The following is a 144,179-nucleotide window of genomic DNA, read 5'->3' as shown; positions in this document are numbered from 1 at the left end:
TACAAGAAACTCTTTATCTTGCACTGCTTTTGAATTGTATTCCCCTGTATTGTAGTTGGCAAAGTTTCCTTACATACACAAGGGATATGATAAAAAGAAAAACAGCCATTCCTCAGACTTGGAATAGCTAGATATTTTTGATGCATGTCTTTGTTTGCAAACCAATTTCCCCAAAGCCAAAGTGCTACCGGAGAAAACAGAAACCATTTCCCTCCAAGTGGTGTTCCATGGATTTACGAGAGGCGCCGAGCAATTTATAGCTCGGCATGACAAAAGGAGAAATGGGTCTGTGTAAGCACACAGCTTTACACGTTTGATGGAGTTGAGAATGTAAAGAGTTTGGATTGTGAATATTCATTCTGGGGACACACACCATTTATCTGTCTGGCAGACCACTGGGTGGATATCAACTCCCTTGTTTTATCATCTGTGGTGCATCTTGTCTTGAGGCGGTCTCTCCCTCCCTCTCCCTTTCTCTTTAAAGTTCTGTCGTCATTCCGAGCCGGAATTGTCTGTGTCCGATGGAAGTGCCTCTATCTGACCCAGATCATCGGAATGAGTTTTCTCACTGCAAGCATTCTGGAGACAATTCCCTGGCCGAGGAATGGAAATAAACCATTGGCTGAAACATCAGATAAGCGAGGAACAATCAGTCATTGTATGTGTGTAAACATGCATTTGTGAGTTTGTGTTTGTGTGTGTGCGTGCGTGCACCTTCGCTTGAGAGCGCTTGTTGCTTGCATGCAGGCCCACATGTGTGCATGTGTCGGTGTGTGATGAAGTACCACAGATCCTATCGGGCTAATTCCTCTGTTGGGCCTTTGACTAGGCTGAGTGCATCTCCATGGTAATTTTGCCCTCAGTATGTTTGTCCCCCTCACAACTGAGACACAGAAAAAAAAAACAAAGGCAGTGAAGGGAAAAGGGGATAAGAGAAAGGCAGGATACACACACACACACACACACACACACACACACACACACACTTGGGGGGGAAATGAATACTGAGAGCATGTTAATGTTATCGGATGTTGTGGAGTGCAGGTGATCAAGCCCAGAGGAGTCAGTGGGAGTCCAAGCAGATTGTGTTGTCTGTGTGTGTGTGTGTGCTTCTGTTTTATCAGTGCTAGGAAACCTGGTAATGGTGAGTGTGTGGATTACACAATCATTATGCTCAACTTCCTCTCCTTAGCACATGCTGAGTGGAAATTGTTTCACACTAGGCATGGCAGAACACACGCAAATACTCACACAAAGCCTGCAAATTTACACAAATCTCACAGTTGTAGAAGGTAAATTTCTTAAAATGTTGAAATATTAATTGTACAATTGATCTTTTGATAAGCTATGCCCCTTTCTGATGGTCACACTGTAACTAACTGCACTCCCTGAAGAAATATTATCATATTTTTGGAGAAATGAAACAGTGATTCCAGAGAGAAGCAGACAGAGGGGTCTACAGTCTGTGTTTGAAGGATATATCCAGGATGTCAAACTGACTCAGCAGCAACAACAGGTTAAAAAGACAAAGATAGTTAGAAGCTAAAGCCGAACTATAGGCTACAGATCACAGTGTAAAAGTGAACCACCACATCACTGCTGATCGACACAGAAGACAATGAATATAAAGGGAAACTTTGCTGATATTGAACCAGCTGTGTGGCATCGCAGTGCGTGCAGATGAGCAGCGTTGGCTTTGCCCCTGTGCTGCTGCCAACACCTGGACCTCCACCACCGCACACACTGCGATGACACATAGCTGGTTGAATATCAGCAAAGTTTCGCTGCTTCCCTTCACTGGTTCCTGTACAGCAGGGTCGGTCTTTTTTTCACTGTTATAATCATTGAAAAGCAAAAGCAGCATGTGTATACATTCAGTAGGCTATATCTTCAGTAGCTAGCTAGCTAACCCTACACTTTTCAGGGTCTGATTTTGGTTTTGGAACAGGGAAGAAACGTTTATCTTTTTCCAACCTCTCCAAGTAACGGGTATCATTAATACATGACATTAATTTAGCTCCAAATCCACAAAACCAGCCTGAAAAAGAAGAAAATATGACTTGTCTGCATTAGAGTCAGTGGAGTGATGCTACGTTATGATTGGCCAGATTGTGTCCTGGGAGTGGGACTTAGCAAAGGGTCAAATGTGTGTCCACGTTACTTTCCCGACCTGCCACTCAGAAGGAGAGTTTCAGCTCCACAATGACTACAGATGATGAATGTCACATGCACATGAATTCTGGATAAACTTATATCAAACTTTCAAACTATTTCCCCTCACAGTGCAGAGTCCAAGTAAAGTTTCCAAGAATGGCTCTAAAATGCTAAAATCCATCTATATATAAATTACGGCACACCTGTGCCTGTAAAGAGCATGTCAACCCAAGTCACAAAAAAAAGTATTTTCCCCACTTGTCTCTTGTGGTACCTGGCCACACAGGCAGTTTTAATTTTATGAGCCAAGGTTTTGATATATCTGTCTCTGCAACTCATGCCAAACTCCCAACACAACAGAAGAGAAGTGAATTTTGTTTGAGCAGCTGAAAACCCCCAAAAATTACATCTGAAACCTCCAGAGTAGCGTGTCTTTCCAGAAACAATGTCCTCTGTACTATAGATAATATAGATATATATAGATATAGATGAGATAGATAATATAAATATTTCAATATACGCTCACTAGCCACTTTATTAGGTACACTGTGCTAGTACCAGGTTGGACCCCTTTTTGCCTTCAGAACTGCCTTAATTTTTGGTGTCATAGATTCAACAAGGTGCTGGAATCATTCCTCAGAGATTTTGGTCCATATTGACATGATAGCATCACACAGTTGCTGCAGATTTGTCGGCTGCACATCCATGATGCGAATCTTCCGTTCCACCACATCCCAAAGGTGCTCTATTGGATTGAGATCTGGTGACTGTGGAGGCCATTGGAGTACAGTGAACTCATTGTCATGTTCAAGAAACCAGTTTGAGATGGTTTAAGCTTTGTGACATGGTGCGTTATGCTGCTGGAAGTAGCCATCAGAAGATGGGTACACTGTGGTCATAAAGGGATGGACACAGTCAGCAACAATACTCAGGTAGGCTGCACCAACAACCATGCCACATTTAAAGTCACTTAAATCACCTTTCTTCCCCATTCTGATGCTCGGTTTCAAAGTGGTGCATAAAATCATAATTTTGTCCATAAAATATGTTTTTCATGTGTAATTTGGGTGAAACAAGATGTTAATAGTGTGAGTAATGATCAGGTCATGTTGTAAATGTCACTAATCTGTGTGTCACAGAGGCACCCACTCCAGGACTAAAGATTGTCAGCACAGTGACGTCATTGTTCCTTTATCAAAAGCTAAAGCGGTGGGCGCCCTTGTTGGCGAGAAACATGTAACTGCACCATCCACTGTTTGATTCCAGCTGGAGGCTTTTATTGCATATCATCGCCTTCTTTTTTCCATTTACCCTTTTACTAGACCATCCATCCCCTCGACTGCTTTTCCTGTTCAGGGTTATTTTTGCTAATGTACCTGAATTTTGTATCTGTAGAATTACCACAAGAGGCTTTTGGATGTGCTGCCTCCTCTCCTATCCAGATCATTCTGAGCTGAATGGATAATGTGTGAATGACATTACAAATTATGAATTTTGAATTGAAACAGTCATTGGAGCCAAGCCCTTATCATGCAGACACAAGAGCAGAGCTACTCCTGAAAAGAGACTCTTACACAGAAGAGCTCTCAATCTATCCAAAAGCACATGCAGATATAATATAGGTGCAATTTAGAGAAGCATTTCACTGATGTCATTTACAAATCTTGTATCTCCCATTTAGCCATTTTATAAGTGAAAGGAGTTTGTGCCCACACAAATGACCTGGGAAATATCAGCTTTAGTACTGGTTACAAATGTTAACTTCCAAATTTAAAAACCACAAATGTCTCCTCATGGTGGTGGAGGAAGTCAAACATCATCAAAGGAACAAGGATTCATCCTGTGGGCACCACGGATACCTCTATCAAATTTCACAGCAATCCATCCAACACTTGCCATCCCAAGAGCCGCAGCTAGTGTGGCTAAAACCCAAACATCTGCTAGCTATATTGTCACATGTTGTTTTTCCATGTGTTTTGGAAAGAAATAAACCCAGAGACTCCAAGTGGGCCGTGTCAATTTTGCAAACCTTATGTCTTTCTATGCCGTTGACTGTGGCCAGCTACACGTACAGATGTTGAGATCAACTGCGGGTTGACTCATGCAGATGTGTGTGCGGTGTAATTCAGACATCAAACTGACAGCTTGGCAGCTCGAGGTGTTCAACCAACTGTGCCGCTGTCACAGGTTCAGGCCTGGCTGCGCCGATGCAGCACACACGACTGACGTAAGGAAAAACAAAAAAATAACACAGAAGTGCTGCTGCAAGTGTGCAGATCTGATCTGTCTCCCGATACGTTGTCTGAAGGTGCGGGTTCAATTACTGGAATGTAAGCATGTGTGAAAGACACCTCAAAATGTTCCATGTCAAGGGTTTAATTACTTATATGTTACACCCACTGATCTGTGTGTGTGTGGGTGCGTGTTCGTCTATTTATGTCAACTGTTGCTATTGTACATTCACCACCATGACAGTTAAATATGCAGAGGACGTGTCAGGATTTAATTGTTCACACTGTGACGCTCTCATCTTCAAGCTGATTTGACTCCACTTCAGCAGTGAAAAGTTCGTCAGTGGGAAATACACTGTATGACAGGCTCATCTATTTGCTATAATGATGAGCTAGAAGCTGTCATTAAATCCCAGTGTTCCTCCTTTTCAATTGTTTAAGACTCTAAATACTTTACTTTCAAACTCACATTGAATCATCTTTCTTTGACGGTTAGGAATGACTGGTTTCAGGCAATATATCCACACAAATCGATCCAAATGTCAGCGTAGGAGATGGACGGGCGTGAAATAAAGTACATTTCCTTTGTAGGTTTGTTGACAGTATGTTTTACATGGCCTAGTTGATGATACTGTCGTCTGTTTTTGAATGTCCTTGAATTCCTAGAAGAGGCAAATAGACTTGGATGGATGGCCTTTTGGCAGCCGTCCCGTCAAGCGACACAAATGTTATTTCTGTCACGACGGTGGGCCTGAAGTGACACAAACTGACAGATTTACATAACAGCCGCATTCAGATTTTTGTTGGATGGATACACTCTCATCCTCTCCTTGCTTTAGCACGACACAAATACAGGAATCGAAAGGAGCTGTGATCATATTTGATCAGTCTTCAGCTGATTATAGACTATTTTAATGTAGTGAAGACCTGTGTTGACATGATGATGTGGTGTTGAGATCGAGAATAATCAGCATTTTCTAATTTACAGATTTTGATTTACAGTCTTGTGCATAGCCACTTTATGTCTAGAGAACAGGGCCACAAAGACTTTTAAAGGGCTGGTGCTCAAAGTTCGAGGCATCCGTACATTGGTGGCCAAGGTGACCATACAAGGTGCCACCTGCTACTCAGTTTTTATTTTCAACACACTCACACACCAATAGAACAGCCATTGGGAGCAATTTGGGGTTCAGCATCTTGCTCAAGGATACTTTGACATGCAGACCAGAGGAGCCAGGGATTGAACCGCTGATCTTCCGATTAGTGGATGACTCACTCTGCTTTCTGAGCCACAGCCGCCCCAGACAAAGTGTAGTAATAGATCTATTTGTTGCATTCATTATATGACTCTTAAATCAACACAGTCATCAGATTCAGACTGTTAAGACTCTCCGAAAATTGCTTTTGCAGATGCTGTACTTCCTCAAAGCGTCTGTTTGCCATCATTACATTTTACATCTTGCAGATCTTCTGTTTTTGAGTAGTTGACATAGTGTTATGCATGTTTAGAAAATAAACATGCCTGGCTATGCAGGTGCCTTCACTTGACTTATATTGTAATAAACTATATTACAACACCGTCTCATAAGGTCTGGCCTTTATGGAAACTGTAGTAACTTTTAATGCCAGAAATCCATCACAAAAATGCTCAAACTCTACATTAACAGCATTAAAAGATTGATAATTGAGGGGGTTGTGGGTCTTTCACCCTTTCCCCAGCCAACACACTCAAGAACACATACACACACATGCACACAGCCCTACCTTGAGGGTGTGTGATGCATGCAGTCAGGCCTGATAAATGGAAGTGTCTAGGAAGAGGAATGAGTTGGTGCCTTGACCTCCCTCCTGGCATGGGCATCCTTCTCTAGACTGCCTTATCACCAGACAAATGGTCACAATGGTACACCCATCACTCCCCAAAATATGTGCACTTCTAAAGTAGCCCACCAAGTATTCAAGCCATCACCCTTTAAAAAGAATGCCCAAGATCATACACAAAGGACATGCTACTTCTCACTTCTTAAAGGATTTCGCTGAAAACAGCTTCAGATAAATGGTCTCAACCACACTCTGGTGCCAGCGGTCCTTTTCTTTCTGAGTAGACTCAAACTGTAGGAACTTTCATTTTCAATAATTCTATTCAAGTGTATGAGGCTTTAAGGGAAAAAAGTTTTTCCATCAATGTTTTTTTAATAAAACTAACTCTAGTGGATTTTTAACATTTATTTAAAAGCACGTAGTGTATTAACCCTCGTCCTGCCGAGCACTTCATAAAATGTTCAAAATCAGTGCAGCGGAATATTTAATACTTAAATCAGAACTTGCCATGAAAGCTAGGTTGCTAACATTAAATGTTTGTGCCGTTCAAAAAGGAGTCACTCATAGAAATCTGATAATGTCATGAGATTATAATCTCATGACATTTAACATGACATTTAAATTAATATGTAACTATAGTTACATATTAATTTAAATTTTCAATAGATAAATAATCTGTTAAAATTCATTATTGCTATTCTGGATTTTTACTCAAAACAGCTTTTATTTTCTTTCTTAACAGTGGCTTGTGGTTCAATTGATGAATTAATTCCAGAACACATTCTTATGCAACATATCCTCATACAATAGTCTGTATATTTAAGAAAATGCACATCCAACGGTTTGTATGAAATCTTAACAAATTTGTGCAAAACAAATTACTGCCCGTATCGGTTAGGTTCAGGAAAAGAATCACATTTGTCGACGTACTAAACATGAAGTTATGTACTTGAGGTAACATGAAGACATGACTCAAAGTTCACTTGATTTCACATGGGACATGAACAGCAGTCTCCTGGGTGAAAGTCCTGTGTCTGTCTGACCTATCCACCACCCCTCCAACCCATCCATTTTCCATACATTTTTGTAGCGGGGGTCGCGAGAGAGCTGGAGTCTGTCCCAGCTGACATTGGGCGAGAGGCGGAGTACACCCTAGACAGGTCACCAGACTATCACAGGACTGACACATAAAGACAGACAACCATTCACACTCACATTCACACCTACTGCCAATTTAGTCGCCAATTAACCTGCATGTCTTTGGACTGTGGGAGGAAGCTGGAGTACCTGGAGAAAACCCTCACTGTCACGGGGAGAACATGCAAACTCCACACAGAAGGGCTCCCTGGGAACCCTCTTGAACCCTCTGATGCTGAGGGCCACTTACCAAGCGTCAGTATTTGACAAGTGGGGGTGAAAACGTTTTTCGTTCTTTTCATTCAAAATATTGCAAACATATTGGGAATTCCATCTCTTTGCAACATTTCCTACATAATGGTTCCCTCCAGTTTTATTATTGTTCTGTCTGATTAACCCACAGCTATCAACAAAGATCGAATTACTCCCCAAAAGTACTACAATATAATGTCCTAGAAAAGATTAACAACAGCTGAAATATACCATGCAAGCCATGAGGATGCTTTTGAGCCACTGTACCATTACAGTCCTGAAACACTTTCTCATAACATTTCTTCTGACATTAAATCGTCCGTAAGGTAACAACTGACAGGGACTCTGAAAAGATCAAGTGAAATGAATTTGAAATAATATAACAATTTTATCCTCAAGTGTCCTTTACGTGTGATGAAGAGATTGTCTACAGCGTGAGTGAGTAAGTAAGTGAGTGACAGAGGGAGTGTGTGTGTGTGTGTGTGTGTGTGTGTGTGTGTGTGAGGGAGTGAGAGAGAGATGGCTGGCAGTTGGTTCACCTTTTAGATTTAATAATTCATCTCTCAAATGGATCAATAAAAAGATAGTTCACTGAAATGCTGCTCTCCCTTTCAGCACTTAAACTATTAGAAGAGTGTGTGTTTGTGTGTGAGTGTGTGCTTTTGCAATGTGTGTCTATGTGCATCAAGTTATACAATGTATTTGTATTTGTGAAATCATGTTCACACAGTAAACATAAAAGTATTCGTATATGCGGGCATGCCAGCACAAGCACAGATGTCTGTGTGCGTGTGTGTGTGTGTGTGTGTGTGTGTGTGTGTGTGTGTGTGTGTGTGTGTTGAATGTGCAGAGACTGTGACCTCATATTTGAGGACTCCTCCATCTCAGTCAGACGACTGAGTGTGCCACATTAAAAATATTCCTCCTGGCCAAAACTGAAATCTGGAAAGGTTCCATTGCTCTTCCCTGGCCTCATCAGTAAATTGAAAGAGGCCGTATGAGACATTATTACATAAACATTTGTGTGTGTGCATGCATGTGTATCTATCATGTGTCCTTTCATCCTTTTTGCCACTCTATATCAAGGCCGATGCAGCACATAAATAGACAGGTTTTATGTTTAGAATAAAATGCACAATTTTTATTCTTTGCAATAACATGGTGACTTTCATTTCACAAATACTCTGATACTGACAGTGGTGTCCCCAGAATTTCTTTCTTAGGGGTTGCCAGAAAGGGCTACTGAAAATCTTGTGGCAGCACACCAAAACCTAAAGCCATAATTACATTTCAGGAATTTTATTATGCTGTCAAGTATATAGAGTAGTTGAAATCTATGTCAAATGAAAGTTAAGTTATTACATACAGATATACACTCACCAGCCACATTATTAGGTACACCTTATAAGCACCAGGTTTCCTGTTATTAGCTGACAGGAGTGGCACCTGGTGTGGTCTTGTGCTGCTGTAGTCCATCAAGATTCAACATGTTGTTGGTTCAGAGATGGTCTTTTGCAGACCTTGGTTGTAACCAGTGGTTATTTGAGTTACTGTTGCCTTTCTATCATCTTGAACCAGTCTGGCCATTCTCCTCTGACCTCTGGCATCAACAAGGCATTTTCACCCAGAGAACTGCTGCTCACTGGATATTTTCTCTTTTTGGGACCATCCTCTGTAAACCCTAGAGATGGTTGTGCGTGAAAATCCCAGTAGAATACTCAGACCAACAACCATACTACATTCAAAGTCACTTAAATCACCTTTCTTCCCCATTCTGATGCTCGGTTTGAACTTCAGCAGGTCGTCTTGACCATGTCCACATGCCTAAATGCATTGAGTTGCTGCCACGTGATTCGATGATTAGCTGTTTGCAGTAACAAGCAGTTGAACTGGTGTACCTCATAAAGTGGCCCCCTTTGAAAATAGCCATGCCAGTTGCTCCCTGAACACAATTTAGCCTAAGTTTGGACTGCTGTTTAGCCCCCTTCCTGAAAAGCTTGTGTGGGACCAATGGATGCCTTAGGTTGTCTGGCTCCACACAATAACACTACCTTAGCTTAACGAATGTCATAACCTCTTATGTACGGCATCTGTTTCAGGTCCCCCTGGCCCCCCAGCTGGATACTGAACTGACCCATTGCTGTCCTTTGCTCTCTGCTCTACTCTCCCTCTCCCATGCAAAGCACAATCAAAACTAATGACTCCACAACAGCTGACTCACCTGAAGAGAGGCATCTTCAAAGAGACACTCAGAGGCACAAAATAACCAGGGAATATAGGTCAGACAATGTTATTTTCAATATTTTTGTGACATTTGATGAACTAGATAGATAGATAGATAGATAGATAGATAGATAGATAGATAGATAGATAGATAGATAGATAGATAATTTAGCATCTGAATCAGCATCTAAATCAAAAAGTCATCAAATGTTGGGGAAAGATTAAGAGATGATGCATCGCTGCCCGACCTGAGCACGCCTGGACACAACAGTCAGTCAGCGGAGCAGCAGACAATGTGTGAAGCATTCATGAGTTTTACTGTTACTAGTAAAATATGCTCTATAAAATTCTGTTGTTAGTCATGCTCCCATAAAGCTCAGTTTTACTCCTGAGACACAAATACAGTATGCATACTGCCACTTCAACACCAATACACAATCTCACACACACACAGACAACCAATCAATTTACTGTTATGTCACTTTGTTGGCTATCTATGTCATTCTTTTTGTGTGGTCATATACAGATCCTTGTAAACAATAAATTTTCTTCCGGAAAACACTGGGCCACAGGAGAGCACGAGCCCAAACACACACCAGAGTTCAGGTCACAGTGTGGGCTAACGGGCCAATAAGTCATTTTAAGTGTAGACAGTAAATTTCTCTGGAGTTATGAGAGACAATGAAAAATATCTGCTTTTACATGAGGTCAAAGGTCACAGTAGTTCTTCTGTGAGGCAGCCATTTAGCTCTGCTTACAGGCAGGGTTTAGTTTAATGCAGGGCCAAAACAAACAGTGATTTCAATTGTCAGTTAATCTATTGATTTGATTTCTGATGGTTCTTTGTGTTGTTAAAATGTCTTAAAAGAGTTAAAAAATGGTCCTAACAATTTCACACTAACCAAAGTGACATCTTCAAATGTTTTTTATTTTATTCTTATTTGTTTTTCTTTTTCTTTTTTTTAACTAAAGCAGGATTTATACTTGTGCAGCAGCTCTACGCATAGTCTACGCCATAGCCTACGCCGTTGTGAGCATTTATACTTATGCGTTGGTTGTCTGTGTCACTCTGCAGTTACACCTCCAAAACACTAGTCGGTGGCTGAGGTTTCTGTGAAGTGCTGTAAAGTTTAGTTGATTCAAAACACACATTAAACATGGCTTAACAGTGATAATTTCAAACACAAGTACACAAATTGGTTTCACTATTACTGGACTGCAGGACACATTTTCCACACAAATACAACATGTTAATGTTTTTTGCACAAGCATACAGCATTTTAAATTGTATAAATTAGCCTAGCGGCTAGCAGACTTTCTACTCATATGAAGCCAGGGACAACATCAACATTCAACAAAGGTAACGTTACAAAATCCAGCTCCATTACACCTCACAAGGTTCACTGACAAACAACTGTCTTATACTAAACACGTTTTCCAAACAAATACAATATGCTGACATTATTAGCACAAGCCTATGGCATTTTACACTGTATAAATTAGCCTAGTGACAGAAGTATAAATCCTGCATAACAGTTCAAAACCCAAAGATATTCAGTTTATAAAAGAGGCAAATGAGAAACTGGTATCAGAAAACATTTATGCTTAATAGTAAACTTAAGAAGTGCATTTTAAGTAAAATTGTTGCTGAATGATTTTCTGACAATCAAATGATCTGCTCTGGCTAAATGCAATTTATTGTAAATATCCACATGTTAACACTAACTGCTGTAACTGTTATGTGCTCTCACAAATCAAAGGGGAATATCCGTATTTGTCTGGCATCTTGCAGGACGTGCAGGATAAATAAAATACAATACAGTTCATTCATGAACCATTTTCCCTAGATAAGAGCTTATGAAAATCCAGGGTCCATTATCTCTATGGTCATATTCACAAAGAGCCGAAGCTTCCTGTTCCATTGATAATATATCCATGACGTCTTTTAACCATCTATTTTTGAATTTCCAATTCATCATACTGATACGTTTAACTGACATAAAAGCTAGAGCAATAATGTGGTGTGTTAGCTTCAACTGTATATTTTCTATCCTCGGCTCGTGTGTAAGAGGCAGACTGATGGACACCGAGGTATTTTCACATCCAGAGTAGAAGACAATTTTAATATAACCTTGTCCCAAAAACATCTCACTGGCGGGCAATGCCACAACAGATGCATGAGTGATCCGGCCTCACAGCCACGGCAACATAAATGTGAAAGGGAGTGATGAACTATCTTTACAGGAAACTTTTTGTTTAGGCGGTTTAATAAATTGACTTTTATGGCAAAACCCAGCATTACCAGTAACTTCCAGAATATCTTGTTGTTAGTTTTGGTCTCGGGATCTTGAATTTAAAATCCTACTTACTTACAAAGCTCTGATACCCTACCCTATCTCACTTTCCCCTTCCCTCTGTTTATTAGGAGACCTATCCACATTAAAACTTGACAAAACACACACCCGTTCTCTTCTAGTGGCGCTGACTGTCGCCAGGAAAACTATCCTCATGAACTGGAAGTCTCGGAACTCCATACACATCATACATTGGAAAAACCTGCTCACAGACTACATCTCCTTAGAAAATACAAATTCCCTTGACAATAATCATAACCCTACCTGGCAATCTTTCATCACTTTTTTACAAACATAATCTGCCACAAACCAGTCACATCAACCACCTCAGTTCTCTGACATCTCCATTCCCATCCTTAATAATTACTACCTATTCATATATTTATTTATTTTTATCTTTCTTCTTTTGCCTGACGACCAATAGCCACTAGACACATATATACAAATTGTTATTACAGACTATATCTCCCCAGAAAATACAAACTCTGACAATAATCATGACAATATCTACTATCTACTACTATCACATCAATCATTACAGCTCCTTGTGATCATCACTATTTTTTTTTTCTCTCATGGTACTCTCTTTGACACTGCAAAATGTTTACTTCTATTATCAACATATATTATTCTGTTTTAAGATGATATTAATATTATTTACGGCTGTTATTATTATTATTATTTATTTTTTTATTTTATTTTATCTTGTCCCTGCTGTGTCACGCCTGTTGGGCCATGGCCTGTGATCTCCTTGACCCTCCCCCCTCCCCCTCCCCCAGTTCTCCGCCCTGGACTGTTTTCAGGTGGCACATCACCTTTTTTTTTTTTTTTAATGCACATCACACTAGTTTAGGAAGAGGAAAGGGGACAGAATCAAATCAGATTACAGTTCATGACAACCCCTCTCCTCGTTTTTAATGCACCACATTAGAAAGCACACACACTTCTTAAAATACTATCTCATACATAAAAAAATAAATCAATAAATAAATTAAAGAAAAAAGAAGGAAAAAGAAAGAAAAAAAAAGGGAAGGAAAAAAATAAATAAAATAAAATAATAATAAAAACTATATATACACCTAGACATAGGGTAAGGTGTTGTGCCACATACAGTCCAGGGCATGCGGGAGTGGGGAGGGGGGTCCGGGGGTGTTGGGGGCTGCAGGCTGGTCCCGTGCGGGTGGGCAGGGACCTGAGGCACCCCATAAATTTAAAGACCTCCCCTCCTTCTCCACCCTCCCTCCATATTATTATTATTATTGTTACTCATCATCTTTATTAATATTGAATATTATTATTGATATTATTCTTACTATTATTATTGCAAAAATTATAAGTTTGCATTGTGGTATTTCTGTTTTGCTTTTTTGCTTCTATTTTCATTTTCTTATTTATTTATTTATTTATTTATATATATATATATATATATTTGTTTGTTTGTTTGCTCCCTTCTGTTTACTCATTTCTATTATTATTATTCCGTTTGCCTGTCTGACAATTCTAATATTTATCATTATTATTATTAATATTACTATATATATATATATATATATATATATATATATATATAATACTGTTTTTCTCACACACACACACACACACACACAAAACCACAAATGTTGGTGTTGTTGTTTGTTGTTCACACCTGGTTTGTCTGTCCTGTAATGTCACTGTAATGTCATATTGCACAATAAAAAAAAAAAAAAAAAAAAACTTATAAAGCTCTAAATGGTCAGGCTCCGTCATATCTCAGAGAGGTCATAGTGCCTTATAATCCCACCAGAACACTGCGCTCTGAGAATGCAGAGTTACTCGTGGTCCCTAAAGTCTCCAAAAGTAGATCAGGAGCCAGAGCCTTCAGCTATCAGGCTCCTCTCCTGTGGAATCATCTTCCTGTTACGGTCCGGGAGGCAGACACCGTCTCCACATTAAAGACCTAGACTAAAGACTTTCCTTTTTGATAAAGCTTATAGTTAGGGCTGGCTCAAGCTTGCCTTGTACCAGCCCCTAGTTAGGCTGACTTGGGCCTAGTCTGCCGGGGAACCTCCTATAATACACAGAGCACCTTCTCTTTGCTCTTTGAGTTAATTTGGCTCTGATCTAAAAAGAGTTCGAGCCTTTATGCATGAACCAGTCTATGCATACAGAGTTTCTGAAAAGATCGGTATCTAGATTTAATGACCTCTGTTTCAGATCTATTTGTATCACTCTGCACACATACTGATGATCTGCTGAGAAAGGTTTTTTAATTTGTATTTTGAATTTTTGTATTTCTGAGAACTACATTGGTACTTCAAAAATAACATAACATATTTTAATCCATAATACACAAAATTAAAGATCTATTATTGCCTATGATGGATGCAAGCCTTTGCCCACTTTAAGTTTCCCTGACATGAAATGCATGAAAAGCCAAAGGAGGAGAGCAGGAAGGAAGGGGGAGAGGAGCGGAAATGTTATGCCCTGTCGCGAATTATATAATTCAACCCCAGACAAGCAACGCTGTTATCTGTGAGAAATCTGTCACATGGCACAACAAATACACACATGCATGCACAAATGCACTCACAAAGCCTTAAGGATGATTTGTAAAAAAAAAAATCACAGAGATATGCACACACACACACACACACACACACACATTCTAGGAAAGAGCCTAAATAAATCCAATAAAAAAATTCCAAATCTATTACTCAGACTGGAAGCTGAGAGCCCACATGGGCATTAGTGCGCATACACACAAGCGAAGTCATACAGATGCAACACCACACGCGCATATACACACACATACACACACAGGGGATGACAGAGTGGCCCGGAGCTGTCATGGGAGAGTGGGCTGTCATTTGGAGAGGTGAGCTGGGGGACCAGGAGAAAGGGATGGAGCAGAGAGAAAAGAAAAGGCGAGCAGCAGTCGGGGTAGAGAGCAAGAACTCAGGAAAAAAAAGCAAGGGACTGGGGATAAAAAAAAAAAGACTGTGAGAAAACATGATTTACTTGAACAATGGTACAGATAGTTAGAGGAATTAGTTCGGAGGAAGAGCCGTGACTGCAGTTGAGGGAGATCAAAAGGAGCCAAGAGACGAGGGGAGTGGGAAGAGATCAAGTCGGGAAAGAAACCACAATTGATAGGTAGAAAAGGGATGCCTCAGCAAGACACTTCCCCACTGATATATACACTTGAGGGTATTGGATATTCAGCCTGATGTATTAGCCTACTGCTGCGCCACAAAAAGTTATGTATTGACATCCTGAAGAGTGTGGAATTGAAAACTAATTGCAGACTATCCCCAACAGGGAAACCATTTAGGCCCATTTCAAAGAAGATTTACTCTGAAAATCAATATGTTGGTTTTTACCTTTTAAAAAGACCCTGCACCTTGATACCTTAACAACTGTGAATAAAGTCATATGTGTTAAACTCTGCAACCTACTATAAAAAATGTGTAGTTTTTAAAAGCAGGGACATCAAAGGTAATGATAAATTGGTGTACAGTAATTGCATTTTTTTTTTCCTTAAAAGTTCCAGGACATCCATATTTATGCACAAATGACATCCCAACAATCTCTGATTATAGCTCTACATTAATGTTATACATAATATGAACTGATTCTTGAACACTATGAGAATATGACCACTGGACTACTGTTACTGCTGGTGTTTGGTGTCAGTCAGTATACACAACTGCTACCTAGCTAGCATTGAACTTATGATGGTGTGCATAACCAGCTCTGTTATTACACTAAGAAAGTTCCAGCACTCTGTTTGTCTTTTTGAGAATCAGTGGCACCTGCAGGATTATATTTCATTGTATGCACAGGAACCGTCTGCCCCTATGTAGGGTACCTTTGACATGTAGGTTACCACGCATGGACATACGCAGTCTACTCAGTGACTTAGCAAGAGATTAACATTAATGTTACCTACCATAAAATTCTGATTAGCCTACCACATGCATTTCAAAGACAAGCCAACAGACCTGCCAACAACAGCCAGCAAGATAAAAGAATACATTATAATACACTGAACAAAGCCCAATATGTAACACAAAGCTAGGGCTGTGCGATATGACGATATATATCATGTGACAAGAGAAAAATGTCTATTGTTTCATATTTTGCTCTATCGTTAGTATCGTTGTGACGTAAATTACACTTTTTACAGCAACTTTTTATTCACTGGATTAAAATGTGCTATATCGGGATAGGTATCGTTATCGGGATATGAAATGACCTATATCGGGATATGAGATTTTGGTCATATCGCCCAGCCCTACACAAAGCCCAAACCAAGCTGCTACAATAAATGAAAAAGCCAGATGAGAAAATTAAGTGGTATTCCTACCTATTTGAAGTTCATTCTGCATCTCCTTGTTGCATCAAACTCCTGCATAATGGCTTCCTTCCTGGGGCTCATCACTTTGAAAAGAATAGAATAGAACAGACTTTACTGTCATTGCACAAGAAGTACAACTGTGCCATGCCTGAAATATAAAAAATAGAAAATAGACAGTAATAAATACATAACACATACATGTACACAATCGTAGCTGGCTGCTAGCTTCTGTCCTTGTAACTCTAATACTAGCAGCAGTAACGTTAGCAGACTCAGTGCTCGTACTGCCGCTCTCTGCATATTCTTCGCTCCTGAGTCTTGTTTGCTTTCTTATGTCAAAAGCCTGAAAAATGCTCAGTTATTTTCATTTGCTCATGTCTAACTACTTGCTTGCTGACACACAAGATAAGGAACACAATATTGCTAGCATGACAATTAACTGCCAGAAATCATATCATATCATACACAGACATCTGGCCCGTGACTTGTGCACCAATCATCTGCATCCAAATGTATTTGCGTCATAGTGAGTGGACACAGCCAAAAAAAGCATCTAAGGCACATTCATCAGTAAAAAAGAACCCCAAAGACATGATCTGCTGTTTTTGTCACAACTTTATTTTCAAGATGGGATGAGGAGGCATTCTCGGAACCCATCGGCTGTATTCGGCGTCTGACTATACAGCCTCTGGGGGCAGACCACCGATTTTTTGGCATTCCGGTTTGATTTGGGCGGAGGAGGCAGATTTCCATTTCTGACTTCTGTTTATATAAAAGTAAATATGCTGAACCATTGCGATGGATTCAGAGTTTGCAGTGATGCCAATTAGTTTCTGCCTTGTTAGTTCACCGCACGGACCATTTAACCTGGCAACAACTGCAGCCAGCTCAAACATGATTGGTCAATATCACGCGGACTACAAACAGCCTACAACTGGAAACCAGGGCTCTTCCGCTCTTCTTCCGGAGGCAATATGTCTGGGGTTTGCCTACAGACTCTACATTCACTGAATGTACAATAGAGTCTGTATATAGAGACTAATGAGGAGGAGACAGGATTACGGCTGCTGGCATAGTATACCAACATTCAAGAGTTTCATGTGGTATTTTTTAACAACTCAGTGACCTAATATTAACTGGCTACACCTATAAAACTGCTGTCTTAAGATGTGCATACACTGTAATATCTGAGCCCATATCTGACCTGATTTTGAGCTGCATGACTCATTTGACAGACAGGCCAAATTTTAGCCTTATTGGCTTTGTCATATGTCATGCAGTGCACAGGGGGACCATGGGCTGATTTTGTCAGCTGTTGTCAGGTTTTTACACAGTTGAAGCAGAGCCATGAGTTGATTCCTCAAGGTCACGGCTAAATTTTTTCAGTCAGTCAATCGAACAGTGTATCGTCTACCCAACTAGTATATTTGTGCTGCAAACATGCTGACTTGTGTGTGTGTGTGTTTGTGAGAACGACAGAGAGCGAGGGAGAAGCAATCAAAACTTTTGAACCATCATAAACCGTTTTTGCAGATTTTGACTTTTACGCTCTTTTTTGGATGTCTGTCTCTACATTTTTGCAAACCGCAACTCCGCTAGCAAACAAACTTCTACCTGCCACAGAGCCGCAGAGTGCCACAGACCAATGGGCCATTTTATTGTCTACTTTACTTATACAGTATGAGCAGCAAGGTCGCGGCTTTACAATCAGACCATACACTGTGAGCACGTAAATCATGAGCTTTGACTTGACATCGCAGATGATTTACTCGTACAGTGGGAGTTGGAATTAAACAACATTTCTGAAGAGGCTCAAATAATACAGTGTATGCCCAGTATAAATTAATCATTAAGTGATTTTGTGGAACCCACTGGGTGAAGAAATCAAACAAAGTAAAGATATCAGACAGTTTAAACAGAGGTACAAAGACAGTATCTTCACAAGGAACAGAAATGATTAGAGGGAATGTAAAGCTCACTCAGGGTACTTGGGGGTAGCGCTGGACAAGCACGTTGCTTCTTCCTACTCCTTTTCCGACATATACCAGCTTCAGCTAAATGAAATCACATGAAAACTAGCCTTGTGTTTGAGACTGAATGCTCACTGACCGAAAACAAGATTGAGAGTTATCACGATATTTGCTTTGGAATTAATTTTGTAACTTTTATTAAGATTTAAAAGTTCAGCTGCGGCTTTGACTTTGCCTCTATTTTAGGCTCTGTACACTCACACACACATGTCACCAAACTCATCGGCCAATCGCAACTACTAAGTGGATCAATCCCGGTGTGTCCATGCTCACTCCGTCTTTTAAACAAGGTCTACTCACAAGGGAACTGTGTGTGTGTGGAGCCTGTAAATGACAGTGCTAATTAAAATTCAATATCCACAAAGTAAACAAATCTGTGTCACCTATGTGTCAGCAATAACATTCAATAATCTGATAACTGGTAATCCTAAAAACTAAGCAGCTATCTGCAGGTCATTATCCTGTAGGTAAACACAGGTCACAGTCACACCGAGTCTTGCTACAATCAGACTGAGACTCACGAGCTGACACGTTGGTGCGCAGCTCTGCTCTGTTTCTGTGGTTCCAGCCTTTTACATCACCTCTCACAAGCTTGAAGTGTGCAACAGTGTGGAACGTGCATCGCTTGAACTTGAAAGTGGTTCAACTGCCTCACTTTTCACTGTCTTCTGTAGTAGTGAGAGCAACAGTTACCGCAGATCTGTTGGTTGTCTTACCTCTGAGAGAATGCAAAGCCGCGTTGTTGTCAGCGTGACAGAGCCGACGTTCAGCCATGAAAGTGGACGCAGATTTCAAAGATTAAAAAGGGAAACTGCAAACTGGCAAGTGTCGGATCTGAGAAACGTGTGTGATGTGGATTTATTTGTACTGTATGTGTCTGTATATTTTATATGTGCAGGGGAAGTGTGTGTGTGCCGGTGTACGTATATAAGCTCTCTCATCTTTTTTTCTCTGCTTAGATCTGCAATCTAGAGTGACCTTTTGTTTATGAAAGCCGGGGCTGTTGTGGATTTTTGACTTCAAATGATGGGTTAGACACAAAGCCTTAAGCAACTTACTGACACGGAATCTACAGTTCACTCTGTTTACCCACTGTAACTGTGAGTAAATACTGTGAGATTTTATGCAGTTTCTCTCTTTGTGTGTGTGTATGGATGTGTGCATAAAGGGCCTTTGGAGACTGAACCGACAAATCTTGCTTTTCTATGCAAATACTGTGCAAAGACCTACAACAAAGACACATACAAACAAATCTACCCTGAAAAGGATAAAATAAAAGTAAATGTTAGATTAAAGTGGGAGAGAATAAGGGACATCAAAGAGAAGATAAAAGAGATGGACCTGTCTGTTTGAGCTTATGATTCCTCTGTTTCAGATGCGCAGAGTGACTGCGTACAGGTCGGACACAATGTCTTCTTTTCTAACTCGCTGGCTCACCTGTATGGTGAGGCACAAAATGATGTATCTCTATCTTTGTGTGTAGATGGAGCTATACCCCTCACATACGTTACTTAACAGTCATGTATATGCATTAGAAGTGTGTAGAGATGCAACTGTTTATATTTGGACGTATATATTCAGCCAACCAAGTCTATCTGTACATACAATTTAAAGTTTAATGACAAAATGTTCAGGAATAAAAGTAAATTGTTATTTTGAGCTCCTACAGTTGAACACACTGAGCAAACAATTACCAAACGCACAACCAATTACTCAACTCAGGCTGTTTTAATGCACTGTTTGTATATCTTACTATATAATGACGAAAACTCTGTGTGTGTGTCTGTTCCATGTTTTTCTCCTCACTGACTTGGTCAATCCATGTGAAATTTGGCACAGTGGTAGAGGGTTATGGGAGGATGCAAATGAAGCAATATTACATCAATTGGCCAAAGGGGGGCGCTATAACAACCAATTAAAATGGCAAACTTTGAATGGGCATATCTCATGCCCGTACGTCGTAGAGACATGAAACTTTGCACAGAGATACCTCTCCTCATGAGGAACAAATTTGCCTCAAGAACCCATAACTTCCGGTTATAGAGATTTTCCGCCATTTTGAATTTTTTGAAAAACACTTAAAATCGATCTCTTCCTAGGAAGTTTGACCGATCTGCATGAAACTGGGTGAACATAATCTAGGGACCAATATCTAAAGTTCCCTCTTGGCAAAAGTTGGAAAACTTAATAAAACTGAGCTTCTATAAGGCAATGAATATTGCAGAGGGCGAGGCTCATCACATAAAGGTGTATAACATCTCAAGGGTTTCACCCATCACCACGCAACTTTGTAGGCATATGGCCACACATAATCTGAGGGGACCCCTCCATTATTGACCCCATCAAACAAAATGGGGGTGCTAGAGAGCTAATTTCTTATCTAGGCCTAACCGCCATATGGATTTTTACTAAACTTGGTAGATATGTAGAACAGGACGCCTCAAGGTGAGTGGAGAAATTTAACTCTAATTGGAAACTGGGTGGCGCTATAACAACAGAAAAATGCTTAAAAATGGCTAAAATGCGACCGATCGCTGTGGCTCCCCCTGTGGCCCAATGTTGTTGTTTTTGTTTTCTAATTTTTGGTGTGACTAAGTCATGGTATGGTATGCTGTACATAATCATGGAAACCGTCAGTGTGTCATTCTGTCAGTCAGTCATTCTGTCTGTTCCACGTTTTTCTATTCACTGACGTGGTCAATCTATGTGAAACTGCACATAGGCATTGAGGATTGGCATAGGTAGAAGGTGACAAAGCTACCAACGGGTATGGACTAGTACAGTATAACTATTAAAAGTAATGCACCGATATTTGCATATAAGCTAATCATGAGCCAGTAATGGTGTATAACCCACAAAATTGGGAAGGCCGAGTGTGTGTTTATGACCTGTGTTCATGTCCCATGTGAAACCAAGTAACCTTTGAGTTATTATAAGCTACGTTATTACCATAATCCTTTTCCTAACCTACGTAACTTTACGGCTCTGGCCATATTTCCATGTGTTTCAGTTCCAGTCCTTCACATGTTTGAGTGTGAGAGTGAGAGTGAGAGTGGGAGTGAGTGTGAGAGTGAGAGTGAGTGCTCCTTGCCTGTGGGGATCTTTGTCTCCAAACTACAGGTGTGGTGCGCTGATTGGCTGGAGGTGTGGGTTTGGTCTGGGAGTGTCAATCACCAATTGGCCCTCCATCTATCGCCTGCTGTTTAAAATCCATGGCCTCCCAATGGGCCGGTTTACAGGCAACTGACAGTAGCAGCATTCCTGTCCTCGGCCTCCAAACCTCTTGTATTGTGTTGTGTTAGTGGCTGTTTGTGCCTCCTGTGGGCCATCTGAGTGAGATTTTCATATTTGTGTTTGTAGAAACACTGTGGTAACACAAAATGACTCATCCTAGGCAGCCAGATTTAGTAAATGTCTTTTTGTTAGTTTGTTTTTTTTTCCCATGGGTGTAGCTAGTTTCACATGGGTGTAGCTAGTATGTTCAGGGTTTGTTTGTTTTTTTGGCCTTGGTCTACCCTGAGTTATTTTTGCTTCACGTTATTGTTAAATCAGTTTTTCACAATAATAACTAACTTCACTTCGAACTGCAGTTCTTGCTGTGAGCTGTCTGGTTTCGGGACTCGGGAGGGAACAGCCTTTCACTCTTTTAATGTATGTAACTTTACTTTAAGTACACAACGTGATGACAACATTTGTGGGGTGCTAATTTGTTAGACATCATGTAACAGGGTGAATTATACAGCAGTTATATGCGTATCAAAGTCAAATGTACATTTGTAATATTAAGTATTATAATAATAATACACAAACTTTGTTTCAGATGTTACTACCTGACACGCTTAGGCCTCCACAGTCAATATATGGAACGTTTGATACTCACTTAATCTGTGTACTTCAGGTGCTCCAGTTATATGGTCGTAACTGACAGAGGATTTTGTTTTTACCTCTCGCTGTCAGGTGTGCTTTCTGCGTTTTATTGTACTGAACTGAATGTAACATGGCCGCCCTTTTGCTGTCGTGCTCCATGGGAGAGGGGCTCGAGTTTATATGGTCCTAATAGACGGGGATTTTGTTTTTACCTCTTGCTGTCAGAGCTGTCAGGAAAAAACGGAGATCGCCTCTAAAGATATCCACGGTCTGGGCCTCTTGATATCTATACAATGCAGACAACACTAGAGTCATAGAGTATCACTAGAGTATGCCATTCTGACAGGCCCAAACTGGTTTTATCATAACATTTGTAATGAAAGTTGTTGGGGCGTCGGTGGCTTAGTGGTAGAGCAGGCGCCCCATGTATAAGGCTGTTGCCGCAGCAGCCCGGGTTCGACCCCAACCTGTGGCCCTTTGCTGCATGTCACCCCTTCACGCTCATCTGTCCTATTGATTAAAGGCTTTAAAATGCCTGAAAAAATATCTTAAAAAAAGAAAGTTGTTATTACTTATCAAGGAAACACTGTCATTTCCAGCTGGTTGTTTTCAATATCTACAGTAAACCCACTTGTCTCATGCAGGGTCACAAGGGACTGGAGCATCACACACTGAACAGAAGGCAGAGCTTGTGACCCTGGATAGGTCAGAAGACTATCACAGAGCTAACACATACAGACAGACCATTCACAAACCATTCACACGTATGAGAAGGTCCTTGGCTTGTAGGAGGAACCAAGACACACAGAGAAAACCTTTGCAATGATATCTGCTGAGCTCCCGTGCTGCCTGATAAGTCACGTAATAATTTGACATACTGTGTGTGTACTGAAATATTAGTCCCTCTGATGGAAATGTATTCATTTTTTTAGGCTACCAGCAAAGGAACCATTAATCTGACTTATTTTGTAAAACAGCATTGAAAAATAATAATAATAATAATAATAATAATAATACTAAAAATTAAAATGAATAAATAAATAAATACAATTAAATTAAAAATTAAATTAAAAATAAAAACTATTATAATAATACAATATATTTCAGAAATAATAATACATTTTAAACACACAAATAAAATATTTAACAAATACTACAAAGTTTGCCTTCAGGAAATGGCTACTTTTAAGAGCTAATGTAAAAACAAAAAGAAAATATGGTTGAGCCAAAGAGAGAAAGAGACAGTCTGCAGTAGTATTACAACACAACTGTGGTGAAACCCAGGGGTCAACCAAAGGATTATTTGGTCAAATGAAGACCTGTTTGTTCTGTTGACATGACTGAAGCTGCTCAGCCAGCTGAAACCTTGATACAGCAGACAGCTGTATCGACGCCGTATCACAGCACAGAGATGATGCTGAGAAGACAGATGAGGAGGGGGAGGGACGAGAAAAGAAAACGGGATGAAGCCAAGGAAGAGCAAAGGGTTCATGAACTGCAAGGATAACAAATGTGACATGGCTGCCGAGGAGAAGGAAGGTCTGGAGTAATGGAGGAAGGGAGGAGATGGGCACAAGAGGTCGAAACAGGATTCAAAACATAAATGCAAAAGGGGAAAAGGGAAAGTTGTCCGACAAGCAGACAGGAGTGGATCTAAATGAGCGTTCCTTCCAGCCATAGTTTGTAGGAATCATTGTTACCCTCTTACCCCTGGCTGTCCTTTTGTCTCATTTCATCTCCTTCCAGTCTCTTCTCCTCCCTTCCTATCCTCTCTTGTCAGCCTCTCTCATTTCCCTCTGCCTCATTTCTCCTCATCTTGCCGGCCTCTCATATACTCTCCTCTTGAAGGTTTCAAGATGACATTGGTGCTGCTTATTCATCGGTGCCATCCTTCAGTGAGCTGCATATATGACCTGACAGCCACTCACACACTCACACACACACACACACACACACATGATTCAGATGCACATTAACATACAAGGGCAGACAGACTCAGACATACACAGACACACACACACACACACTGCCAGAAGGAACAAAGAAGATGAATGACAAGTTACATAAGTGGCTAGAAGATGGACTCTTGTGAATATCAAAAGACCTTGTGGAGAGGACAGAGTGACCCTTCCTTGTACACCCTTTCCGTCATCAATCCTGGCCCGACCATTGGTATTCAGTTTCCCAACCTGACTCATGATTACAAATAAGCAGTTATGTGTGTGTGTGTGTGTGTGTGAATGTGTGTCCTTGTCTCCTTGTGTTATTATAAGGACGTATAATTGTGTTTATATGCGTATATATGCGTCACGCTGTGATGACAATCAGGCTTGTTAACGGAGACGCAGATTAAGATGTACACTGAGACATTTTAGAGGAAGGTGGAAATCATTTAAAAACACACACACAGTGATTTCAGTCTTTATCAGTCATCAGCGGTTAATCATGTGGCTGGTTTCTTTTGTTTAAATCAATTTGTGTGTGCACTACAGCACCAAAATATTAAATGCCATACCCAGTAAATTACTGTATTCTCTATGCAATCCACAGATTTGTTTTATATCCAAAATAAACCATATTATATTATTTTACCAGTTCATTTGTGTGGCATATTGGTCCCATAACGTAGTTTTCCTCTGGGAATCAGTTTCTGAGTGAAGAGACAGGCAACACATATAAATGGACTGTAGCAAGACAGGTGTATAATCTGTGGCACATTAGCCAATCACACCTCACAACCATCATTTGTGGACTTTTAGTGCAACAACTGGGAAGTGTTCTGCTAACAGGGGGCCAAATGTGGGAGACATTGGTGGTATCTGGTACCCTGGAAATCCAGAGTTCTCGTGAGAGCACAATTTGAATTTGCTCAGCAAGTCACTCTGGCAATCAGGTATGATGCTCATTACCTATGCCCATGAAACTGAGCTGCACCAATCACATCAGTGTATCTGATATAGGCGGGCCAGAGGCGAGCTAAACAGATGATGACAGCGCTGCGACGACGAAGTCCGGAATCAGTCAGTAAACATTGCAAGATGGCTATGTATTGAACACCAATTGTTTGAAACGGCTTTGGCCGCTACAATGAACGAGTTAGACTTGGCTCTTTCTCTAAAAGAGGAACAGAAGGACGTATTTGCTGTTTTGCCAACCAGATACGGCAAGAGTCTAATCTACCAGTTAGCTCCGCTGGTAGCTAAGCGTATACGTCACCCCGTGTATTGTTCTGATTGGTCGTAGTGTTATCCAATTGCCTGCAGTGATATTTACAAATGCATGCTTGGTGCCGCCCCTCGAGTTGGGCCATTTTGATTACTCATGGCCAGACCCTAAATCTTTCTAGATTTGGGTCTGGATTTCCAGGCTAAGTATCTGGAGGCCTCATGTTCAAATAGACAGCAGGAAACATGCAGTATGAGCAGTTTTTGAGACTTGGCCTCAATTAAGTCTGGTTTCTGTTACTAGTCTCTTTGTACTTTTACCTTTTGCATTCTTTACAAACATTCACCAATAGCGAACCCATAATCACTGTACAGTAGGCCTTTGCAGGATTAGAATTACTTAGAACCTAACTGCAGCTTGGAGAAAAAAAGTGGTCTTCCTCTCATGACATACAATACTTCCATCATATCATATCATATACATACATTATGCTTGCCACCCATTTAATTATTGTGTCTGCTGAAAATGTACCGTATACTACAAACCCTTTCTTCAAGTTCTTCAAGGATTTTCGAAAACATGGGTGCTAAAAAAAATAGGGGGTGGCACAGCGGTGCAATGGTTAGCATTGTCACAGGGTGGGGGAGCCCCTCTGTGTGGAGTTTGCATGTTCTCCCTGTGTCAGCATGGGTTTTCTCCAGGTGCTCCAGCTTCCTCCCACAGTCCAAAGACACGCAGGTTAATTGGTGACTCTAAATTGACCGTAGGTGTGAATGTGAGTGTGAACGGTTGTCTGTCTCTATGTGTCAGCCCTGTGATAGTCTGGCGACCTGTCCAGGGTGTACCCTGCCTCTTGCCTAATGTCAGCTGGGATAGACTCCAGCCCCCCTGCGACGCCTAACAGGATAAGCAATTACGGAAAATGAATGAATGAATGAATGAATGAATGCTAAAAGATCCTCAGCCTTTTAATATATCTATGTTTCAAAAAGTATTTTTTTATATAGATGTATCTTATTGATTTATTTTAGTTGATATCTTTACTATCATATTATGTCCTACAATACCACATGATCTGCCAAAACAAGTATTATTATAATAATAGTTCTCCATGGGTATCAGGTTCTTGGCATTATGTATTCAGTTCTAATCTGGAACTGTGTTGTAGGTCCCAACCCTACTGCACCATTGAAATAATAAATGGCGTGGCAGTAGTGATTTCATAAAAACTCCACCCCCTAAAAACGAGACTGGGAACCATGATTGTTGTGGGTTGTCCTGGACAACCTCAGTCAAGCCTTTAGGCGCCACATGAAGCCCAAGGCTCATGGGCACGGTCCCCTTGGCCATAGGCTAAACTATTAAACGAAAACCATGATAAGTGGGAGAGAGATCCACGGTTAATGGAGTGAATTGCTATCTTTAGAGCAAACCCTTGAAATATAAATGGGCATCCTTAGAAGGTGGAAAGTTTCTGGATAGAACCCCCAGAGAGGGTTCTGGGTGTAACCATTACACCATAGAACCTCACACAGGGTATTCTGGACACAGATGGTCAGCGGTATAATCCTTTATATTGGGTTCTAGGAAGAGCCCCTTGAAGGATGGAACCTTTATAAAAGGTAATGGCAAGATCCAAAAAGGGTTCTCCAATGGGTACGAGCTGAATAACCCAATATGGTTCTAGTTAGCACCTTTAGTTCTAAGGGTGTAGATGACCCAAAAGGATAAACTGATCATATAGTATTCAGCTCCATAAATCAATTACTGGTATAAAAAATGTTGGCTACATCTGACAGTGACTCATAAACATGGATGCATTCTGGCATTGTGACTCTATTCCCCAGTGCAATGTATTAATAACGCACACACACACAGACGCACACACAAACACAAGCTGGCATTCTGACTCCATCCCTGGGCACAGCACATAAATCTTCCCTAATAACAGCGGTGGCATTTCAGCAACAATAGGGATTACACACAACCTCTGTCGAATGGTCTACCAGCCAGAACACACACGGACACACACATACACACACACTCAAGTTACACAATATGTTACAAGTTCCTCAAGTTCCACTGGAGAAAGAGGGAGTCAGAGAGAGAAAACTTTCCCTTGATTTCTCCTGTTTCCTCCTGTCAGAACGGTGCAGCCTCATATTAGATAAAGAGGGATAACCTGTCAGGGTTTTAATGCATGGTATTGCAGTCAAATGCATGGATTAATTTCAAATTTCTGACACATGGTATATTTACATGGTGGTGTATGTAATTAACATCTAATCAATTAGGATGAAAGTGGATGAGGCTTTATACTGTACAGTGATCAGACTTAATGCAGAGCACTTGGAATGTGGAGAAGTTGCTATAAACGTGAGCAGTCAGATAACCATACAGGTCGAAACACAACACAACTTTGTTCAGATTCAGGTTTTAAGCCACCCATAAGCACATCTATATTGTTGTGCACAATATTAAACATTAAAGCAGGAAGTCTGTGATGGATGTTAGCACATAGACCATTTGAATGATACTTTTGGTTTTTGCTTATTCTCTCTTCTAAATAAGTATCTAAATATCTTTTGGCTTGTTTGAAACCTGTTCGACTGTCTGACTGCTTGTATATGGACCTATTTTTAATAATATTGCTACACTGAGAGATGTCAATAATTACTGAGTATAACGTTGACATAGCCAATAATGACCCAAGCTTCATAAAGAAAATCCAAGTGGTAATAGACTGTATTTTGTTTTCTTTTACTGACTGCAGCCAACATTTAGCTTATTATAATATAAAGCAGCTATGAGTACTTTGTACCAGTGTTTCATAATAAAAGCCATCTTGGGAAATAATTGGATTTTGACCCCTAAACTGCAAAAACACAATTTCTCCTCACTATGAAAGATCATTAGGACCTGATAAGTATAAAAACCTTGTCAATGATAATTAAGTCCCAGTGTCCTCAAACAAGTTGATGATAAAGTCCCAGTCTCTTCAAATAAGTACTCTCTAACTAACAGTGTCTTAGCTCGTTACTGTCACTACAATTAATAAAATTTGTTGCCATGTCAAACTACAAACATCATTAATCATGAATAAACAAGTTTCAACCATTAAATGTGATCAGGTTTGGTACCTTGTCCCCTTTTGTGTCCCAATCACCTGCAGACTGACTTGGCAGAGATGGCTGCCATCTTGTTTTGAAATGGATTAGTGTAATGTGCTCTTACTACCACTAGATGGCACAAAAAGTGTCCATGAACGAGGACAACAGGTCTACGTTAAGAAGAATAAAGCATTAGGTCAAATAAACCCAAAATGTGATGTCCCCGTATGAGGACAGAGGGTCTCAGGAGGATATATTTATATTTTATCCTTCATTTTTTCAAGCCTGTTTTCATACAGCTTATTTGCTTTTTAGGTTATAATATATTACCAAAAAAAAAAAGATCAGTCAGATTTAAAGGGAACTTATAGCAGAAGGTAATAACTCATGCATTCTAATAGCTCATACACTTTACACTTTTTTATACAATAAATACAATAACTTATTTCTTCAAATTATTTATAAGAATATATAATATGTTCTATCTGCATCTGGATTTGTTTACTGTGATTATCTATAATGTGTCCTGCAACGAGCCAAATTTCATTAGTTTTCTAGGAAAGAGGGACTTAAATCTACCACATAGAAAACCCAAACACATACAAACACACACATGTGTGCATGTGTGCATTTGAGTGTTCCTTAAGGTCCTCAGACAGCTGGGTGCTCTTGACTTAAAAGCCCATGGGAACCTTGTACTTTCAAACAGTTCTGCATGTTGATAACAGCACTCCAGTGAACACAGAGTAGCAGACGGATGTTCATCTTCAATATCAGCTGCCGGTTATTCAGCTGAAGTAGTACTTTAACATCAGTTGATATCAATAGATTGAGTGAGATGCCAGTTTCATGTCAACTTAGAAAAGGCCGGCTTCACTCACTGAAATGCTTCACTTTCCTGGAACTTACAGGACATGGACAACAGACCTGAGCACACACAATGGCATTGATGTGACAACTTAAAATAAATGTTCTACTTTAGTCTTAAAAAACAACCCTGGAGCTGATGTAGATGTCTCCCTTAGATCACCCAGCCCACCTGGTATGCTTCAACCAACTGTTGAGGGACATAAAAATAAAGTAGAATATCTTTATAAATGTGCTCTGCCCTGATATGAACCTGCTGGATCTGCTACGACAACAATGTGTCCCACACTAATGAGCAATGGTGAATGAGAGTTTCTGAAGCGTCACCACAAATAATGGGAATTTGTCAGGTAGTTTGTGAGACTAGTCACACTATTCATCACTGTCATCCTATTTCAATCTCCATCTGGCAGAGTTAAGAAATTAATTCTAACTGTTCTGCTGCAGCAACTCTACACTAAGTTCACTTTTAGCCACTGTATTCATTGCTAAAGCACATATAAGCATGTTTCAGCTCAAACCACTATAAAGATGGACAAAGCCTCCACTTCCTCCCACTGTAGTACAAAAATAAAGCCAAAATATCATGGATACAAGCACTGCCATCTTGAGCTGGTGATATAATTTGGAGTCTGTGCAGTAGCGATCTCCACTGTATCGAGATTTGCCGTCCGAACACTTGCAAACAATGGCGAACATGATGACTGGCCAATTCTGCCATCAGTCATAATGTCAAACCCCTTTTTTATAGCATCAACTATCTAGTTTTAACCAAGTCCTATCTACTAACATGGATCTAGTTGGTCAAAATCGGGTATATATTCGGATATGCTTGTTGTGGCAAGTCACATCACTCACTCAGATAGTGAAAGTCTGGCTCTGAAATCTCACGTCTCGCGAGAGTTGAGTTGTTGCAGGAAGTTCCCGCTGGAGTGACCTTACAAATGCAAGGAGTTGCTCTGTTTGGAGTAGTCATGGCTGAATTTTTACCCGATTTTGACCAACTGGATCTGGATGAGCCATTTGAATTTGATGACCGCCCGTACACGGACGCAGAGCTCATTGAAATTGAAGAGCGGACGATGAGAGAGAGGGAGCAGCAACAGGCAGAGGAACATGTCCGAATCCAGCTAAAGGTGAACACAGACGCTCATTTCTCCTTTCCGTTATGTTGTCGGATAATTATACTAACAATCCGAGCCTATCTGTGTGAAAAAAATGCACTTTTAGTGGACGTATTTTGACGTTGTTTGACGCTGTCTGAGTGCCCTATTATTTAATATAGCGCACAGTCACGGGCTACAGGCAGGTCAGCCCTAGCTTGGCACTGGAGAAATGTCAAATACTGAACATCCTATCACTCATTTAGACAAAAGTATATCGGAAAATAGGGCCCAAGTTGAAAAAAACATTAGTTCCCCTTTAACTGTTCTGTTGTGTTTCCCATATGACATCAGGTGACTAATTGGTGCAGTAATACTGACACTGTAATGCCTACAGCCGATCATTATCAAATACTGGAACCATCAGTTTTAAAGTAAAGTTTTGTACCAGATTCAGTGCATTATTATAAAGATTTTAAGAATCCACTCCGTCTTTTTTATGCTAAAGCATTCTGCCTAACATCCTGTGAAGCCACAAAGCCCAAACCCACAGAGAGATGCCTGTACTGTCAGTGAATCCAATTTATTGGGAGGACAGTCGGATTGTTCTTGGCTAAGGTCAAGACTGACGCCAAACAACAATTAAAGTGAGACATGTTTATTATCTTATTATATACTATTCCTATTTGCAGTTTTGTTAATGATTGTTCTGAGGGACTGCTTACAAGATTACTGCCTACTATTGACGCTTTGGTGGATTGTAGGCAATTACGGCATACTAATGATTATAGTTTGTAATAATTTGCATGTCATTACGTTGATTTTATAGGAAAATAATCAGGTGTTAAACTCATAAACCTCATAACCTACTGCCAAGTCTGAAAGTCTTTTAACTGCTCTTTCTAATTGATCTGTCACTGCAGCACTTATGATTAGATGCCTCGACTTACAAAACCTGCGACAGTTAGAGTTGCCGTACAGTCGTGTGTGAGGCTTGGTAACAGGAGATGGAGATGCACAAGAGTGTCACTGCAGTCCAGAAGAGTGATTTCCACACACCGCGACTCAAGTCTCTCCCCTATAATTACAGCTATTGATAAGAAGTAGCAAGCACTTACTCATAATTACTGGTTTCTCTGCTAGGTAACAGCTGCTGGCCAGACAATGGCAGAATTTCAGAAAGGGATTTGTGTAATTCTCAGAAACTGAGTAGAGGGAAAGACAATGCAAATGGAAGACAGTAGAGAGGGGGCCTTGTACAAAGAAGGTCTGCTCATTGTACGTAGATTGACTGATAGACAGACAGACCCTGTATGACGAACACTCATCAGCATCACTGAACTGATACGGCCTCTACCAGCTGCAATTATTGTGCATATTTAATTTAAATGTATGGTTAGAATATAATACTTACAGTATATTCATCAGGGCAGGTGGGACCAAACCATAGACTGGACGTAGTCACTGTGACATCACACATTGGTTTGTGGACTTCTGGTTTGGGGCCTCAAATTCAGTGTTTTCATTGTTACGATCTTGGATCAGGGAGCTCAAAGTGACCATATTTGGATAAAAGGGTGGATAAAACCCTGATGTTAGCTGCTAGATTGTTTAGGATGATAAAGCTAATGCAATTTCTCTATTGACAAACAGGCTTAAAACCATTAACACAAAATATACGTACTGGAAAAACTGAACATCTGATTCCTTTGAGGGTCTTCTAGTGTAAGCAAATGCTCTACGAGTCGTTTTTTAGCAAACCAAAACATTACAATTAACTTTAACAAATAGCTTAAAATTGGGCATTATAACATGAGGGTTTATAAGATTGACTGGCTTCTGGAGCCAGCCTCAAGTGGCCATTTGAGGAACTGCGTTGGCTTCTTTTTTCAGTCCTGGAGGTTGGCACTTGGTCCAACCCCAAGGCTAGCTTCTTGTTGTTCTGTATTTCTACACATTGAATTTAATATGTGATGGCTTTTGGAGTTGTCAGAAGGCACCTTTGACAGAGCTGTGCTGAGTAATTGAACACTGTCTCCGCCATTGTTGATATTTTCTGTCATTTATGACAGAACGCTTCCTCGCCATTGAAGAAATATTCCGGCAATCCATGTTTTCACTGTTATAAGATAGGGCTGCTGTTACACACCTTGTGAAATAGAACAGTATTGCCTTGTCCAAAAACAAACAAAGAAGAAGATCTGCTGGAAACCAGAAGAAGAGATGTTTACAGAGATGTAGCGGCTTGTAAACTGCACAAAAATGCTGGTGCCGACAGAAAAGTTTACGGTTGCGCAAGCCGTGGAGATGGCAATGGACTCAGACTCTGACAATTCCTGTTTTGATCAGCGATCTGAATTCGATTTGGACGAAGAAGCAAACAAGTTTGGTGGACGAAACAGGATCTCCATGACGGGGACGGTGACTCATAGACAAGACGACCACAGAGGAGAGGGGGACAACAGAACACTGAACGATCACTGAATGTGACATGTTCCGCTATACCTCAAAGAGAATATTACTTTCATTTTTACAATTAAACTGATGCAAGGAAATGAGAAAAAAAAATGTAAATGTGAAATTGATTTTATACTTGAAAATGACTGTCCTTGACAAAAATGTAAATGCGATATGTTTTTTTTTATGAAAATGCACAAATTCAAGTGTTGATGAAAAAGAAATGGAATAAAATAGAATAAAATGTTTTTTGTATATAAAAACGGAATGTCTCTTCTTTAGTTTGATGAATACACTGTTTATATATTCATAGAACAAATTATTCTGTGGGTCTTGAAAGATCAGTGGATATGATCAAAAATGCTGGCTGTGGCTGGCAACTTAAAAATAAAACTCTGCCGGGGAGAGTGTTAAAGTAAATGTACCAAATGATGTAGCATGTTACTTGTGCTGTGAAGGTCTCAGTGAGGTACTTTTTTAATAGTACTGTGTCATTAAATTAATCAAAATTTTGATGCACTCTGACTTCTATTTTGTTGGATGGATAGCTTTTTATTTATGCTGCTGTCTATGAAGGGTAGTGTGAGAAAGAAAAGACAGAGAGATGCAGAGAAGTGAGCCCAGACAGGAAAGGATTGCGTTTGGGGGTGGGGTGCAATAGACAAAAACGCAGAGGAATCCAGCTCATCTCAGAGGAGCAAAGGAATGCACAAAAAGCAAAATAGATTTGTTTGTTTCCAAATGGCCACAGTCAAAGCAGGCACGAGGGAGGTGCAGGGCTCTGCTCTGCTGGGACACAGAAACAGATGATTGTTTACAGCAAGGAAGCTCTTTTTTGTTTTCCTTTAATTCACTTGTTCTTGCTTAGAAAATAACATTTGCTCTGAAGCATCCGGGAAAATTACCTTGGGGAAACGTGCTTTATTTTTTCCCTGCCTTTCCCTCTGAAGAAGCCATGGTGAAGATGAGGCATACCTTTTTGTGATATAATTTGTTACAGTCCTTCTTTCTCTCTTTTACTCTGCCTACCTGTCTGCCTGTCTCGCTTTGTCTGTCTGGCTGTTTCTTTCCCTCCTTTCCTCTCTGCTATCTTTTAACCACCTTCTCCTGACAATACCCTCATGTCAGAACAGATATGCAGGTCCCGGAGTGTGTAATCAAAGGGTGAAAGGAGTTTGTGTCTCTGTGTAGGGGTGTGACAGAAGGTGTGTGAGTGAAGAAGAGAGAGAAAGAAGAACACATCCAAAAAACCCAAGCAATGTTTTATTTATCTGCTTTATTTTCCCTCCTCACATCTATTTTTTTGTTGCTTGCCTCTTTTTTTTTTGCCTTTGAATGTCTGCTCTGCTTCCTGCTCTGATCACTGTTACAGCTGTGTGCAAAAAAAAATCAGGGGTTTCATTAAGAAATCAGCAATTAACCAAGTTCATTCTTCAAAAGTCTCACCGGCAAAAGCACTTTAGTTAATATCAGACCTATGCTGATGCATTCCCCCGAGGTTGGCATGTTTGTGTATAGCCTGCCTCTGAGTGTGTGAGTCATATAGCGCATAAAGGACAGAGTGCACCTGTCTGGGAGGAAGATAGTGATTCTAAAGAAAACATATTTTATCTCCCTTTTGAAAAGAGTGCATTTTAGGACTGATGGGGGAGATGGGAGGGCATGACGTCATAGTCAAAAAGCACAGTGGTAAACACAAATACACATTTGTGCCTACAAAAACAGACACATGCACACAAAATACAGACTCTTACACAATTACAGCTACATTAACAGACAGAATTAAACATGAAGTCACTGTAGGAAAACATTTGGAAGTGAATGGCTCTTGCACACCCCAAGACACTGCTTATATCTGCAGACTCTTGGGCCTGCAATGACAGAACTCTCCATCCTCTCTGTGTAAACAAAGATAATAATACTGCATGCCAACACGGGAGCTTTGGAAGAAAACAAAAAATAAATAAAGATTACAGATTCGTGATTTGTTGACTCTTAATAAAATTGTTGGAAAACTTGTTGCAGCAGCCTGATTTCAAAATGTGCAAATTAAGTATTTATGCTCAGAAAGAGTAAAAATCATCATCAAATAAATCAAAATAAAAGTAGTGAAAAAGGCAAAACAAGGTTTGAAGTGTTTACTCCTTAATCAGCCCCACTGGTTTGACAGAGCAGTAACTCATGAACTTGAAATCAACTTGCTTAATATTAAATCACACACGTCCAAATCATTTTCACCAAATATGTAGCTCCAGTCCTTTTCACAACAAGTCTAATATTTCACTATGAAAAAACATGTCATTAAAAGCTGCATTTTTATTTGGGAGCACTTTAATTTCTGTATCAAAAAGCTACAGACTAGCTGCAGACAAAAACTAGAAAAGTGCACTCAGTAGAGAGCAGATCTCCACTAGGCGGCTGTCTGAGCTGATCATGGCCACTCTAGATAATTCTTGTAATTCAAGAAGGTGCACCACAGTGCATTTTAGATGATACAATATAATTCAGAGGATAAATGTAATTTTAATAAGGAAAACACAAATCTTTGATCCATGTCATCCATGACTGGACTTCTTTATAACAGCAGGAAATACCAAAATATAAACACAATTAAAACAGACAACAAAAGAAACTATTTAAACTGCATGACCTACTTATTTATGGTAGAAGCACAAATATCGAGGAAAAATGACCAAATCAACAAAATCTGCAAGTGTGCAAAATCTGGCAGTCAAAAAGCTGCGCTTCTGAAATGCTCCCAGTGTGGGATTACGCCATGCAGAGAATGGACCAAAACTGGGTCAGAGCTAGACCCCAGAGAGCTGCACCTGATGGAGTTGTTCCTCCTGGCTCCCCTACAGTCAAGATAGCAGTGAGGATAACAAAAATGGTGATTAATTCATCTTGTTTTGTACTTTAGTGGATCATAACATAGCAGGTATGGAATTCATCTACAGATGCTTTAGCTCAGTGGTTTCCCAACTGGTGCAGCCACAGGGTCCAGATTTCTCCTTAGTCATTAGTTCCAGATCCACAGAGATTAATACATTCAGCGTCATACTTACGTTTGGCCATGTCGTCGAGCTAGTTTGCTGTTTGTGTCAAGTAGCTGTCCAGTAGTCACTCACTCTACAGCAGGAAACAGCACTTCAAAATAAAATTTCTGTGCCAGAAATTACTGTAATTCAACATAAAGTGTGTTCTTTACAACCATGACATATTTGCGAGTCACTTGCGGTCCATTCAGAATGGAGCTATGACCAACTTTTGGACTGTGACCCACCTGTTGGGAACCACTGCTCTAGTTCAAAGTGATGGAACATTTTTATGGATGTCAGTTTTTGAGGCAAAATGTAGCCAAGGGTTGATGTTTTTAGCCCAGCTGTATATAGCAACCAGCCAATGACAGCGTTAAACAGTCAATAAAATTAGTTTTTCAATAATTGTGAATCACAGCAACCACAAGAGATCCTCAAGCATGTGCACAAAAAAATATTAGGCTGACTGGTCCCATAGTTGGTCCCCCAATCCAGGGCGCTTTACCTCATCTGCCATTGGCTAGTGACCTCCAAAAATTTACCAGCCAAACATATTTTTCACCAGCCACATAAAAAAATTGTGCCTTATTTGACGAAAAATAATTACCTTACGTTTTTAGTATGAAAATCCCACTTTAGGAAAATCCAACCCTGTCCTCTGTGTTTCTTTGGCGTGCTTGTGGCAAAGGCTGCAGTAGTAGTATCACAATGCCACAGTGAAAATGAGGCAGATGTGCCTTTTGTCATTTATAAAAAGATAAATCACTTTTCTATAATACATCAATGATATTTCAATGGAATAAATTAGTTATTGACTTATTCATACTTCAAAAACAGCATCAATAAGTGATTAACATAGGGGGGATCAAAATAAAATAAAAATCAACCAGCCACCCTCCTCCCCTGACAGTCCCTCCATATGTAAAGAACAGTCCCTTAACCACTCGTTTCTCCTCTGACTCGCCACATACCTGTGTGCCGCTACGGCTTGGTTGTCCAGGTACTACTGGGCAGTCATGACACCAACGAAAGAGGAAATTACTGGACCTGGAGTCGGACTTTATCCGCCGTTATCTTGCGCCGCAGAGCCTCCGCCATGTTCCTGTCTGTGACCCCCGTTCAACCCACAACCTCCAGGATTCGCATTTCCTTTCTGCTGCTGGTTGAAACGTGATAATAGGGGCGCCCCAGTGCCCACTCCACTAACTTGACGTGGTAATGAGCAGTAGTCTAGAAAACTGGCGAGTTTTTTTTTTTGTTGTTGTTGTTGTTGTTGTTGTTTTCGAGGGCGCTCGTGCGCCCTCACATAGATTGCGCCCTGGGCGGTTGCCCACATTGCCCATAGCAAAAATCGTCCCTGGACACAGCTGGCAGGAATGGTCGAAGCACATAAAAAACCCACATGCAATTCAAAATTTTCCATCGGCCACTGGCGGGTGTGTGTTCTTGTTTTACACGCCAAACTCATTTTTTACTCGCCATTGGCGCTTGGCGGGTATTAATTTTACACCCTGCCCCAATCACTCACTCACTTATGCATACACACATGACCAAACGCATGATTCCCTCCACGCTTACACTTGGCAGAGATTTTAAAAACAGGATCTTGAATATGATTATATACACACAGGTAGCAAAAAAATGCACATGCACATGGTAATTTCAGGGTGGATCCGTGATTTTCAATTAAATGCTTTGACTTTCCCTATTTTTTTTTGCATTCTCTGTGCTCACTAGTTTTAGACACCTGTGTGGATTGTGTCATTAATTGCACCTGTTTTATTTTCCGTAACAGCTTATGTTGCAGGGGGGCTGGAGCCTATCACAGCCTAACACTGGGCAAGAGGCAGGGTACACCCTGGACAGGTCGTCAGACTATCACAGGGCTGACACATAGAGACAGACAACCATTCACGCTCACATTCACACCTACGGACAATTTAGAGTCACCAATTAACCTGCATGTCTTTGGACTGTGAGGAAGCCGGAGTACCCCACGCTGACGTAGGGAGAACATGCATGGGTTTGAACCCCCCATTTAGGGTTAAAACCAGGAATCTTCTTGCTGTGAGGCAACAATGCTAACCATCTATCACCATGCCGCCCATATATATATGTACTCGTTAGCGTATATAGTCTGCTGAATTTATACCATCCTTAGCTATTATTGTGTCTGTTATTATCATGACAAGAGGCTTTGTTTGTATCCATTTTCTCTTGAAGCCAAAACAGTGTTGCATCAAAGAGTACAAGGAGGTCACACTGTTCAACATATGAATGCACATACACATGCATGCACAGAAATATGCAGTTAGCTTAACCATGACACTCAATAGCAAGGCCAGCATACTGCGAGCGGGAAATGATTCCCATCAGAACAGAGCTAAAAGGACAGTCAGTAACCAGTGTTTAGGAAGCAACCAACCAAAAGACTATTATTCAGCCATGCATTCAATGCTCCTTTACCATCCATCCTTTAACAAGCATTGACTTCCAAATGGGACACGCATTGACTTCAGAGAGGACTGTCTCTGAGAAGTGTGGCCTCAGAGGGGGACAAGTATTGACTTCAAAGGACACATGCTTTGAAACACATTAGATTCAAATGGGGTAGATTCAATACGGCATTAGCTTCAAATGAGTCATCCTTCATAGTTTATTGACTTCAAACGGAGGCAAGGAGGTGAACAGCGATACACCCAGTTACTGATATGGGATACAAGTTTCCCTGAAAATGGTGGGATGGTGGGACACTCGCCTCTGCTGAGAGAAATAGTGAAAAAGTAAAACTCAGAAAAATATATATTTTTTTTTTACCTTTCTGATGATGACAGATTCAGGTAGAAAACTATTTTTGGGACGCTTCACCACAAAGGGTTGCTTTATTTCCAAGGCCCTTTGCTCACACAGGAATGTTTTGTGTCTCAAGTTCATGTTCAGCAGATATTTAGTATTTTGCCAAGGGTGCACATCAATGAAAAAAAAAACCTAATTAAACAGGAGTTGTTGGTTTCCTAGGCATATTTTAAAGATCAAGGTGCTTAACATCTTGTTAGGAGAATTAAATGATTTTTAATCCTATAATTTAGATAGCCAGTGGGTGATTTGTTTTATGAGTTTAATAAAGTGGTAGTTGGCAAGTAGCTTGTAACTTTGGTAAATAATTACACAAGTGTATTGCATGCTTACCTTTTCACATTCTTATTACTGGCTGAGCAAAACAGTGGACACATTATGCAATTTACAAAACCTTCATCTAAGACACAGTCGAGAGAAAGTAATACCAATACACACGTTGTGTTGCTTCAGGTCCGCTCAGAAAGACTAAACACCTTTGCAGAGGTTTAAAACTATCTGTAACCTCTGTCTTGTTCCTATTTACGCTGTCAATCAAACAGAAAAACACACACACAAGGACACACACACACACACACACACACACACAGAAAAAATGAAAAATGTTTTTTTCACACAGATACACACAACTACACAGTACAAAGAAACACACACTCACATGCCTCACAGCTCTCTGTACACCGTGCTGAAATCAATGAACATGTTGACTGACACAAAGCAATGATAAGGGGACATACTCCCATTCCAGTGTGTGTGTGTGTGTGTACATGTGTAACGTGAATCCATCCTTACACAGGGAACCATGGGACATTACATATTTTACAGAACAAAAATAATGCATTGTATTCATAGATAAATAAAGGGTCAGAGCACCCTTATCATGCTCCCTCCTGCCTTCGAGCTCGCATCGTTCCTCCAGCTCTCTTGTGTCTCTTCCTTCTCCCTCTCTCATCTTTTTCCTTCATGCACACTCTCACCCTCATCCCCTCGCCTCTCTCCCCAGTATAGTAAATCTCCTCTCTCCTGTCTCCTGGCAGTGAGGTTCAGTAGAGAAGCAGATAGTCAGTGACACTCCCAGTGAAGCGGCCATCCTGATACTGGCTCTAGCTCTCCCTGGGGGATAAGGCCATGACTGGAAAACAAAAGCATGCACACACACAGCCGCATACACTTTGGATTACGACTCTTGTGAGGATTGTCGTTGAATGTATTTATTCCTGCTGGCACAACCCTTTCTGCTTAGTATTGGAGTAATCTCAACCTTCAGTGATGTATACTGCTAAAGTTTCTCACTTTACTGGTGAAACTTAAACATAAATCACTAAAGTATGTATTAAGTAGAGATTGCTATATCTGTCCTAGCATGCTCCCATATAACAGGAACATGTATTCATAGCAGATCAAGGCAAACATGACAAAGAGCTCAGCTGTGCTTTGAGCTAAATCATTATGTAATCTAATGCTAACGTGCTAACAATGACAATGTGTACATGCTGATTCTTCAGAGGTATAATGTTTCAACAAGTCCTCCGACCCTTGCTACCACATAAGTCTTTTGCTCCGTCCCACCTTGTTATATGATCCATAAACGTGTTTCCTAAATTAGCGCCCCTACAGGTAGCAGAAGATCAACACATCCTCATACCGAAATGACAGAGTAGGTCGTACATGACAGTTAATGGTATTTTGAAATGTGTTCTCATTAGTGTTTGTTTTCCCGCCCTTGTTGATTACCTCATGTGTTTCACCTGTGTCTAATTCCACTCACCTGTGTGCAGTTAGTAATCGGCCCTTGTGTATTTAAAGCCCAGTGTTTCCCTCATTCAGTTGCCACATTGTCATTGTCGCCTTAGGGTGTTCATGCTTTCCAACCTTTTCCTCATGTCTGATTGCTTGGTTTTTGAATCTGCTTGGATTTACGGACTTTGCTTTTTGTGTGATTTCCCTGAAATGACTTTTCTGCCTTCGCTGATTACCTTTAAGTGTTTGAACCCTGGCCCCCGAAGTAAAGATTTGGATTTGATAAACTGCTTTTGGTGTTTTGTGTTTTCCTCTGTCCCAGTTTTGTACTAGATCAGTACAGTGAGAGTCGTGAAATGGTTCCAGTTGCACCAAAAATACTTCTGTAGGTTTGGGCAATGAAACTCCTTGGTTAAGTTTGGAAAAAAGATCATGGTTAGGGTTAAAATAAGTGTGTTTGTTACTAATGTAACATACGTGGTGTATGTAACTATGTTATGTAGTTGAAATAACTTAAGGTTTACACAGGACACAAACAGTGGTCTCCTGAAAGTCCTGTGTTAGTTTGACCCTTAGGTTCAACCCGACCCCACCCTACACAGACTTTTCACTCTTTTTACTGTGTCCCCATTGCCCCCTCCAAAATTACTACAGAACTATGACATATTGTACTACAGTGTCTACAATATGCTTCAGAATTCTTGCTTGTAGGACAGTCTCTGTTAACTGTGTCCATCTTAATTTTGCGTGTCAGCATGATGATATTTCAAGTACTAAACACAAAGTACAGTTGTAGGGATGATGGGAATGTCATTAGTTTTGCTGTTTTTCTTTTTTGTCAGAAACCAAATTATTCAATAAAGTAATATTCTGATCTTGCAAAGTGAGGGGAGCTATTATTATTCATCCCTAGGGGAACTGGAATGTGTGTACCAAATGCTGTGCCTATCCATCCAATAACTTTCAAGGCATCTCAATTCAATTCAATAGAACCTTTTTATCCTGAAAGAAATTCTTATGCCAGAGAATGCTTCAAAATTACAGTAACACGAAGCACAGTAACCACAATTTTAACAATTTTCAACCAGTAACAAGTGGTTCCCCCGGGTTAAGGTCACTCACTGGGCCCAGTTTTAGAATGGTAGAGTATTAAATATCTGGCAGAATACAAATATACAAGATAGAAGTATTTTCAAGGAGCAGAAGCAAAAACCAGTGCCTAACAGAGTAAGAATAGGAGTACAATAAGTGCAAGAGTTACTAAAAATGAACTAGTTATACAGTTCAATGTCACTGGTGGACATTTCACTTGACACCATAATAATTGGGACCCTGGTGACACAAGAGGAAAAGTCAGGTATATTATCAAATCATTAGGATTCCTCCTCTATGTCTGGAGCAAATTTCATGGCAATCCATCTAATATTTGTTTGTATTTCAGTCGGAAAAATACTTGTATGTAAGAGCTCTCACAAAGACTTGAACATGTACTGAAACCCCAGCATCCCGACAAATAGAAGCCTTAAGGGCACAGCTATCAGTTGGATCCGGTCTGTCCAGAGGCCTTATGTTTACTGAGTTGTGTTTCTACCTTGCTGCTCTAAATGTGATCTGACAGATGCAGGGTCACTGCATTCATTTATAACACAGGCACCAAAAAAGGAGAAGAAAAAAATCATGCTGCAATTACTGTCACATCATGGCTGAGCTAGCTGTACGCTAACCTCAGGCTAGCCTTAGGTAGCCCTAAATGCAATGATGATTCACTGACTTTGAGCCTTTATGTGCACAGGAAGAGGGCCGTTTGTGTGTGTGTGGGTGGGTGTGTGTGTGCGTGTGTGTGTGTGTGTGTTCATTAGTGGCTGCGTAGGCCGATGCCAGAGGGGCAAAAACATTACCAGTGGGGATTTAGAAGGACACACTCAGAACCTGCATACTGAATACAGACAGACCGCTCCGTCCGACTCGGTGCACATGTTGTGGGATTGTTTATGTGGGTTCATCGATGGCTTAAATGAAAATAAAGCGAGAAGTGAGAGGCTGTTTTCAGGCGATTAGTCTGACCCCCAGTATTAGCTTTTTATTTCCCTTGGTAGTAAAACATATTAGACCATCCTCTAGCCCTTGAGCTGTGCACACAAGCACACAAGCACACAAGCGAGCACACAGACATAGAAATATGCTGAGAAACATACATGTGGCAGGTGTGAGGAGAAAAATAAATCACATGGAGAGATAAATAAAAGTCAAATATATATTCTCAAAGTGGATTCTTAAGGTTATCAGCTTGCAGGGTAACTCATCTGCAAAGAAAAAAAAAAAAAGTTGTACGCCCTTGAATTTTAATGCCCGCCACTTTACCACGGAAATCCGGCATTTTAATCCCAGATCTGCTAAATCCAGTCGTCTGGAACAAATAGCATGAGAAGGCTGACAAGAGGACGGGGAAAATGTCAGGAAATCCATAGGAATTCTATATGCTTGGAGTAAACCTTGATGGGAACTGCCGATTAGCACTGCACACGTTAAAAAACAGCAGATGTCTGACAGCATGAGTGGCACTTGGATTAAAGAAAAATATATAGTGGAAGGAGTTATTCTTATTCCTACTTGACCAACTTAGAGTAAAAAGATGGAAGGCATTCAGAGGCTCGGTGAAGTACCAAATGCATAATTTGCCTCCTTGAGCCTCACCTGTTCTCTGAGGCTGAAATTTATCTTGCAGCGACTGTGGGGGGGTGGTGGTGGTGGGGATAATATTAGGAACGCTTGAGCTGCGGGTTTTATCTTAAGGTCAGGTTTTACATATCATATCCACACACATACGAATTATGCAAACAGTTGCTGAGAGTTGTTGAGACTTAAACATAAATACTGAATGTGTAAAAGTTTGGTGAATTTCTGCAACGCTACACATACATACATGTGCTGATGGATGCTGTCTTGGACATACTGACACACACACATTTAAACACACACACACACACACACACACACACACACACCGTTAGTGACAGCACCTATCTGCCACCCACAGTAAGTGACCTGGGTTAAATATGTAATGACTGCTTGTCCCACACTCAGGATTAATGGGCTGTGGAGAGAGGAGATAAAGGCACATCATTAACACACACACACACACACACACACACACACACACACACACATAATAGGATAAGAAACATCATTAAGAGAGGTGGAGTCTTGTGTGCGATGGTTGAGCTTTGCTAAAAGAATCATAAGGATATTTTACATTTCTGAGCAGATGTTTAGCTTTTAGCCGACGACACTGTGCTTCTGGTGGTTTGGCAACAAAGTAAACAATATTTTTTTAAAATGTGTCTCCAATGATTTCCAGAAAATATGGAATGATCAAATCAATCAATCAATCAATCAATCAATCAATCTTGTATGTGTCACGTGAAATTATACAAGGTACAACCCCAGTGAAATGTGATCCCATCGGCTCCTTTAACTTTTGCACTGTAATTTAGTCCAGTGGTTCCCAACTGGTGGGTCATGGTCAAAAAGTGGGTCATCACTCCATTGTGAATGAACCGCAAGTGACCCACAAACGTGATGAGCTTTTATCATGAAGTGCCATTTTCTGCTGTGGAGTGAGTGAACAGACAGCTACTTGACCGAGACAGCAAACTAGCTAATACGCTGAATGTATTAAACTGTGTGGACCTTGAACTAATGATTAAGGACAAATCTGAACTCAGTGGCTGGACCAGTTGGGAACCATTGATTTAGTCCTTTTTCACATCTTCTTTCACATCATTGTTGGCCTCTGCTTAATAACTGCTCATGTTTCCTGATGGGTCTGGTAATCTGGTTTCTGGTTGTGGAATCATTTAACTGTCCACACACTCTGACCCCAACAAGAAAGCTGCATGTAAAGCACATGCCTCCACCACAATCCTCTGCTCTGTCTGATCGGCATATAGAAAAGGATCCTCCTGGTTAATTGGTACTGATGAAAGGGATAGTGCACGCAAAAATGAAAATTCAGCCATTATCTACTCACCCATATGCCGACGGAGGCCCCTGGTGAAGTTTTAGAGTCCTCACATCCCTTGCGGAGATCGGCGGGGGGAGCGGCTAGCACTCCTAATGGCTGACGGCACCACAGACTAACGTCCAAGAACACAAAATTGAAACCACAAAATATCTCCAACATGCACATCCGTAGTGATCCAAGTGTCCTGAAGCCCTGACATAAAAAGTTGTTTCGAAAAACGTCATCTGAACTCTGTTTTTAGCCTCACTGTAGCCTGTAGCTCTGACTGCTTCTCTGTGCTCCGCACTCACCTGTGAGCGCTTACGCGATATACCAGTGAAAGTATGAGCTTTGCTCACCCGTGTTTACATCACGTGACACGTGCACCGCAGGAAGAGACAACGGTAACCACAGTAGCTAAAAGAATGAAGACGAAGCAGCCGCTGCAGCTCATGAGCCTCAGCCAGCCACAGAATACCGGAGTCGAGGAAACCTGGTGGTGTAGTTGTTTCAAATGCAAAGCAATGCCAATGGATGAGGAAAGTCTTTGCTGCTCAGACTGGGAATTGGCGATGCCTGCACTTGAGAATCTGGACATCAGTACTGACGAGACTGCTGCTCTTCAGAGACCGTGCATCACCAATCACCCTAAGCGCTCACACGTGAGCGCGGAGCACAGAGAAGCAGTCAGAGCTACAGGCTACAGTGAGGCTAAAAACAGTTCATATGATGTTTTTCGAAACAACTTTTTATGTCGGGGCTTCAGGACACTTGGATCACTACGGATGTGCATGTTGGAGATATTTTGTGGTTTCAATTTTGTGTTCTTGGACGTTAGTCTGGGGTGCCGTCAGCCATTAGGTGTGCTAGCCGCTCCCCCCGCCGATCTCCGCAAGGGATGTGAGGACTCTGAAACTTCACCTGTGCCTCCGTCGGCATATGGGTGAGTAGATAATGGCTGAACTTTCATTTTTGGGTGCGCTATCCCTTTAAGCAAAGTTTTGTGTTTTGTGAATCAACCATCTTTCCTCAGTGTTTACTGATGTTTACATTTAAAAACCTCGAGCTGTATAGCTGGCTAACTAGAAACCAACTGGCAAAAGGAGAGTTTAGAGCAGTGGTTCCTAACTGGTGGGTCATGGGTTTACTCTGAATTAACTGCATCTGACTAGCAAACATGTCAATTTTGTAAAAGAACATACTTTATTTTTAAGTACAGTGAATTTCTGGCACAGAGCTTTTATTTTGAAGTGCTGTTTCCTGCTGTAGAGTGAGTGACTAACAGACAGCTACATGACGGAGACAGCAAACTAGCTCAACGACATGGCCAAACACAAGTATGACGCTGAGTATATTAAACTGTGTGGACCTTGAACTAATGACTAAGGAGAAATCTGTTTTCCCCAGGGGTAAAGAAAGTGGTATGTTACAATCATTGGATTTCTGTCAACTTTTAATTATCATAAATTATCAACATAATCCTTTAAAAAATAAACCATCCAACGCTGGCCCAGTGGTGTGAATATGACCCCCCCCCCCCCCCTTCCTCCCTCATATACCACATCACATACAATGTGTGTGCCTCTGCTGGATGAAAACTGGTAAAACAGTCTGTGAAAACTGACAACTGCTGTCAGCACTGCAGCTGACAGTATTAGCTTTTAAAGGATTATGTATTGCATTAGATATTACTGACTGAATGTTTAATATTTTAACCAACCAGCTTATTGTGTTAAATGTTTAACCTCAGCAACATGATCAACCATGCAAAGAGAAAGGGGGCCCCAGCAACTTGTTTATTCAGTCAGCTGTCATAACAACAAGCAAAGCAACACATTTTTTTTTATGTTCAAAACCTGTTTTCAAAGGTTTATGTAATGTGAGGAACACTGTGGTGTGGTCAGCTGAGCTGTTTAACATACAGCTCACAGCAGACACACACAGCTCTGGATAATCACAGATATGCATGCATGTCCCATATCATATTAGCAGAAAGCTTTTATTTTCCTCCGGCATCTCATTAAATTATCTAAAATGCCTTTTGTTCTTTTCTATTGTACCTTCATGTTTCATATCCCGACGAAACATGTGCAGTCAATTTCAACTATTCCTCTCATCTAAAATCTTTGATCTGCAACTCACAGTCTTCTCCGTCTGCATAATGTATGTAGATGACTGGAACTTTCCAACACACACACACAGATATACACACACTAACACATCACATGATCACGTGCACTCAGTGCCATGATCTAGATACCTGCACCTCACAAATATGTATGGTGTGAACACTGCGCACACACACATTCTCACACTTCTTATTCCGTGCTTATTCATTTCTCCCTGTAGATGTGGTGTGTGCATAATCTCTTTTAATAATATATAACAGAAATAAAGCTACTTATTCCATTATTAACACTTTGGTGCTGGGGGACACCCATGGTTGATTCTTCATCATAAGCTGATATGCTGCACGGTCACACACACGCACTTACCGAGTCTCATAGAAATTCATGCGCAGGCATTGTTGCACGATGATAAATGGATATTCACAAACACTGATATGATTGCTGATATGCACAAAGAACATGGTCATGACTGGGGTTGACTGGAAGGTATTTGATGGCAGCCGAGCGGCTTTAAATCATTCAGGAGATGATGGGGATGCTTGTCTGCTTGCACGATGCCTTCTGATCATAAAGAGCATGAGAGAGAACAGGTGGAGGAGATTGTCTTGTTAGTAAATGGAAGGAGATGGATGCAGCTCTGAGACTCTTGCCTTGATGCCTTACTGGAAAATCCATTGATTATGTATAGGTGTATCTGCTTTGCTAACCAGGGCAAGTAACGATGAAAGTACTTTAACAAATTTTTGTTTTTCATCACAACAATTATGAAAATTGATAGTCAATAATAAATTAGGGAATGCATGTAATATAATTAGTACTGACATCTAAGGGCCGTACACAAGCCATGTTTTTTTCACCCTCAAATTCATAGTTTTCAATGTAGACTCTTAAGTTTGTTTAGAAAAAAAATTGTTCTTTTTCTCAAGGTGGCAAGAACAAGAACAAAGTTCGTCCTGGCCAGGACATTTCATACTTAATGAGAAACTCAAGTGCAGAACTCCTGGGAAGTCCCCATAGGCCCCTCCCACTTCTGCATACGTCACAAGCGCTTTTTCGCATTAACCACGCCCACTTCAAATTTCTGACCAATCCCACAATAGTTCTCAGACACCACACAAGAAAAAAGTTCTGCCCAGATGATGTGCCGAGAACAAGCTGCAAGAACTCCCAAACCAGGGCTGCAAGAAAAGAATGTGAGAGAGAACAAATTTCTCTGTTCTTGTGGAGTATGTAAAGGCCTTTAGCAGGTGTGCTCAAATGCAAAAGCAATGCCATGGCAGTGCACACATGTTCCCGAGTGCCTATTTTTCAGGGCACAATGGCAGCACTCCAAGATAATCCAAGTTCAACTATTGTAACCCAGCAGCACATATAACGAGGAACTTCCAATCATAGCCAACAGATATCTTTCCCTTCTTCCATTAATATCAGTCTGTCATGTATATGAAAAAGCCGAACATTTCGGTGCAGGGCTGCCAGAGCTTCACATCTGTCCCACTGACAATATGTCCACACACTTATAAACAGCGCCAGGAAGAATATCAGCTCTGCACTCAGGATTTCAGGTAAACAGGCTATGGTACAGTGATTCTTAAGGATGCTAAGCACCCTCAGACGCAACCTGCCGTCACGCTCTTGAAAGCTGGCACAGAAAAGTAGCGCCCAGTGCCCGACCTCGCATTGAAGACGCGGCATGTGTATAGGCCCCTAAATCCTGTCCATGGTGCCAAGCACTCAAATCGGATGAGATACCATCCTAACAGAATCATTTCTCTTGTCTTTGGTGTCTGATAAAACAATCATGTAGCTGAGATCAAAAAGTATTGGAACTTCTTTTGCCCCTTGAAAAAGTGCTGCAGTGGGCCAAAAAGCAAGAGAAAAATGAGCAGCAAACTTTTCAGTGCCTCCGACTTTCATCACTGAAACAGATTTATAATTTCAATATATTCAAATGATGATCTGATTGTAAAAAAGTTTTTGATCTGGAGAACTTGGAGATTTTTATCCTTATTTCATTTCGTAGTATAAAATGCAAATGATTATGTGGCCTGTAATGGAGGCTAACATATGAGTGCTTTAGATACATGCCAAATATATCAACTCGAAATTAAGCGTATGCAGATTAAATATATCCATGAAAATGTGCCAACAATGTGTCTATGATTACAGAGTTGCTGCAGTCAGCTTCAGATTCAGCACCATGGAGAGCGCCATTCTATTAACAAGAGTTCTGAAGTGAGAAAAAAAATGTCAGTTGAGCATACTGTTAATATAGTGGCTTCCTATAGTTGGACCCAGGCCATGGTATGGCGGAGAGTTGTCTATTAACCAGCGGTGCAGACGACAAACAGGGCAGGCCTTCACTGGAACACAAAACCGGCTTCAGCTGTGATGTAGTCTGTTAATAATTGAGTTAAATAATCACTGGTATATAACAATCTCAAGCACACTGTCAGAAGTTGTATTTGATGGTAAAGCTATCAGGTTTCCAGACCTTTCTTTTCTTGTACCTCCCAGAGGGACAGTGAACAGTTGGGAAGGGAATTGGAGAGATTTTATGCCATTATCAATTCTACTTATTAGTCCAACTCTTTATCCCTTATTGATCACTGATCAATTTTCTGTGTAGAAAGAAGCAGGTCTACACAGGCTTTCAGCATCAGTGCAAATGTTTTATCTCTGAGCCTGAAATTCTGCTTCTTCTACCGTTACAAAAGGGTGCAAACTTTTTATTCTAAATTTTGAGACTGCATGCTGACACTCATCTTCTTTTACTTCTCTAATTTTCCCTCCCTGTGCAGCAAGTGTGAAAAGGGAAGCTAATGGGGGAGTCAAACTGGCTGTAGCCTGAGAGCTAGCTGCAGCAACAGTCTGTTATCATGTTAAGTGGATGAATTAAGATAATTCGTTTTCATTTAGGGTTTTATTTCCGTAGTCAAAAAAAAAAAAAAAAAATCTGCTTAGCCTGCCTGTGTTGAGCTCATGTTATTACAGGATATCATGTGTAAAAATGTTTCTGCATATAGCGGTGTTTTCAACCTCACTTGAACTCATCATTTTACAGACATGACAAGCAGCAGTGTTGTCAACTTGTTTGTGAAATGAAGCCGCTTTAAGGCTGCACCTGACTAAGAATTTTCCTAGTCGGCCAACAGTAGTCATTTAGGGCCATTAGTCGACTAGTCGCCTGCATGTCTGCGATATTGTTTTAATTATTAAAGTATATATTTTATGCAGGGCGAGCCGTCTGTTAACGACGCTGTGGGCAAAGCAGTAATGATTGTGCTAAGTGGCTAATGGGCATGTAGCTACTTCCATGTTTCAGATGATACGTCATGTTTGTAGTCGACCAATGAAGATGAGTTTACATATCACCTTGGGTTCGTCCTTCACCTTCTCAAAATGATCCCACACTTTGGATTTCCTGCCCGACATGTTATTAACTAGCCTGTGGAATAACCGCAGGTACCAGCCCTGGAAATGACTGCTGAGCGTGGCTTCTTCCTGTATCTGTCCTTCCAAATTAAAGTCCCACATGGTTCAGTCATACAGTATAGGTTTTGACTTACTTTGACAAGGCACAGCTGCTGAAGATTTTCACATTTGTTTTATTTGTATTTTTTTCTGAGACTAATGAAATCTTGCCAAATAATGACCTTTCTGGTCGACTAATGTTTGGTTGACTATTAGGGGGCAGCCCTAAGCTGTTTGGGCCACTTCTACCTCTATGCCATGACCCCTTCTTGGTTCCACATTACAGCAGCGTAGAAGCACAAGTTGACGTCATTGTTTTGCATTGATGTCAGCTTCGATAAAAGGCATCGACGAGTTCGGAGATGTGTTTTCAAAGGATCAGACAGCTGGAACTGTTTCTTGATTTCTATCCCCAGTAAACCCGGCTGTACACTTCCTGCTACAGCCACCAAAGCTCATGGGAAATCTCCATGGTAACACTGGAAATGTAAATCCTGTGTTTTCCAATCTTTGTTTGTGTGCGTCAAACATGCAACTTATCCGCTGGTGTTTATCACAGCTCATTACCACGACAACCAAAAAGTTAAATCCTCTTATGCCAATGAGCTGCATTTAGATTTACCCAAGTGCTCTTGGGAGAGGAACCTCATTCACAACCACACACACACACACAAAAATACACATACTGATAGGTTACATTGAGTGTTTAGATTTATCCCAATACTCCGGGGAGATTCTAACTCATTATGCTGTGGATATGTTGGCTGGCGAGATGCTTAAGCTGAGGCCAGCGCTGTGAGGCCACCAGAGAATTTAGTCTTGGCTCCTTCATTGCTTCTTATTTACCCAACTCAGGCAGGGACTGACTACATCTGATAGCAGCCTGGCCACCTAGTCATTTTGGAGCCGCAAAATCACACACATCAACATGTTTTATGCATAAACACATAAACCGAGTCACACAGGCAGAAGGAAATACAAAGATACTCACCTGCACACACACACACACACACACACACACACACACACACACACACACATAGAGTGTTTTGAATGATGAAAATGCAGACTCAGGAGAGCAGAGGTGAAGATGAGATGAGTCCGCACCGTCATTGCCCATGGGCCTGTCGTATGGCTAGACACGCGCAGATATTGAAAAGTATACACACACGGATGCACACACTTTTGGCTCCGATAAGCGACAAGATGGCACCTCTCATTGAATTGATATCAATATTTGGCCAGAAAGATATTTACACTCCCCTTTAATCAGGGGGAACAGATGGCCCCAAGGTCTATGAACTGTGTCCATCCCTTTAACCAACCACCAAGCCCTGGCACTTTTAACATGCAGTGGAAGAAGAGAAGACGGTGGACAGGGAAAGGAGGGACAAGAAAAAGGAAAAGGAAATGAAAAAAGGGATAGTGGAGCCCCATTGTTTCAAGACAGACACGCTGACAGTCCTAACAAGCTAATTAAAGGAATGTTTTTTGGTATTTCAGCCTGCAGTATAACAAGTAAACTCATTAAAGTTCATCATATCAAAGTATGCAAATGACATTTTTATCCATGAAAACAAGTTGATTTTTTTATGAGGGTGTTGCAAGAGAAATAGTGGCAGTAAAAGAGAATGAACTCCTTGGCTCTCACCGCAGCACTTTTTGGGAATTGAAGAGATTTTAAAGTCAACGTACTGCAGCTTCACTTAGTCTAAAAAGGTCTTTAAAAGATTTGTTGTCACACCACCGTTCAAATTTTATCACAGGCATGAGTTATCCTGCTTGTCTTATCATCAACATTGTTTCCTTATTTGATCTTTTCTTTCTATACACACTTTGGTGTTTCTTTTTCTGTAACACCGTCCCTTTAACGGTATGTCATGCCCTTTATGTCATACCTTTTCTCTTTCTGTCTTGCTCACTTCGGAAATGAAAGCAGAAATGTATTCACACATTAAGGTTTTAATCTTTGGATGGCTTCACATACGCTGTCTCTCTCTCTCTCTCTCTCTGTGTGCATGCATGTGTACGAGTGTGTGTCTGTTTGTGCGTACCATCTGCCCCGAGGAGTCCTACATGAAGAAGGAATTTCATGTTTCCATCTTTTTCTAAAGCAGCCTCTTACACTCCGTGTTGACAGTTGCTTTGAGGTATTTGCCGCTTTACTCACAAACCAGACCAGACCGATTTCCAGACCCCACACACATGAACACACAGGCACACACACATGGAACACACAAATGCTCACAAATAGATCCCAACACACACTAATCCTGGCCCGGGTGTTGAAATTGCGGTGATACATTTCTATAGAATTGCACTAGAAGGCGAAATTGCATAAATGCAACTTGGGAGAAAACCTTTTCACCGTTCCGGGGATTAAATCTTCCTTCTAAGCCCAGATCAAATATCTGATTGTTCAGCCTGCTGCTGCTGCTGCTTCAAGGTGAAGCAAATACGCACGCACACACACACACACACACACACGTTTTGATGATATAGATTAATCCATTTCATTTTTTGCCTAGTATCCCATATTCTCAACTTTCATCGCGATATATATTTCATCTGTTCACAAAATCCATGATCATTTCCCTCTCTGCTCCAAGAAAGCTTTAATTGCACCATCTTCAATTAAACATAAGCCAATATCCCTGAACAAAATCCTCTTTAGTTAGTATAATACAGGTATCTTAAAGCCCATACAGAAGAGGAGGAGACGGGGAAGAAGAGGATTTTATGAAGCAGAGAAGATCAGGGTTAGTTCTCATAAAAAACTCATGGATTTAACTACAGTCTCTTTATCTGTCTTGGTAGAAGACTCTTTTTTTATCCCTGCTCTTTGTCGATCGTTGCGTTTGTTTCTGTCTTTACTTGTTGTTTTCTTCTCTCTCAGTCTCTCTCCATCTCATTGTCTAGTTCTTGCCTGTTTTTCTGCTCCACAAACCACATACTTGGCACAGGATAATGAACGTTGGCTCAACCTGTGTTTGACCCCATCGTACCAGAAAGCTTAGATCTCTTCCAGTCTTTGTATAACTGTAATCCTGTTATTCAGTTCAATGAAACTATAGTCACTGTCATGTCTAGAAAAGAAAGGAAGCAATGTACTGTCCTATTCTATATTTGGTCACCTTATAAAAAGTTAATGCACTAACCTACATGTGCAGTCAACGACCGTGTTCAATATATCTCTGTGGTGATGAGAAGACTGGTTATTACCAGGTTCGTGGCATTTGCACGCCACTAGCGAGCTGACATTTGGGTATTTTGGTTCACCTACAACCCCACCCCCCGCTCCCCACTGCTCACCCCAATTTACCCTTCTGAAGTGGGACTTATACTTGTGCGTCAGCTCTATGCGGAGCCTACACACATGGCCCACGCCAATGTGAGCATTTATACTTGTGTGGTGGTGTGTCTGCTGCAGTTACACCTCCAAAACACAAGTAAGCAGTGGGGTTTCTGTGAGGCGCTGTAAAGTTTAGTTGATTCAAAACACACCCAAAACACACATTTACATGGCGTTATAGCGACAACTTCAAACACAAGCACACAAATCGGCTTCACTATAACTCGCAGCATTCACAGACAAACACTTGTCTTTTGCTGGACACATTTTCCCCACAGATACAACATGCTTGAATAAATTAGCCTAGCAGCTAGTGGATTTTTCCTCTACTCATATGAAGCCAGGGCCAACAGCAACATTTAACAAGGGTAACGTTACAAAACTTGGCTTCATTACAACTCACAAGGTTCACTGACGAAACAACTGTCTTGTACTAAACACGTTTTCCAAACAAATATAGCATGCTAACGTTATTAGCACAAGCCTATGGCATATTTTTTTTTTTTTTTTTTTGTATTTCCTCCAGATTTCCTCTGCTCATACGAGGCTAGTAATCGTGAAGTATAAATCTCTGAAGGATAAATCACACACAAGACTTAAAATGCTGTGTTTGTGGAGGCATTATTGTATTCACAATTTACTGTTTCTGATCTGTGAAATAAAAGTTAATAAAAGCTAGGTTTCCACTGAGGGAAATGGTTTCAGCTTACAGAAACAGACAGGAGCTCTGTGTTGCCGCAATGTGTAGTTACATTTCTGGGGAGGTGCATGTCAGGCTACAGTGTAGGGGTATGACGCAGAGCCTATGTTGTACATATGGCTTAGATTCCACGCAGTATAAATCCTGCATTAGCCTTTTTAGTCTATTAAATACACAACTACGCTACATGCCACAATTGTAATCATGTAAGAGGCAAAACAGCTGTCACAAACCTACCTTTAACAAGTTCATGAAGTAGTTTAGTTTACTTTAACAGTGTATTTCTACACTTTAAGTACTTGTGGCAGTATCATGCCTTTGTCAGTTTCATTTACAGAAGGAAAAACTGATTTTTTAAATAAATATTAATCTTGCACTCTCCACTTTCATGTCATTCATCATTCATCAAGTATTCCCAAAGCTCTGCTTGATGTGTGCTGATTACTAAGATGCATTATCTAACAAACAAGCAAAGCACTGAGTAAATTAAGGAATAACCAAAAAGTGAATTCATACTTCAGAGAGATGAAAACCTGACAGACTGAAAATCGAGAGAAGCAACCTGGTGATTGGCTCAGTTTCAGAAACAGCTCAGTGCGAGTTTGTACTTGTAATCGATTCGATCTTCAGCTCAGTGGACGTGCTTTGTGCTTCTGGGTTAGCTTGCTGGACGAGAGTCTGTTGCTCAGCAGTAGCTCATGAACTCATGAAAAACTTGTTGGACCCTGGAGCAGTTGCTCATAGCAGTTAACCTGACTTTTATGCACAACTGCACCAAATAGAGCCAAGTTTTTTGACTCACTCCCCTGTAAGAATTGAGTCAACAAATTCCTCTTTAAGAGTCGTTCAAGAAGAACAATTTGTTTGCAAATCAAACATCATTGTGTCTCTGAGGCTGAGATGAGCAGAATTTAAGGTTTAGAAGGCAATTCATACAGCAATCCTGATCCTGTAATCCTGATAGAAAGGTGTTTACAAATTCCCATCAGCGCCGAGTGGAATTAAATCCCCAAATTAAACCCAGATCAGTGCAGGGTCATGAGGTCAGGTCAGCTTCATTCTTCACCCTTTGAAACCAAAAGCAAAATTTATAGTTGTGTTTACATCTCTGACATCTACATCGATGATGACAGCAGTGACAGTAACCAGCTTTTGTTTTCAAAGGTTTTCTTTAATCCTTGAAGACAAAAATAGTAACTGGGCAAGTTAACATTTCAGTTGGTCTTGGTCAAGGACACACTTTATGAAACTGGTCACAGTTTAAATCAACAGGGTATATGACAGTTTGCATGACTCTGTTTTCAAAGGTGGTGCGAGGACATGGGGGGCCGACCCACTGATTTGCCCCATTGCCTTCACCCTGTCATTCCCTCTACTGCACTCTATCTCTGCTACCCTGCCGCTCCACCAGGCATGAACTTCAGAGGACGCATTGGTTAGTGCACACCATATTTTATAGAGCATATGTTGGCGGGAGTGTGTATAATGCCGGTTTATCTGTTTTCAGTCTATAGATACACAAAGATCAGGAGCAATCCGTTAAGCCTACAGATCTCTGTCGGAGGGCTCTTTAAAATGATTCAAAATCAAAATCTGATTATTTCCCATTTCTCAAAGGAATACTGCATGTAGTCATGTCTGGTATGGGAAATATGCTGTGAGTACAATATGTGTGTTTATGCATTGCAGATGATCTTCCAATTTGCCAAATGGGCATAACCAATAACACTATGCAAAACATGGTTTGTGTATTCAGCAGAGTTGATTAAAATTCATGTCCTGAAAGGCATTTTGACAATGAATTAGACTGTGACATGATGTAATGCATGTACAGCCCACGCCATGTTTCATATTTTGACAAATGAACTCTATTATACAACATGAGCATGTTCAGTATCGAGCATGTAGAATTAACAGGGCATATAATGCACACACACCAGCACGCAAGCAAACGTATAGGTTTTCACACAAGTAAATATACAAACACACACACACACACACACACACACACACACACACACACACACACAGAAACACAACTAAACACCCATGATGCACAGTATGCACGTGGGTGTAACAAGATGGCAAGTGGCAGGGAACTAAGTTCCCCACTGAGAGAAATAATGAACAGGTGTCCAAAGCACAAGCCTCAATTAGAGTGTGTGTGTATGTGTGTCTGTTGCATGTACGCGCATGCTTCCATTGTCTGCCTGCACGTTTGTGCTTCTGTGTGTCTCTGTATTTGCTTACAAAGTCCCCCCTTAAGTCTGAGAGAGTGCAGGCCTGTCGTATTGTTGTTGACAATGAGAAGGGGTGACCTAAACTTCCCATTCATATTCTCAACATCATTAGTATGCAGCCAAAACAAAGGCGAAGAGACTATAAAGGCTGTCACAGAGTCTGAATTAACAACCAGTATGACGGAGCAGTCACCTAGCAGAGGGAAGATTGACAGCCTTTGATTGCATTATTATGCATCATTCACATATTCATCTCCGTGCGCAAGTTATGCCAGTGAGCACAGGGGCGTACACTCTCGCAGACACAGACGTACACAGAAAAACCTATACAACCTGGCACACACACACATACAATAAAGGATGCATGAAGCCAAAATACATTCTCCTAACACAACATATAAACACAAATATCTCATACAGAGTCTTAGTCACTTTCACACCTCTGTGTCTCTGCCTCCTCCACCTCTTATCGCTACCTCTATTCTGTGTATCAGCTAAGTCCTGATGCCAATGTACCAATAATGGATTGGCAAAGTTCCCCAGTGCAGCAGGCTAAAATCTAGCCAGCAACTGACACTTGACAAATTCTTGTTGGCACTGATACCTGGAGACTAAAAGAGAAAGAGCAGGGTGCGTGTAAATTTGCCTCTTTGCAAATATGTGCAACCTGTGTGTATATGCACAGGTGAGGTGCATTTACATAAGGCATACAAGGTTACAGGTGTCATTATCATTGGCTCAGTCTGTATCTCTATCATAATGAATTTTTAACGCCTATCTGGCTCGCGCCAGACGAGATGAGATCTGTGGGCAAGAAAAAAGGACTTGGTGTCTGGCTGTAAATTATAAATCAGGGATGTCCAGATTCTGAGGACAGAGGCGCAGGTTTGTGAGTCACCACATTACATTTTGTAATTACCTCTTTAATTATTTATATCATCCACAATCTCAGACTGTGTGCACACATTTGGAGAACGCAGGACATGAGGGCTGTTTTGAAGTACTTAGCGAGAGGACAAATTGGGGTGATTTTTTTCTCTAAAGTAGCCACATTTTGAAAATACACACACACACACACACACACACACACACACACACACACACACAGAGACACTCACTGAGGCTCCCCTGGCGTTCAAAGTGGGATGTTGAACTAACTTGACAGTGAAAGTAAATTGAAGCAGACTCCGACATGATTTTGGAAGAAAAGTTTGTCCCAGGTCCTCATTTAATTACTTTCCCTTTCGATAATCTTGATAACCCATAACAAAATTAAATTACTTTTTCCACTTGACTTTGCCATTTTGGATCCTGGGACTGGGGTCCAGTAGTGAAAATGCATGTTTAATAGAGAGTATATTCAATGCTAACTTAAGTAACTTCCTCAGTCCCGCTAAACTTCTGTGGTGTGCAGAGCTCGTTCAATTACAGGCAAGTTAATCTACACAGGACTCTTTGCAGCCGTGTGAATGCCTGTTGGGAGAGATTATCCTTTTGCCTATGTTAGACCTCGAGAAAGGCTTCCCTGAACTCCAATATCAAGACCATTATTATCCAAGTCACCTTTTTTTTCTATGTCGACTTCCCATTAAACCCAAAGGTTTTACACTTTTCCGCACTGCAGGAAAACACATTTTTACACATTCCAGTGGTTTACTTCTATGTTTAATTATTATTATTTCAAATAATGAATTCTACATCATAAAACCAGTTTTACAGCCACTGCAACAGGATGACTGTGTCCCTACAAGACCCCGCGTTACACGATGAGGTGATGGGCAATGTCAGACTAGCTGCATTAAGTAAGTGTGTTGGCACAGACTTAGTGTGAACTTTTGATTAAAAGTTTGGAAGTTCAGGTCATCAAATTTCCTCACCTGGCATATGGAGTATATCAGAAATCCGGATTTTCCAGATACATATGAGTCCGGGAGCAGATAAGGACACTTGGGTGTTAAAGAGGTGGATGTGCCGTGGGTCAAAGGTTTAATAGGTAAAGCGCTTAAGCAATGATAAAACAAACCCTCTCTAGTCTTAATGCCACCCAGGATGGAAGTCGTCAGAAGGATCAAAATGCTCAAATCATCTTGTGAAGTTTCCTGTACTTTATGTTTCTCATACCAATTTTGGTCCAACTCAAACTGGTCCTACTACTACTGTGGCACATAATCACCAGCCATCTGCAACTGAATCCATGCTTGTGGAATTAACAAGTGAAAGTAATTGAGTGAAAGTTTGATCTGGGACTTGCAACTCATCGGAACTGTATCTAAATGATTTTATTCTGCAAATGTAAAGGGGAACTTAGCCAATTTTACACATCACAGTCTGTTTGCAGGTCTTCAGAGGGAGCTGCACAAAGAATGATAAACTGTCTTAAGTGGGTCAGTATCGGTTGGGGCTGAAATCTACAAGTCTGAAAATGAAAAAGACAGAAAATAAACTTGTGTGTGGAGTTATGAAGAAGAAAGCTTAGCCCACTGTAGCTCACTCCTCATCTCTGCTTAAGGCTAGAGGCTCCGGGCTATTAGCAGCTACTAGCAAAACCCAACCAAATGTCAAACTGGAATGATGGTGGTCTCTTTGCGTTGTGGGCAATGTGGTCGCCAAGTTTCGACATGGAAGAAAAATATATAAAAAGACAATGTCTCTGGTTCTGATAAAATGATTTTGATATCAGGTCCGTCACTGTTATAGAAGTGTAATGCCCAATTGGTACGGTATTCTTTCAAAGGTTCAGTGTGTGGGATTTAAGGGCATCTATTGACAAAAATGGAACATGATAGTTCTACCTATGTTTTCATTAGTTTATAATCACCTGAAAATAAGAATTGTTGTGTTTTCATTACCTTAGAGTGAGCCGTTTATATCTTCATACGTCGTGGGTTCTCTTTCGCTGGTAGCCCAGAACAGACAAATCAAACACTGGCTCTAGATAGGACCATTTGCATTTTTGGGTTTACACATCGGCCATCATAGTTCTTTTACATGCTTAGCACACTGAAGAAGTTTCAGTTCTGCAACCTCAACACTAGATGCCACTAAATCCCACACCCTTACCCTTTAAGGTGTTTTTCCTCTTAACTGTAAAGGAAAACAGTATGTAAACAAAAATTTGATTTTGTTAACCAATGCTCCAATTTCCCCTTGTACATTGGTTAAAATGAAAATCAAGGAGAGTAGAAATGTCTTCCCATGTAATTACTCAGGGTGTCAAAATTTTGATTTCAAGTTGAAAATCAATCAAAATTACTTTTCCAATGTGACCTTTGCAATCAGAGGCAGGATCTGCAATTCTCCCTGTATTTTCAATCGAAACATGACCTTAAAATCGATGTTAAATCAAATAGTCAATTTGGAGAATTGTGACACCCTTTGTAATTACCCATCTCATTTTCTAGCTGCATTGATTCACTGTTCTCAGACACTGAGGACACAAGAAGCAGATGCAGGGTGAGTACGATGGCAGGGCAAAGGGATAGAGACAGAGAGGACTGTAGTCACTGAACATTGACCAGTTAGAAAATAAGAGAGGTCAGGAAACCCTTTAATTCTCAGATCAGCACTGGTGATATATATATAGGTATGTGTGCAGATGTGCATGGGTATGTGCAGAAAACATTATCCATTGTTTCTCTGACCATCACAGATATTTGCACTCTGATGAAAGAATGGACTGGAAAAAAGGGTGCAAGGAATGACCAAAGCAACAATGTAAATCCTCATAAAAAATAAAGTTGAAATGGGAGCTGTCACACCTCCTGAGGCAGAGCACTAAATTGATGGTTATGGAAACATATCTGCGATCGCCCATAGGCACCAATGAAGAACGTCTTACAGTATGAAGACTGCTAAACACACGGGCTGAAAATGGATCTCACTTACAGATCCATAGCCTGAGGACGTTCCTTGGTAACAACCGCGTGCACTACATACTGTAAATGCACCCCACTGCTAACAGCGCTGTGCAAGAAATCTGATGCTCATTTTCAATTCATCCCTTTTCAGCCTGTCAATCGGCATGTAGACTCAGTCAAAACATAGAGATTTCTGAGCCTATAATTTGTGGCAGATAACAGCTAGTGGCACAGGCAGGTGGCTATTAGTCCTGATAAATTATGAATCAGTTTTATCACGCTGACTGTCTGTCTCCTGCTGAAAATAAATTAGACTTGGGTGATGGTACATTTGGACTACACACATTTTTGTACATAATGAGGTTTTTAAGTGAGTTCATGGATACTTTTAGTGTAGGTTTGTCTGCATCTGTCTGTTCTATCTCACACAGGCTCCGCCCTCTACTGGACTCTATGGACTAAAAAAAAAATCATAGCAAGATAAATAAAGCCTTCCAGTCAGGACATGCCTACCATAACTGTGGCTGGGTCGAAGTTTTGTTGCTTCAGGGCATTCATGCATCGGGCTTCACTCACTGAGCCCACAGAGTCCAGTTGAGGGCGGAGCCTGTGTGAGACAGAAGGAAGGTTACAAAATTGTAACCCTTGTTCTATTAGCACAGGCAGTGCACTCTACCTCCTGGCTCTGTCACTCCTACGCTGCTCACTGAAAAGGGCTGGTGGCCAGCGTCGTGGTACTTCCTTAAATACTGTGGGCTCTACATGTATACGGGTAGGCATGTTCTGATTGGCCGAGTGTGTTTATGCCAAATTCCATAGGACGATGAATGCTCATGATTGAAGTTGAGTATTGACCATAGAGTCCAGTAGAGGGCAGAGCGCACAGTAACAGAACTAGGGTTACAATATAATAACCTTTGTTGGTATTCCTTCCTTTGAGCATGTTTGTTTGAAATGTTGCCTTTATACGTGGATATGGTCACCTGTGTCATTAAGCTAAATCTAGGTTGCAGCTCACACTTCAAAGTGTGTGTGTGTGTATTTGTGAGGTTGTGAAAGTACTGTTGACAATAACTAGACGTAATAGCTCTCTCCTTGTGGGGCCATTCTGATTGTGTATGATAAAGACAAATGAGCTGACAGCAAAGAGCTTTGCTCAAACCACCAGACAATATACACGTCTCCATCTACCCCCTCACACACACACACGCATACACACTAATGACACGTTTGACTTGTGCTAACCAGCGTCCATGGGAAAAGACCATGGTGGGCTCATATGAAAGTCCAATTAGAAGAGACAGTTAAAAGCGTTAAAGGATAATTACAGCAACGCTGAATGTTCAGTCTGTTTTCCTTTGAGGCAGTTTTTCTTTTCTTTCTCCCTCAACACACCATTCACTTTCATTTTCAGCTCCAATCAAAATCCAAACAATACCTCTGAGATGGCTTTCGAGGTGCAGCAATGTAATCTGTGGAGATGTTTGTGTCCACAATGTTTTTCATGAGAGCTCGCCAATTAAAGCATGAACTACATGGTTTTGTGAATGAAGGATAATTTCTGTTAAAGCTCATTTAACCCTTTGAACTCTGCAATAAAAATGGTCTGCCAGTGCTGACACTGGTATTTTTGCTTATTGTGAGTCATTTCTTGGTGTATCTTCAAATGTTTCATATCCCTAAAATCTGTACAACCTAAGCTAAAAGGTTATGCGAGTCGATAACCAATAGTAATTAACAAAAGTATTAAAATTGAGTCATTAAGGAAAATAAATGGCTGTATGTTCATCAGATTTCATAAAATAAAAACACAAAACTTTTAGATCCAAATATTTTTAAATGAAGAACCATAAACAAAATATTTCTTAACACACCAAAAGTTATTTGAAAAATGTACATTATTTCGTTTCTGAGATATGCTCACTTTTATAAGCAGAGTGCAAAGGTGATGTGACAGATTTATCGTTCATTCCGCTGGTGCCACTGTGAATTTTTGCATGGTCTACACCAAACATAATGTAGTGCAATGACATCATTACGAGCATGCAACATGATATTATGGAAGACAGAAGCCTTAGCTTTCTGGTAAAGAAAAAAAAAGAAATATTCTAGCTATTATGATTTTTATTTTCTATCAATATAAATTACTAGTCCATACCCATTGGTAGCTTTGTCACCTTCTACCTATGCCAATCCTCAATGCCTATGTGCAGTTTCACATAGATTGACCACGTCAGTGAGTAGAAAAACGTGGAACAGACAGAATGACTGACTGACAGAATGACACACTGACGGTTTCCGTGATTATGTACAGCATACCATACCATGACTTAGTCATACCAAAAATTAGAAAAAACAAACAAACATTGGTCCACAGGGGGAGCCACAGCGATCGGTCGCATTTTAGCCATTTCTAAGCATTTTTCTGTTGTTGTAGCGCCACCCAGTTGCCAATTAGAGTTAAATTTCTCCAGTCACCTTGAGGCATCCTGTTCTACATATCTACCAAGTTTAGTAAAAATCCATATGGTGGTTAGGCCTAGATAAGAAATTAGCTCTCTAGCGCCCCCATTTTGTTTGATGGGGTCAATAATGGAGGGGTCCCCTCAGATTATGTGTGGTCATATGCCTACAAAGTTGCGTGGTGATGGGTGAAACCCTTGAGATGTTATACACCTTTATGTGATGAGCCACACCCTCCCAATATTCATTGCCTTATAGAAGCTCAGTTTTAGTAAGTTTTCCAACTTTTGCCAAGAGGGAACTTTAGATATTGGTCCCTAGATTATGTTCACCCAGTTTCATGCAGATTGGTCAAACTTCCTAGGAAGAGATCGATTTTAAGTGTTTTTCAAAAAATTCAAAATGGCGGAAAATCTATATAACTGGAAGTTATGGGTTCTTGAGGCAAATTTGTTCCTCATGAGGAGAGGCATCTCTGTGCAAAGTTTCATGTCTCTACGACATACGGGGCATGAGATATGCCCATTCAAAGTTTGCAATTTCAATCGGTTGCTATAGCGCCCCCCTTTGGCCAACTGATGTAATATTGCTTCATTTGCATCCTCCCATGACCCTCTGTGCCAAACTTCACATGGATTGACCAAGTCAGTGAGGAGAAAAACGTGGAACAGACACACAGAGAGTGTTTTTGTCATTATATAGTAAGATATTCAGGATCATGCAAACAATGATCTACCACAGCCTTCAAGGGGAAATTTCAGGGGAAATTCTGGTGTACTAATGGCAAAATACTATGTTTGCATCAGATTTTAGGTAAGGAGACATAAGGCAATGACATGATGACAAGAAAGATGGAAGCCCTGGCTTTTTGCTGCAAAAAGAATGAATACGGTTTGTTTGCATGGCACATAAAGGATAACATATGGTCATGACGCGATGACGGGGGAGACAGAAGCCTTAGCTTTTTGCTGCTGCAAAGCATGAAAGTGTTCGCTATTATGGTTCCTGTTTTAGATCTATTTAATAGGATCATGCAAAATGATCTGCCACAGCTGTCTGCAGGATGTGCGTTTCTAAAGAATTAAATGATTTGTTTTATTGATGTTCACATTCAGAAAACCAAGACTGAGCAATCAGGGCAAGAAAAGGGCATGTTTATAGCATTAAGTAAAAATGTATATTAGGACAAAGATGTCGGCATATCACTGTGTTAGCATTGAGGCATCAGTGGAACAAAGTCATGAGGCTCAACTAGAGTAGAAAAAGAAAGTTGCCAAGAGGAATTTAAAATGCTTTAGATGATCCGATTTGTAAATAGTAGCACATGTATAGAAGAAGACAAACACTGAGAAAAGCAACATGATTCACACTCAGGCCTTAAATGTCAGGCAGCTGCTCAGCCAATTATCTTAAATCATAGATCTGTAGAGCAGCAACAGTAAACTGAATATCTTCAGGTTGTAGCCAAACAAAACATTTGAGGATGTCATCTTGGGCTTTTTTCACCATTTTCTGACATTTGATAGACCAAACATTTAATCAATTAATAGAGAAAATAATCAACAGATTATGGTCATGTTTGTTTTGCACATTTTACACATTTATTAATGTATATTTTGCTAATTTTATTCAATAAACTCTCTTGTTGAAGAATATTCTGTGACCTCATTCTGACCTGAATTCAAAATGGTGCCATGGCTGCCTCGACCTGTTTTACCAAAAGAAATCTCATGTTGTGTACATTTCAAATCACATCATAAATGTCAGGGCTTCAGGTGAGCTGATGTCAGTATGAATTATGTCACAGCAACACAGAACAACATCCCCATCTTCTCAACTTTCACCATGATTTCTATTCATCTATCTATCCATCCATCCATCCATCTGTATATATTCACCTATACACCAACCAATTTATCAACCAAACTATCTGCCTCTCTGTTAGCCCTTCCGTCGACCCCTCATTCTGTTTATTTTCTGTTACAAGGTGGCAAAAATGTATTGGTATCAAATGGCATCTAATGATAATTCTACAGCTCAATCGCAAGTGCTATCCCTCGGCTAAATTGATATCATCACAAGGGGGAAATTGCAATGGGAAGGTAGATACGGCCACACAAATCTGCCCACAGACACACACACACACACATGGATTGAAGTGATTGCTCACTCCACTCAACCCTGACCTCCGCAGTAATATCTGGTCCTCCTGCCGCCCACTTTCTCACCGTGGAGATGTCAATCACGGGGTTGCATGGCGAGAAGGTTAGCGGCTGTCTGTCAGTTCCACGGGCATTGAGCATGTGTGCCTGCACGCACACACACACACACACCCCAACATGCTCTTGACTGCTTTGCGGTGTCCTATGTAAAGGTCCTTCTGTCAGAAACCATTAAGCTTGTAGGAACCCATGCCCTGCCCTTGATAAATCAATAGATGCACACATACAGATAGATTTCTTTAACATAAAAAACACCAAAAAAAACCCCAAAAGGTCTTTTCTGTATCTTTTCTGCATCATAACCTAATTGATGCCACTACAACCAGACAAATACCAGGTACTTAAGGCAAATTTATGCTGCACTCGCACCCAGTTTCCTGTCTACCATGGGCTCCATCACGGACCCTTTGTTCCCCAGTGACCTCTCAACCACAGAGCAAAACCCTCTCTGTTCACAAAACTGCAAACAGGCAGAGCAATCTCATTACTAAAACTACACCTAAGCATCTTTTTTCACCATAAGCATTTGTTTTACCCTCGCTAATATTTGCACGGAGGCTAACTAGCGTCCCTGCCTCGCCCTGTTCTCCTCACGTACCGGGGAGGGTAATGGTGTTGTTATTACTGCATCTTCGCATCCTCTCATTTACCACTAACAATCTTCTCTGTAGTTTGCACAGGAAAGTACTAAAATGGAGGAGAGAGCTTGCCAGGGGCTACGTGGCTCCCGCAATTAACCCCCAGAACTGCAAAGTAAGGTAAATTAGACTTGACTTCAGCTTTAATTACAAAACAGCAGGGGACTGCTGCAAACACACGTGCAGATGATATGCACAAAACAACATGCACGCACAGTACGAAACACACACCTAGTTTTGTGTGTGATGTTCTCATGTATGAGAGCGCAAATACAGTGGCACAAACATCCCATAAATACTGGTTAGATAAAGCAAAAGCAGCTCTTGCACACACAAGAGAAGTGCATGTATTCTAGAGTATTTTTAATTCTGCTCAAAAATGGCTCTTCATGATGGTGTCATTTGTCAAGTCATAAGTTATGAACAAATTTGCACAGAAACATAATGTATTCGATCCCAAATATTTCAGCTGCAAATGAGACACTGCAGAGTCTTTACAAATATTGGTATGCATATTTCATGTTTTGATTAAGGTTTTGGCCAGCAGTATCTCAGCATCTTTCAAGGTTCTGAAATGCATAAATATTAATAAATGTAAGCCCACTGTCTTCTCTTTGCTCTTTTTGCATTATGAATGACATCACATAACATTAGGTTGCCGGGTAATGATAAGAGAACAGTGGTGCTGGTTTGATGAGTTATGCATGAAAGGACTTCTTTCAACCCTCCCCAGTTTCAGTCTCGGCAAAGCTCGTTTGCTTAAAGCTATTTTGATGTGTGCCTTTGTGAGACCTTTGTGTGGGCCTTTTGACTTTCCAAACTTCAAATTCACAAATTCAGAATCAATTTACATAGAGACGCTTTCTGCCTGTGCCAAGTCAGTTGTGCTGGAGGATGTCACTTAATGGTTTAGGCACATAGTATAGTGTTTTCTTTTGTTTGTTTGTTTTATGTGGGAATATGTGAAGTGGCACTTATCTTGGTAGTTTACACTCCAAATTTATTCATACGGTAATTTTCAGGACATGGTAAAGAGGACAATGCAGCCTTTCATACTAAAGGCACGTGGCCACATGATGTATGCGACCATTGTTCCCTGACAATTGTTCTTTTTAGCAAGGTAAGGAGCCTCTGAGAAAGTACTCAGACAGTCATGCAAAACTAAAACTCCCTGGACACCCAACTAAATAAAACTTTCAGTCCCATCTGTAGGATATAAGAGGGATATACTGGACAAAATGGAGCATGATAGAAGTTTTCTGGGTTTTTTTGGTGTAAAATCACCTGAAAATAGGAATTGTTGTGTTTTTGTTACCTTAGAATGAGCCGTTAGTCCTCATCTACATAGATCACCATGTTGCACCATCATGTTTCTACAATAGCCCAGAATGGATGAACCAAACACTGGTTCTAGACAGGGCCATTCACGCATCAACAGTGGCCACCATAGTTATCAGCCCCCCTGCAACAATTCAAACAGTGTCAGAAACGTTGATTTGTAACGTGAAACTGCTTTATTCAGTGTTTTTACAACTGTTTGTTTGGAAATCTCTGCAGATAATTTGGCCCCCGGTAAAAACCTGCTGAACATCTAGATCAGAAATAAGGTGAGCACACATTAAGTTATCAGAGAAAGAAGGTAAGCACACATTAGCAGGTGCTGGGCGAGCAGGCCGTCTGCAACAAGCTGAACAGCATCGGAGGAACATTGATTTGTAACATAAAACTGCTTTATTCAGTATTTGTACCAGTTTGAATCACCAGGTTTGTTTGTTCAGGAGAGAAAGAGACCTCTGAGGATAATTCAGCTCCCAGTACAAACCTCTGGGACAATGAACACTGAAGGAGTCCAAACCAGTTGAATGTTCAGCTGGCTGCAATCTGCAATCCTCACCACTAGATGCCACTAAATCCCTAAAACCCTCCCACACGGTTCCGTTAAAGATAGGACTATCATTACTATCATTTCTTGATTTCAATGAGACCACTATGTTGATGCAGTGGGGATGGAGATGCAAAGGGCTACAGCAAAATTACTGGGTTGTTATGCAAAAAAGGATCCTGGCTCAACTTCTGCAGCACTGCAATGCAAGATCATCCAGAGTGGTGCTGTGTTTGACCATATAAATTTGTGCAAGCACAACTTCCTGTTAGATTTCCTTGTAATACAAACTTCGTATTTCTACAGTTTATTGTGCAGTTGTCACAACTCAGAACAAAATGATTGCCACAGTGAGAGCTCTCCAGAGTTGTAAAATCTTTTGTCAAAAGTCTTAGAAGTACTGTTGAGTGTTTTGGTGTCTGACAAGCCTTCAAAATCATGGATGTCTTGGTTAAAATGGCCTCCCAGGATTGTATTTCACCATCTCTGCAGCTTTCACCAACACAGACCCAATGCAAGTCTGTTTTTGGCTTAAATGTCCAGTGTCTGTTGGTGATGTGTCATGCACTCCCCCTGAGTCCCCTCTAATCAAGTAGTTTTAAGGCCCAGACACTTCAAATCGACATCAAAGAACTAGTGGCGATGATGGACGACCTGTGTGTAGCCTCAATGTCCTTTGTGACTCAGCCAAAAAAGTTGCTGCTGAACACACCACAAAGACGGCCAACGGCCAATTAGCACAAACGTTCTGCCCCTTTGTGAGAGAAAATAACTCCCCATACCAGCAGGCGGCAGTCGTCTGTGTTCATCACTCAAAAAGGGAAAACCACAGCCAACTACTGGCTTGGTGTTACAGGGCCCTTGGTCGTCTAAACCTAGTCTGAGTGAGTTCGTTGCATAGATCAGCCTCTCATTGGGCAGAACGAGCCACTCGCTGAAGTCCCGCCCTACCACCTCTGGTTGTGTAGCAGTTTTCAACACGTCCTTTACTAACTTTTGCGGTGTTTGATCTTGCGGGGATGTAGCCATTTTTCTGCCATGGTTCGCGTCGATATTTTTGTGGGCGTGTTACACCACAACCTGTTTCCCCCCGGCAATATTTTTGCAAGCGCACCATTGCTGTGGCACCGCCCAGAAAGATTGTGATTGGTTGAAAGAAATACAAGCAGCCGGGGCGTTTTTTTCTCCAATCTTAAAGTGAGAGTCGGCCCAGCCAGACCTTTCTTTTCTTGAGAAAGGTCTGGTGAGTGAGACTAGCCTAAACCTAACCAAAACTTAATGTAAGGAGTGGCAATCAGAAAATTTGGCATATACAGTTACTTACTCCCCTCTCTCTGGCTGTCTGCTGTGTGTTTTCATGCACAGAATTCCATGCTCAATAGAAACATTTCAAGGACTAAAGAAACACATTTTCCTCGCCCAGCATCTGCGAGAAGATCCATCTCAGGTCTAACGGCCCACTCACCCTCATTTCAGCAGTGGCCATTTTGTGCCAGACTCCTTGCCCCCGTATCAGTTGACCTCCATTTAACAGCAGCTATTTTGTGTCTGATACAAACACAGTTTCATTCTCTGTGGGTCACAGAACAGTCGATTATTACAACAGTGAAATATTATGGGGAGACTATAATTGCTGTCCTAACCAGAGTCCGTAATAACGCTGTGTCTGTGCGTATAAGTGCCTGTGCTTTATGAGCTGAGGCCGGTTCACTTGCCCCTATTCTGCTGTAACTATCACACAGGACTGACTATTCAAATATTACCATTCTGAATGACGGACAAGCTGAAAGGCACGTAGTCAGATGGAAAAAGGTAGACAGAGAAAGCTATACTTGATATACGGGTAGATAGACAGAGACATATAGAAACCAATAAAACACACATTTACACACACACACACACACACACACACACACACACAAGATCCTGAAACACATGCAGCTGAAATGTCACGACTATTTCTTCCTGCCTTATACATATAGAAGGTAAACTCATTTCACATACATTATGTGTGACATTTTATTATTTCTGCACGAGTTGTGTCACCTGAACAATCTGTCTATGCTGTGTCAGAAAGTGTACATTCATCCCAGTGCACAATACACATAAAGTAAAGACAACATTATTCGTATCCTGTTATATTCCATGTGTATACGGTATGAGTTTTAAAATGTGCATGAACATATTTATCACCTGCTGTGTAAATCTATGTATAACCCATGTTTACACATACAGTTTCCTGTATGTACTGCGTGGGACGTCACAGCATGTGTTCAGCACAAGGTATGTCTAATTATATTTCCAACAACAGGATATCCTACACACTGAGCACACACGGAAACAGTGGCGATGCCAATACTTTAATCATGGACTTGTGGGTTATATATTTCCCCATAACTCATCCTATTAAAGTTAGATAGACGTGGATAAACCTGGCTGCACGAAACACTTCATTTTAAAGAACGTGCACAGAGCATCACAGACGATCCCCAAACGCAGCATCGAGCTGAATGTCAAACAAGTGTGTTTACATCCAGTGGGGGTTGAATGCATGTTCAGTAGACTATTCAGTATGTACTGTAGAAGAGCTTTTCTGTAACAAAACATACTCTGATGCCCTTCTCATAGATAATTAAGGGCACTGCTCCTTTTTGCTGTCAGCAGCCTCTGAGCAGAATATCCCGGTGCATGCAAAATACTGCAAGTAGTGTATCTGATTTATTTTAAAGTGAACTAAGAAATAATTTGTTGTCTTGGTTCAGCTGAAGTCCTTTTGGAGACATCAGCTTTCTCCTTTGTGAGGTTTTTTTTTTGTCTGGGTGTTTGTGCTTTTGATTGATAGTTTACAGTTGTGAGGCAGACAGGACACGAGGGACGCTGTGGTTTACATGGTAGGCCACTATGATGCTCCAGCGAGGAGTCTGCGTAGGTTGGGTGGGAGGGGAGGTGCATTGCCATGTCACTTACCTTCCAAATGTCAACATTCGGAATGAAAGTTCCTTCCTATTAAAAGTGATCTTATTAACACCTAATTCGTAATGAAAATGGCCAATGCGATTGAAAATTCAATCCAGTGTAAGGGGCTGGAATATTCTGTTTCTAATTCAGAATGAAATAATTTCTTGCACTTGTATACACTCATTCCTCTTTAAGTTCATTCCAGTCTTTCTGTGCATGCTCGTTTCCTTGCCCTTCTGGCGCGATGACTAGTGCACACGTGACTAGTTGCACTAACTGGTTTCCATTCGCCAAAGCACGGTCTTCTATCTCCTTTCTTCGACCTTCTACCTCTCTTCTCCTCCTCAACAGACAAAGCATTAGCAGAACAAGGTTGTTGTCGTACTGCTGCTTCAAGAATATAAGCAAAACAAGCCCGAAAAAGGCACTAAGAATGGCGTCGTCAAGCATCTTGTTATCCGGAATGAGGACTACAGTGTTTTCTTCCGGTACACGTAAACACGTAACATCCGCCCTGCCCCTATCCAATCAAAAACCTTCTCTGCCCCCAAACCTTGCGCAGACCAGAATAAAGGCGATTAAACTGATCTCCTGTGTAAACCCTCATTCGGAATTAATATTTCCCATGTAAACTACCTGGAAAAACTTTAATTCCGAATGATCAACCACACTGTTGCCACTCACGTGACGTATTCATGTCATGTTGTGTCTCGTACCAAACAGTTATTTTAACCAAAAAACAGATTTTTTATCTAAACCTTACCAAGAAGTTTTGTTGCCTAAACATAAGTGGCATCCTTTTACGACATTAATCATGTGTTACAATGTTTTTCAACTGTAATCGTTCTCCCCAATCTCCCTACCTATCGGCTATCGCCTGATGACAACATAGCCTCTGGGGGGCAACAGCCAATATTTTGGGAGATTCTTTGGAGCCAGTGTTGGGCAAATTACTCTAAAAATGTAATACATTACATATTACTAGCTACCTTCATTTGAAAGTAATATGTTCCCTTACAATATTACTCTGTGTGTTTCACCAAAATGACCTCAGAAGAACAAATAGGCATTTTAAATGGATGAGGGTCATGTTGTTCCACAGCAGGTAATCAAAGCATAAACGTTACAGTTTATTGCAGTTCATTTCAAATCCAGTGCTGCAGGTCTGACCCAGTCATGCATTCAAATACAGTGGCTACTACTTTGTATTAAAATATCCTACTCATATTAATAATATAGGATGATGCTGATGACATAAAACAATTGACCATCTTAGAGCTTTTTAAATAATCTCACAGCCTTGCACACAGGGAGGGTCAAGCAGAGGACCAAAGTCTGATAATTATGATATATGGATAAATATTTGTGGGCCTATGATATGAAACACAATAAACCAATATTGAGGTTAGCACAACAAATGAAATGGCCTGCGAGTAAATCACTATGACAAGCACAAATTAAAATACTGCAGCTGGAAGACCCACCTGCTGATTCCGGGTGTGCTAGTCAGCTACAGCAGCACCAGAGGGTGAGTAACGCATCAGAACGGGACAGTGTGCAAGTGTTGCTGTGCAGTTGTAGCGGATGTGACTTACATCACCCATACAGTATATGTCACTGCGAGGAGGAAAAACAAACCCGAGGCTAGCTCCTTGTCCCCGCTGCTTTCAGGCAACTTGAGGATGCAAAAGCAGAACGGGATAAGTTGTTGGTATATGAAAGGCAACACACTGGACATGATAATACACACGATCACCAGCACCCTTATATAATGTAGCGTATAATGACGTGACACACAGCAACCTTCAGGGAATGGTTTTTCTGCTACCACACTGGCAGAAGTGGAGCAGTGTGGATCAGTGTAGATAAAAGAAAAATGAAAACAATAAACAGTTTATTTTGGGTGGTAACGTGTTACATAGGATGACCATATTTTGATTTCCGAAAAAAGAGGACACTTGGCCCGGCCACGAGATAGCCTACTTAAATGATACTCGCAGTTTACTCAAAGATCTCTTATAATTTTAATATATTTAAAGTTTATATGTATGGATAGAAAATTCAGTTATATTACAAAATAATATCTCTCAAAGACAGAAATTCAGATAGATACTAGAGTGTGGCTACCCAATCCGAGCCCGACGGGTCCCGACGGTAGGGCTACCCGACCGGTCGGGCCGGGTTCGGTCAAAAATGTATAAATTGTATTCGGTCAGCTTTCAGTGAAAATGTAGTGTAAAAATAAATAAAATCCTATTATCTGTCCTGTTTATTGCTTGGGCACTGTTATTTACGTGACAACACCTGAACATAACACACACACACACGGTGGCTGTTTGTTTCTACCTCTCCCCTCACTGGAAGCCTCGGACCTTCCACCGCCCACTCCCGTCTCAAACACGGAGGTCTCCCTCTCCGCGGAGCACCCATGGCACACGCCCGGCCTGTTAAATAGCCTGTAACCATAACAACTGTGTGACACAAACTCAGTGCTTTGGTCATTAAATAATGATGGGCTCGGACAGAAATATGCTGCCTGTGCCGCACTCTAACACACACACACACACACACGGAAAACTGGACATTATCATCAGTTTATAAACGCCCCCCGGACGCCCCGGACAGGACGTGAAAAGTGGACATGTCTGGGCAAAAGAGGACGTTTGGTCAGCCTAGTGTTACATGACATTGTAAATGTAAAAATATCACCTGAAATCCTGTCGGTCACATGTCATATTACTTTGTTACTGCTAAAAAGTAATATATTACCATTAACCTGTTGCTTGTGTAACGCACTGGGCCAAGACATGCCATGCAGCGGCCATTTTGGCTAACCTCTATAAACAGATTGTCATAATGAATGCAGATCATTTTTTAAAAGCTATTTAATAGCTAAATTGTCATCTGTGGTTGCATTTGGGTTGGTATGTTCTGCCTCTTTTGCTCTCCACATGGACTGTTTACCTGCATGTGATTGGTCAACACAACTAGGACAACAAACAACAAACATAATGCTTCTGATACCAACATGTTGAACCAATGTCTGCAGATTCTGCATACATGTGCAGGTATTTAGTTGCTATTATTGTTATGTTCTTCCAAGCATTATAATACCGGAAGCCAACGTGAACACACCAAGCAAGGTTCACAGGAAGTAACAGAGTATGTGGCCTAAATATGTGGTCGTAAATGGGAGGGAAATGAAATGATTAGAGCCCTGACAAGGACACACACTCTGTGTGAGGTACCGAATGAGCAGAGAGAGTGAAAGAGAGAAAGAGATGTTGGATCAGGAAGAGATGGCATCTGCTAAAACAGCAGGGGGTCGGGACCACACACGCACAGACACAAACTCACAGGTGAGGTGAAGCGAAACACTCCAAAGCACACAGGTGAACACACGAGCCGGCACATGACTGCTGCTTTTTTCAGTTCATGTGAAGTCATGAGGAGCAAATAATGCAAACACACACACACTGTTGATAAACACACACGCATGCAAATATGTTCAAACCTGCCAAGACACATCAGCAACTGTAAAACTGCATTTTTTCTCTGAGGTCACCCTGACCTCTAACCTCCACCTCCTGGGTCACATTGGTAATTTCCCAATAAAGTCAGAGACAGAGAGAGTGTGTGACTCTCAGGAACAGGCTTAGAGTTAGCAGGTGGAGCACAAACAGCATAAATATGGGCTGACAGTTAACAACGCTACTCTGGAGATTTCCTACCATTAAGGCACAATCAAATAACAGGACGTGTTCTTCCACTGGCTGGGGCACTCTGAATTATGATTTGCGGGACGGGGACAGGCTTAGTGTTTGTGAGTGAAGGGTACAGCATGAACATGGACAGTTACATTGTGCATAGTCAGTGAAATATGTCTTCCCCCTTTAGTCATGTGATTTTAGATGCTCAGAAGTGGGTTCAGCTGCAATTGGAAATTAGATGATTGGAGATTACTCGACAGTGCGGCAGTCATTACTGCACAGACAGAAGCTGAGAGAGGAAAAGTTCTCCTACTTGTTTGTTCTTTTCAGTTTTTTCAACTCTGTTTTTATTCATTCGCTCTCCTGAGGAAAACTGCTTTGAAGAGAAATCTGTCTCGTCAACATTTTTTATCACGTTTCCCTTCTGTCCAGTACTTGGATTCTGCATCTTTCTGACAGGATTGGAGGCTAAAATTAGATGTCCAGATAAATAAAGGAGTGCGCTTTGCACTGCATAAACTTGGATGAAATTTGTTTGACAGAGATCACAATCGGGAAAGACAAAGTACACAAACATTATGAGCTGAAACATATGAGTTTGTAAAATCTAAAAATGGAAAAAACTTCTTATTTTGCATATTTATTTGCGCTGTGTGAAAAGTCTAATAAAAACCTGTGGATGTTGCAAATGAAACCTAGTCAGGTCAACACCTCAAACTTATTAGAGGTTTACTATCCCACGTCAAATATACAAAAATAATCCGACAGAGATCTGAATATATTACCGATGTTGGAGGAAATGAATGATTACAGTCATGATAAGGTAACTAGTTTATGTGATGGAGCACATTTCTGAAATAACCCGCCCAGTCCTGCGTGTGCGAAGACATGTTTGTGCGCTTGTAGCCAACTAGATTTGCATGTTAATGCCCGTAAGAATATTGATGTGTCCACGCAGGGGTGTGTGTGTCCGAGGATGTGTGTGTTTGCGAATGTGTCACACCCTCTCCCACTCATTATAGCAGGACATATCCATGTGTGGCATTTACCTCTGACCTCTGCTCCACGACAGGCACAATTACTGAAAGGCCAGACTCCTCAGTGAGTGTCCATCACGTCCATGCTCTCCTCCTCCTCCTCTCCCTCCTTCTTTACCGCTTCTTTCCTCCACATCGGTCTCACTGGCGCTGCTAATCTGACATGAAAGGAAGAAAAAAATGAGGTTAAACTGACATGTAGTTTAATAAGGTGAAGCGTTATCTTTTCATGACTGCATTTCGAGCATTCTTGTTAACGAACCACACCTGTTTTTATGTCTCTTCATTTCTATCTCTGGTGTCTTTTTTTCTGTGCTTTAAATCAGAGAGTTTCTAAAAGTTTCTTAGTTAAGCGAACAAGATAAAAGCAGAAAGATGGAGCAAAAGAACAAGGGATGGGGGAAGAAAAAGCAGATAAAGACAGAGTGAGAAGGGAAGCCTGATTGGGGGCAGTCACAGGCCAGCTTCCTGTCCCTCTCCCTGCCTTCTCCTCTCTATCCTCCCCTCTCTCCCTCCATCCGCAGGTATCAGAGCTCTCCTCCAGAGAGGAAGGGATGAAGAGATTAAGAGAAAATTACACCGAGTCCTTCTCTTTGACAAGACGAGGGAAGTGGAGAGTTGGAACTTCAAACAACTTTTGAAAAGACGGGGTCAGGGGTCGCGGAGGAGGGCTGGACAAGAGAAGGACGGACAGATACAGAGGGAGAAAAAGACAGACGAAGCCATCTGGGATTTGAGGTCATGGTAGATGAAGGGAGGGAGACTGAGAGAGAAGTGAATTAGAGAAGAAACAGAAGCTCTGTGTTGACCCCGGACAAAGAGGAGGTTACTGTGGTGGCAGAAAAGTATTGTCACTTAGGTAAAGGCCATGAGAGCGACACCTCGACACAAAGAAAGGCTCCGCTGTAGCAAATGAGCTCATTTAGATAATGAGAACGAAGAGGGAGTTATTTTACAAGGAAAAGTGAGTCAAAATGAGGTGAATTAGGGCAATTACTTTTGTATGGAATTGAGCTCTACAAAAAAACTTAAACTTGACATTGATCTCATGTTGTATGTATTTGTGGGAATGAAATATATATATATATACAGTACAGGCCAAAAGTTTGGACACACCTTCTCATTCAATGCGTTTTCTTTATTTTCATGACTATTTACATTGTAGATTCTCACTGAAGGCATCAAAACTATGAATGAACACATGTGGAGTTATGTACTTAAAAAAAGGTGAAATAACTGAAAACATGTTTTATATTCTAGTTTCTTCAAAATAGCCACCCTTTGCTCTGATTACTGCTTTGCACACTCTTGGCATTCTCTCCATGAGCTTCAAGAGGTAGTCACCTGAAATGGTTTTCCAACAGTCTTGAAGGAGTTCCCAGAGGTGTTTAGCACTTGTTGGCCCCTTTGCCTTCACTCTGCGGTCCAGCTCACCCCAAACCATCTCGATTGGGTTCAGGTCCGGTGACTGTGGAGGCCAGGTCATCTGCCGCAGCACTCCATCACTCTCCTTCTTGGTCAAATAGCCCTTACACAGCCTGGAGGTGTGTTTGGGGTCATTGTCCTGTTGAAAAATAAATGATCGTCCAACTAAACGCAAACCGGATGGGATGGCATGTCGCTGCAGGATGCTGTGGTAGCCATGCTGGTTCAGTGTGCCTTCAATTTTGAATAAACCCCCAACAGTGTCACCAGCAAAACACCCCCACACCATCACACCTCCTCCTCCATGCTTCACAGTGGGAACCAGGCATGTGGAATCCATCCGTTCACCTTTTCTGCGTCTCACAAAGACACGGCAGTTGGAACCAAAGATCTCAAATTTGGACTCATCAGACCAAAGCACAGATTTCCACTGGTCTAATGTCCATTCCTTGTGTTTCTTGGCCCAAACAAATCTCTTCTGCTTGTTGCCTCTCCTTAGCAGTGGTTTCCTAGCAGCTATTTGACCATGAAGGCCTGATTCGCGCAGTCTCCTCTTAACAGTTGTTCTAGAGATGGGTCTGCTGCTAGAACTCTGTGTGGCATTCATCTGGTCTCTGATCTGAGCTGCTGTTAACTTGCCATTTCTGAGGCTGGTGACTCGGATGAACTTATCCTCAGAAGCAGAGGTGACTCTTGGTCTTCCTTTCCTGGTCGGTCCTCATGTGTGCCAGTTTCGTTGTAGCGCTTGATGGTTTTGCGACTCCACTTGGGGACACATTGCAATTTTCCGGACTGACTGACCTTCATTTCTTAAAGTAATGATGGCCACTCGTTTTTCTTTAGTTAGCTGATTGGTTCTTGCCATAATATGAATTTTAACAGTTGTCCAATAGGGCTGTCGGCTGTGTATTAACCTGACTTCTGCACAACTCAACTGATGGTCCCAACCCCATTGATAAAGCAAGAAATTCCACTAATTAACCCTGATAAGGCACACCTGTGAAGTGGAAACCATTTCAGGTGACTACCTCTTGAAGCTCATGGAGAGAATGCCAAGAGTGTGCAAAGCAGTAATCAGAGCAAAGGGTGGCTATTTTGAAGAAACTAGAATATAAAACATGTTTTCAGTTATTTCACCTTTTTTGTTAAGTACATAACTCCACATGTGTTCATTCATAGTTTTGATGCCTTCAGTGAGAATCTACAATGTAAATAGTCATGAAAATAAAGAAAACGCATTGAATGAGAAGGTGTGTCCAAACTTTTGGCCTGTACTGTATATGCATACCCATTCACAATACCAGTATAAACCTGGTACTGAATGAGTTACATATGAGAATATGTTGAGGAAAAAGGGGAGATTTTATAGGCTTAAGTTTCAGCCTACACATTTGTTTGAATTAAATGCCTTGTTATTTATTCTTTCCTATGTGCATTCCTCTCGGAAAATTGTTAACCATAATAATGGACCGTAAGGACAATAATTTTCTACCACTGCTATTATAAATATAGATGGATTTTGATTTTCTTTGTGTTTTTTGACACTGGCTTGTGTAAAAATGATATTATTTGTACAGTCATCCTCATGTATACATCCTCTTCTTCTGACCAGATTAAAATACAATGTTGCTGAAAAGTGGTAACTCTTCTCTGTACCACGAACTGACAAGCATTGTTAATAAATTGAAATTTTCATTTCATTTAAAAAAATAACACATTAAATGTTATGTCAGTGATTCCCAAAGAGCAATTTGGGGATCTCCTGAGGACCGTAGATTTTCAGATTCATTAGATTATCATGACAAAACTAAACAAAATATTAATTTATTATGTATTTATTTTTAAAATGTCTTAATAAATAATAAATGTTAAAAAAAACAACATTTATTTATTTACTTAATTTATTTTCACAAATGCATTAGAAGTTTAATGAATAATATTTTAATTTTTAAATCTAAAATATTTTATAAATCATGTTCTAATTTTATGGATTTTTTTTTTTTTTTTCCCCGCATAACTCAGACTATAGAAGTGTTCTTTAATGCTAAATTAGTCCACAGAACATACATAAGGGAACCCACAGTATATTCTCTATGTTTTTACAAATGTGTTAATAGCTTAATAAATAATATTTTAATTTTTAAATCTAAAATATTTCATGGATTTTGTTCTGATCTAACAAATCCAAATTAGTCCAAGGGATACTCTCTAGCTTGTACGGGGTCCCTTTGCCCTATGTTTGCCAAAACTTGATGAACAAACTGTTAGCAGATATTCCAATAGACTTATTGGATTTGGAGGTGTAGCGCTGTATAAAAAGCCCTGTCAACACACCTTCATACACGTCATCACTTCAAAATCATGTTTACAGTGAATTCTCATTAAAACTCACGGCATATCAAGCTGATAAAAACAAAGTGTTAGGTGTGTTTCTGAGCTGTGAAGTGGGCCCAGCATCTCCAGAACCCGATACATGAGGCTTAACCATGAACAGTAGTATTATTTTTGTCTGTTATAACCTAGTGACACACTCTCTGTAAAATCAACATTCAATTCAATGTATAAACCAGAGTTGCTCTCACACACTCATCACACATTCAGCGTACATGTTAAACATCAACATCGGTTCAGAGCAGACAAGACGAAAGGGAGGCGCCGCCCTGCCTCTCTATCAAATCAACTTTTAATGAAACTGGGAAGTTAAAAGAAACAAGACATTTTCAAAGAGCAACCACATATCCATATAGCTGTCTTCTGCTCTATGCACGGCTGCTCCTCTAAAATCTCAGCGGAGATATGGGTGAACGGGAACAAGTCTGGTTGACAGAATAACACAGTGAATAAGAAAAGTGAAGTGTGTGTGTGTGTGTGTGTGTGTGTGTGTGTGTGTGTGTGTCGGGGGTAATGTAATTTGTTTTTGTTTAACCCTGAGCTGTAGGGTCTCTTGTTTTAATAGAGTTGTAGATTAGTTTTGCAATCCCACGTAATTGGGTAAGTGATAAGCATACGGTGGTATTCCTATCATGCCATTATAGTCCACACACTCTCTCTTACACACACACACACACACACACACACACACACACACACACACAAAGATATTCGAACATGCAAAATTGCTCACAAGTAGTTCAGAATCGGTTGGAGAAAAGAGACTAAACCCAGTAAGAGTTCAATACCTGTAATCTGCTGAGCATATTATCTTCAGCAGATTATGGATGAAAAGTGTTGCGCTGCCATTTGAGACAATAGATCACGTTTTATCCCCTTCATTTCCCCGGGATAAAAGCCGACTCTTCTTTCTTGCTCATTAGTTTTCTTTTCATCTTCCTGTATGTCCTTCTGCTCCAGTCTTACATCAGTAAACAGCTTGGGCACATGAATTTAACAACTACAATGTCTCCCGTTAAAAGGCAAAGACATTTACATCTGCTTTTTTCTCCGGAAATCCCAATTTTGAGTCGATGTTATTTCATCTAAGGTAAATTATGCCAAATCAAGTGGTGGTTAAAATTGGATTGATGAGATGTAATGAGATTTGTGTAATCACTACATAAATGCTTATGTTGCAAATTTACCATAACAGATGTACTTAAAGAGGCTTTTTAGTCAACACAAATATGCTACATGATATTTTTATTATCCATTTACAGTATTTTGCAACATGTATCGTGTTGGATGGAAGAATCTGAAGCATAATGCTGTAGTTACTGCAGGTAGTGCCCACAATCACCATCTGCCAGAACACAGGGTCATAGCACACCTCCGCTTAGGTAAGCTCCCAACATGATGCCTAGTGTGAGGTGTGTGTGTGTTCTCCTCCTGTGTGCAGTATGTGCACATAATAGTGGCTGTCTTTGGAGCTACATGCCTGGATGTAGAGCTATAACATAAGATATTGTCTGAGATTTGCTTCTCTTAATATTAAAATGTGTCTTTTCCATATCTTTAATGGTGTATTACAGATGAGTTTTTAGCTTACTGAGAGTTAAACTAAGGTGAATCATTCTACTTGTTTGGTAAAATTTCAGAGTGAGTCCACATTACCCAACCAGCCACCAAAAAATAAAAATAAAAATAAACTAGACTAATCGCCTCACAGTTGTATGCCAGTGCAAATCCATCAAGTTGCAGTTACAGTCTGTGAAAACATGGATGCTTCACAAACATCTTCAGTCCTGCAGCACTGAAGATCTGTTCAATCAGTGCAGTTTAAAGGTGGGTCACCTTCTGTTCCTGAGATATGATGTTGTGCAATGGCTGGAAAAGTGTTTTAGCAGAACATCATGATGTCACAGTGAAGTTGACCTTTGACCTATAATATGTCATCACTTTATCATTTATCCTCTTAAAAATGTGTGAAATTTTGTCATAATTAGCATATGAATTCTTGAGTTATGGCCAAAAACATGAACATGACCTTAACCTTTGACCACCAAATTCTAATCAGCTCATTCTTGGGTCTAAGTGGACGTTTGTGCCAAATTTGAGGAAACTTTTTGCATTCACAAGAATAAGACGAATGCAAGGTCACAGTAACCTTGACCTTTGACCACCAAATTTTGATCAGTTCATTGTTAATTCCAAGTGGATGTTTGTGACAAATTTAAACAAACTCCCTCACAAGGTTCTTGATATTTATTGTATTTGTGAGAATGAAACATATGCAAGGTCACAGTGACCTTGAACTTTGACCACCAAAATCTTAACAGTTCATCTTTGCATCCAAGTGAACATTTATGCCAAATAAGAAAAAGAAAATTCCGAAAAAGTGTTCTTGAGATATTCACAAGAATGTGACAGACGAGGTCACAGTGACCTTCACCTTTGACCTCTGACCACCAAAATCAAATTAGTTCTTCATTGAGTCCAAGTAGACATTTACACCACATTCAAAGAAATTTCCTAAAGATATTCTTGAGCTATTGCATTCATGAGAATGGGACAGAGGGAAGGACAGACAACCCCAAAACACAATGTCTCCAGACAAGGCTATTGCTGGCACAGAGCTAAAAAAAAATGTAATGGTAAAATGATCAGGCTGTATCAAAGACATCTTATTATACTGACAGTCATGTCAGTCTGGTGGAGAATATTCTTATTCTAATTCTTATTTTAACTGGTGCATTCATTTGACTAAAAAACATCCATATCTCAAGAATAAAAGTCTAAAAAACATACCAGAATATGCAGCACCTGTGTAATATATATCTGAAAAGTAGAATATAATCTTCTTAGGGAACTTAAGCTCCTTAATAATACTGTTAACTATTTAATACTTAATTACTTCAATTATGTAATCCATTCTTAAATTTCAGGATGTTTATTGATGTTTATGTGTTTATTAAGATATATATTGCTATCATAAAATTGCCTGGATCATGAAAGAAGATTTTTGCCGTGTCAATTATTCCCAGAATAGCTATCACGGATCAGGAGGGGGTTGTTTGGAGATAAAAGTAAAGGCTAAAGTTAAGATGACAAGAAGCCATGAAGAAAACAACTTTATAGACAAAGGGGAAGTTTAAGAAAAGGGAAGGAGAAATGCATTAAAGACTTTACATGTGAGAATGAGAGAGTAATTACAGGTTGCTTGATCATTCTCTCTCCTTGGTGTGGTATGCTGGGAGGCAGTTACTATGACAATGTCATGTGCAGGCTAGCCACAGTACCAAAGTGACCTCTAATGCCCTTTGTGTGTGTGTGCTGTGTGTCTACGTGCAGAGAGAACATGTAGCTTCAAAGATAGAGAGTAGGCTGGAGAGTTTTGGGCAGCCCACACTGTTAATACCAGAGGAGGCACACGGTGAAAGCCTCACACCTCAACTCTGATTTCCTGGGCAACAAAGTTGTCAAGGTTTGAGGTGTGAATCTATAATTGACCTCTCCTTTTACCTGATTCTGCCTGGCTGCGTGGAGGAAGGAGAGGGGAGAGAGAAAGAGAAAATAAAAGGAGAGAGAGAAGGGAGGGAGGCGGGCGCATGGTGAGAAAAAGAGATGAGACAAACGAGGGAGAGCAGGAGAGAGTGTGAGAATACAAGAGCAACCAGGCTGTCACTCAGATAAAAGGAGTCAGGCTGGACCAGCTCCCGATGCCTTCCTAGTTCACTGTAGAATATTTGATATAATTTCTAAATCGAGTATAAACACAGCTGCAGAGGTGTGTGTGTGTGTGTGTGTGTGTGTGTGTGTGTGTGTATCATGTTAATGTCACCACCCAAAATGGGACATGAGAGGGGCTGTCAGTGAGCTCAACATGGGGCTGTCTTTCTCGCCGAGGTGACTCAAGACCTGCCTGCTCGAAAATCAGACCTGTGTGTTTTATAGGCTTCAAATACAAAAGCTCTTTGATGGTGGAGCTGCAGCCGCGTGAGAACATATGCACACCCATGCAAGCAGGCACACGGCACACACACCTACACGTTTACACACACACACACACACACACACACACACACACACTACTCGTCATTTTGAGTGTGCAGCTGCACTCTAGACTGCAGTCTTTTGGAGAGCAAGTGCTCAGGAAACTTCAGCCTAATGTAAGTTGTTTGTGCAAATGCATGTGCGCACACGAGCCCTTGTCTCACACTTGAAACACATGACATATGCTCTTACCAATGCTGACACATTTAACACAACACTGCAGTCTGAATTTGGTACATGAAGGGTTTGGCTTTGGAAAGTTGATGATTTCCTATTCCACCTATTGTTGGCATTATTTTCCTGTAAAACTTTAGAGAAAACAAAGTTTCAAGTGGAGACCAGAATTCATGTTCTGCATCTTATGCGGTGTTTTAGGTTTAGCAATTGTTGTTCAGTTGATCTTGACTACTAAAATACCTGCTTAATAAGGTTATTAATGGGACATGATCATGGTTTTGGTTACACATTGGTTTACACATTTGGTTACAGCTCCCCTTTAAAGTCTGTGTTGACTTTTTGAATTTGTATCCAAGATCACAACTGTATTCCTACTATTAACAGCATGCTTTAGGCTGCCTGTTTTTGCAATGAGATATAGTAAGAAAATTAAACAAAATGCAAATCTGTTCAACATAAGCATTGGTGCTTGAATTAAAAAAAAAAAAAAATATTCAAGCAAACAAGATGCTAGTGAGACTCATTCCAGACACTGAAAAATACATTTTCAAGATAAAAACAACCAAATAATAGTTTTAAGGTCAGACAAAAAAAAAAATTTATGTTGTTTGTTTCTCATGAGAAAATGGTCTTAATTGTGTTACAGGTATTTTAGTTTTGTAAAATGAAATTACAGGCATATTAACCAGCTGCAATAACGTTGCAACGGATGGTATTGTTTTCACTTTGTGAGTCTGTGTGTGTGTGATCATGGTGGAATGTGGCCCTGGTGACACCAATTGTAGTGCCAACTAGGGGTGGGCGATATCCCTGAAATAATATCATGATATTTTAGGATAAAGATATTCTTGACGACATGACAAATTAGTAAAAAAAATATTCTATAATTAATTTAAGAACATAGAATTGCAACAAAATAAGTAGTTTCACATGTTAACTGTTTGCCTTGAAATAGCCAGATAAAACTAAAAACAAAAATGATCTGATCTGATCTGATCAACAGTAAGATTCAGATTCTGTATACAATATTAATAGTTCAACAAAATACAATCTACCACAAATTACACATTAAAATAGCTCCCAAATACAAAAAATGTACCCTGGGATCTATATATATATAAATCAACAAGTGATTTCCTTCTTTTAGCAAAATCCTAAATGACTAGTTTTGTTGTTTTTTTTTCCACCTGGACCTTTATGCTCTGCCATTTCTCCTCTAATCATCACGCTGTAACCTGTGACAGGCTGTTATGCTACCACAACTATCGCACATTCACATATAGCCTGCGTAATTTTTGTTTTGTTTTTTGAGCAGTGAGTGTCGCATAGGTTTACATTACCAAAGGTTTGTGACAAAATCACTTGATGACACCGACTTCCATGTCTGCACAGTGAGAGAGGAGAGGGAGAGACGCTGTGCTGCTGCCAGAGGAGCCGCTGAATGAGTTCCCGGGGTTCATCATAAAACATTCAGGACGCCACAGTTTATTCCACACTACTGAAGCTGCTCCTCTTTTTGGAACCACCATGGAGTCGGTAATAATTTCGTTTTCAGCCATGCTTGTTGTTCCTGTCGGTAACAGTCCAAATATCGTGAGTATCACGCTATGAGTGTTTTATATGATATAAAAAAATGATACCAGTGTTATTGTGAACAAGATGATATGGCACACCGCTTGAAAGAGCCGAATTAGCAGAAGCAGAAGACATTTTGAGCATTTTGCCGCATATTTTTTATTTATTTTTTGTCTGCCTGTCTGTCTATGGACAGATTTTGTCAACGCAATAATTTACCAGCCATCCAAGATGCAGTCACAAAACTTTAAATGTTTAGAAAATGAAGGCCAAGTTCGAAGATGGGTTTAGTTCGAGCTAAGGTGCCAGGAGTAGGGGACTGCGAAGCTGGGTGCGGTCTGAGCAACGGCACTCTAAGTAGGGGGGGGTTAAAAGTAGGGAAGGGGCCTTGGTCCCCTACTTAAAGCCCCTGGTGCACAAATGCTTGAAGGCACCAAATGTTGTTTCGTGGCTTGAGTAATCCTGTCACAGGGTGGTCACTAGTTCACTTGGCTACAATGAAGTTAAGTTTTAGCTGTCACTGATACATAAAGGGCCAGTGTTTCCTCATCTCTATCTCTCCTCGTTGTCACTTTCTGTCTTTTTCCTCTCCTTATAAAGTTATTGTACAGTTCCTGAGCACTTTCAAATGTTTCCTCATTTTACTAAAGTTTCCTGAAGCAACATTTAAACTTTCTTACAGAGGGAACTAGTAACTGCAATGGTAAAAATTAAACCCATCCAACTCAACCCTCGCTCATCTCTCTTGCCATTCACATCCTGTCATGTTCCTATTTCTCTTTACTGCGTAGCCCCCTCGGTTGTCACTTTTAATTCTGTCTTTGATTGTACTTTTGTCTTTTCATATTCTTTTATTGTCTGAGTTGAACAGGAAATGTGACTGTCCACGTTCCCAGAATTCCTTTCACAGTCTTACCAGAGCGACGTACCCTGACTTCAGTGTTGAATCCAGCTGAAAAGGAGCGTAATCATATCAGTGCTGAGCAGCAAAGTGGGTTATTTGACGGTAGAAAGAGAGACTGAAAGGGACAAGAGCCAGACTCATTGCTGCTACAGGGGAAAGCTAATTCAGCTCTTTCAAAGGGCATGCAAGGAACGGCATAGGAGAAGAAAAGAGGGTCTGTGAACAGATCTGTTCAATTCCATCTTACAGCCTACACTGGACATGTGCAAGAGGGATTAACAAGGATAATAAAAGGTTTTAATGGTGGAAATTTAAGAGAACCAAAGTGTGCGGCCGACTGTCACAGAGGAAGACAAACAGACAGAGAGGACACAGATGAACAGACAGACAGTTAAGAGTGAGAATATCTAGCACCATCTTCTCTGGTCCCCTCATTAAAAATCCTGAGGAGGAAATGTGTTGAAGAGCGGGGCTCATTCTTCAGTTTGCTGCAGTCTCAACTGAATGGCCTTGAGTGTGTGACTGTGCCTCTTAGCCCTGATCCTGTGGTGAATAGACTGAATTTACAACAGCAGACATAATTAATACCCAGTTGAACGGACAAGAAAAATAGTTCATGGAGGAAAAAAAAAAGAAAAAAGGTAAGTAGACCGGTGGAAAGTGAAAAAGAGAGGGTCGATTCAGTATGTTCTGCTGAGTTGCAGTGAGTCAATGCTGTCTATTGACATGAGGACGAGTGCTAACTAGCTCTATGTCATCTGTAAATTTTGCTTTGAATACCAATATCTTCAGTCTGGGAAAACAGCACTAATCCTTCATAGGTCAAATGTCAAAAACACATGGAAATCAGTTAACTGCCATTTAATACTATGAAAATCCAAATATGAGGTGACTGCTTTATGACAGTAGTCAAACATTATATGTGTTATAAACTGCCTTGCATTGCACTTTGGGCAGTCAGGAGTCAAACTGCTGAGAATTCCATTAAACAACACTACTGAGTGCTAAAATTCAAGGAGCAAATTCGACTGACAGACTCACAAACACTTACCACTCATTCAATATTTACTGCAACTTCATAATTGAAATAGTCCACGTGATTTTATAGATGAATACTGCATGTTTGAACCACTCTATGTGGACTGGAATTACAAGAGTAAAGTAGGAAGATGTGCCGAGAAACTGCTGGATCAACTTTCTCATAAATGGTAAATCCAAAATATTGAGCATAGTGTTAGTTCAGGCAGGACACGATGTAAAGCTAAGCTCATGTCCCAGCTACATCAGCTGATCTCAAACAGCCCAATCAACTGATAGAGCAGCTGATTGATGGAAGGGAGTCAGCTGACAGATCACACGATTCCTTTCTATGCAACCAATTGGTGAATCTCATTCACGGCACCCTATTTAAACTGCTCTGGCCTGCCTACTGTTGCTGCTTCCTCTGCAAGCTGCTTTGTAACCAGCCTCCACCCCAGCTCCTCCTTTTCATGCTGTGTCTGACTTATCAATGTCACTCTGTTTGTCATTGATGCTGCTCTGTTCTGTTCCCGGGGAGGGGGTCTTTGTTGCTGCTCTCCCTGCTTTAGACTTTCCATGTAGGCGCATGGAAGGGCAGGGAGGTGTTCTCTCTCTGCCTTGGGCTTTCTGTGTAGGCCTAGGAAAGGCAGAGAGCAGCCACCAAATATAATACTGCAAATGGAAAATAAAGGTTTGTTTTTTGGGTTTTTTTTTTTTTTCTAAAGTGATCCTGACTGAAATGATATAAAATCAAACTGTTCATTGACTCCACCGGACTCAGACTATAAAGCCTGATCTGACCTGGCATGTTTAAAATCTTGATTAACGCACATTTTAAATCAAGCAAAATGTGCAAGAATAAATTAATAAAATACATTTCACTTTGAATATCATCAAGTGCACCATCTTTTCCTGCACCTTCTGGTATTTACATTTGAAATAGGTCTGACTGACTTTGGTGAGGTAAACTTCGAACTGTATTAACAAAATACCCAATGCCAATGGCTTTATGTCATGCTGTCCTTCTCAGATATAGAGATTGCAGTCCCTCACCACCCGCACACAGGCCTAAAGCCATGATGTGAGTTTTAAGACTTCATAAAATTGAAAAGGTTAAGTGAGACTGTTATGTTGACTTGGCAGCCATTAATATCCTACGCGGACGGATGAAACTCCTGAGGCCTTTAACACAAGTAAATCATCTACACAAGTGGATCAGGGAATTGAATATTTTTATGCTTATGAGAAACAAGCATTGCTTGTGTTTTCAGGCAAAGTGTAGACCTATTTTATGAATAATAATAATAATAATATAATAATAATTTTACTTGTATAGCACTTATTTAAACAAGGTTACAAAGTGCTTCACGAAGTGCATGAAAATAAGACATCAATAACAATACAATATATATTTATATATATTTACTGTCAAGAACTGAGAAAAATAGTGTGTACAAAGGCAAAAATGGAACAAAAGGAAATCAAACACAAAAGTTACGAATCAGAAACTAAAAATCAGGAAGATTTTCCTATAGAAATATGTTTTAAGCAATGATTTAAAAATGGACAATGTTTTAGCCAGCCTAATCTCCTCAGGCAGAGGATTCCAGAGCCCCGGGGCCTTGAAGGCAAAAGCCCGGTCACCTTTGGTTACCAGCCTCGATCTAGGGACAAATAGTGAGGGTAGGTTTGAGGATCTCAGGTCACAACTTGGAGCACAGATAGTCAGAAGCTCAGCTTTAAACATTATTAAAAGAATCTAAAAGTCAATTTTGAAGTGAACTGGCAACCAGTGGAGGGAGACGAGAATTGGGGTGATATGTGACCTATGATTTGTCCCAGTTAAAATACTTACTGCACTAGTTGAAGCCGAGTTGCTGAAGATTTACTTAGGCGTGTAAACAGTGCATTACAGTAGTCAAGAAGAGAGAATACAAAAGCATGAGTAAGCTTTTCTAGGTCAGAGAAAGACACAGGTGATTTAATTTTGGTAATATTTTGTAGGTGGAAGTAGCAGGATTTAATGAGATTTTACTGCAGTTACAAACAACACAAACACTGATAGGCCTCATACAGCATCAAAATATGTGAAAAACTTTGTGTTGTCACATCTAGTTTTGATCACAGACTGTGCCTTTAACACATGCAATGCTTTAAATACATACATGTACAGTATCAGTGAGATTCAGCAATGAAAAATCTCCTCACCAGCATCCATGAGCTATTTTGCTTCACCGCTAACACAGATTATGTAAAAGAGCACATCTGCAGTTAATTTGAATACAAACTGCCAATTACGTCCTGATGCTGGACTGTGTGAGACGACTTGTCACAGTGTCCTCTCTTGTTGTCACCCATGTGGTTTTCAGTGTCACAGTACCCTGTCTGTTACCAAAATGTTGATGTCTAATGTCTCTCATTCTGTCTCTCTCGTTCTCTGGCAGATCGACTGAAACGGTGATGTTTCTTGGATTTGTATCAGATGTTGGCAAACCTAACTCCACCATGTTAACGATGTCTGCTATGAATAGAAGCAATTGCCATGCCTACAAGGGTGCAGCAAATTTTACACCTGCTTCTCCCACACCTTAAATCACAGATGCAATTACCTGTGCTGCAGTGGTCAGTCAGAAATGATAAATCATTTTCACTGGCCATGTGTGCATGTGTGTAAATTTCCATTTCCTTCTCTCCTTTTCTCTTTTCCACACAGGCACATTTTAAAAACATGCAAATCTCTATTTTTAGTCCTGCTGCCCTCCTGTTATTTTCCTGGCACTGTGTTGCTTTGTCCTCTCGTTAAAGAACACATTGTTCTTATTATTTATTCAGATATTATAATAACTGCTGCAAATTAATGCCAACTGGAGATTATCGCTAGATTTTAGTCTAAACCACGGGGTGCGGTAGACCTGCTATGATAATGTATCATCAGCTTTCCAAAAAATTAGAATATGAAACCATCATTGTAAGTTCATATTCATTACTGTTTGAAAAGATATGAGAAGAGGGAGACAATAACTTGTAAAGAACAGGAAGAACATGAGGTTTTCAACAATATTAGGAGTGTGAAATAATAGTCGGCTTCCAGAATAAATCTGAAACAAAAGGGGAAACTAATACGTTTTCTCAAAGGAGTCAACAGTGGGATGGATATTTCAGTAGTAATTACTTTACACATCTCTGCAGCTGATTCAGGCGCACAGAACAGAGCCCATTACTGCACAGAAATCTTTCAGAAGCCCGGGATAGAAGTTAATGACTTGCTGTTGGAAAAAGAGAGGGGGAATTCTGTCTATACTTGAGACAGAGACAGGGAGTGAGGGATGGGCATGATTAGGAAGGACAGATAGAGCGATACAAACAGAAATGGCCACCAGAAATTGAAAGAGGGACACTGAGGAAAGAGAGGAGGAGAGTGATAAACAGAGGAAGTGTGGGAAAGAGACAGGATGAGAGTGGGAGACAGAGTTGAAGAGAGTGGTTATATATGGGCACGGACACAAATGTTTGCAAGACGGAGAGACAAGAAGAGGAGAAAGGGAGTAAGAGTGGTATGCCTTCTGGACGATGGGAACAACCATGTGGTGGAGAGAGCAGATGAAAAGCAACAGCAGACATCAAAAGCTGCAGGTCAAGGTCTCTGCTAATCATTAGAGCTCAGTGTCTCTGTTACAGAAATCAACAGCACTGCCTGTCTCTACTTTAAAGACACACACCATACGTTAGAATGAGAGAAAATGCTGTTGTAAGCTTTATAAGTTAAGTTCATTCATGTGTTTTAGTAATTTACTCAAAATACATGTACAGTGTTTGTACAGTTAACTTTTTACATGTTCATGTTCACAATTATTATTTACATATTTACATGTTAAAATAGTCGCAACAGGAATAAATGTGTAAATACAGTTAGATAATTTGCTGGATCTGCCTCAGTAATTCTCACACACAGTCTAGCTCCTTCTAGCTTCTCATTGGTTAATAAAGAGACATGTGACCTGTAACAAGGAAGTGTAACCTGGAAATGTGGTTGCTGTGACGCTGCTGAAGTATGGAGAAAAGTAAAGTGCTGCTTAGGAGAATATCTGTCTCCACCCTGCCGTGTACTCTCAATAGGAGTGACCCAACATGTCTTAAGTTATTACCGCACAGAAGGAAGCGTGCATCAATGGACAAGAGGCTCATGCTCATGGTAGCACGAGATGCAAACATTAATGGCGTCCTCCTTGGCTGAGATGAGATGTTAGTTAGCTCAGTGATGCTAGACGAGCTAGCGGTAGATGCACGCTTCCTTCTGCGCAGTGATATGGGAGGTGGGTGTAGTTCAGTCGTAAGAAAATGGCTCCTACATGATACTGCTCACAACAAGGTCTGTGGATTATCTTGACATTGCTGTTGGTATTTTCTCATGCAATGGTTCTCAAATGGTGTGCCATGGGATTTTGTAATAACCACACATTATTACAATATCCAACTGGGCCTATACAAAAAAATTATGAATGAATATTAATTGACTGTATCAGTATGTTGTGTGCACCCATTTCCCAATAAAGAGGCAAACTCTAGCTAAAAAATGTGATGTAATTTAGATTTAATTTAAAAAACCTTCACGGGGAACCTATTTGTCGCCGTTCACGCATGGGAATGTGTGATGCATCAAAATCCCTGATTGGCAGCTAGAATGAGGGATAATAATTAAAAGGGGAAAGCCATGAGTGGGACAATAGATCGATTGTGCAAAGCAGATTACAGCAAAGCACCATGGAAGACGACCTACCACCGAAAGGCAAGAGAAAAAATGAAAGCTAGCTCAGGGTTTTCCCTGCCTATCTAAGACAAAGGCGGGCGGCCTGGGTAATTTTGGGTGCCGCCTTGGTTAAAGCGTGTGTGTGCATGGGGGCATTCAGATGTAGCGTCTTTTGTGCGCACAAACCCATTACTTTCAATGTAGATGCACGTCATGCGCACTCACAACCTAAAGCGACGCCGTAGCGGCACATATTTGGTGCGACATGTTTGTTTTCTCGTCCGGCGCACAGCTCCACGGACCTGCTTCTCCCTCCATTGTGTTAGATCCTGGTTCCCCCTCGGGCTGTGTCTCTCCTACTGTTTCCCACGGAGCTCTGCCCCGTTTGGCCCGAGATGTAGAATGTGTATTATAGAAGAGAAACACACATTTCAGGACCGCTGACTTGTATAATCAGAACAGACATGTCCTGTGATTTTCAGCCTCCTTTCATATTTAATAGAGGGGGGACAATACCTGACAGTGATATTCTCAGCTTCTGAGAATATCAGCTTCTCTCAGATGTGCCTGTTGTAAAGGGTAAATATAATCATAGAAAGCTGAAAATCACAGGACATGTCTGTTCTGATGATACAAGTCAGCAGTGTAAAGCTCAAGTATGTGGGGGCCTCCTTTCATATTTAATAGAGGGGGGGACCGTATCTACATGTGAAAGTACAGCTGACAAGATGCCCCCGTCCGTCACAGGCCTTGGCCTCCTTGGTCTCACAAAAAACCCAGGGAAAACCCTTTTATTGTCTTATGTCTTAATAAGAGTGATAACATGTTATGAAAGCTATTGTGTACAGATATAAATACAGGTGTGCCTTGAGATTTTGGCTTTACCTTTGGTGTGTCTTTGGCACAAAAAGTTTGAAACCCAACGTTCTGCAATACATAATGTGTTATATAATGTTTTTGCTGCTTCAAGCACCACATGCTGAGTGCCATTTAGTTCTTGTTCAAGAAAAGGCAGACATCTCTACGGTCGATATCTCCAACACTAAGCTCACACCAAAACAATCTAGACTGAGAAATAGCAAAACAGGTGAGAGGGACAATATGTATTTTTAATTTTTGGGGTGAACTGTAACTTTGAAGCTGCTGTCATGTAGATGAGGTCAACACCGGTTCATTACTCTCTGGTGTTTAGACTGTGCTGGGAAAGTTACATGCAGTGCAAGAACAAAAGCATTTTTTTGTTTGTTTTATCAAAAAATAAAAGTAGTTTAATGTCACTTCCAATGTGTCACAATACATTAAACATTAAACAAAATGGAGGCCTGGGTGTGAGAATACTTGGAGCTGGATTTTGCATGGTGGTCAGTTTTATTGTTTCAGGTTTTTTTCAAGTTCCCTTCATTCAATTAAACCAAAAATAACAGAGGCGTATAGAATTAATTATTCTATATTCCCTGCAGGCTTGTTATAATGGGATTTTAAAAAAAAGTGGGACACAACTTTACTGAATTGTTTATGAGTGGATACAGTGTGTGTTTTTACTTCTAACAATACAACATATATAGTTAATGAGCATTCTTCATTTCTATACACGAGAATGGATTTGTTTATTTCACCAATTTAGAAGGCAATATGTTGAATATAAATATGCAATCAACAACTGCCTCATTTGCCACAACATAAATCAATACAAGCTCTCTCTAGGCATACTCTGCACCAAAAATATGAAAGAGAAAAAATCTTTTTCATAATGATGCATGTGGAATAAATGGAGAAAAGACTAAACAACCTCTGTGTGTTGGTTTGCCGCATGTTATAGATTCGTAAATAATACTTTTGTGTTTTGTGAGGTGATCAGAATCTTGTCTTTTGATTGAGACCAAAAGCTTAGGAACCTGCACAGATGAAAGGCTACCTCTGCCCACACTGTGTCTGCGCCTCCATCAGCGGGTCACAGGGGAAATTTGTCTGTATTTTCAGGCCATGTTTCTTCCTCTGCTGTTAGGCTGACCTGTTAGAATGACAGGTCATAACGCACCAAGAGCTTGGAGACAATTCCCTATCCACTGTAACAGCAAAAGCTACAGGGACACACAAAAATTGTGTACAAGCAGCATAGTGATAGTTATGCAGCCTCGTGTTAAGTTTCACCACATGCACGTGTTTAACTGACAACGTTGTTTAAAGATTTTATTAGACGATGTTATCAAAATTCAACATGTACAGAAAGTGAAGCACATGATATTTTAACTGATATGAAAACACACAAATCATCAAAATTGAACTTAAAAGGCTCTCACACATCAACACCAATACTTTCTCACACAGACATGCAAACACACACACACACACACACACACACACACACACACACACACAACTTTCATGAGGAGTTTTCCTCATTTGTAAACTGTGTGTTTGCATCAGAATTTCTATATGCCTGTTTCACCAACATGCTGCTGCGTCTTCGCTCTTTTCAAATGAGTCAGAGAATCATGTTCTGTCAAGAAACCCAGTTCAAGGTCTGTCAGTTATGTTGTATCTATTCACACAGGAAATCTAGAACAGGCTGGAAGGAGGCATTTTATTGATATGTGGATGAACATCTGATTTGCTCTAATGAATGGTGAAATGCAGGAGAACTTAACACTGATGATTACAGATGAAATAAAGTTTCACATGCCAGGTTCACACTACACAATATTTTTGTCGGTTCTGACAGTCACTATGTCAGATGAGGCGATTGTGGGGTCATAAAATCGTGCTGTGACTTGGCCAATAGACATGACAGACTACACTTTGGTCCACACCTAGACTCACAAGTCAGTCTTTAGACGCTTTGCTTAACTAAAGACTGATGTCTTTCTCCCTGATGTTGTGTTTAGATGGGCGGATACAATTTCAGAGTTTAAAAAAAACTCCCTACGTTGCAGAACCAATAGTAAATCCGCAAGGCGGTCCTTCGGTGGCTCACTGAACTCTTGTGCTCGTAAACATAGTCCGACTGCGACCAATTACATAAAAAAGTTAGATGTTTTTTGTGGGCAACCTGCAGCCCCTCAGGAGGAGGTTTGGTCATTGCAGTCAACAGTCTTTTTCAATTACAGTAGAGAAGCAATGGTTACCAAAAAAAAAAAAAAAAAAAAAATAATAATAATAATACTGTAACTACTAGTAGTTCTTAAACGGTTTGTAGTTTCAGTGGTTAACTAGGAAAGAAATGACAAAAAAAGTAATGTAACTACTTCATTCAAAATGTAAATATCAATGCAGATGAACTCCTACCATGCTACTGCAAATGTGTCTATAGTTCTGTGTATCAAACTTCTTCTAAAACGACTAAAAAGGACTCTCGTTTTTCAAATTAATGTTTAAACATGTTTATTTTAAATGCACGTGTAGAAATACCAGCTTCAGGGTTTCTGTAACGTTTATTTGTTCACTTTTACCGAGTAGGCTACTGACCCCCTATAGACTTCATTTGTATTCACTAAGCTAAGCCGCAATGCTAACCGCTGAGACCCAGCCACTGGATGTAAGGACACAAAAAAGATATTGATCATGTTGTCTCAATACGAAAATGATAGAGAAAGGGCATAACTCCCAAATCATCTGAGTATTCCTTTAAATCGTTAGTTTAATTACATCTAGTTCACAACTCTTTAACAGTGATACACAGTGAATATTTAATGTTTATACACTCTGAGACAAAGCTACCAAATTCAATAGCAGTATTTTAATTTGGTATTTTAAGGCACAATGAGGTAGAGAAAAGTCTATTATAGACCGAAAATTGGATTATGAATTATGTCCACTTTCCAAGAGAGAAAAAAAAATACAACTATTGTACAATCTCTTTTGTGTGTGTGTACAATCATTGTTGATGTAAACCACCTTTAAACAGCCTCATGAAACATTAAGAAGTTAGAAGTACTGTTTTTTTTTTCTGCCCATGATAAAGTAAAACTGTGAGCTGAGATACCTTCCATGATTTACCAAAAACCTGATTTCCAGTTACCCTTGTCATGTGGTCTTAAGGTGAAATGAACTGAACATTCCTGTAGTCCCTTAAATGACATTTTAATGAGTGTGGGAGCATGTTGTTACATTTCATTATCGCAGTATACTGTGTCAGGTAAAATTTACTCTCACCAGCATCAACATTCTTCCTGTACAAGAAAATGGCTGTTAGGTACCATACGGCTGGGGCATTACTGTAATTCTTGCTAATAAATTATACAAAGTTGCCATTATATATAAAACATGCTGCTGGAAACTTTAAATACAGCAGACCTTGTTCAGAAATAATGACTGGTGTAACATTATGCAAGAGTCAGCAATGCAGTACTTCATATTCAGCTACTGACCTCTGTTTTTTCCTACTTTATTTCTGGTCAGTGACTTCAGAGTCTTCACATATTTTGTCCCCAGTATTGAATTACTTACTGACCGGTTATATTGTATTTATAAGTTTCATGTGGTAACACACTGCATTGATTGAAATTAGACCTTCAGGTCATGCAGAACAGTGTGCTTTAATCAATACTGATTGTTGTACATTTGACCCACTTCGAACAGTTGTTCCTCATTAATAAATGTCTTATATACAACGGTCCCTTATGACCTCTGAGAAAATCGTTTCATACACTGACCCTGTACGTTTCTCCCTCTCTCTTCTCTGTTTGAATAGCGCGAATGTCAGCCTCAGCACATGTATGAGTGCCTGTGCAGGTGTGTGAACGTTCACGTGTGCTATTTTCAGAACTTTATTTTATGAGCTTCATCAGACAGTGAGAGGTCACCGTAAAGGTTACCGAGGTTCCAGCTTATAGTCTCGTTAAATGTTTTATGAGAAAGGTTGAGCAGTCATGCATATCACCTTCCCAATCAATAAGTCAGATCATGGCAACCTATCTAACTAAAGACAGTAAGTCCTCCAGATACTTCTTCATTAGACGGCAGCACCCAGCAGATACTGTGTCACGACTTTTCTTGAACCTCATTTTTTCATATGTTCCAGTATAATTTTGATTAATGTAACTTGTGCTTTTTTTATTTTACACTAGTTCTGCTACATCATTCATGTGAAGAAACAGAAATTGCTGCACAGCCACAGTCCACACACTGTCACTCTTTCTTCCATTGTTCAACATTCTGCATACAATACTAAAGGATGAATTCACAAAGAATGGATTGCAGCCACTGATAGCACCACGAATTGTGCATCTCTTGCATATGCCACATCCGATTCACAAAAGATACTGCACTAATGACATAACAGCTCAAAGGTGAAAGCACAAAGTTATCCATGTTGCCGAGGATAAATGTTGCCTTTGTACCAAGAACACATGGGCAGAACAGCGGCGGAGAGAAAAAGAAGACAGAAATTTTTGGACCGCAAGCTACAGGACCTGACCGAAGAGGGCACTGGCATTCCACTAAAACTTCGGTCAAGGAATTTAAACATGAAAGAGATAAACCCTATTTTGGATTTTAAATTGCAGTATGTCAGTGTGCGTCAATTACAACCAACCTGGTCCCACTCCAAAGTCATCAAAATCTGGTGCTTGGACAGTGACTTGGTAGCCTGGAAATCCAGACCCAAATCTAGAAATTTAGGGTCTGGCTATCAGTAATGCAAATGGCCCAACTCGAGGGGCGGCACCAAGCATGCATTTGAAAATATCACTGCACGCAATTGGATAACACTACGACCAATCAGAACAATACACAGGGTGATGTATCCAGAGTTTAGCTACCAGCGGAGCTAACTGGTAGATTAGACTCTTGCCGTATCTGGTCGGCAAAACAGCCAAAACGTCCTTCTTGCAAAGGAACGATTCGAGCGCCGTCTTCTGTTCCTCTTTTAGAGAAAAAGCCAAGTCTAACTTGTTCACAGCCGTTTCAAACAGCTGGTGTTCATCCATAGTCATCTTGCAATGTTTACTGACTGATTCCGGACTTTGTCGTCACAGCGCTGTCGTCATCTGTCTATGTCTAGCTTATAAAGTCAAACCTTGTTCTTTGTTCCTAAACCTAACCATGTGCTTTTGTTGTTGAAGGAAAGAAAAACATGAATTTGCAGAGTTGTACTAACGTAGGGCGTTTATTTTGAAAGAGACTTATTACTTATTACAACCCATACTTATGTTTCCTATAAAGTGGCACCCTCTAGATTCGCTGTAGTAATTTTTATGACAGCAGAGGAGGAAGTGAGGTGACATAGTATGAAAAGCAATAATGCCTGTCTAATGTTGTATAAAGATTAAAGAGGTCCCTATAGAGTGGGTGGGAAGGGTGGTCAGAGGGTTAAACAAGCACAGGACTTTCACCCAGGAGTTCGGAGTTTGTGGCCCGAAGTCAACATTGAAAACATTATTTGCAAAACAGAATGCTAGTACGTTTAGATATTACACTAGTGACAAATGCAACATGAGATATGTGCTGTCTGTCATGTGATATATGTGATGTTACCTTAGGAACACGAGGACTTACTTAAAGCAAAATCATGATGGTTTTTTTTCTGACAAACACATAGTAATGTCACATTCACATGGAATCAGGCAGGCGGGAGACGGCAGACATCTGCTGGACGGAACAGGAGAGATAAACAAGCGGTCCGACGGAACACCATGACGGCAAAATGAGACACATGTGACACGTGATTGTTGCTATGCCGATGTTTTTACAGATAGCCAGATAGCTCGCTAAGCTAATAAAGCAATCATAACGTTACGTTTCATAATACGTACCTGGTATTCCACCCAGCTCTGTGTTAATTGCGTCCCATATGTACGCCTTCTTGGAAGCATCACGGTAGGCTTTTAAAGTTTATATGGTGCTGCTGCACCAAAAGCACTAGCTTTGCGTTGTCGAGTTCAGCCATGTTTTCTTTTCTGTTTTGGAACTACGTCACATCCAGTTGAATATTCCGAGGCCGGTGAATGGTAAAAGTTAAAATATTTTAACTTTGGACAGCACTGCCGTCTACTGTTGCTGTGGACGGTATTCTCTGCCGGCCTCGCCCAAGTTTTACTGTCCTTCTCTCTCCACTAACATGACATCCGGTTTGCCTTCTGCCGTTTGCCTGATTTCACGTGAATGCAGCATTCATTCAAGTCTTATAGCAAAAACTGCAACCATCGAATAACATTAAGGAGGATTCAGAACTGTGCCTGTTAGTATGTATGCTTTTTTGGGGATAGTCATATCTTGTTGTGGGAGTCAGTGGAAATTGACTTATTCTGCCATTTAGGTATACAAGAGCATCATCACTAATGATGTCTTGCTTCAACTCGCACCCTGTTTTAAACTTTCAACCATTAAAATACCACCACACTCTGTGCACACTGGACTTCACATAACTGACTGTGAGGTTGGGGGCATAACTCTGCATACTTCTCAAGCATCTCTGCAGTGATTTAGCATGCAAGCTGCATACATGGTCAGACCACAGTCCCTCAAACCTTTAAAACAAGTGAATGGGTAAAAAGCACACAGGCAGTGGGGCTTACTGAAAAGTGAAATAAAGCCATATGGTCAGAGAGCTTTGCCCCCTCTCTCAGCAAGCAGACGAACACATGCCGTGCACACTAAGAGAAGTCTACAGACCTTGGTGCTCTTTTCTGACGCTGAAGAGGTCTGGTGGGGTTACGATGTGGGGAGTATTTTCCCAGCATGGCTTCAGTCCACTGAACCCCACAAAAGGCAAGTTAAATGTTAATGAATACAAAAAAACTTCATGTGAAATCTAGATAAGTTTAAACACTAAAGTTTCCTCAGATGGACTCGCCTCCATTTACAGTACACATATGTTTGCCATTTGGGACATCTGTCTATGTAATTAGTTTACGACTGAGCCTGAATTAGTAAGTTTTATAACAGATAAAGGAAGCACTAAAGAGTGAAAAGAGTAAGATGGAGTTGATGAAATGGAGTAAATGGAGTGAAACACTGAAAGCGTGACAAAGGAGAGAGTGAGACAGCGAAAGGTAGATGTAGGCTTTTTTCAGTGCAAGACCCAAATGAGAAATTTCATCTCTTGCCCTGGGTCCCAGGCTCATTAAAACATATCACTACTCTTGTCATGTGGGGACCCAGCAGGAACACGTCTGTGACCCATTCTGGTTCCCGACCATTAAAAAATATTAAGCTAGAGGAAACAGGGGGATAGAGATAAGAGGGGAACAGAAAGGACAGAAGAGGTAAAGGGGGAAGTAGAGGCAGACATGCAGCCGGCAGAGAAAGAGTCTGCATTTCGCTGCCTTGCTTCATCTCTCGGCCTCCCCCCCGTCTCCCCCCTTTCTTCCCCTCGTTTGCTGCCATGGGGGGTAATGTGGCATGAAATATGTACTTAAAGCCAAGCTCAGGTGCTGCTATAAAAGGAATAAAAGACTGTCTGGGTCTGTCGTATGCATGTGAGCCTGTGTGTACACACAGTACTGTATGTGTGCAGGCATGTGTGTAAGCACTGTAGCATGTGCTTCAGTGATTTGCTCATACCTTTTGAATAAAATCTGTATGATTGTGAATGTGCTGCTGTGTGGATTTGGATGTGGAGAACAACACCGTTTTTCTGTGTTTGCATGTGCGTGATTGTGTGTGTTTTAGAGAGAGCATCCTGCCTCCCACCATCTCACATTCACACATGCAAGACACAGATTACTCCTCCGCGTTGGGCAGAGGTGTGAAGACATTAAAATAAACTCAAACACACGCACTCAGGTGTGAAGCTACCTAGTTTTTAGAGCAATTCAGTTGGCAAGGTGAAGACAGAGGTTGACACAAATTTGTACAGAATTTCTTGTTGCCAGCTGTGCATAATTTAAATAAATGCTTCGCACTGCCATCACACACACAAAAACACAAATGTGTGTATTTGTAGTCTAATGAGCACTCTACATTATTTCCTATTCCTAATCCTAACCATCACCTCTTCATGGCTGGCACACAGTGTCCAGGCATAGCATGAGCAGTGACTTAAGAAGATCATTACCGATTTTATGTCATGGATTAACTATGAAGCTAGAACTGGGATTTGATTGATTAGCTTTGCATAAAGACCAGAAGAAGAGCAAATACAGAAAACCTGGCTCCCCAAAGCTCAGAGATATGCCTATAAGGATCTCTGAAGCTCACTAGCTTGTATGTTTAACATACACACAGGTACGTAGAAGCAACAGGCTGTGATTTAACCAGGTGTTATGACCTGTAAGTAACCTACAACGTTACCACATCTAGCTCCATAATAGGTGTCCAGATATGAGAGTGGTATTGATCATGTAGCATACAATCTAACCTTAATTAAACCATAACCAGAGGTGACAAATTCTTTTCCATAAAATTACCTCTTTAAGAAGTGAGGGCTGGCCCAGAATGACCCAAAGTGACCCAGAGTAAAAGGTCAAAATCAGGTATTTTAAAAGAAGCTCCACTCAATATTTAGAGAATTATTAGCAGCAAACAACTATTGGCTATGTAAAGTTACAGTGGATTAATGGCATCCTGAGCAGAGAATTAAGTAATGCTACCTCTGTGTGTGGTGTAACCTGAGCTTCTCTGTCAGTTGTGGTCTGGCAGTGCATGTGAGTCCCTGCTCTGGCTCGCTCATCGCTGCTGTTCTGCACTGCCGTTAAATGACAGTAACTGCTGCTAAGCCCTGGTCAACATCATTAGCTCTGTTTGCACTGTTAGCATTTTTAGCTGCTAGCTGCCACCTCAGCCACCTCCATTTTGAGAATAGAATAGAATAGAATACACAATGTCTTTATTGTCCACTGGGGGTGGAAATTTGTCTTCAGCTCACCGAACACAAAAGACAACATTGTAAAAAGCAGACAAACAGTCAGTAAGACAAACACACAAAGTCATTACAAAACACTTTAACACATTAAATCAGCTCATTGTCTGTCTGTGCTTCAAAACTCATCAGTCACTTTGTTGCATTAAGAATACTGATGGCACTTGGGATGAAGGACTTCTTAAATAACTTTTTAGTTGCCAGAGGGACTCTATAGCGTGTCCAGGGGCTCAAGAGCTCGAACTGGATAAAGAAAGGATGGGAGCTATCTGCCAAGATACTCCCTGCTTTCTTACTTGTCCTTTCAGTAAAGAGTTGGGTCAAGGGTTTTTGTGGCTTGCCAACTATTTTACTTGCCAGTGTCACAATCCTAGAGGGTTTATTCTTGGATGTACAGTTAAGGTGACTGTACCAGGCAGGGAGGTAAAAAGTTAAAATGCTCTCAACCATTGTTTGGTACACTAATTCTAAAATCTGCTGACTAACACCAAGGCCAGTGAGTTTCCTCAGAATCTTCAAGCCCTGACACACCAAGCCAACGGTCAGCAGTCCCTGGCCTTTGTCAGTGCAGTGTGTCCCACACCGTCGGCCCTCATTAGCACGAGTCTGCCTTTTTTCCAAATTATTCTGACTGGCAGATGAGCTCAGCGCTCAAGAAGACGAGAAGTGATGAAAGTAAGCAAAGTGCTAAAGTCAAGAGAGAATGAGACCAAAGCAAACTTGTTACATTAAGTAAGATTATTTTTCTTAATCCACTGAGCACTTTAGCAGAGATGTTTCGTGATGGTTTGTTTTATCATTCACAGGGTACACAGTAAATATGCTTTGTTCTTTCAACATTGGATTGTGTTGTTAAAGTGCTAACTGGCTGACTAGCGTCAAGATGGTTTTCCGGTTTCCCTATCTGAATGACGTTTATAGACGACCATTGTCTGCTGGTGAGGAAAGTTTTTCCTCCCACGCAAGTGCAGAACATGTGTGCCGGCTGGCTGTTTGGTGGAAATGTCTGCGGTGTGTGCAACTTTTTGGCAGAGACACGGCAACGTGAGATGAGAGAGGGCCTTGTCTGGGCCTTTATGCAGACAACCTCTGAGTCATACAGACTCTGAATAACATATAGAGCTCCTTCAAGGTCTGCAGACAGGTGCACCTCAGCTTCTTTTTTTCTTTTGAGAAACTTGAGTAACCACCCTTCACTTTGTCATCCTCCCACATCCAATTCCGGGAACTTCCTTCTATTAACCGGCCGCTGCCATTCATCTTTTCAGTTAACCATCCATCCATCAATTTATCTTTTCTTCTTCCCCTCCTTCCCTCTTCTTGTACTTCCAGATACCTCGGCGCTCACTCAGACTCGACTCATTCCAGCTACAAAGAGAAAACTCCAAATCACTATTGATTCCACTCTCATAAAAAATACATTCTGCACATTAGAATTCGGTCTCGGCCCTCTTTCTGTATCCCCACTGCGTCTGGTCATCTCCTAATCTCCTCCCTCCATCCCCCCCATCCCTCCACCGCTGTCCTCACAGCAGGTGAGAGGTATATTTTCCCTCCATACATCTGCCGAGACTTCTGTCTTCTGATCGATCTCCCACTCCGACTCCCGGGGTCCATTAGGACGAGTATTTATGCTGGAAATACCAATACTTGTGCTCCTCTATATCTGTCTATCTGTTTTTTTTTTACACTGCACTGTTATTCTCCCTCCTTCATGCACCCTCCTCTCCCTGGTTATACCCCTCACCATCATGATTTAGTTTTCCCACTTTGACACTCAGAAGTTTATTTCTCCACAATAGCTTTACCCACATTTCCCTATTTCTTCTTAATATTACTTGCGTTCGTTTTCTCTCCTCTCTCTCGGCTTAAATTGCCTAAAACCGTAAGAGATGAAATTGCTTTTCCCTCACATGGGGCTGAAAGAATATTTACTGTAGCTTTGTCACAAACTTTATTTGATACTTGCAAACTCCCTGCCTTTCTTTCAGTCAGAACACTTACACACAAAGAAGAAAAAAAAACCACGTACTATATTTATTTCAATTTACCTGTTTTTTGCCGTGCTCGGTCATAAAACATCTCATTCTGCCTGTCTGCTGGTGGCATAAAAGAGATAGAGAAAGAGTGCATCCCAACAGCTGTTTACAATCTATCCAGCCTGCCGTTTCCATTGGATGAGCCTGTTTTGGACGGGATGGCTTTGTATTTTCCCAGCCAATTTGCTGTGGCTATTGGTGGCCACATCCTGTCGCTATTAATATCCTTATGACACTTCAATTCTCTGTGTGTTTCCCCTCAACTCCTGCTCCCCTACCCGTTCCTCAGAACTGGTGTTGTGTGGCCCCTGCATGCCCTCCTACAATCCAGAAAATACTGTCTAGAAAACTAAGCACTAAGAGAAACACCTGCACTTGTGTGGAAAAAAAAAACCCCAAAACAAAACAGCACATGAATCGGGGATTATTCATATATAGATTTCTACAAACACACTCACATAATTGCATGAAGATCTGTCTACCTTTTCCCCACTCTCAGCATTTTCCTCCCAGAACACAATTTCCAGATGAGAAGTAAAAGCTTCTGTAGCTCTCTTCAGAGTACAAAATGGCGTGTTAAGATAATCTTGGCTAGATGTGCCTGTAGAGAATGTTTTTTAATGGTTCCCTCATACTTTTATGTTCTTCCTTATACTCTCTGTAACACATATGAAACCATATTTCTTGGGCGAAGGAGCCTAGTGGGAGACTATGTCAGTGTATAATGTCATGCCACTGCATTTGTCTCAAGGAAAAAAAAGGTTTTTCACTTGTATGATGTCATCCTATGTTTCCCATTGCTGTTAAGTTCATCAATTTGAAACAATGATCAGAATACTTTGTTTCAAATGTTGCCTCAACACATCTGATTTTATGACATTAATTTTGAAGTGTCAAACTGCACTAGGAAATAAATCAACTGAAAAGTGAGTATATGTATTTCAAGAGATGTAACAAACAAAAACTAAACAAGAAGCGTCATGCACTGACATAAGCGTTTAAATTGAGATATTTTATTCAATCTCCATTAGGTTGTCCTCTGCACCCCACACCAGATGGTTCGGATATGCACGCATTCCCTCTGAAGACATACGGGGACAATGGCCAATCACACTTATCTCTGTCTGTGTTGTTTAATTGCAGTATTTATCATCCAATCGCACCAGGACATCAGGAAGTGGCAGGCCTTGATGCACAACAATAAATTCCTGTCCTTTCTGTTATGGGAGGTTTAAAACCGCTTTTGGAAGTGGCAGTGCTGACAAAATGAATGGACTTGAATGAAGTTTGCAAAAGGAGACAGAAGAATAGCAAGAAAACAGGTTATTCTATATTGACACCACCTTGAACACACAAAAAGGCAATTTTCAGAACAAGTGAACACACAGTGGACCTATTATGCTTGTTTTCAAGTTCATACTTGTTCATACATATTTTGGTTTTCCGCTAGAACATATTTACATGATTAAATGGTCAAAAACAATATTCCTTATACTGTACTTACAACACCTGTATTTACCTTCTGTCTGAGACACTCAGTTTTGGCCCCTGTCTCCAAGTCACCCCCTCTCAAAGAGCCCAGTCTCCTCTCATTTGTCAGCACTTCTTCGTCTTCTGCATCTTAGCATCTTTGCACTGTCACTACAGCCGAGGAATGACTGTAACAGAGAATATCAACACTTTCTACTGTGAAAAACTACCAAAAAAGCTTCTGAACACAACTGGACATTTTTCAGCAGGAATATGATCTGAAATTGGAGAGCAATTACCAACTGGCAAATAAGATTACATGTTTCCGTGATATTAGCATGTAGCTACATGTAGCAGTGTATTTGCAATTGGGGAATGACTGTTTATAGTGACACTTTCTCCCATGACAATTCACCAATAAAAGCTTCTTAAGACAACCGGGGCATATTTCAGCAGGAATATGATCCGAAATCAGGGAGAACTTAACAACATCAGCAACCAAGATGAGATGTTTCCCTGATGTAAGCATGTGGCTACAAGTAGCAGCAAAGTGTAGGCTATGTAATGTAAAAACTTGCAGTAAGGTGCCTGGATCTGATGACTATATAAAGAAATACGTCACGAAAAAAGCCTGAGGTTTTTTGCTCACACGGATTACTTCTACATACACTTTATCAGGTGCATCGGTTCAACTGCTCATTAACACAAATAGCTAATCAGCCAATCACATGGCAGCAACTCAGTGCATTTAGGCATGTAGACATGGTCAAGACGACCTGCTGAAGTTCAAAAAGAGCATCAGAATGGGGAAGAAAGGTGATTTAAGTGACTTTGAAAGTGGCATGGTTGTTGGTGCCAGAGGTCAGAGGAGAATTGCCATACTGATTAAATATGATAAAAAGGCAACAGTAACTCAAATAACCACTCGTTAGAACCAAGGTCTGCAGAAGACCATCTCTGAAGGGACAACAAGTCGAACCTTGAGGCAGATGGGCTACAGCAGCAGAAGACTGCACCGGGTGCCACTCCTGTCAGCTAAGAAAAGGGAAACTGAGGCTACAATGAGCATGGGCTCACCAACATTGGACAGTTCAGGCTGGTGGTGATGGTGTAATAGTGTGGGGGATATTTTCTAGGCACACTTGAGTTCACTGTACTCCAATGGCCTCCACAGTCACCAGATCTCAATCCAATAGAGCACCTTTGGGATGTGGTAAAACAGGAGATCATGGACGTGCAGCCGACAAATCTGCAGCAACTGTGTGATGCTATCATGTCAATATGGACCAAAGTCTCTGAGGAATGTTTCCAGCACCTTGTTGAATCTATGACACCAAGAATAAAGGCAGTTCTGAAGGCAAAAGGGGTCCAACCTGGTACAAGCAAGGTGTACCTAATAAAGTGACCAGTGAGTGTATGTTTACCTCATTATTTTAAACTTTGGCCGTATTTAATATTCACATCAGACACTGTAACATTATATTATGTATTGTATATGACAAATAAGGAAAAGCAAAATCAGTTCCCCTTAAATCCAGTCTCCATGTTCAGATCTCACAAATCCCATTGAAATGACAAGTGTAACTGCAGGTCTCAGCTCCAACGTAAAGGTATATCAGCTGACTCAATGCTGATGGAAAGGGTGAACAACTCCCTGGAACACGTAATCCAGCCTTTCTATGGGAGTCTTTCCGTGTTCTATCTATCTGTCTCAGTCTACAACTTATCAGGACTTATCAGCCTCCCACATCCATCTATCTGCACACCATTTTACTATACCTAGATAGGATCGAGACCTGTTTGTGTGTGTGCACTTACACCGATGTGTGTGCATGTGTGTTTGTGTTTTATTGCTTCCATCAAATTATGACCCTACAGTGTCAGACTCATTCTATAAAGGCCCTTATCACTGGGCGGAAATACCAACTGCACAACCCCAACAGCCCTAGGATTAATTGAGAGAGAGGCATCGGCAAAGAAAAAGAGGTGGGGTAGAGTGAGAAAGATACAGCTTGGATGGAGGAAGAAAAGGTACAGAGAGAAAGAAAGGAAGTAATACAGACACCGTGTTTCCACTTATGTATGTGACTGGTGTCCATAGATCTGTATATGTATGGATGATGCCTCTAGTGTCCAATGCAAGGAAGTGTATTTCTTTACGGATGGATAGAAATCTGATGGAAACTACCTGCAGACATGGAGGAGAGGCTAATTTGTCTGTTTTTTGCCATTCAATAGTTTGGAATATGTGCTTGGAATATTACGTTAGGCTGACCAAACGCCCTCTTTTGCCCGGACATGTCCACTTTTCACGTCCCGTCCGGGGCGTCCGGGGGGTTTTATAAACTGATGATAATGTCCGGTTTTCCGTGTGTTTGTGTGTGTGTGTGTGTGTCTGTGTGTGTGTGTTAGAGTGCGGCACAGGCCGCATATTTCTGTCCGAACCCAAACCGAGCCCGACATTATTTAATGACCAAAGCACTGAGTTTGTGTCACACAGTTATTACGGTTACAGGCTATTTAACAGGCTGGGCATGCTCAGCGGAGAGGGAGACCTCTGTGTTTGACATGGGAGCGGGAGGCGGGAGGTCCAAGGCTTCCAGCGAGGGGAGAGGGAGAAATAAAACAAAATAAGATAAAATAGGAAAAACCTGCCTCCTTCTTTTATTTTATTTTCAGCATTTAATCAAGGCGGAGGCAGGCGGCTGGAGGTCCGAGACTTCCAGCAAGGACAGAGGTAGAAACAAACAGCCAGTGTGTGTCTGTGTGTGTTATGTTCAGGTGTTGTCACGTAAATAACAGTGCCCAAGCAATAAACAGGACAGACAATAGGATTTTATTTATTTTTAAACTACATTTTCACTGAAAGCTGACCGAATCCAACCCGAGCCCGAATACAATTTATAGCTACATTTTTGACCAAACCTGCCCGACCCATCAGGTACCGTCAGGCTTGGATCGCCACACTCTAGTGTGTGTATGTGTCCCCTATTGGGGCCTATGTGAATTTCTGTCTTTGAGAGATATTATTTTGTAATATAACTGAATTTTCTATCCATACATATAAATTTTAAATATATTAAAATGGTAAGGCATCTTTGAGTAAGCTGTGAGTGTCATTTAAGTAGGTTATGTCGTGGCCGGCCGAATGTCCTCTTTTTTGGAAATCAAAATATGGTCACCCTATATTACGCAGACAAAAACAGGACCAATATTACATGGTAACAAATAGAGGAAGATGTTGGCCAGGTATATTGCATGTTTTGTGAAATATTTAATTAAAAAGATGTATTAAAGGCTGTCCGGTGGATTGCCCCCTCTGTGTTAGAGGAGAGTTACTGCCTCAAGCGAGGGAGTTCAAGTATCTCAGGGTCTTGCTCACAAGTGAGGGTAGAATGAAGCGTGAGATGGATCGGCGGTTTGGCGCGGCTTCTGCAGTGATGCGGGCACTGTACCGGACCACCGTGGTGAAGAGGGAACTGAGTTGGAAGGCGAAGATTTCAATTTACTGGTGCATCTAAGTCCCAACCCTCACCTATGGTCATGAGCTCTGAGTAGTGACCAAAATAATAAGATCGTGGACACAAGTGGCCGAAATGAGTTTCCTCCATGGGATGGCTGGGCTCAGCTTTAGAGACAGGGTAAGGAGCTCGGACATCCGGAGGGAGCTCAGAGTAGAGCCGCTGCTCCTTCACTTCAAAGGGGTCAGTTGGGGTGGTTCGGGCATCTGATCAGGATGCCTCCTGCTGGAGGTGTTCCTGGCAGATCCCACTGATAGGAGGGATGGAAGTGGAAACAAGACGAGGGCAGTGGAAAGGGTAGGAAAAATACAGCACATAGTGGCGAGTTAAGAGAGTTGAAGAAATAAATAATAATATGTCCATTATCTTTTGGCTTCCAATGTCTCTCAATGAGGGGCTATAGAGAGGCTAAGACTAAGGCATAGACAGACAGAGAGATTGGGGGAAGAGAGTTCTCAACAATCAACCAGAGTAGAGTGACAAGGACACAGGAACCCAGTTGGTTTCATTTTTTCATAATAATCAATGTCTTTTTCATCTCCTTCTCAAACCCTCTTATCCCATGTGTATCTCCTTTTCTTTTCACCTCTTCTTTCCTCCTCTCAGTCCTTTATCTCTATTCATCAACCTCTCATTTGCCTCCCTGCTCTCTTCTTCACCTTCATGTCTCCCTGTAGTACTCCTTCTCCCTCCCTCCAATCTGTCCTCATGCTCTGTATCCAATCCCCCCTCCCCTTCTGTTTTCCTGGTCTATAAGGCATAACCGGCCTCTTGTGTCAGGGATGGCTTGGCTTTGGCGTTCTGCTACTTGTTTCTCCTCTTCCTTCTCCCGCTGCCTGGGTTTTTGTTCCCTCAGCCTCTAATCGGCTTTTCCGGGTTTGGGATCGTCTCTTCCTAACTTTACCCTCTCTCGGTGCCACAGGATTATCCCTGTCAGAGAGGCCGGACTTCCTGGCTTGACAAGTGTGAGTCTATCTGCGTGTGAGTGATTTTTTTTCTGTGCGTGTGTGTGTATGTGCTAGCTCGTGTTTGTTTTTTGTTGTTGTTGTTGTTGTTGTTGTTTTTTCATACCCCTGATCCTCTGTAATCACTTTGAGACAATCCCATAATACCCTATAGGTTCAAAGGATGGTATGTGTGTGTGTGTGTGTGTGTGTGTGTGTGTGTGTGTGTGTGTGTGTACGTGTGCACGTGTGTGTGCGGGTGAGACAGAGATATTCAACCCTTTCACTCAGCCACATCTAAGTAATGAAATGTATAACATCTTGACCAGATAACCTTATTTGCCAGTGGAATTTGCAGTTTGTTCATACATTCTTCGATATTCTGTTTTTATGTGTTGTAATTAATTTCATTTTAATCTTGTTTTATTTTACTTTGATGCACAAGCATTCCTCAAATATATATATCTCCCCATTAAAAACATGAACATAACAGAGGACTTTTATTTCGATGAAATAAAAGACATTTCCGCCATAAACCAATGCAGTCAAGGCAACAGGTGCACAAAAATTCACCAGAATGCAGGGAATTAAGTGTCTGATACTCAACATTTTTTAGGGTTGAGCCCCAACCCCCCTGTTTTATATCCCCCCACCCCCCTCCCCCCACCAGAGTGCTAACATCAGCTAGTGAGCACTAAACACTAAGTACAGCTGAAGCTGATCAGAATATCACAGTCTTTGCAGGTATTTGATCATATACCAAACTACTGGACGAATAAAAAGTTTGACCTGATAATGGTGCAAGATGAAACTTAAGGGAAGCAACAAAGCTATTGGTATCTTAAGTCGAGGTCGTTCACTGGGTGATCATTTCTGTATTTTAACTTGTTACTATAGCTTCATTTACCCTCATATTATGTACTGTAATACTGCTTGCCACTTATCTCAACAAGATTTTTCTTATTCAAAAGACATTTTTGAGAGTGACTAGCTTTGCTGAAAAACTGGGAATCATCTGCTTCTCTCTTTAGAGAATATCAACTTTTATCAGTTTTTGATGTGAACAAATACCATACTTGTGTATTCATGTAGAAATATGTACATCTCAGTCATGACATGCCTAATGTTTTTTTAGAACTTTTGTAAGTCTTCCTCTAAGGACCTTTATCTTTCATATTGTCAGACTTCTCATAATCAATATTCATTGAAAAACAGAGGACCATCTCTTTGGAACAACCTTCTTCCATCTCTGCACTCATCGTCTGCATTGATTCATTTGCAATTTGTTTGTGTTGTTCTTGTTCTTGTTGTAAATTGTACAATTTTGTATTACTTCTTAGTCTGGATCTCTTATTGGGTGTCTTCATAAGCCATTTTTGACTGGAGCCTATCCCAGCTGACATTGGGCAAGAGGCAGGGTACACCCTGGACAGGTGGCCAGACTATCACTGGGCTGACACATAGAGACAGACAACCATTCGCACACACATTCACACCTACGGACAATTTAGAGTCACCAATTAACCTGCATGTCTTTGGACTGTGGGAGGACGCCGGAGTACCCAGAGAAAACCCACCCTGACACGGGGAGAACGTGCAAACTCTACACATAAGGGCTAAACTAAACTAAACTATTCAAATTCATCCCGTGGGAAACTGCACCTGAGTATTCAAATTCAAATTTAATGTCAATCCATCCAATAGTTGGTGAGACATTTCACTCAAAACTACAAATGTGAACCTCATTGCAGCACCAGAGGAAAAGTCACGGGATCATCAGTAGATCAATCATCTGGGGTCAACTGTACAAAATTTTGTGTCAATCCATCTGGAAGAAGTCACACCGGCTATGTGAAAATTTTGAGCTGCCGGTGGCCCTGAATGAAAAAAGCGGGAAATCAAAGTCATTATGATTCATCTTCTGGGCACTGATGAATGTGTGAACCAAATTCTAATGCAATCCATGCCATAGTTGATGAGACAAAATCAAAAATGTGAACCTCATGGTGGCCCTAGATGAAAAAGGTAGAGGATGACTAAAGTCAGAGGGACTGATCCTCTGGGCACTCATGCATGTTAGTATCAAATTTCATGGCAATCCCTCTAATAGCTGTCGAGATATTACAGTTGGGACCAAAGTGGTCGAAGTAATGCTTAAAGCAAAGAAACAAAGAGGCAGTCAAATTAATCGTAGCAGTTTGATCTATGCTGCTGATCAACCACATGGTGCTACAACTCCGAGCAGGAAGGGAACAGAAGGCTTGGCAGCCATTTGGGGACTGGCATTTAGTCTCGGAGTCTCCTTCCTTCTTTTGTTCTTCTCTTTCTGCTCATTTCCATCCCTCCATCCCCTCTTTATTTAACTGGCTTTCTGTAAAGGTCCTGCTGTCAGCCTCCACCTGTCCCTGTCACAGTAAACAAAGACAACCAGGAGACACAGCACTCTCTGTGTTGTCTCCTGTCTCTGCTCTCTCTTCTCCCTTGCCGCCTTTTCTTACTTTCTTTCATTTTGTCTCCTCTTGATTTTCTCCCCTCTCCCTCTGGCATTTCTCCCTTTCTCTTTATCACTCCCTCTCTCTTTCTTGCTCAGGCCTTTATTTTTTTTTCATTTCTCTTTTCATTCTGTCTCATCCATTTTCTTACTCACTCCGTTGCTTCTGTTTGAATGTCTTGGCCTTGTGACAAACTTATATCATCACTGCCTTTGTTGTGTATCTCCCTTTCTCTTTTTTTTTCTTCTTACTCTATTCGCAGTCACTGGGCCAACTGAATATGTCTGTAACTCCTTTCCTATCCTCTTATGTTGGGAAAATGACCAAAATTACGATCTCTGTGAACGCAAAATGAGTTTAAATGCACACGACAGATGACACTGCATACATTCCACCTCGGCGATGCCCTTTTACACTGTTAAGTCCAGATTTTTATATTCTGGCCTGGTTTACCACGTACAGAGCCTCGGCAGACTGCGAATGTCTGCATTATGCAAATCACTTCCTGCCCGCACAAACAAGCCGGGACCAATCAATGTCAATCCCCATTCCCTCGGCCAATCAATGTCATTCCCTCTCCTGCAAAACCGGGTCTAATCGAAAGGCATTGTTCCTCGGGCCCTGCATGCTAAATCAGGAAGGGCCGGAGTGTCTAAAATTCTCACATCCCACACTGTACCACATAACTTCAAGAATCATCAATGTACAATGAGAGGAGATGAAAGTGGACATGATGACTTAGGGAAACAAGAATGAAACAGAGGGACAAAAACAGAAAGCAATCCAGTTTGTACAAGGAGCGCTGAAAGAAGTCAACGCAAGTCAAGGACACTATTGCATGCCAACAGAGTTTCGACAGGTGTCATAGGTCATCATCTCAAGTGGTTACAACTTCCTATACCCACCTCCATTCCACATGGCTCCACCCTTTATCCTAATATGTGTCTTCTGCTTCGAAACAACTGACACTGATGGCAGCAAGTGATAAAGCCACTAACCCACTTCAAGATTTCAAAATGTTCAAGTTTACCAGGGACCTTATCTATTCACTAATTCTGCATGGCAGTGGAGCCAGACAACAGCCTGATTTAAGCAACCCACACGGTCAGTGTCATAAGTCCACTTATCCTAGTGTGGTTGTTGACTTGGATTCAGACTGAAACAGCCTTGCTTTAAACTCATTAGTGGAGGCATTTTTTGACATAATGGTGAGTCAATGAAAAACAATCCATAAAGCCTACTAACAGACAAGATTTTACAACTCTGAAGTTATCACAGCTGCAACTCTTTTATCTTTCCTTGCATCAATCATCAATCATGGGTTAAACTGTTAAATATGGCCTTCAAATGCATGACAGGGCTGCATTTTTTCATGTAACGGTATTGTTGATCTGAATGTGGGCTTAAAAGAAGTTGATTGGTCTACCTCTAAAGGTTTGTTGATTTTGGTGTAGGCAGCAGTGGGTCTTATTGCCTTACATACCAACTGTTGAGAAAAATTTTCAGTGAGGAAATTTTCTAAGCAGTTGCTGTGTGAATTAGAGGAAAAGCAACATCTGCTAGACTATCTTGTTTTGTGTGCTGGCAAAATTTAACGGTTATAAGCTTATTAAGTAAGCATATTAAGCATATTTTTCTCCTACCACAGGTAGAGAGTCAGTATTAAAAGTTCCTGTGAAATCAAAATAGATGTTTTTTTTTTTATATCACACGTCTTACTGTGATTGTCCCCTAAGGACAAAGGATTAGTTCTGTAAGTATTCTAAATAGTATTTTAGGGTGCTTTCACACATGCCCCTTTTGGTTCGGTTCAACTGAATTCAAGTTTATTTGCCCCCTGAGTGCAGTTCGTTTGGGCAGGTGTGAACACAGCAATCACACTTGGGTGCGCACCAAAACAACCGGACCGAGACCTTCTTTAAGAGGTGCTCTTAGTCCAGTTACAAACTCTGGTGCAGTTCGCTTGTAGTGCGAACTTGTTCCAACAAACTGCAGTCACATGACACATTGTTTGGATTAAACATGAGCATGTTACAGTCCTGGAGGATTATTAATGTGCACCTCCTCCTGTACTGCCTTAATATGCACATTCAGCACATCCAATGCATCAAAACATTGTTTTCTAGTTGGAGCCGCGCCTCGTTTTCAAACTGTATGGTTTGACTAAAATGAACAATGACAGCAATATAGTCCACGATGAGCAGCGCTAAAATCAACCTGCGTAGTTGTCCCTCCATTGTGACATTGTTTCATTTACTTCCTGGATTTTTCCCGCATGGAAATTCTGACCAATCAAGAGCAGCTTTTTTGTCTTTTAATCTGGTCCGCTTGTAAATGCTGTCGTGAGAACACAAACCAACTCTAGATTATTGCGCAACTTCGTCACAAAATTAGTCCCTGATTCAGACCAAAGCAAGCAAACTTTAAGGATTACAAATCTCATCTGGCCTGGGATCCCTGCGGAATCCCCCAAGAGGAGCTGGAAAGCGTTTCTGGGAAGAGGGACGCCTGGAGTACTTTGCTCAGCCCACTGCCCCCACGACCTGGCCCCAGATTTTAGAATTTGACACTCCCTGGAGGACAATAAAAAATGTTGATTCATCCTGCACTGCGGGGCGTATATGTATATTTAGAATCCAATGAATGAGACACAAGCCATTGCGATGCGTCAGCTGTATCATGGGGATGAGCCTTGACCAGCAGCACTGCTGGCTTTGGAGCTCAGCTTGAACATGTACCGCCTCACTCCAAGAAACAGCTTCATCATGGTCGTCTTCTTCCTCTGTTTCATCTCTGTCCAATGCTTCGGTCAAATCTGCCAGCGCAGGGCAATGGTAGTGGCAAGAAGTCCGGCAGATATAAATAAAGTTTACTATAACTTGCCCTCCACTGCTGCAGAGTGTTTTTCCATGTATGTATATTAGTATGAACTGTGTCATCTCTTGGCCAGTGTCTATTTTGATGAAAACTGCCCTAAATAATGCCTTTTATATGACAGATTAAATATAATGTATGAGATAGCTATCACAGATAATCTCCTCATTGCCACCCTCCTGAGCAATAACGCCTTCTTCATCACCATTACATGTTATGCAGGATGCACAGACAATGATTTTTTCGACTAGAAACATACCACCAAACATTTAACCTCCCTCAAAGCCCCGGCTTCCTCCATTCTGTAAGCCACATCTCACTCTACATATTTTCTTTAATGGTCTTGAGTTCCTTTTATCTCGTAAAGTGGTGGAGCTCATGCTCTCATCGTGGTGTCATTAAAGTCAGTGAAGCTGGTTTTAATTGTTGGTGAATTGGCCTTTTATGACTAATGAAGCCTCTAGTATGGGCTGCTTGTTCTATTTAATCAGCCATCATGTACTGCGTACCACCTACACACTCTGCACTGAGATAATGGGAGTGAAGGAGAAAGTGAGCAAAGAATTATGAGAGAGGGGAAGAGAGGGATGGATAGATAGACGGATAGACACAACTCAGTGTACGTCTATATACTTGGGAAACAGAGAGAGGGAGCAATAAGGAAAGAAAAAGTCCTCCTGGCAGGCAAATTGAGAGGGGGAAATAGAAATTTGTACCATCTCTGACAAATGGTGCTCAATTTGTGTCTTCTGCACTTGTTACTGAGGTCTTGCTGCTTGTTTTGAGTAGAACTGTAGGTCTGTATCACTTTGTTTCAGTGAGAGTAAATATGGTAAGCTACAGTCTATTATGAATGCTGCTCTGTCACCAGGCTGTGACAGATGCTCTGCCAGATGCAGTGAGCTATAGATACATGAGCATTGAGATGCATTGTGTATTTAGTGCGTAGTTTGCAGTGGATTCACGGTTAAGTTCTGACCATCAATAACTGTGTAATACTGATGCCAGTAAAGTAAGTATGTAGATGACCCTTGTGTTTCTATTCATTTCCCAAAGGCATTTTTGTTCTCTATGGAGAGGCCTCTGAAGTAGCTCTTAGCCCAAAGGTAACGAAATCTCTCCACCGAGACCCATAACGAAGATTTTTTTTGAGGCTGAATGGCCCAAACTCAAGGCAAAACACAAACTACTTTCTTGTGAGGTAAAGTCTGCTGCATACCAACTCGTAACATTTCACATCGAGCTCACAGCTGGTGTTGCGTTTTATGCCCTGTCTTTATTTTCCATATTTCCCCGTCTCTGTCCTCTGCATAACAATCAGGAAAATGGAAATGTCATAAAAATGATTTTACAGTTTCAGCTGATTAAAATTCAAAGCCAATGGGGTAGATGGTCAACTACACTGCGGTTTAGCATTTTGCAGCTCACAGGGTTTCTTACTGCAGCCCAGTTCAATGCACTTTATTGTCCCATTTCAACAATAATACAACTTTTAAACTTCTAATTACCGTCTATTTAAAAAACGGATGTGATTTGTAGAAACAGAATCTCTTAAGTGCTGTACAGCGACGTAAAACAGGTAGATAGTCAAGATCTATCATTTATGCATTCATGTAGTTTAGCAGTTGACCTGACACACTGTCGACTCACTGATGATTCAGGGCTGCAAGTGCATCTAAAAATGTACCTAAAAAACACATTAATAGTACATCATAATTACGTCATGTGACAAGGGCAGCAAGACTGATGCAGGACTTTACTCAGAGGACCTTGGTGGAAGCTCCTGTGCAGATGTCTGCTGAAACGTCCTTGAGAAAACACTGTATGTCTACCGGCCCAATTGCTGCTCTGTAACTGGCATTTACTTTCTTTCTGAGACAGACCAGATAGTTAAGAAATTTGGGACACAGACTTTGGCTTTGATTGCTTCAAAGTGTTTGAAATCATTTCTTTTGAAGTTAAACCTGCAGCAACTAACTGTTCTTTTTTTTTTGGCCACTGGGGGGAAAGGGGTGTAATCACTAGTCTGACATAACATTATAAAATTGATGTGGTGAATTTGGTAGTAAACTGCTGCATATTTACACATGCAGCTCATAGGAGAGACAGTAGCATTCATTTTGTGTTGCTGGCCACCTTGCAAATGTATTCAATCTCCTTTAAGCTCTGCTTTTGGTCTCCACCGACCCCCTTAGGGAACGACCTGCCTCTTTAGCTGCTAAATGCTCCAATACATTCATTTATTCATTCATTTTCCATAACGCTCTATCCTGTTAGGGGTCACGGGGGGCTGGAGCCTATCCCAGCTGACAAGAGGCCAGAGGCGGGGTACACCCTGGACAGGTCACCAGACTATCACTGGGCTGACACATAGAGACAGACAACCATTCACACTCACATTCACACCTACGGACAATTTAGAGTCACCAATTAACCTGCATGTCTTTGGACTGTGGGAGGAAACTGACACGGGGAGAACATGCAGGCTCTGCACAGAGGGGGCTCCCCCACTCTGGTGTTCGAACCAGGAATCCTCTTGCTGTAAAGGTGACAAAGCTAACCGCTGCATCACTATGACGCCCTCAATTATATTTCCCAAGTAAATTTGTATGTCTACTAGGGCTGTCAATGAATATTCTAAATTTGAATTTGAAAAAAAATGGACCTTTGAATGTGAAAATTGATATTCGATTGTGGAGAAAAAAAAAATACCACCACAGCTGTCCTCATTGCAAGTGGGCGTTGGGTCGTTTATAACGTAATGTTATAGATAATTGTTTTATGTGTTTTAATGTGCAGGTATGTGAATGTTTTCAAAGATGTTTATTTTGAAATAAAATTCCTACAAATAGTTATGTTTCCTTGTATTAATACATATACAAGTATGTTTCCTTGTATTAGTTTGCCCTCTTGTGGACATAATGCGAAAACAAAAAAAAAAAAATCGAATGGTTTGAACCTATGAGTTATTTTTAAAAGGAATATTCGAATGTCATTTTTGAGCAATTTTGACAGCCCTAATGTCTACCTGTCATTTCTACACAGAAAGGCTACAATTTAGATTTTTTTTTTTTTTTTTACTTTACTTACTTTACTTATCTTATTACTTTTACTAAACTTGATATCTAATTGCCCCACATTAAGAGGGTTACTGGTTCAATCCCAGGAGGGAGCCCTTCTGTGTGGTCTTTGCATGTTAACCCTGTGTCAGCGTGGGTTTTCTCTGGGTACTCCAGCTTCCTCCCACAGTCCAAAGACATGCAGGTTAATTGGTGACTCTAAATTGTCCGTAGGTGTGAATGTGAGTGTGAATGGTTGTCTGTCTTCCAGGTAGAAATCCCCTTTAATATGGCGCATGTATGCAGGCACAACCCTTGCCTACATGTGTGCAAATGCCTCAGAGTGCACACTGATGGATTCCCCATTTCTCATGGAAAAATCCATCAACTGCTGTGTCGAACTTAAACAAATGGAGCTGCTCGGACAGAGGGCTCAGTGGAAACAACCTACTTTCCCATTACCATCCTGTCCACAAATTAGTTTCATGTTACAGTACGTTATAATGCAAGCGCTCGCACACAAAGACACACACCGTGACAGGTACGCACAATGGAACGAGCCATTTGATGGAATAGGGCAATAAAGCAGAGTGAGGTCGAAGGGGAAGTTGAACAATAACTGCGGCTGCAGACCAATGTAGTGCCTGGTTCACACAGAGGTGGGATTTATGGCAGGGTGCCACACACACACACACACACACACACTATCATGCTTAACAATCAGGTCATGGCTTTGACTAAGAACATATGTTAACTATTCTCACACAGTTGATCCCTTTTCCCATCTCTCTCTCAATCTGTCTCTCACACACTCCCACACACACAGCAGGCTCTCATACAGAAACTTTAAGACACTCTATCACTGTTCTCTCATCTTAGCAGGTAGCATTATGTCTTTTCTTTCTGTCTTGGTGTCCCCGTCTGTCTCTATATTGCTTTCTTTGCCTCTCTTTTTGCTTCTCAGCAGTCTCTGCTGAATCCTCTTTCACACCTCCATCCTCTCTCACTCTCAGTCTCTCTTTCTCCCCCTCTTTTCACTTCTTCTCATTCCCTCTAAGCAGCCTTTCCTGAAACCCCTCTCATGCTTTCACCGCTCCCTCTGTGCACACATTTGCTCTTTCTCACTCTCTACAGTCTGTCCTGAAACCTTTTCATGCCTCCATGCCATCATCTCTCCCTCTTTCTCTCCCTCTCTGTCATATTCTTTTCTCTGCACCTGGCCATGACTCTTCCCCCATCGCTGTGGTTTCCCCTCTCCACCTTTCTGACAGCCTCACATTAATCATTCCTACATCCCCAGGAAGACTGCCTTCCTCGCCTTCCTCCTTTCTCTCTCTCTCTCCCTTTAATTCTGCCTGTATCTTTCTCCCTCTCCCTTCACCTGCTTCTCTCATTCTCTCCTCATACCTTGTTTTTCACCTCTCATTAAATATCTATTTATGTAAGTGCAACAAAAATGGTATCACCTTTCCCCCAGATGTGTCAAGTTATCATTTGTGGGAATGTGTTGCCAAAAAGTTTTGCATTAGCTGCTGTGCCACCGAAATGGCAGGAAATCTGATTTATTCTAAGTGAGACTTAGCAGACATTCAGACTGAAAATAGCACAAGTAGCTGCTTTGGTGGGGGCGTGTTGCTTCAGGTACTGGTGAGACAATGAAATATGATCCTGGTAGGCCGGTTTGAGTGAAACATTCTGGAGTTTTACAGTTTTATCAGACAGCGAAACACTGAACAGCAGTTTATAATTCTCCCAGGGAGAATTTCACAACTCTGAAACATTATCTCTGTGACAATCCTTGGATGTATTAAGAGAATTGGACACTGTGTTTTAAGATGACGTTCCTTTCATTCCAATTAGAGTTGCTCAGCAAGCCCATATGCTGAAGATTTTTCAGACTCACATGGCCTTGCGATACGGCTCTTCTTCGTTTTTTAAATTTTAGGAAAAAAACTGAACTAATGGATCAAATTCTGATAATTCAAAGAAGAATGTCATTATCGTTTGTTATGCTCAGAAAAAAAAGGAAAAGCATTCGCTGTGTTACAGGCATTCTTTTTGCAATGATTGTGTGAGGGGGAATGTCACTGTGCATTACCTGATCTTGCAATACCAAATGCGGCCACAACTCCAGAAATGCCTCACATCCCAGTGCTGTTGCTGGAGAAGAAGAAGAAGAAGAAGAAGAAGAAGAAGAAGAAGAAGAAGAAGAAGAAGAAGAAGATATATGAGGGGAAATTCGGTGTCTGCCCATTGGTCCGACAGCCCATTATTACGACCATATTAAACCCATTGTTCAGAAGTCCCGTTGTTCCGAAATCATCACGATGCCCTGTGGTTCAGGTCTGGTTAGGTTGAGGCACAAAAACCACTTGGTTAGGGTCAGGAAAAGATCAAGGTGTGGGTTAAAATGAAAAAGAAAGTGGCAAATACATAAGCCGTGAGCCTCAAGCCTTTCCCAGCTGACCCAGAGCCGGTCGCAGCGCACCAACAAGGCAGAAATACGCCAGCTGGGAGCTGTTCAGCACCGCGGAAAGCTCCCCACACAACCCCGACCCCAGAGTTAATAACAGGAGGTTACGGTGTTTCATTCTCTCCTCTCTATGACGTATCTCGACCAGTAGCCTACTTTTGTTGCGTTTGCTGATCCTCTATGGTACACAAATACAGTATAGCCTAGTATAATCACATATCGGAACAACGGGACGTCGGACTAATGGGATGTCGGACCAATGGGCTGTCGGACCAATGACATGGACCCGGAAATTCAACTTCTTCACTCTCCTCTCATACACACACACAGGCCCAGAATACACACACATGCAGAAATAGGACCTATACATGCATCAAATGGAGAGGTGTTGGAGTGAGGGGGCCGTCTATGGACAGGCGCCCCAAGCAGTTGGGGTTTGCTCAGGAAGTAACTGGCACCTCTCCAGCTCCAGCTGCCAGCCCACACTTGGGTTCGGACGGGCACTTGAAAGGGTGATCATCCAGTTCCTAACCCAAGTCCCTATGGACTAAGCTACTGCCACGGAGGTAGTTAGTGCACTTGTACATTTGATTGGCCAACAAACGAAGGATAGCATTGCACCACATGTTGAGACAAATTTCACTTTTGCTGGACAACTCACTCTCTTTTTGACAGAGTCATCTGAATCATTTTCCCTGCAGTTTCAACCCAGCTGCCATTAGACGTCAGTTTAATTTCAGAAAGATGCTGGATTCTTACTTTTTGGTTGGAATGAAAATTGGGTTGACTATAATGTTAAATGTCACAACGTTATCTGGCATTAGTATTCTATGTCAAATTGACATCTAAATACAACCAATTATCAAATTGTAACAATGCTGGCAGCCAGCTGAGAATGATGCACTCTTGATGAAGTGAAATGAGGAGACTGCATTAAGCTAAGTCTGAACATGGTACCAGGGTGCACCTTACTAGTACTGGGTTGGACCCACGGTTGCCTTCAGAACTGTCATAATTGTTCGTGGCATAGATTCAACAAGGTGTTCGTTCGTTCCTCAGAGATGTTGGTCCATATTGACATCCTAACTTCTCTGTATACGTGATCACTCAGCAGTCAAAAGTGAAAATAACTTTATCATGTGCTTACATTCCCCTTTTACACATTTACTTTTCAGGAATTTAAAAGTAATGGTGTGGCAGTATTGGAGGCCTCAGTGAAGCGTAAGAGGAAACAAAGGAAACTCTAAATGACTGAGAAACTCCAGAAAATCAAAAGCCATGGCACTATCGAGACATGACTAACACCAAACAACAAACAGCCATTCATTTCATTTCCTCATAGGCGTTTTCAACTGTCTCTTTCACACACTCATTTGTTTTATGCTTCTCTCTTATGCTCTTAAACACTGTCTAATCCCTGATTAGTGGAGGAAGAGGGCGTTTAATGCTCCTCTCCACTTGTCTGCTCCTGAACTGTGACACACAAAAATGCTTACAACCACACATGCATTAGTACGTGCACGCAGACTCACACAACAATTCAAACACACATACATGAGTCTACACTATTTCTCCTTCACTGCCAATGGCACGTGTGTGTATGTGTGTGTGTGTGTGCGTGTCTCTCTCTCTTTCTCTAGTGAAACAGGTACTTGAAAAGGATTTAATAGTATCCAGTGAGTGCAACCAAACACTCAGACGACAATGTGTTTACCCAAGAGAGAACTGCGCATTAAAAGCAAACACATCCGAACACAACCGCACTAATTCCGCCAGGGCCGCTTTTGTCAAAGTTAAAATGCACCATAAACAAGCTGTGTAATAATGTTTAGTAGAATTACTGTGATGTGGAAACTCCCTGCACATTCATGTAAGCACACATGGGAGCAGAAGGCAGGAAGAGAGGTAACCAAAAAGGGCATTAACCAGTGCTTGAATATGGTTGGCGATCACTCCTATGGAGTACTTGCACTTAAAACTGCACTCACCTGCATGTTAGTGCTTCTGACCAAAACACTTTCTAATGAATTAAGGTATGCACTGGAGGTCGACCGATTTTTAATGGCCGATAAAATAACGATAGTTTGGAGCAGGAAAAGCCGATAGCCAGTTAATCGTCCGCTAACACCTGAAACGTTGCTCATCCTTGCATTGTGTAAATCTTTGAGGCGCGTAAATGTCGCCCACTCATAAATGACGGGACAGTGAATAAAAACATATTTATGTGGAACATTGTTCCGGTCTGTTATGACATGAACGCCACCCAACAGCCGAGGATAATTGCTTTCAAAGAAAATGATATCTGATGTGTGGTGAAAAATGTGACTGAAAGTTTGTTGTGCATTCATGGCTGGAGCACATTGAGTGCCAGCCCCTCTCAGTCTCGAAATTATAATGACTTAATAATTGTTTAGATGATCAGAAATTAATTTCATACATATTGCTAGTGTATTGTATTTGCATGTGGGGTACTCCGTGCAAAAGCCCTATGGCTAAGTGGAGGTTACGGCTATCAGAGCCCCATTTCGCCATCAACGCCAGTTCATATAAAGGCCTATCGGCGCCAACTCATCAGCCAAACTGATGAATCGGTCAGCTTCTAGTATGCACATTATTACTTCACTGCTCAATCAGTCCTGGACAGAGGGACAGTGCAGTGCTGCTTATCTAGAAGTCCAATATGCGGTTTGTCACCGCTGGACAGCTGATTGAGTAGAGCTCGTCTTTTTGCTCTAACCATCAAAACACTCAGCTGGTAAATGGTCTATTTTCAGTCAAGACAGTAGATAGTATCAGTCGGGCTGACTTAAGGGTTGTTTTCAATGACAAGATCTGACCATTCGGGAAAAAGTGGAAATGAACCCACATGAACTCAGCCTTTGGATTGTCCCTAAATCTCTACTGCAGAAATTCATGGTCAAGTTTCATATCATCTTTCTCTGTCCCTGTCATTCATTTTGTACATTTGTTTTTTTATTCTATTATACTCATCAGTGAATGGTATCCATCATGTCAATCAGGTGTTGGGGTTATATAATAAGCGGATAATGTTAGGTTGCTGTCAGATTCTGTGGTATATATAGCCTAACACTGTTCCATAAAGACTACAAGAATAGCAAAACAGCATTAATGTAGCGCAGCACACTCCATTCTGTTAGCAGTGGGGATTGCAAACTATGCACTGATGCAAAGTTGGCAGCATGATTAATTAGAACATTTAAATAGAGCATCTGATTTGACAGCGAGCGCACAGCTGCTACCTTCTGGTGGGGAAAGTCATCTGATAGACTTGATCGACTGATCAACCTAAAGTCCATGATACAGTTGTCCCTGAAGCTGGTTACAGCATCTTATATTTTATGCTGAATTCAGACAACGCAAAATCAGACCACTAATGGCCACAAAGTCACATGTATGGGGTATCGGAAATAAAAATTAGCAATGAACAACTGTAACTATCTCGTGTAATGTGTCACAGTGACAGACAGCCAATACAGACTGACGTAGTAACAAATCTTGCCAAATTGCAGCAAGAATTTACGACTTCATGATCACCTAATCTGACACAGTGACCATCTCGAAGAATACTGTGTACTCTGATTTCAATATTATCTTGACATCTTACATGCACTTTTTGCATTAGTGTTGTTTTATTGTTAATTGTAGTAGTACTAGTTGATTAGAATTAGACTCTAATGAACAGAGTCCACCTTCAAACACGCCTACCCCTGAGTTTATCTGAAAATAAATGTATTTTCTGTCCATTTGCCATATATACCAACAGTGACATCTGTTGTCAGTCCTGCCAACAAAGGCCAGATCATCTTATTTTTATATACAATTTGGATCAATCACTTGAGATTTTCTCAAGGATAACGAGTCCAGTCACAGGGGCTTTGATAATCTACAGCTTATCAGATACGTCAGCATCTTAAATGTGCTCCAAATGGTGAAAACGAGCTTGAAAGCCAAGACAGAATTGGCAGGCACGTGCTCTGCTGATGACATGTGAGTTAAGTTGACGAGAACTAACAAATGTGACGGCGTCGGTGCTTCTGAACCTGCAACCGACCTGCCAGAAAAGCATCAAGTTCCACTTATTGAGCAAAGTAAAACATTAGTTGAAATGTCACTAGATGAGCAGTGATATTTCTCATTTCCCATACTGAATAAAGTAATTACATCAGGCTCCAATCAGGGGAAGTGGTTGAACACTGGAGAGCTGGCAGATTGCTATCTGTTTGACAGAGACAAGTCAACAACACCTCTATCTTCACTCACATTTCCCCTGATGCCACAACACTTTATCTCTTCATTACTAACTGATAGTAGATGGGGGCACCACAGTTAATTGCATCTCTGGAATATGTGTGTATGTGTGTGTTTGTTGGGTCATCATTCCTAATAGTTTTTTGGCATGTACCTGTGTGCCACTGTGTGTGTGTTCACATGTTTCAGGCTGTGATGTGCATGTGATGCATGTGAAAGTTTTAGGTGTATTTAGGTTCCAACGCCACACGCCACAGTCAAAGTCTCCTCCCCTCCCTTTCCCTTTATCTGTCCTCTTCCTCCCCTCGTTATATCTTTTCCACACCTCTCCCCTCCCCTACAGTCCCTTTCGTCACCGCTATCGTCACCTGCGGGTGTCTGTGTCCCACGATGCATTGCAATCTGCCCGCTCGCCTGGCTGGTGGTAGAACTGCAGTGACATCTACTGAGAGAGGAGAGGAGAGGTGAAGGAGAATGAAGGGAAAAAGAGGGAGGAGATGACTCACTACAGTATTGGAAATGCAATAAGGGACTGAAGGAAAGAAGGGGAATGCAAGAACCAAGTCATACCTTGAACCTTTATTATTACGTATTCAGCTCAGGCCTTTAATATCAGCACAAATGAACCCTCCTTGTTTTGAACAAAGGACAGTATTCCTCCCACTGCAGCAGAACTTTCCTTGCGTTCCCCTGTTTTTCACTTCTTCTTCTGAGCCCAGTATTGTGTGCAGATAATTGCTTCTCTTTAGTTACAACAGCTCTAAAATGATTTTTATTCTAGTCAGCTGGCTTTGATACAGGCTGTCTGTGTGTTTGTAATTATTGTCTTAGCCACTGACTGTCAAACCCTATTACGTGAGGTCAAGCCCAAATGACTATCCTGAGCTGATGACAATAATTTGACGACAGACACACATGCATTAGTCAATCACGCACTCACACAAGCATGCACACGGACGTGTTAACGCACGGCAATGCACACTGACCCAGCTCACACAAAACGACACGCGCACACGGGAACATGCACCCACACACATCAACACAAACTGACACACAGAGGGAAGTTTAGCCTTTGACAGGCATCTACAGCATGAATAATTCAGGAGCTAGTTTACATAAACCATCCATTCAGTCATACATGAATTAGAATTACAGTTGTATGTGCAGGAAGCAATCATCATGTTATGATAATAAAGCCGGGACGCTATGCATATTCAGATATGACTTTTGGGAAATCTAGAGCAATTCTCATCCCTTCTCTGCAAATTGCATCCCATTTCATAGGTATTATGCAATCTGAGACAGTAAAAACATTTTCTTTTCTGTGTTACTCCTCCAACAAACTGTGACTGTAGTCCAAAGCAATAAAAGCCTGCATGGTGACAAAGTAAAAAATATATCTGGCTTAAAATATTAATGACGAAAAATGAAATAAACTGCAGACATAGTTTTAGTTTGCATGTGTGCATATACAAAATACTAATGTCATGGTAAAGCATTTTAACTCTTTTATATGACACTTGGTAAATGGTAAACATTCACACTCTCATATGGCACAGCCATCAGGAGCAATTCAGGGTTCAGCATTTTGCTCAAAGTTACTTTGACATTCAGACTAGAGAAGCTGGGCGTTGAACAGCTGATCCTCGACCTGCTCTACCTTCTGGGTCATAGCCACCCACTTGTAATTTTAGAAGAAGCAAACACTCTTACAATTATATTACAGAGTGCAAATTATTCAATTTTTAAGCTATAGACATCTGGCAATGAACACTTAGAGACTATTCAAGTCAAACATAAACAAACAAACCCAGAACAAATCATTTATGCACAAACCGGTCAGAAATATTTTTGAAACTATTTAAAGGATAGTTTTGGTTTATTAAAACTTACAACCGCAACAAATCTTAATCTTAATTTTGCAACCTTGTCTCCCAGGGCTGCAACTTACAAACATTTTCATTGTCTACTAATCTGAAAATTCAGATACTGATGAATCATTTGGTAGAAAATGTCATGAAATAATGCAAGATGTCCATCACAAGGACTGTTGCTTTTTCATTCATCCAGCAGCTGAAGACCCAAAATATTCAGTTCACAGTAACACAAACCAAGAGAACAGCAGCAAATCCTCACATTTGCGAAACTGGATTCAATGAATGGGTCTGAAACTACCGTGATGATGGACTAATAGATGAACTGACTAATGGTGTCAGCTCTTTTTAGAGCTGCTAATTTGTTTCATCAAATACATTTTGCTGAAAATGTAACTGCTGCCAGGATGATGATCATTACCTACAATTTTTTTCCGAACGAATTAAGTGTTACATTTTTGTTCCACACACAAGTAATTGGAACACAGCACTTTGACATCAGAGACCAGGGTACACCCTGGACAGGGAGCCAGACTATCACAGGGCTGACACATAGAGACAGACAACCGTCACGCTCACATTCACACCTACGGACAATTTAGAGTCACCAATTAACCTGCATGTCTTTGGACTGTGGGAGGAAGCCGGAATACCCAAAGAAAACCCACGATGACATGGGGAGAACATGCAAACTCTGCACAGAGGGGCTCCCCCACCCTGGGTTTGAACCCCCCACCCTGACTTCAAACCAGGAACCCTCTTGCTGGGAGGCAACAATGCTAACTACTGCACCACCATGCCATCCAAACAAACAAAAATTTACTCCTGCGCTCATTGAGAAATTCTGGATCTGGCCTCTGCCTCACTCACCACCACTGCTTGCCCTAGGTTTCGCTTTCCGCTTTTCCTAGTGCTGAAACGAAGCATGACGACAGGTCTGGCTATGCCATACCCGTATAAAAGCAGTGCACATCAAGAGATTCGGCTGTATATACTGTATATAAGATGCCATATAAGATGTGGATTTAGCATCTTCTATTTGTTTATGTTGTTTGTTAGCTTTGTTAGCTTTTTAGCATGTAACTGGCAGTGGCTGACACAGCATTAGTGGTTATGAAATATACTATATCTGCTACGATGTCATGGTGTGTTTACATTGGTCCAGCCTACATCCAGAAACTGCACACTCTACCATGTCTGCTGCCAAAACTTTCTCTGTGCTAATGCTAACTTTGCTTTCTTCACTGACAAGTCTGCGCCGTGCTGGAAGTTTCAAGTTTCTTTGCCAGTTCAAGTCGACATCTGTTCCTCCATTGAAGAGTTGTAGTGTATGAGAAAGCGATTGGCTTTCAGATTGGTGGCTTACCCAATCTAGCTTGCCTGGGGTATGTTTGAATTTCAGATTTTAGGGATGTCATCAGGAATGTGAAAATAAAACAAAACTCTCTGGTGAAAAACTTTGCAAAGAAGTTGGTATAAGCAAGGTCAGACATTTTAGGGGGCATAAACATAAGAAAAACACAGTTTTGAGTGGAGGGAATCCAAGAACGCAATCATTGCCTAACCTTCACCAAGTGTTTTGAGTGCCTAAACACGACCATAAAAAAAACATTAATCAATCTTTAGTTAGCACAAGTGGCTGTTGATTGCAGGAACAGGTATTGTAGGAAAACAAATTAAGAATGTGGAACTTGGCAGATACATTCATTACAAATGTTTGCCCATTAAGTCAATAAATATTTTTAAAAAAGTAATTCAGGTGGAATTATGTTTCTCACAAATGGTACACTATAACTTTTAAGTTCTTTCCTCCATATCCAATGAGAGGCTTTTTCAGAGGGCGTCTCTCAGCACATACAGCACAGTATGTGAGCACACGAAAAGATTACAACAGGCAATAACATCATCTATCTGATTTATATATTATTAACTATTTCCATCCCGAGGGGTCTGTTCATTTCACAAAGTGCCTACGGTGGGTGTAGCCCTGCCTATAAGAGGCCAATGACACAGGGACACATGTCAAATAAAACTGTATTACCTCTGATTGATTGGCAGGGTTATGAGAGTCTGAGCCGAGATGGACAGTCATGTCAGAGGTGGAATAGAGGGAAGGGGTTAAAGAGAAACGTGTCCCAGTTGCAGGAAGTGGAGAAAAAAGATGGCAGAAGAGAGGTAAACAGAAACAATGGCAGCTGTGAAAGGAGAAAAAAATGAATTAAAAATGAATGCTGACAGATAACAGTGGAGGAAAAGGCTCAGGGTGGAATGAGAGGGGAGAAATGACCAAAAGGATGCGAGAGATAAAACGACTCGGACGGGAGGAGAGTGTGAGACAGAGTGAGAAAAACGAAGGTGGTGGAGAGGGCTGCCTCTTTCTGAGATAACAGAGGAGGAAAGTTCACACAGTGGACAGCAGCCATCGGATCACGGTAACCCTTAGTGTCCCCATCTTATTTAAATAAACCACACTCACACACACACACTAACACTCTGAGACCTGAGAAGCATCGCCCGGCACACAACAGCTCGTGTCTTCAGGGGGAGTTTGAGGACAAGAGTGAGAGACGATCATATGCACACATATGAGCACAGGTTGGTAGGCTTGATATCACTAATCTGTGTGTTCGTGCATTCATTTTTAATTAAAATGTTCTGCGAGCATATAGCATTATTTAAAGTAAGGCTGTGGTCTAGCTGTATTTGCAGCAAAGTGAGTGCCTGTAAGTCACTGCAGTATAAATATGAATGACAGTTTATGTAAAACGTCTTGATGTGACTGACGTAAACTACAGAAATCTAGTTTCCAGTACACACTAATTGCTGCAGTATGGTTAGAAGAACCATCATCCTGCATTTGTATCACATGCCTTACGCAAGTTTCAACATAAATAAAAAATTGAACTTATTTTCATTCAGATGGCTTTGCTCCATGGGGCTGAAAGAAAAAATATATGATTGCCATATGCTTTCTTTTCAGTTGTTCATTTATTCATTTGTTATCCGTTACCGCTTATCCGGTTGCGAGGGTGCTGGAGCCTATCCCAGCTGACATTTGGCGAGATCACCAGACTATCACAGGGCTGACACATATCGACAGACAGCCATTCACACTCACATTCACACCTACGGACAATTTAGAGTCACCAATTAACCTGCATGTCTTTGGACTGTGGGAGGAAGCCAAAGACCCTGAACAAAACCTGCGCTGACACGGAGAGAACATGCAAACTCCACACAAAAAGGCCCCCAGCCCAGCGAACCCTGCTGCTGTACCACTGTGCCAACCATTTTAAGAATTGTAAAATGTAAATGTAGCCTGCTGCCAGACTCATTCAAATCCAGAGTTGGGGAGTAACAGCATTATATGTTTTAAATACAAAATATGAGTAACTGTACGCCACCATAGTTACAGTTTAAATTGGTGGTATTCTGAATACAGTTACTGTCTTTCAAGGTAGATTACTTTAAAGGATAAGTAACCTTTTTTTGCTCTGATGCAGAACAACCACCACTCGACCCAGCTCGGTCTTGGCGAGGTGCTGGAAATGTCAGTAAGTCCAAACTGGTAGAAAAAGATTTCCCCACACTTACATCTATGCAGTGTTTAAGACTAAAAGCTTGACAATAAGGTGAAACACGACATAGATAAGTGTGCAGAAATCTCTTTGTACTGGTTTTATTTGCTCTAAAATCCATGTGCCACACCTTTGATATTAACAGATTCTTTTTTCTTAATGTGCAACAATTTGTGCAGCACACCTGCCACACGCAACATGACAATGGCAGAGGAGATGCACAGCCAGGGCACTGTGAGGAATGTGTTTTCAGCACAGAAATACATAAATAACATTTTACCTACACATGTACATGGTGTGTAAGTTAAATAAAGTGTAAAGGAAAGTGAAGACTTTGTTCTCTGGTGGATGCCAAAAAACATACCACATTTGTGTTATGTGTACTAATGTTAGTGTGACCCCAAAAATGGGCTCAGAAAGATTATTTTTGTTTTTACAATACATTACTTGTGTACCCTCCTAGAATATAAGGCCCGTTTCCACCACAGGAACTTCGGGGTAAATTTACGGGGCCGGGGCCGTTGGTGCGTGTCTCCACCGCAGGAACCACCCCCGAAGGACAGAGTTCCAGAACTTTTACAGGGGCTAAACAAGTCCCTGCCTCGGAGTAGGTACTCAGAACGGCACTGAAAAACTCCTGGCTGGGGCTTGGGGTTTACTTGGTGCTGATTGGATATACTCAAGGCGGAATGTGACATCAACAGAAAGCGACAATATAGCCGGCATTTTTAAAACGTCTTCTCCTCTCGTTTATAGCTTCCACCACCATGTAGACAAAGAGACACGCCAGCAACCACCTCAGCTCCTTCCATGTTGATAATCATCTTTCTTACGTCTGCTTTCTTCTTCTTCCTTGTTGTTGTTCTTTGTTTATTTCTTTGCTGTGTCGCCCCGGTCAAAATGGTTGTGCAATGATTACGTCACATCCAGAGCCCGTAACTTTACAGGAACCTTCCTCCTGCTCCGCCCTCTCAGTGGAGACACGGCGGTTCCTGCCCCCCAAATAGTACCAGGAACTTCTTCAGTGGAAATGGGCCTTATGTTACAAACAGGGCTGGGCAATATGGCCTTAAAATGATATCACGATATTTCAGGGTATTTTTGTGATAACAATATTCTTGACAATATGACAAATTAGTAAAATAAATAAATAAATAAATAAAATAAATATACATTTTATATATATATATATATATATATATATATATATATATATATATATATATATATATATATGTATATACACGCACATATTTTATTGTTAATTTAGAAAATAGAACCAGCAACAAAATAAATAAAATAGTTTTACAGTTTGACTTCAAATATTCAGTTAGAACTAAGCAATTCAATTCTGTATACAATATCAATAGTTCAACAAAATCAAATCTACCACAAATTACACATTTAAACAGTTACTAAATACAAAACAATGTCCCCTGGGAATATATATAAATCAACAGGTGATATCCTTCTTTTAGCACAATCCTAACTGACTGAGTTGGGGATTTTTTCCCACCTGGACCTTTATGCTCTGCCATTTCTCCTCTAATCATCATGATGTAACCTGTGACTAGTCTCTATATACAGACTCTACATTCGGTGAATGTAGAGTCTGTAGGCAAACCCCAGAGATCTTGCCTCCGGAAGAAGAGCGGAAGAGCCCTGGTTTCCGGTTGTAGGCTGTTTGTAGTCCGCGTGATATTGACCAATCACGTTTGAGCCGGCTGCAGTTAATGTCAGGTTAAACGGTCCATGCAGTGAACTAACGAGGCGGAAACTAATTGCCGTCACTACAAACTCTCAATCCATCGCAATGGTTCAGCATATTTATTTATATATAAATGGAAGTCGGAAATTCGCCTCCTCCGCCCAAATCAAACCAGAATGCCAAAAAATCGGGGGTCTGCCCCCAGAGGCTGTATCGCCATCTGCCGGAAGTCAGACGCCGAATACAGCCGATGGATTCCGAGAATGACCTGTAACAGGCTGTTATGCCAACATAACTACTGTACATTTACATTTATGTACATTTTTGTTGAGCCACAAGCATCACATAGCTTTACATTACCAAAGGTTTGTGACAAAATCACTTGACGCCACTGACTTCCATATGCGCACGGCGAGAGGAGAGGGAGAGATGCTGTGCTGCTGCCAGAGGAGCCACTGAATGAGTTCCCTCTGAGCGCTAACTCACTAAAAGAGTCTGAGAAGTCCGGGGCTGTTCATAAAACATTCAGGACGCCACAGTTTATTCCACACTACTGAAGCTACTCCTCTTTTTGGAATCACCGCGGATTCGGTAATAATTTCGCCTTCAGCCATGCTTGTTGTTGCCATGGGTAACAGTATGACATCAATATGTCAATAAGTCAAAATGTTGCGAGTATCACAATATGAATATTTCATTTCATGTCAAAAATTGTACCGGTGTTTTCATCAACAAGATGGTATGGCACACCCCTAGTTAAAAATTCATGTATTCAGTTATCTCTAGTGGAATATTATATCATATAATATAAAAGTAAGCCTCCCAACCATGTTCATATTAAAGTCTTACCTAGTTCAGTCTTGGCTATTTTGACCCCATTTAGCCTGCACATTGATTTTCTCCAGGATTTACTCACTGCACCTTTAAGGAAAAAAAGAGAACTGTATTTGTAATATCTGAAGAGGTCGTATGCATAAAATCTAAGAGCCCATTATCCCTATAGCATTTAAATTTTATTAATTCACCAGGCCTTGCCCCTCGCGGTGATTGAGGTGTTTACTCCGCCGCATATGTTTATAAATCAGCAAAGGGGGAGCACCTGCTTAGTGTCCCATTCTTCCTTATTATGCTTGGCAGGGTGATGGAGCACACAGAGATAGATCAATATTCACCCTCACACGCACGCACACAAGCTCGCAAACATGGACCGTGGAGCGCAGCACACAGGAGAAAAAAACTGCACATAAACAGTAATAAATGTGCACATGTAAACACACAAACACATCTGCGTGAGGGCTTGTGCCCGTTTTCCAGGTTATGAGATGATTAGCATCCCATTAACAACAGTTTCCCTGCCCCTGCACACCCCCTCCTTATGCCATAGGTGCTTCGGGATGATGAAGCATTGTTTATGGGGGGGGCCATGAATCATCCTCCTCTTCAAATTAAACATGCTACGTCATAAACACATTACGGCGAAGCTGCAGCTCGGGATAGATGTGTGTAGAGAAGTATGTGTGAATGTGTGTATTTGACTGAGTGCCCGGTGTCCCAGTTAAGTGTAATAAAGCACAGGTCTAAAATAATGTGATGAGTTTAATGAGCAGACCATCCATGCATTTAACTCCCTCAGTACCCGCAACCTCCATCCTCCATCTCTGCCTCTGGCTCGCAGGTCCTCTCTCTATATATATCCATCTCCCCATGAGCGTGTGTGTGTGTGTGTGTGTGTGTGTACGGGAAGTTTGGAGTTGGGCTGGGAGGTAATGCGATTCGACTGGAACGATTAATCTTGCTCAGGTGAGAGTGCATTGGGAGAAACAGGGAGGGCGACAGGAAGAAGAGAGATGGGTAGAGATGGTTGTTTAAATGTAAGTGGGGAAAGAAAAGAAATGAATGGGAAGAGAGAGAAGCAGATGACATACGGCCGGCGATTCCTCTCCTCTCACTCGCCCCCGTCTCTATCTCTCTTCATAAGTTTAGTCCTCCTTTTTAGCACTCTGATCCAATCATTTCATTTGTTGCATCACCTTTTTTGGTTTCCTGCTGCTCTTTCTTCCCCTCACACTCTCCCACCTTAACTGCGCTTCTTTTTAATGTCTTCCTCCTTCCTGCAGTTTCTATTCCGCCCCACCCTTTGATTCCCTATTATTTTCTTTTGTTCAAAAGGTCTGCAGTAATGTGTGGATCAACTAAATGCCAGAGCCGAAGTCATTTCACCTGCAGGACCTGCAGAATGCCCATATGTAGGCTTGTGCAAATGCTGTGCATGCATATGTAACCACACTTTATTTAAAGGAGCAGTGTGTGAATTCAGGGGGATTTAGTGTTTTTTAGCAGTGAGGACTGCAGACTGCAACCAGCTGAAACTTCTCACAGTTAGAATTTCTTCAGTGTTCATTGTTCAAGAGGTTTTTAATGGGAGCTGAATTATTCACAGAGGTCTGGTCCTCCCCAAAACACACTGAGAACCAGTGAAAACACTGAATAAAGCATATTCACATTACAAATCCGTGTTTCTCCAATGCTGTCTGGCACGTTGCAGACGGGCTGCTAGCCCAGCACCTGTGTGTGTTCATCTTTTTCCTCCAATAACTTCAGATCCAAACGTTCAGGAGGTTATTGTCAAAAGCTGAATGTTCTGCAGAGGTCTCCTTCTCTTCAAAACAAACAGACCAGGTGATTTAACTATGATGACTAGGGGGTGTAAATTACCAGTGTCATCATGATACATTATCATATCAATGCCTTGGACAACAATACCATATTTGCTGATATCACAAAGTCTGCCATGATACAATTTCAATTCAGTGTGATTCAGGGGCCTGCAAGCGACATGAGACAATATTATATACCCATTTAACACAGTCTGAATGAATTTCAAAATAAAGGCATATTCTAAAGATGATAATATGGATTGATGTTTTCACTTTGCATCGATGATACTGGATCTTTGATCAATGAATCAATAAATCCAGATCAATGGATCGTCACACCACTAATGTTGACCGGCATGAAAACATGAATGGAACTATCTGGAGCCAGTGTTTGGTTTGTCCATTCTGGGGTACTGGAGAAACATGGCAGTGCAACATCATGATATCCGTAGATGAGTACCCCATTACTGACTAGGACCATCCATCCATTTTCATCCCCGTATCCAAAGCTGAGTTGTGAGGGCAGCAGGCCAAGCAAAGCACCCCAGATGTCCCTCTCCCCAGCAACGCTTTCCAGCTCCTCCTGGGGGACCCCAAGGTGTTCCCAGGCCAGATGAGATATGTAATCCCTCCAGTGTGTGTCGGGGTCTACCTTGGGGCCTCCTAGCTGTAGGACGCCCCTGGAACACCTCCAGCAGGAGATGCCTGAACCACCTCAACTGACCCCTTTCGACACGAAGGAGCAGCAGCTCTACTCCGAGCTCCCTCCGGATGTCAGAGCTCCTCACCCTATCACTAAGGCTGAGCCCAGCCACCCCACGGAGGAAACTCATTTCCACCGCTTGTATCCGTGATCTCATTCTTTCAGTCACTACCCAGAGCTCATGACCATAGGTGAGGGTTGGGTCAGTAAATCAAAAGCTCCCTCTTCATCACAACGGTCACCGACATCACTGCAGAAGCTGCACCAGGACCAACTATGTAGATATTAATGGCTCATTCTAAACTAACGAAAACAAACATTTTCAGGTGATCTTAAACTCAAGAAAACATAGTTATTATGTGATATTTTATTCCATTTTGGCCAGTATATCCCCCTAAAGCCTGCACACTGAACCTTTACACGAACACTTCATGCATCAGAATTATACAAACAGTGTTATCAAAGTTTTCAGTGGCCTTAATAGTGAGAAAAATGGGAAACCCCTGTAATCACACTGTAACGCTTGAATCAAAGACAAGTATTTATTGCATATCTGATTCAGTTTGTACCCTTCATCTCCCTTTTTGAAACTACAGCAGCTGCTTGGTGCTCTAGAGTTGCAGAGGAGTTAATTCAGCCACCCTGCATCTCTCCTGCATTAGTGATGCAGGCTTTACCCAAACAATTAGCCTTTGAGGTGGGGCAGCAGAGCATTAGCTAGAGAACAAAAAGCAAGACACACTGGCCCACTTTTTGGTTTAACAGGATTCCTCAGGTACAAATGCATTTCACTGTTTAATCAAAATTTAAGAGTATACTTAAAGTTGGCAATGTAAAGGTAATCCATACGCATCAGCATCCAAACAGTATCCCTGACCTTAGCTGATGGAATAACGATGAAATCTAAACTAAAGGGCTAATAGTATTACTGGCTGTGGTACAGTGCTGGATCTGTGCTAATTTCTTAATTTGATTTCCCTCCTCAAATAGAGCGAGTAATTTGTTTAGGGGACCAGAATTTGCCCAATTTAGCTGGTAAGCTCCTTGGCAGCAGTAATGGGGATAAACAGCTAGCAGAAACTGCAGCCTAATCATAGTGCGTCTGTCGAACTCACACACACACACACACACACACACACTGTCGTTTGCTCGTCCCTGCCCTGTCTCAACATTCCACCGTAATTATCTAGTTTAAAATTACAGCTTCATGAGGCTAAGTAGCTTGCCAACTAACCTGTTAGCCAAGTCAGTTTGTACACACACACTCACACCAAGGACTCATTAGCTCTCTAGCTTATACAGCCCATACCAATACAGCATCACTTTAATTGTAATGAACTAAAGTTGCAGGGCTTCATCATGCAGACACCGTAATTCAAGAAACTGATTCCCCCAAAAGAAGCCTTTAAGTGAGCACATGTTGGCCAACCAATTTTAATTTGGTATGTCATGAATGAGATCAGGGAATAACATGAAAAGACAGCTCAAGTACATCGAGTACTAAACCAGTGTGTGAGCACAGAGACAGAGAAAGAACCTGAGACTGAGAGAGGAGTAAAAACAGAAAAGGGGAGAGCGATAAAAGCCACAGCACACACATACCAACAAACAAACATAAACACTCACACACAGTTTGTATATGACTTGTTTACACTGCTAAGAGAATCCCAAACATATGTTGTTGTACATGTACAGAGAGATTTGTGCTCGTGTAAAAACTTTGCTTCGTCCCGAACTCTCCAAACAGTTTCATGGAGGGTCTCTAATTGGTCGCTCTGGCCCCGCAAAGAACATACACACACACACACACACACACACACAAACACACACAAATTACTGTACAACAGAGTGCTATTGAAAATGTTTCCCAGGACACAGATTTCCTCTTACAGCAAAACAGCTTAAATCTACTTTTAAGAGCACACACATGTACACACACACACACACACACACACACACACACACGTATACACACTCCATCCTGCACACACTTTTTTTCAGACCTTCAACCACTCCCTGCATCCAGAGAGAGCTAATGTGTGTTATAGATTTTCAGTATTGAGGCAGTGTGTGTTTAACAAGTTTGTTCCCCATTATGAGGCGGTTTTTCCGAATGTGTGTTTATGCTCTGCTGCGTGTGAGCGTACATGTGTTCGTCTCCCTGTGAGAAGGCCAACCCTCTTTTACCACCTCTTATTAGTGAACAACTAGAGTCCTTGTGTCTTGCTCATGTCTTTGCTCTCCTCCACCTCCTCTCATTCCTCCACTCTACCTCCACACATTTCTGTTAGCTACGTTGTCTTCTATTTTCTCTGGTATGTTACACACACCATTTGTACATGCACCGAGACATGACAACGGGAAGGTTTTCTGTTGTTAACTAACTGTTTCACCTTCACTTACACGAGAGACACGCCCAGCAGGAAGCTCACATACTGATGCAGCACTCGCGTGGGCGTGATGAATGACACGCAGGTTTGATTGACACATAGCCTCGAGGTAGAAAAGCCAAAGCGTCTTTTTATCCTACGTAGGCCACTCTCGGTGTTCCCGCAACAAATAATGAACTCTTTTACCTCTCGCCGTGTTCCTTCCCCCAACTCTTCTCTCAACTGTCTTGTTATTCATAGCCTTTTGTTATCTGACTGGATGCTCTCATTTACTCTCATTCATGCTCTCGCGCTACACGCACCTTCCCTCTCCTCTTTTAGACCCCCCACCCCGCCTTTGCCTTCCCTCCTACGCCAGGTTCACGACCGCACTGCTGCTCTTGAACGTTCCCTCTATCATCTGTTCATCATTGCAACAAATGATGGGTAAGCTGAGAGTTGCAGAGGCCTCGGTGTTACAACTTAAGGCTGCAGGGCTGAGTGACAGCGTGTTGGCACTGTTTTGACATTCAGTCATGCAAGCAGTTGATAGCTGGTTGCCTACCCCTTTATTTAACTGGGCATGGCTGAATGGGAAGTGGGGTCTCATTTTCACAGCAGTGATACTGAGCAGAGTTGTGGAGGAGGGAAGGCACACACACACACACACACACACACACACACACAAATAGGTGCATGACTAGAAACTCACTTGCTCGCACAAACACATAAATACACACTTCTGGAAAGCAATGCTGCCACAGTCTTCCACTGACTCTATTAGAGCACAGTACCTCAGAGTAAAGAGGTGAGATTGCAGCCGAAAAAGATCATAACTAAATAGAGCTGGGATTTTAACAGCATCGCTCTTGTCTGAACCCCCCTGAAGAAACCCCTGGCTCTTTTTGACATGGAATTTGCTTGGAGCGAGAAGTCAAACCTGTTTGAACTCTGGTTGAACTTTGTAACTGTGTTTCCCTTCGCTCCCGTAACCCCAAAGGTAAGAGGGAAATTGCTCTGCGTTGCTGGATTGTCATAAATATTCTATGAGATTTTACTTCATCTGCAGATCTCAGACTTTCATGTGTGACTTCTAGCATCTGCTTTTGTGTATTGAATGGCGCAGCGTCCTCAAATCTACGGCAGAAATATTGTGCTAAGGACAACTAAGTTGCTGAGAGACAGATCAGATCAGATCAAAAAGCATTGCAGTGTTTCAAAACCTTTTTTAAGCATATACTGGCAGTGGGATTGTTTATATTCTGATTTACCAATATACAGTGATCAGCCAAAATATTACAACCACTGACAGGTGAAGAGAATAACACTGATCATCTCATTACAACACAATGTTCTGCTGGGAAACACTGGGTCCTGGTATTCATGTGGATGCCACTTAACATGCACCAGCCACCCAAACACAGTTACAGACCAAGTCCACCCCCTCGTGGCAACGGCCCTGCCCAATAGCAGTGGTCCCCATTGCAGGACAAGGTGCCATGCCACACCGTAAAAACTGGTCAGCAATGGTGCGAAGAAGGTGGCACAGAACTCAGGGCCTCCTAATCCTCCAGATTCAAATACGATGAAGCATCCGTGGGACGTGGCGGTACTCCAGAGGTCCTGTGTCCATGCCTCAACAGGTCACAGGCCCCACTGTGGATCAGATTTGGCTCGGACTTCTTGAGGCATGGACACAGGAATTGCAAGGGGTGCTCTGTGGTGTTCGGCACCAGGGCATTGGCAGTGGATCCCTTGAGTCCTAAGGGTTGCTATATATTCGATCTGATTGGGATCTGGGTAATTTTGCACCTTCCTAGTCTTCCGAACACTCAGAGCGTTCTTACACTACATCACATTCCCCCATTCACAAACACATTCACACACTGGTGGCCGAGGCTACCATACATGGCGCCACCTGCTACTCAGTAACCATTCACAGACTGACGAACAGCCATTGGGAGCAATTTGGGGTTTAGTACCTAGCCCAAGAATACTTCCACATGTGGAATGGAGGAGCCTGGGATCGAACTGCCAATCTTCCAATTGGCGGAGCTACCTCTGAGCTACAGCCAACCAGGGAGAGAGGTCAGATTGAGCTCGGGCGTGGTCTGCAGCAGTGTTTGGGTGCTTGTCAAGTGGCTTCCATGTGAATGTCAGGACCCAAGGTTCCTCAGAAGAACATTGCATTGTGATGAGATGAGATGATCAGTTATTCATTTTATCTGTCAGTGGTTTTAATGTTTTGGCTGATCGGTGTATTTCAAAACCAACTGCTGGTCTACGATAGAGATCTTGGGACAAGGGACCATGTATGCCACCTTGATATAAAACTTACCAGGTGTGTACTCATCTCCTCATCTGTCTTGCCCTCTTTATTACCTCCCCACCCTCCGCATCTTACCTTACACCCTTTCACTTCAATCTTGCCGTTGGGTTTCATCATTGATTTGATCAAAGTTTTTAGGCAGGTATAAAGCAGAGCTTATACAAACCTTTGTGCTTGTGCTAGCCTGTGTTTTGTGTGTGTGCATGTGTACGTGTTCAGATGAGCCCTTGAAAAAGTTTTTTGAGGGCCAACAGGAACATTCCGTTTAAAAGTTTGTCTAACTTTAAAAAAATGAAAATAATAAAAAGTAAAAGATGACAAGGACCTTGACAATGACGCTACAGTCGCTAGTCGCTGGCCATGGTTCTCTATGCATCATGAAGACTGAGTGAGGTGAGGAGAGACCGACAACAATTGATGAGAGATGACACAAGTTGTGAATGACTGATGTTGAGGGACTTATTTCATCTTCTTTTGTATCTTGTGTTGCTGTGGTTGTTTTTTCGTTTTCAGTGACACTGAAAGACTCCGAGACATGTTTGAGCTATTACACAATTCTCTGAATATTTCTTTTTCCTTTAATTCACAAATACACAAATGCAAACACAACCATGCACCCATCTCCCCACCCAACACACACACACATACTATGGTTAAAAAAAAAAAGTAATGTTGCATCCAATCATTGTTGATTTGAGTCCACAAACAGCTTGTTGCCACCTGATTCACTGAGCAGCTGACGAGTGTGTGTGTGTGTGTGTGTGTGTGTGTGTGTGCGCGCGCGCATGTGAGTGACTAAGCACTTTCAATCTGATTTACGACAAAGGAGAGACCTGAGTCTCGCCTGATTTGTTTACCTACTAACGTGCCCGGCCTGCCAACACACAAAACACACAAAGACAGACACACATGCAAATGAAGAGTGTCACTGGAAAAGTCCTTTCAGAAACAAGATTGATGCTCAAGTAAACTCATGCTGAGCTTCACACTAAATACTCTCACTAAAAATTTCAGTCACTGTGGAAAGAAACAGAATTTATGGCTCTTTTCTAAATACTCTAAACACACACACACACATACACACACACACGGTCCATGTTCTCCATAGCCTCTTTCACACTGCTTCTCCAGGGCAGGAATTTCACACTGTTGTGCCACCTCGCTATTCTGTATAAAAGGTACATTCGTGGACTTGGAGGACAGCGTTGTCTCTCCTTTAAGCCAGCATTGGAGGTAGCTGGCAGGACGGGATCATGGGCAGCAGGGGTTTGATGTTTTGACGACATATTATGCCTGCAACCTACTGTGGGAGATTTAAAAAGAAGATAGCAGTTAGCAGCTAGCTCAAAGAAGAAGAACAGTGACCGAAAATGTCGACAAATTGGGAAAACAATGAGACCGGGAGCTCCTTACCCTCCAAGAGGAGGACGAGATCAGCCGCCATTTAACAGGGACTGCAAATGATTGTTATTCCTGCGTTAATGCCATTGTTTTTTCATCATATGTCACACTAAATGTCATGCCGACTGGCATGCTATGTAAAATCATACACTGGAGCGACATGATGCCATCATTCTGTGCTAAAATGCAAAGGCAGCTCAAAGAAGAGACTTCATAGCAGTCCTATAGCGCAGTCTCTGTGTAAAAAGGGCTTATAATGGTGGTTTATGAGTGTCGTATGTAACAACATACAACCTGTCACTCTATCACCCCCATACCGTAATCTTTTGACCTTCAACCCTTCCACTTTTGAACTCACCCACAGATCTGATTAGACTCGGGCCATGTCACTTTTATTTGCCTCTCTCTTTTCCGCATCTCAGCATGAGTCATGTTGAAGGTGACAAGCCTGCAGCGACCGCACACTAAGACGAGGGATGAAAAAAGACTAGCAGAGAGGAAACATGCTACACACACACGCAGCAAGACAGCATGTTTCGAGCCATCTGTTCCAGCCAGCAGGACGCAGAAGTCACTCCTGTGTTTGCTATCAAAGACATTACTGTCTTTTCACAAGATGTGCATGTGTGTGTCATCACGCCATACATGCACCGCGTGTGTGGCCTCAGGCTATTTTTGAAGCTGGCCATCACAGGTCACTCTTGACACCTGGCTCATGGCACAGCTCTCCTCCTAATCTGTCTCAGATTCTGACTGGGCTTGAAGGCATTTCCCCAGTGACACGTATTACCACCTCAGAGAGGGGTAGAAGGCCCGTAGGATAGCGAAATAGGAAACGAAGAAGTCCTTTGCTGGAAATGAAAACAATACGCATGGCAAGGACAGCAGGGTCATTTCAGGTGTCTTTTTTGTTTGTTTGTTTTTTTAATTGATTTTGAAGGTTATTCATGTTTTAATAGCATGTACAGATTGGATGATGTTAAAAACTGGTGAAAGAAGATGAACATTGCAAAAAAAGCCCCCCCCCGTGACCCTCAAGAGGATAAGCGGTTAGAAAATGGATAGATGGAGGGATGAGCTAAAAAATAATGACTGCAACAATAAGAATGTCTTTTAAACATAAAATTTGCAAATGACAAGACTCTGAATGAATATTTCTTGCTGATAAATTTAAGATGTAGGCTTGATTTTCACACCTCTTCATTCTTCTATTCCTCAGGTCTTTAGCTATTCAAGTGCTGTTATTGTGCCCTCACACCTCTCCTCTACTGCTAGCATGCAGCCAAATGCCCAAATCCTAACTGCTTCTCATATTCTTCATAATTCTAGATATGAACACCTGCTAAATGTCCTGTGTCACTGTTAAACTAGAATTACCATCTTGCGGAGGTATGCCTCAACACCAATGACTGGACCATGTGGCAATCTCATTTAAAAGGACAGACACAGGAAGTGGCCATGCTCAGGAAATCCAAAGTGTGGGATCATTTTAGGAAGGTGAAGGACGAATCCAAGGTGATATGTAAACTCATCTTCATTGGTCGACTACAAACACGACGTATCATCTGAAACATGGAAGTAGCTACATGCCCATTAGCCCACAGTGTCATTAACAGGCGGCTCGCTCAGTGTGTGACGTGCACTTGTAGATAAAATATAGGCCTATATTAATGAAGGTTCATTAGTCCGGTTTTGTATTTCTCTGTAATGTAGCACAGTGTTAACAATGTTACTGATACTATTCTTTCTCACACCTTCAACTCAAACCATTGTGTTGCCCAGCCCAAAATATATCATTTAATAATTAAATTAATATCATGAACATGCAGGCGACTAATCGACTAATAGCCCTAAATGACGACTGTTGGTTGAAGAGGAAAATTCTTAGTTGGGGCCAGCCCTAGTCCACACACCAGTCAGGTTGCATTTATAGTTTACATCAGTGTCTGTGAAAACATGCTTCACATATATCTTCCCTCTTGGCACCACAGTAGATCTATAAAATCAGCTCAGTTTCAAGATGGACGGCCAGATCACCAGTATCAGTATCTGACCAAATGTCTCCTAAGATATGATGTGGCTAGAAAAGTGTTTTTTACAGCACTCTATGATGTCACAGTGAAGCTGAACTCTGACTTTTTGAATATAAAATGTCACAACGTCATCATTGTATCCTACTAAACATTTGTCTCAAATGTTGTTATAATTAGCATACAAATTCTTAAGATACAGCCAAAAACATGTTTTGTGAGGTCACAGTGACCTTGACCTTTGACCTTCAAACACCAAATTCTATTTAGGTAATTCTTGAGTCCAAGTGGATGCTTGTGTCAACTTGGAAGAAATTAAATTGTTCTTGAGATATCACATTCACAAGAGTGAGAAAGACAGGGTCACAGTGACCTTGACCTTTGATCTATGACCAACAAAATCTGTTCGTATCAAATCTGAAAAAATTCCACCGTGGCGTTCTTGTGATATCATGTTCATGAGAACTAGGCGGATGCACAGATGGATGGATGGACGAACAACCCGAAAACATAATGCCTTCAGCCACAGCTATGGCCAGCATGGAGGCAATAAAGGCAGATCTAACTTTTTTTGAGCAGGTCAGATACTTGAGTTGTGTCATCATTTTCACACATGTGCTAAAACTGTATATTTACAATGGATATCTGAAACACTACAGTTGTCTTTAGATTGTTACAGTGAAAACATCTTCTGAAAATGTAAAACATTCTACTGTGTCCTTCGTTAGAGGATGGGCAAGAGACAACAGCCACAATACATCGGATACCCAGGATTTAATGTTGTAATCCTTTGTGCAATCATCCAAGGACACTGGCACACAGAATCCCAATTTAGACGTCCAAGGAATGATGTACTAACTGGTGACTGCAGAGGACATCACGCAAAAAAAAAAAAAAGAAATACTAAATC

The sequence above is a fragment of the Epinephelus fuscoguttatus genome, linkage group LG5, assembly GCF_011397635.1.
Source record: "Epinephelus fuscoguttatus linkage group LG5, E.fuscoguttatus.final_Chr_v1".
Classification (NCBI taxonomy): domain Eukaryota; kingdom Metazoa; phylum Chordata; class Actinopteri; order Perciformes; family Serranidae; genus Epinephelus; species Epinephelus fuscoguttatus.
The sequence above is the reverse complement of the archived record's forward strand: the minus strand, read 5'-3'. Positions refer to the sequence as shown.